Source organism: Salmo trutta, chromosome 16, assembly GCF_901001165.1.
Source record: "Salmo trutta chromosome 16, fSalTru1.1, whole genome shotgun sequence".
Taxonomy (NCBI): domain Eukaryota; kingdom Metazoa; phylum Chordata; class Actinopteri; order Salmoniformes; family Salmonidae; genus Salmo; species Salmo trutta.
In genome coordinates this window covers 24187222-24331400 of record NC_042972.1, presented here as the reverse complement: position 1 = coordinate 24331400, position 144179 = coordinate 24187222, and the positions used below count along the sequence as shown (strand labels likewise).

Below are 144179 nucleotides of genomic sequence, written 5' to 3'. Positions count from 1 at the left end.
GGTATTCCTCTTGTCCAGATGAGTTAGGGCAGTGTGCAGTGTGATTGCGTCGTCTGTGGTCCTATTGGGGCGGTAAGCAAATTGGAGTGGGTCTAGGTGATATGGTCCTTGACTAGTCTCTCAAAGCACTTCATGATGACGGAAGTGAGTGCTACGGGGCGATAGTAATTTAGCTCAGTTACCTTAGCTTTCTTGGGAACAGGAACAATGATGGCCCTTTTGAAGCATGTGGTGACAGCAGACTGGGATAAGGATTGATTGAATATGTCCGTAAACACACGAGCCAGCTGGTCTACGCATGCTCTGAGGACGAGGCTGGGGATGCCGTCTGGGCCTGCAGCCTTACGAGGGTTGACATGTTTAAATGTTTTGCTCACGTCGGCTGCAGTGAAGGAGAGCCCGCAGGTTTTGGTAGCGGGCCGTGTCAGTGGCACTGTATTGTCCTCAAAGCGAGCAAAGACGTTGTTTAGTCTGTCTGGGAACAAGACATCCTGGTCCGCGATGGGGCTGGTTTTCCTTCTATAGTCCGTGATTGACTGTAGACCCTGCCGCATGCCTCTTGTGTCTGAGCCGTTGAATTGCGACCCTACTTTGTCTCTATACTGACGCTTAGCTTGTTTGATTGCCTTGCGGAGGGAATAGCTACACTGTTTGTATTCGGTCATGTTTCCGGTCACCTTGCCCTGATTAAAAGCAGTGGTTCGCGCTTTCAGTTTTGCGCGAATGCTGCCATCAATCCACGGTTTCTGGTTTGGGAATGTTTTAATAGACGCTGTGGGTACGACATCGCCGATGCACTTGCTAATAAACCCGCTCACCGACTCAGCATATTCGTCAATGTTGTTGTTCGCCGCAATGCGGAACATATCCCAGTCCACGTGATCGAAGCAATCTTGAAGCGTGGAATCCGATTGGTCGGACCAGCGTTGAACAGACCTGAGCGCGAGGGCTTCCTTTTTTTTGTTTCTGTCTATAGGCTGGAAGCAACAAAATGGAGTCGTGGTCAGCTTTTCCGAAAGGAGGGCGGGGAGGGCCTTATATGCGTCGCGGAAGTTAGAATAGCAATGATCTAGGGTTTTGCCAGCCCTGGTAGCGCAATCGATATGCTGATAGAATTTAGTGAGCCTTGTTTTCAGATTAGCCTTGTTAAAATCCCCAGCTACAATAAATGCAGCCTCAGGATATGTGGTTTCCAGTTTACAGAGTCAAATGAAGTTCGTTCAGGGCCATCGATGTGTCTGCTTGGGGGGATATATGCGGCTGTGATTATAATCGAAGAGAATTCTCTTGGTAGATAATGCGGTCGGCATTTGATTGTGAGGAATTCTAAGTCAGGTGAACAGAAGGTCTTGAGTTCCTGTATGTTATGATCACACCACGTCTCGTTAATCATAAGGCATACACCCCCACCCTTCTTCTTACCAGAGAGATGATTATTTCTTTCAGCGCGATGCGTGAAGAAACCAGGTGGCTGTACCGACTCAGATAGCGTGTCTCGAGTGAGCCATGTTTCCGTGAAACAAAGAACATTACAGTCTCTGATGTCTCTCTGGAAGGCTACCCGTGCACGGATTTCGTCTACCTTGTTGTCAAGAGACTGGACATTGGCAAGTAGTATGCTCGGGAGCGGTGCGCCCGTCTACGGAGCCTGACTAGAAGACCACTCCGTCTGCCCCTTCTACGGCGTCGTTTTTTTGGGTCGCCGGCTGGGATCCGATCCGTTGTCCTGGGTGGTGGGCAAAACAGAGGATCCGCTTCGGGAAAGTCGTATTGTTGGTGAGTTGACATTGCTCTTATATCCAATAGTTCCTCCCGACTGTACGTAATAAAACCTAAGATTACCGGGGGTAACATTGTAAGAAATAGCACAAAAAAACAAAATACTGCATAGTTTCCTAGGAACGCGAAGCGATCATCTCTGTCGGTGCCAGAAGTTGTGTAAACCTTACCGTGAAATGCTTACTTACAAACCATTAACCAACAATGCAGTTCAAGAAATAGTCAAGAAAATATTTACTAAATAAACTAAAGTAAAAATGGTAAAATAAAAATAAATAACACAAAAATAACGAGGCTACATACAGGAGGTACCAGTCCCGAGTCAATGTGCGGGGGTACAGGTTAGTGAAGTTATTTTGTACATGTAGGCAGGGGTAAAGTGACTATGCATAGATAATAAACATCAAGTAGCAGCAGTGTAAAAACAAAGGGAGGGGGGTGTCTCAATGTAAATAGTCCGGGTGGCCATTTGATTAATTGTTCAGCAGTCTTATGGCTTTTGGGTTGAAGCTGTTAAGGAGCCTTTTGTTCCTAGACTTGGCGCTCCGGTACTGCTTGCCGTGGGGTAGCAGAGAGAACAGTCTATGACTTGGGTGACTGGAGTCTGACAACAGTGGGACCTTTCCAAATCATGTCCAATCAATTGAATTTACCACAGGTGGACTCCAATCAAGTTGTAGAAACAGCTCAAGGATGATCAATGGAAACAGGATGCACCTGAGCTCAATTTTGAGTCTCATATTGAAGGGTCTGAATACTTATGCAAATAAGGTATTTCTGTTTTTTATGTTATAAATTTGCAAAAATATCATGGGGTCATCATGGGGTATTGTGTGTAAATTGGTGAGGGGAAAAAAGTTAATTTAGTCAATTTTATAATAAAGCAGTAACGTAACAAAATGTTGAAAAAGTGAAGGGGTCTGAATCCATTCCGAATGCACCATACATATCTACCTCAAATACCTCGTACCCCTGCACACTGATCTGGTACTCCTTGTAAATAGCTCCATTCTTGTATATCTTATTTGTTGTGTTACTATATTTTTAAACTCTGGATTGTTAGGAAGGGCTCGTAAGCATTTCATGTTAAAGTCTACACCTGAGGTATTTGGTGCATGTGACAAATATAATTAGATTTTGTATTTAAGCAAAAATAATCACGGTTAAGGCTTTGTATTCGGCACGTGACAAATTAAATGTTATTTGATTTTCTTTCGACACCAGATCCCTGATATCTGGAATTACTACTCTGTTTTTCGCCAAACACATATTCTCAGCTATTGCTCCACATCTGTCCTGTATTACTCTGAAATGACATTTTAAATTGTGTGTTTCTATCTGTGTTTTGTGCTTACTGTTGGGTGTCTGTGGTGTTCGAGGCATGTCTATCTCTCGTGCGTGTCCACTGCCGGTCATGATCATAGGCTCCTCCACCACATTGATACTGTTGCACTGCATCAGCTCCTGGAGGAGGTTGAAAATCTCCTCCGCACGAGAACATTTAAACGCAAAAATTCCTGCATGACCACAGAGAAAACACACATACACTTGAAGTCAGAAGTTTACATACACCTTAGCCAAATACATTTAAACTCAGTTTTTAACAATTCCTGACATTTAATCCTAATAAAAATTCCCTGTCTTAGGTCAGTTAGGATCACCACTTTATTTTAAGAAAGTGAAATGTCAGAATAATAGTAGAGATTTATTTCAGCTTTTATTTCTTTCATCACATTCCCAGTGGGTCAGAAGTTTACATACACTCAATTAGTATTTGTTAGCATTGCCTTTAAATTGTTTAACTTGGGTCAAACGTTTGGGTAGCCTTCCACAAGCTTGCCACAATAAATTGGGTGAATTTTGGCCCATTCCTCCTGACAGAGCTGGTGTAACTGAGTCAGGTTTGTAGGCCTCCTTGCTCGCACTGAGTTTGAAGGTAGGCCTTGAAATACATCTACAGGTACACCTCCAATTGACTCAAATGATGTCAATTAGCCTATCAGAAGCTCCTAAAGCCATGACATAATTTTCTGGAATTTTCCAAGCTGTTTAAATGCACAGTCAACTTGGTGTATGTAAACTTCTGACCCACTGGAATTGTCATACAGTGAATTATAAGTGAAATAATCTGTAAACAATTGTTGAAAAAATTACTTGTGTCATGCACAAATTAGATATCCTAACCGACTTGCCAAAACTATAGTTTGTTAACAAGAAATTTGTGGAGTGGTTGAACAATGAGTTTTAATGACTCCAACCTAAGTGTATGTAAACTTCCAACTTCAACTGTACATAACTTAAGTTATCTTAAACTAATCTAAAACTGTTGTTTGAAAGCAAAGATTCCTGACCAAAAATAAATTATCCCATTCCAATTGTAGTTCATTTTCATACAAAAGTAGAACAGAACGTTGCCCTTATTCAGCACTGTATGTACACACATCTCATAGGGCAACATTTTGTAATACCTATGTACTATTAGCTCGGCCAGTTGGTTCAGACTCACCCTGTCCAGTCTGACAGCGCCGGCCACTCTCGAATGAAAAGAGGTTGGAGTCGTAGCCATAGCGCCGCAGACATAGGTAGGGCCACCGGATGGCGTCCCTCTTGCGTGTGTGCAGGATGAGCTCTGTCTGGGTGAGCTCCATGGTCCCAGAACCCAACTCATTCCCCTCGTCATCCACATTGGTCACCTGCCATGGGAAAATACCAATAAGTAAGGTACCCGTTTGTGGTCCCACTTTAAACAAGCTACAATTTATAAAGGATTTATATAGCATACATATAGTCTCCATGAGCACGACATTGATCAGTGGTCACCAACCGGTCGATCTTCAAGGCATTCCTAGTCGATCACCAAACATTTCTGTAGAAAAGCCAACAAGAATGCATAAAGGTTTGCTCTCCTTTTTTTGGTGTTGCGCTGTTGGCAGGACAGTGTCTTGCATAAGTATTCATCACCCTTGGCGTTTTCCCTATTTTGTTGCATTACAACCTGTAATTTAAATTGTCTATTAGATTAAATAGAAACCATACACAAAATAGTCCAAATTAATGAAGTGAAATTTTAAAAAAGCCACAGAAGAGTGGCTTGAAAAAAAGTCATTGCTTAAAGAAAAAAATAAGCAAACGTTTGGTGTTCACCAAAAGGCATGTGGGAGACTCCCCAAACATATGGAAGAAGCTACTCTGGTCAGATGAGACTAGAATTGAGCTTTTTGGTCATCAAGGGAAATGCTATGTCTGATGCAAACCCAACACCTCTCATCACCCAGAGAGCACCATCCCCACAGTGAAGCATGGTGGTGGGAGCATCATGCTGTGGGGATGTTTTTCATCGGCAGGGACTGGGAAACTGGTCAGAATTGAAGGATGGCACCAAATACAGGGAAATTCTTGAGGGAAACCTGTTTCAGTCTTCCAGAGATTTGAGACTGGGACGGAGGTTCACCTTCCAGCAGGACAATGACCCTGAGAATACTGCTAAAGCAACACTCGAGTGGTTTAAGGGGAAACATTTAAATGTCTTGGAATGGCCTAGTCAAAGCCCAGACCTCAATCCAATTGAGAATCTGTGGTATGATTAAAAGATTTCTGTACACCAGCGGAACCCATCCAACATGAAGAAGCTGGAGCAGTTTTGCCTTGAAGAATGGGCAAAAATCCCAGTGGCTAGATGTGCCAAGCTTATAGAGACATACCCCAAGAGACTTGCAGCTGTAATAGGGGTGAATAGTTATGCACGCTCAAGTTCTGTGTTTTTTTGTCTAATTTCTTGTTTGTTTCACAATAAAAAATATTTTGTATCTTCAAAGTGGTAGGCATGTTGTGTAAATCAAATTATACAAACCCCCAAAAAATCTATCAATTTTAATTCCAGTTGTAAGGCAACAAAATAGGAAAAATGCCAAGGGGGTGAATACTTTCGCAAGCCTCTGTAGGTGCGCTTGATTCAGAAGCCCTGCGCACCAGGCAGGCAAAGTGTTCCCATTTTGAACCAATTCATTTGTGTGAAAAGACAGCAACGTTTGGTAATAGTCTACGTGACATTTCATTACTTTTAAAACCATGACCAGAGAGAGACTTTCAAAGAATACAGCAAAGAGCTGCTGTTTTTATGAGTGAGTTCATGTCCAAGTTTTTATTCAGCACTATAACAAAACATAAAATGCGCTTCTCTCTACTTCCACTTGCACTGCAATAAATGATAAGCCAAGTGTATCAATAGCCCTGTGTTTTTATTGTTAGCAGTCATTGCTTCTATTTTAATATGAAGGAATATTTCACTTTCTCTGATCATAGGAACAACATGAATTTGTGCCTGAGGCAGATGCGGTGCGACTCGAGTTTCGCGATCAGGTGGAAGATGGCCATCAGTCAAATAAAAAAGCTAAATTTTTGCAAATTATTTAAATTTATGCTCAGCTGTGCCTCGCAAGTGCTACACCAACTGATCTATTTTGTTATAAAGCTCAAGTTTTCAAATGTAATATGGTCTGAGAAAATAATATTGGCAGGGCAGGCATATACAGTATATAGTAAATATGCTGTGATAATGTATGAGGCCTAGTGCACAAACGTCATTCCTACAGAACTGTTTTTATTAGGTTAATGTTACATTTTTTAATTAATCTTTTTTTATTTTTATCTAAGCATTAGATCTCGGTTTGCTTTTTGACTGCGAAAGTGATCTCGACTCAAAGGTTGGTGACCACTGACATAGATGCAGAGCATAAATATGTGTCTAAATTAAAACAGATTATTGTATTTGGAAGTACATTGTCTATAATGCAGTAAACAAAAGGTAAACAGGGCATAGTACAGTACATTTCATTGCTCCTATCCAGTATTTGACAAGATATATATTTTTTTTTACAGATATTAGGCATCAATAGACAGCTGGATAGCTGACTATCCACTGTTATATCCGAGCCATAATAGCCAGGTGTATAGGACAAAAGCACAACAGCAAAGAACAGCTCATCATAATAAAACATCATAGACTAGGTATCTGATCAAATCAAATACACCACACACTTTGGCAGCCAATATATGAGGGTTTAGAAAGGAACCTTGAATTTAGTGAGATGGTTGTCTTGGATGGGGTCTCTGTATAGACAACTCCAACAGCTCCCCATAGCTCAGCAGGACAGCTGAAACCTACCATACAGAGAAAAAGATAAGATAGATGTTATCCCATGAACACACACACACACACACACACACACACACACACACACTGTAGAGGAGTGGGACCAAAGACCTATGAACGATTTCATTAGAACATTTTGATACAAGGAATATCAAATCAAAGTTTATTTGTCAACTGTCCCGAATACAACGGGTGTAGACCTTACCGTGAAATGCTTACTTACAGGCTCTAACCAATAGTGCAAAAAAGGTATTAGGGGAAAAATAGGTAAGTAAAGAAATAAAACAACAGTAAAAAGAAAGTGAAAAATAACAGTAGTGAGGCTACATACAGACACCGGTTAGTCGGGCTGATTTGAGGTAGTATGTACATGTAGATATGGTTAAAGTGACTATGCATATATGATGAACAGAGAGTAGCAGTAGCGTAAAAGAGGGGTTGGCGTGTGGTGGGTGGCGGGACACAATGCAGATAGCCCAGTTAGCCAGTGTGCGGGAGCACTGGTTGGTTGGGCCAATTGAGGTAGTATGTACATGAATGTATAGTTAAAGTAACTATGCATATATGATTAACAAAGTAGCAGCAGCATAAAAGAGGGGTTGGGGGGGGCACCCAATGCAAATAGTCCGGGTAGCCATTTGATTACCTGTTCAGGAGTCTTATGGCTTGGGGGTAAAAACTGTTGAGAAGCCTTTTTGTCCTAGACTTGGCACTCCGGTACCACTTGCCATGCGGTAGTAGAGAAAACAGTCTATGACTGGGGTGGCTGGGGTCTTTGACAATTTTTAGGGCTTTCCTCTGACACCACCTGGTATAGAGGTCCTGGATGGCAGGCAGCTCAGCCCCAGTGATGTACTGGGCCGTACGCACTACCCTGTGTAGTGCCTTGCGGTCGGAAGGCCGAGCAATTGCTGTACCAGGCAGTGACGCAACCAGTCAGGATGCTCTCGATGTTGCAGCTGTATAACCTTTTGAGGATCTCAGGACCATTTCCAAATCTTTTTAGCTTCCTGAGGGGGAATAGGCTTTGTCGTGCCCTCTTCACGACTGTCTTGGTGTTTGGACCATTCTAGTTTGTTGGTGATGTGGACACCAAGGAACTCGAAGCTCTCAACCGGCTCTACTACAGCCCCTTCGATGAGAATGGGGGCGGGCTCGGTCCTCCTTTTCCTGTAGTCCACAATCATCTCCTTAGTCTCGGTTACTTGAGGGATAGGTTGTTATTCTGGCACCACCCGGCCAGGTCTCTGACCTCCTCCCTATAGGCTGTCTTGTCGTTGCCGGTGATCAGGCCTACCACTGTTGTGTTGTCTGCAAACTTAATGATGGTGTTGGAGTCGTGCCTGGCCATGCAGTCGTGGGTGAACAGGGAGTACAGGAGGTGACTGAGCACGCACCCCTGGGGGGCTCCAGCATTGAGGATCAGCATGGCAGATGTGTTGCTACCTACCCTTACCACCTGGGGACGGCCCGTCAGGAAGTCCAGGATCCAGTTGCTGAGGGAGGTGTTTAGTCCCAGGATCCTTAGCTTAGTGATGAGCTTTGAGGGCACTATGGTGTTGAACGCTGAGCTGTAGTCAATGAACAGCATTCTCACATAGGTGTTCCTTTTGTCCAGGTGGGAAAGGGCAGCGTGGAGTGCTATAGATTGCATCATCTGTGGATCTGTTTGGGCGGTATGCAAATTGGAGTGGGTCTAGGGTTTCTGGTATAATGGTGTTGAAAAGGGGACATTTGTCTGTCTAATGATCACTGTCTATTAAACACAAACACACACACACACACACACACACACACACGCACACAGTATTCCTACCCAGTCCAGGCCATCAGTGGGAGTGATTCCAGCGTCAATCCCAAACTCCTCTGCTGGGTGTCATGGTGGAGAGAGAGCTAGTAGGTTGGATGGACATCAGGAGCATTATTTTCTCCCTCCTGCAAGAGAACATTTTGAGAAAAAATGGAAAGAAGGTTTACTAAAGGGCCTGTATTCATAGTGTCTCAGAGTAGGAGTGCTGTTTGAGGATCAGGTAAACCTCTAGTCAATAATGATCTAAAAGGACAAAATGATCCTAGATAAGCACTCCTACTTTATGAATACGGACCCAGGTTTACAATTTATTGTTTTTCCCCCCAGGGTTTTTTTGTTGAGTAAAACAACTAAATTATCAACCAAACTGAGTATGAAGTAGACTAGGCCTAACTCATCACTCGTATAACAGGGATAAATGAAAACAAACAAAAAATCCAAGCTACAACCTTAGAAGTGTGGGTGATGAATCCAAGGTGTTTAGTGTAGTCTGATGCCACCCTTGGGCCCAGACATAAATAACAGCATGTCAGCTGGCCCAGATATGAGTATTTCCACTACTATGATACATTATTTATTTCAACTGATGGTCAACATGCATTTGTGTTGCATTTGCTGCATTACCATGTTTATTAGGCCTACCATGTTATAACTTCAATAACGGACTACTGAGACAAACAGACTAACATGTTTGTGTGCAATCCCCTCAATCAAACTGCACTGTCAATACACACACCAGCTGTCAGTATGTCTTACCTGCCCATAATAAGAGACAAATAGCTTATAATAATGCTTTTAACATTCATACACGGGGTTTTTGTTTGGGTTAGCCTATACAAAATCTTACTACTGTAATCATTTGTGGTGTTTCTAATCTCAGATAGCTAAGTAGCCTATATCACCATACTGACTATGTGATCCTGATGTGATATCCTGAGTTATTAAACTGGATTAAAATGTAATTATTTTACTGAAGAGATACTATAGCTAGCGATAACCAGGTCCCTTATTACGGATTACCTTTCGCCAGCTAAACACTAAGACAACGCAAAGCATGGGGATCTCTAAAAAATTTAATAAAATTCAATCGACGTCGCCATACAAACGCACCATGACAGCGAAAGCGTTTATAAATGTGCAGCGCAGCAGCCGAGCAGGTATAACTGTAGAGAAACACAGACAGCTTTTTTGTATGAAACACTGCACACCGACATTGTTAAGCCTGTCTGTGAAAATGAGAGGGGATACATGGGAGAAAGCCATATCGCAGATATAACAGGTTCACTAAAGGAAACATACAGCAGCGGTTGCTACTCACATGTTTGGCAAGGATTGTTATGCGAAACGAGAATGATCAAGACTGCAAATTGTTGTCAACGGCGACTGCGAGAGGAGCTGGTCAGATACGCGTCGGTTTCTGATGCTAGTATTGTATATGACACTTGTTAAATAAGAAAGGAAAATTATTTATCTGAAATAAAGCAATAAACTGTTGTTGTTGTTTTTTCATTTACGCCCCCCCTGCTGCAGCACGGGCCTCTCTTTGACATTTCCCGACCACCGGGGTGAGAGTTCACAATCAGACAACGAGGTTTTGTGGAGCGACAAGAAGGTAGAGAAAGCTGGAGGACTGAATGTAACTAAGGTGTGAATATGGTTTGCTATAGGACGTGGTAGCTGCAGGGCCCGTCCTGACCGGTCTGCCGCCCGAGGTGAGACCAAAAATGTGCAGCCCCTACAAGAATAGTCACAGTAAGCAAATTGACGTTTAAAAGACGTCTAAAATACGGATTTTATCCAGACGTTGAAGTTAGTTTCAATTTAGGTTCTGAATGAAAGGTGAAAATACGTATTTTCCAGACTTTGAAATCAGGTTCATTTTCAGTTCTGAATGAGAGTTGAAATACGTAATTTATAGACATCTATGTTTGGGCCAAATCAAGGCTGGTCCAGACCGAACAAAATCTGAACAAAACATAGACATCTATGATTGGTTCAGATTTGGACCGGACTGGACCAAAAACCAACGTCCATGGACGTGGAAGTCAAGGCCAGAGTTATAGCCTAAGGCAGGGATGGGCAACTCCAGTCCACAGGTCCGGAAAAGTGTCACACTTTTTCCCCATCCCACGTCAACACAATGAATTAAACTAATTCTAAACTGAAGATTATGATTAGTTGATTATTGGAGTCACATGTGTTAGCTGGGACTGGGGTAAAAGTATCACACCATCCAGGCCCCAGAGGACTGGAGTTGCCCATCCCTGGCCTACAGTGTTGCCTGAAATTTTATTTTAGGAATGCCGAATCTACACTACCGGTCAAAAGTTTTAGAACACCTACACATTCAAGGGTTTTTCTTTATTTTTATACATTTCTACATTATAGAATAATAGTGAAGACGTCAAAACTATGAAGTAACACATATGGAATCATGTAGTAATTAAAAATGTGTTAAACAAATCAAAATATATTTTATATTTAAGATTCTACAAATAGCTACCCTTTGCCTTGACGACAGTTTTGCACACCCTTGGCATTCTCTCCTCCAGCTTCACATGGAATGCCTTTCCAACAGTTTTGAAGGAGTTCCCATATATGCTGAGCATTGGTGGCTACTTTTCCTTCACTCTGCGGTCCGACTCATCCCATCCTATCTCAATTTGGTTGAGGTCGGAGGATTGTGGAGGCAAGGTCATCTGATGCAGAACTCCATCACTCTCCTTCTTGGTAAAATAGCCCTTACACAGCCTGGAGGTGTGTTGGGTCATTGTCCTGTTGAAAAACAAATGATAGTCTCATTTAGAGCAAAACCAGATGAGATGGCGTATCGCTTCAGAATGCTGTGGTAGCCACGCTGGTTAAGTGTGCCTTAAATTCTAAATAAATCACAGACAGTGTCACCAGCAAAGCACCCCCACACCATAACACCACCTCCTCCATACTTTACGGTGGGAAATACATATGCAGAGATCATCCGTTCACCCACACCGCGTCTCACAAAGACACAGCGGTTGGAACCAAAAATCTCCAATTTGGACTCCAGACCAAAGGACACATTTCCACCGGTCTAATTTGTTTCTTGGCCCAAGCAAGTCTTTTCTTCTTAATGGTGTCCTTTAGTAGTGGTTTCTTTGCAACAATTCGACCATAAAGGCCTGATTCACACAGTCTCCTCTGAATAGTTGACGTTGAGATGTGTCTGTTACTTGAACTCTGTGAAGCATTTATTTGGGCTGAAATTTTCTGTACTGACTGACCTTCATGTCTTAAAGAAATTATGCACTGGCTTTATTAGTCCTGATTCCTGTTATTAATCAATTTAAGCTCTGAAAATCAGTTACTCAACTTTATCAGGAGGAGTTATCCTGAGCCTATGTGCAATGTGTTTACATAGAACATAAATTACAAGATTAATTAATAATGCTGATATTGCATCAAATGGTTGTTTTATGCAACAGAATAAGGGTTGTTAGAACATTCATCGTGTGCGTTCTACTGAGGATGGGCCTCTGGAAGATTTACGATGTCTTTGGGCGATACAGCATTCCAGAGCATGAGTTAATGTTTCTGTTATACTTCCGGCGCCGACAAAGATGGCCACCTCGCTTTGGGTTCCTAGGAAACTATGCAGTATTTAGCTTTTTTATGTGTTATTTCTTACATTGTTACCCCAGGTAATCTTAGGTTTTACTACATACAGTCGGGAGGAACTATTGGATATAAGAGCAACGTCAACTCACATACATTACGACCAGAAATACAACTTTCCCGAAGCGGATCCTCTGTTTGGCCCACCACCCAGGAAAATGGATCGGATCCCAGCCGGTGAGCCAAAACAATGGCGTCGTAGAAGAAGGGGCAGATGGAGCGGTCTTCTGGTCAGGCTCTGTAGACAGGCACATCGCGCACCGCTCCCGAGAATACTACTCGCCAATGTCCAGTCTCTTGACAACAAGGTAGACGAAATCCGAGCAAGGGTAGCATTCCAGAGAGACATCCGAGACTGTAACGTTCTTTGTTTCACAGAAACATGGCTCACTCGAGACACGCTATCTGAGTAGGTACAGCCACCTGGTTTCTTCACGCATCGCGCCGACAGAAACAAGCATCTCTCTGGTAAGAGGAAGGGTGGGGGTGTATGCCTTATGATTAACGAGACGTGGTGTGATCATAACAACATACAGGAACTCAAGTCATTTTGTTCACCTGACTTAGAAATCCTCACTATCAAATGCCGACCGCATTATCTACCAAGAGAATTCTCTTCGATTATAATCACAGCCGTGTATATCCCCCCCCCCCCCCCCAAGCAGACACATCGACGGCCGTGAAAGAACTTCATTGGACTCTATGTAAACTGGAAACCACATATCCTGAGGCTGCATTTATTGTAGCCGGGGATTTTAACAAGGCTAATCTGAAAACAAGGCTCCCCAAATTCTATCAGCATATCGGTTGTGCTTCCAGGGGTAGCAAAACCCTAGACCACTGTTATTCTAACTTCCGCGACGCATATAAGGCCCTCCCCCGCCCTCCCTTTGGAAAAGCTGACCATGACTCCATTTTGTTGCTCCCAGCCTATAGACAGAAACTAAAACAGGAAGCTCCCGCCCTCAGGTCTGTTCAACGCTGGTCCGACCAATCGGATTCCACGCTTCAAGATTGCTTCGATCACGTGGACTGGGATATGTTCCCGGATTGCTGCGAACAACAACATTGACGAATATGCTGACTCGGTGTGCAAGTTCATTAATAAGTGCATCGGTGATGTCGTACCAACAGCATCTATTAAAACATTCCCAAACCAGAAACCGTGGATTGATGGCAGTATTCGCGCAAAACTGAACGCGTGAACCACTGTTTTTAATCAGGGCAAAGTGACCGGAAACATGACCGAATACAAACAGTGTAGCTATTCCCTCCGCAAGGCAATCAAACAAGCTAAGCGTCAGTACAGAGACAAAGTGGAGTCGCAATTCAACAGCTCAGACACGAGAGGTATGTGGCAGGGTCTACAGTCAATCACGGACTACAAAAGAAAAATCAGCCCCGTCGCGGATCACGATGCCTTGCTCCCAGACAGACTAAACAAGTTTTTTGCTCGCTTTGAGGACAATACAGTGCCACTAACACGGCCCGCTACCAAAACCTGCGGGCTCTCCTTCACTGCAGCCAACGTGAGTAAAACAGTTAAACGTGTTAACCCTCGCAGGGCTGCAGGCCCAGACGGCATCCCCGGCCGCGTCCTCAGAGCATGCGCAGACCAGCTGGCTGGTGTGTTTACGGACATATTCAATCAATCCTTATCCCAGTCTGCTGTCCCCACATGTTGCAAGAGGGCCACCATTGTTCCTGTTCCCAAGAAAGCTACGGTAACTGAGCTAAATGACTACCGCCCTGTAGCACTCACTTCCGTCATCATGAAGTGCTTTGAGAGACTAGTCAAGGACCATATCACCTCTACGCTACCTGACACCCTAGACCCACTCCAATTTGCTTACCGACCCAATAGGTCCACAGACGACGCAATCGCCATCACACTGCACACTGCCCTAACCCATCTGGACAAGAGGAATACCTATGTTAGAACGCTGTTCATCGATTACAGCTCAGCATTTAACACCATAGTACCCTCCAAACTCGTCATTAAGCTCGAGACCCTGGGTCTCGACCCCGCCCTGTGCAACTGGGTCCTGGACTTCCTGATGGGCCGCCCCAGGTGGTGAGGGTAGGTAACATCTCCACCCCGCTGATCCTCAACACTGGGTCCCCACAAGGGTGCGTTCTCAGCCCTCTTCTGTACTCCCTGTTCACCCACGACTGCGTGGCCATGCACGCATCCAACTCAATCATCAAGTTTGCAGACGACACTACAGTGGTAGGCTTGATTACCAACAACGACGAGATGGCCTACAGGGAGGAGGTGAGGGCCCTCGGAGTGTGGTGTCAGGAAAATAACCACGCACTCAATGTCAACAAAACAAAAGAGATGATCGTGGACTTCAGGAAACAGCAGAGGGAGCAGCCCCCTATCTACATTGACGGGACTGTAATGGAGAGGGTGGAGAGTTTTAAGTTCCTCGGCGTACACATCACAGACAAACTGAAATGGTCCACCCACACAGACAGCGTAGTGAAGAAGGCGCAGCAGCGCCTCTTCAACCTCAGGAGGCTGAAGAAATTCAGCTTGTCACCAAAAACACTCACAAACTTTTACAGATGCACAATCGAGAGCATCCTGTCGGGCTGTATCACCGCCTGGTAGGGCAGCTGCTCTGCCCATAACTGGAAGGCTCTCCAGAGGGTAGTGAGGTCTGCACAACGCATCACCGGGTGCAAACTACCTGCCCTCCAGGACACCTACACCACCCGATGTCACAGGAAGGCCAAAAAGATCATCAAGGACAGCAACCATCCGAGCCACCGCCTGTTCACCCCGCTAACATCCAGAAGGCGAGGTCAGTACAGGTGCATCAAAGCTGGAACCGAGAGACTGAAAAACAGCTTCTATCTCAAGGCCATCAGACTGTTAAACAGCCATCACTAACACTGAGTGGCTGCTGCCAACATACTGACTCAACTCAAGCCACTTTAATAATGGGAAAATTTATGTAATCAATTTATCATTTGCCACTTTATATTATTTATATTAGATAATGTTTACATAACCTATATTATTCATATCATATGTATATACTGTACGCCATACCATCTACTGCATCTTGCCATCTTGATGTAATTAGATGTATCACTAGCCACTATAAACAATGCCACTTTATATAATGTTTTCATAACCTACATTACTCATCTCATATGTATATACTGTACTCTATACCATCTACTGCATCTTGCCATCCTGATGTAATGTATCACTAGCCACCTTAAACAATGCTGCTTTATATGTTTTCATACCCTACAATACTCATCTCATATGTATATACTGTACTCCATACCATCTATTACATCTTGCCTATGCCGTTCGGCCATCACTCATTTATATATTTTTATGTACATATTCGTATTCATTCCTTTACACTTGTGTGTACAAGGTAGTTGTTGTGGAATTGGTAGATTACTTGTTAGATATTACTGCATGGTCGGAACTAGAAGCACAAGCATTTCGCTACACTTGCATTAACACCTACTAACCATGTGTATGACAAATCAAATTTGATTTGTTATATAAGGTACCAGGAAGAGATGACCCCAGGGCCAGACCTTGGTCTCTACACGAAGGTAACTGTTTTTACAGCAGATACTGTCTGCTGTGAATTATAAGTATCTTTCATACTAGTCTTAACCTTGTGACCCATTCCATACATCTGTTGTTTGTCATGTAGCCTGAAAGGGGTGTATCTTGGATATAAAAGATCTTTGTACTTTTGTCTCGGGGCTCTCAACGAATCATCTGAGGGTGATTCGTTGACCAGCCATCATTAATGTAGAGCACTCAATTGATTCACTTTATATGTGTGTGTTGTATTGACCTGCTCCCTTATTAATAAGTGAATAAAGATTTAGTTTAAGTATAACTCTGACTTGTGTGATAAGTTTGTCTCTCCTCATTTGATAGTAAAGAAATTAAGCACCACATTTGGCGACTAGGATGGGATGTGAATCTTCACTTGGTGACCGCTCCTGACGACCTGGGTAAATCGTGCATGAGGGATCCCTCAAACTTGGGATCTCAGGGAGACCACACTTCGGGAACGGAGCAGATGGACCCACCTTTGATCTGAGAGGCAGCGAGCCGAGTGGATACCACATCCCGAACTTAGTTTTAAAAAAGAAAGAGGTGAGCGAAACACGCAAAGTGAAGTTTTTATTATTTTAAATGTGCTAGCTGTGTATTCCCTGGGTTTGGTCATTTAGGGTTAAACATCTAGAATCTGTGTGAACTGGATGAAAACTAGAATCTGTGTGAACTAGTTAACTTGTTATGGATAGGGGGCAGTATTTTCACGGCCGGATAAAAAACGTACCCGATTTAATCTGATTATTACTCCTGCCCAGAAACTAGAATATGCATATAATTATTAGCTTTGGATAGAAACCACTCCAACGTTTCTAAAACTGTTTGAATGGTGTCTGTGAGTATAACAGAACTCATTTGGCAGGCCAAAACCTGAGATGATTCCAAACAGGAAGAGCCCTCTCTGACCATTTCTTGGCCTTCTTGATCATCTATATCCAAAACAGGGGATCTCTGCTGTAACGTGACATTTTCTAATGCTCCCATAGGCTCTCAGAAGGCGCCAGAACGTTGAATGATGACTTTGCAGGCCATGCCTGAAAAACAGTAGCGCATTTGGTAAGTGGTCGATCTCAGAACAATGAGACTGGCGCGCGCGTGCACTCCATGTTTCTATTTTCAGTCTTTGAACAAAAACAGGGTTTCCCGGTCGGAATATTATCGCTTTTTTACAAGAAAAATCGCATAAAAATTTATTTTAAACAGCGTTTGACATGCTTCGAAGTACGGTAATGGAATATTTTGAATTTTTTTGTCACGAAACGCGCCACCCTTCTTTACCCTTCGGATAGTGTCTTGAACGCACAACAAAACGCCGCTATTTGGATATAACTATGGATTATTTGGAACCAAACCAACATTTGTTATTGAAGTAGAAGTCCTGGGAGTGCATTCTGACGAAGAACAGCAAAGGTAATCCAATTTTTCTTATAGTAAATCTGAGTTTGGTGAGTACCAAACTTGGTGGGTGTCAAAATAGCTAGCCATGATGGCCGGGCTATCTACTCAGAATATTGCAAAATGTGCTTTCACCGAAAAGCTATTTTAAAATCGGACACCGCGATTGCATAAAGGAGTTCTGTATCTATAATTCTTTAAATAATTGTTTTTTGTGAACGTTTATCGTGAGTAATTTAGTAAATTCACCGGAAGTGTTCGGTGGGAATGCTAGTTCTGAACGTCACATGCTAATGTAAAAAGCTGATTTTTGATATAAATATGAACTTGATTGAACAAAACATGCATGTATTGTATAACATAATGTCCAGGAGTGTCATCTGATGAAGATCATCAAAGGTTAGTGCTGCATTTAGCTGTGGTTTTGTTTTTTGTGACATTATATGCTAGCTTGAAAAATGGGTGTCTGATTATTTCTGGCTGGGTACTCTGCTGACATAATCTAATGTTTTGCTTTCGCTGTAAAGCCTTTTTGAAATCGGACAGTGTGGTTAGATAAAGTAGAGTCTTGTCTTTAAAATGGTGTAAAATAGTCATATGTTTGAAAAATGGAAGTTTTCGGATTTTCAAGGAGTTTGTATTTCGCGCCACGCCTATCATTGGATATTGGAGCAGGTGTTCCGCTAGCGGAACGTCTAGATGTAAGAGGTTGAGCATTTATGATATAGTATAAGATAGTAAGGTGCACCTGTAATTGTTTTAAACCTGTACCCCATTTTAGAAATATTGAAAGATGTAAATGTATGAGTTGCATTATCCTAGGAACTAGCCATTAGAAATTAGAAAATATTTCTGCAGGTCAAAAAACAATTAATTGATGAGGTATGTTTGGGAATATCATTGTGTGACTGTGATATGAGAGTTGTGGAAATGAGTCTTAATCAGATTATTGAAATTTAGATAATAAGCTTTGATATGTTATCTTGGGGTTCCGTTCCTTCACTGCCCATCATAGAATATCACGGGGTGGTATTGAGAGCGGGATGATATTTTAGAAAGCAGCGGAAGGTCTATAGTCGATCTATAGTTCCTGGGAGGCTTGATTTTCCCGTTGTTTCTGGGAGGTTAGAGAACCGTTGAGGATCCCATGACGAGTCCTTGAAAACGCAAATGGAATGGTTGACGTGAGTACCTAAGAATTTCTTATATTTTATATGGATTCTGTGAAGATATCAAAATGTGATGAATTCTGTGTGTATAATTGATTACTAGAGATTTGATAAAGTAATACGAGGAATATAATGAGATGCAACTTAAACAACCCATACGTAGACGTACATAGGTTTTGAGTTGGTCTCTTTAATGGATCATTTGATAAAGATGAGGTTTAAGCATTATTAAACTGTCTACAAAGTCTGGGCAATTGTCTCAGAAACTGATTGGAGTGTGTCCACTTTTGGTTAACTTACCTTAACGATGTAACTATAAAACGCTTATTGGATTTTCTTTCCCCCGGGTACTAGATTTTAAATAAAACTGCCCTTAAGGCCTGAAAATGATTATTTTTTCCTTCCCAGTATGAGAGGAGTTGCTATATTTATTGAATGAACCTTTTTCCATAAAGTTAGAGCGAATTAAGATGGAATCTCGACATAATTTATAATGTTGTACAAAGCCTAAGGTATCCATCAAACTAATTATCATTGCGGGATTAATATGATATAGTAAAGTATTTGAAATATGTTGCATGAGAAAACAATCTGATTTTATTAGAAAGCGCAAGATCTGTTTCCTAATCAATGAACATCGATTTAACTTGTTGACTACTAATCTATTCCTTTTGCGCATGTGAGAATCTCTGCGGAGAAATGCTTGGACCTTTAAGGCTATTTTCTGGGAATTGTGTCGTTATTATGTGCCTGATGTTAAGAATACAAACCTCGTAATTGGGTTATTTGCGGGATTTCTTCATCATTTCAATAGTATTGGGTCTATGGTGTTGACAACAATCTGGGTTTCTGATTGTAATTCAACTATTGGTATGTTTTGCCTGGACAGATACGACCACCAGGGTTTGTCTAAGATATAAACTGAACGTTTTAACAGCTTGCTTAGCTCAAATTGAAAGGCTAATTTATTCAGCATAAATAGCGAGGCGATTTCGATGTAATACGTTGTCTGTTGCTGTCATAATTACAGCCGTGTTGAAGAGACCAAACTGCAGCAGGTGAAATGTAGATACTCATCTTTTTAATATATAAGAGCAAAGTATCCACGGGAAAACCAATAAACAAAAACGACTAGCAACAGGCTAACATGCTACGTACATACCCAAAGACTAGCAGTGTTAGCACAACCACCCACAACCCCAAGTGACAAACATACTCCTAATTATATGACTCCCAATCAGGAACAACGATCACCAGCTGTCCCTGATCGGGAGCCACACAGACCCACATAGAAATACAACACCCAGAACACACATACACAGACATACTCTGCCACGTCCTGACCAAAACTACACAACAACACCCTCTGCTGGTCAGGACGTGACAGTTGCCTAAATGGTCTGCTGGAATAACATACTGAGAATGGAGTCGTTTTGAAATAACTGAATCAAAGAAGAGACAGTTACCTAAATTGAATGAATTCTAATAATAGCGGATAGGTAATTGCAATAGAGCTATGCCCTTGATCATAATTTATATCTAAACATGGGTATTACTTATTGCAGGATACAACTGCAATGAACTGAAGTTGTGGTTAGGAAAAGGCTCTGGTATTCTGAAATGTGTTTTCTTTTCTTCTTATGGATTGACTGAACATTTCATAAGTGTAAAGCCAAAAGAGAAGAGAAAGTTGTCAAGTTTGTTTTTAACCTTACAATAGAGGTAAGCGTGCTCGCTGGGCTATATCGGGCTGTAAGGGATGCAGTGGGACAATTGCAGTAGAGGTCTGAATAGTTGAATCGGAAATGTTCTGTGATAATTTCTGATTACTGTTGCTGGGTTTTATAGTTTAGGTAACACCAGTGAATTTGAGCAGGAAGTGAATGTATTCTAACATTATAATCTGTTTCCATTTCATGTAACAATGTCCGGTCATGAAAGTGGATTGCAGTTTGAGTTTATTTTTATTTTTACAGGGACAGTGCACATTAATCAAAATTTCAGTAAAAGTGCCGGTTTTAGCCAGCCGGCTAATTTTCAACCGCAGTCCCTAGGCAGGTTATTTAAAACAATTACAATACAGACAAGCAAGGAACAGTGAGCACACGCAGAGCAACATAGAACAAGCAACACGTAGCACGCAAAAAGCAACAAAACAAAATACATAAAAGCAACAGTGTTTCCACGTCTCACCAGCTACAGACAACATGGAAAGCGGCAATACACAGCTAGGGATTATTTTCACTAGTCTGATTGGCCTTTAGCCATGTCTTCATGTTATTTTTGAAGGTGTGATAGGTGGTACAGTTGTGTGTGTCTGGTGTAAGGGTATTCCAGACATGGGAAGCTCTCACAGAGAAAGCAGATTGACTAAAGGTACTTTTCCTTAAGGGAACTATACAGTCACCTCTCATGGCAGACCTTGTGGATCTGCTGCCATAGGTTTGGGTTTTCTGTTTAACAAAAGTACTGAGTGGAGGGGGAGCCAGACGATTTAGGATCTTGAATACAAGACATGCGTCAGTGTATTGCACAAGATTTTTCCAACTCAGGAGCTCATGCTTTCTGAGGATGTAACAGTGATGATGGCTATTGGGCTTCGTATCAAGCAATTTGAGAGCCTGTTTGCAGACAGACTGAATGGGTTTTAATGTTGTACAGCAAGCTTGGGCCCAACTAGTAAAGCAGTATGTTAAGTGGGGGAGTATCATAGATTTCAAGTACAGTTTTGATACCTCTGTAGTCAAACAATTTCATACATATCGGAAATTAGCACGGTTGAATTTTGTTATTTGCGTTACCTTTTTCACCTGCTTTTTAAAAGAGAAGTTTGAATCAAGTATGATGCCAAGGTACTTAAAATCAGATTCCCCTGGAGCTTTTCCCCTGACACATAGACATCTGGCTCAGTGGCATCAGTTACCCTCTCTGTGAGGAACATGCAGACTATTTTTTTCACATTGAGATGCAAACATGAGTCACTGAGCCACTTTGTAACCTGGACCATTACTGTAGTGAGTTATTGTGCAGCTTGTGGTTTGCTCTTCCCATGCACATAAACTCAGCAAAAAAAGAAACGTCCCTTTTTCAGGACCCTGTCTTTCAAAGATAATTCGTAAAAATGCAAATAACTTCACAGATCTTCATTGTAAAGGGTTTAAACACTGTTTCCCATGCTTGTTCAATGAACCATAAACAATGAATGAACATGCACATGTGGAACAGTCGTTAAGACACTAACAGCTTACAGAAGTTAGGAAATTAAGGTCACAGTTATGAAAACTTAGGACACTAAAGAGGCCTTTCTACTGATTCTGAAAAACACCAAAAGAAAGATTAACAGGGTCCCTGCTAATCTGCGTGAATGTGCCTTAGGCATTCTGCATGGAGGCATGAGGACTGCAGATGTGGCCAGGGCAATATATTGCAATGTCTGTACTGTGAGACACCTAGACAGCGCTACAGGGAGACAGGATGGACAGCTGACCGTCCTTGCAGTGGCAGACCATGTGTAACAACACCTGCACAGGATCGGTACATCTGAACATCACACCTGCAGGACAGGTACAGGATGGCAACAACTGCCCGAGTTACACCAGGAACACACAAATCCTCCATCAGTGCTCAGACTGTCCACAATAGGCTGAGAGAGGCTGGACTGAGGGCTTGTAGGCCTGTTGTAAGGCAGGTCCTCACCAGACATCACTGGCAACAACATCGCCTATGGGCACAAACCCACCATCGCTGGAGCAGATAGGACTGGCAAAAAGTGCTCTTCACTGACGAGTTGCGGTTTTGTCTCACCAGGGGTGATGGTCGGATTCGCTTTTATCGTCGAAGGAATGAGCGTTACACCGAGGCCTGTACTCTGGAGCGGGATCGATTTGGAGGTAGAGAGTCCATCATGGTCTGAGCGATGTGTCACAGCATCATCAAACTGAGCTTGTTGTCATTGCAGGCAATCTCAACGCTGTGCGTTATAGGGAAGACATCCTCCTCCCTCATGTGGTACCCTTCCTACAGACTCATCCTGACATGACCCTCCAGCATGACAATGCCACCAGCCATACTGCTCGTTCTGTGCGTGATTTCCTGCAAGACAGGAATGTCAGTGTTCTGTCATGGCCAGCGAAGAGCCCGGATCTCAATCCCATTGAGCATGTCTGGGACCTGTTGGATCGGAGGGTGAGGGCTAGGGCCATTCCCCCCAGAAATGTCCGGGAACTTGCAGGTGCCTTGGTGGAAGAGTGGGGTAACATCTCACAGCAAGAACTGGCAAATCTGGTGCAGTCCATGAGAAGGAGATGCACTGCAGTACTTAATGCAGCTGGTGGCCACACCAGATACTGACTGTTACTTTTGATTTTGACCCCCCCTTTGTTCAGGGACACATTATTCAATTTCTGTTAGTCACATGTCTGTGGAACTTGTTCAGTTAAGGTCTTAATTGTTGAATCTTGTTATGTTCATACAAATATTTACACATGTTAAGTTTGCTGAAAATAAACGCAGTTGACCGTGAGAGGACATTTCTTTTTTGCTGAGTTTATATCCCTGTATCATCTGCATACATTTGAACTTCAGACCCAGTACAGACAGAAGGCAGAACATTAATGTACAGGCGGAACAGTATTGACCCTTGGGCACGCCCACATAATAGGTAAGAGTGGACAACAGTTTGTTTTGACTATTACGCTGATGAGACAGCACCAATTTTTAAAGGTTCTAGATTTGTTAAACAAAAGGTTTACATTTTTGCTAAATTAATGCAACAGGTTGAAATGATTAGATTACTGGAAAGGGGTTACGATTTGTTTATTGTTTATTTTCGGTGACAATTTCACTTAATGAAACATTGTATTATCTGATGTGTTTTGAGTAGGATTCTTACTTCCGGGACTGAAGGAAGTCCCCTACAGTATGTATGTTAAGGGCTTCTTAGGGATAGGCGTCCCGTTAACGGGACAGTTGTAAATCATGCAGTGCCTTATGTCAACATCGCAGATTTTAAAGAAACAACAAATGTCGGTACATATAAGTGTCTTATATCGGCTGAAAGCTTAAAATCTTGTTAATATAACTGTCCAATGTACAGTAGCTATTACTGCGAAAAGATGCTATGCTATTGTTTGAGGAGAGCTCCTAACAACAAAACACTTTTTTCACCGCGATAGGTTTGATAAATTCACCTCTGAAGGTAAAATGTTTACTTACATTCTGAAATCTTACTCTGATTTATCATCCAAAGGGTCCCAGAGATAACATGAAGTGTCATTTTGTTAGATAAAATCCTTTTTCATATCCTAAAAGGTCCATATACAGTTGAAGTCAGAAGTTTACATACACTTATGTTATTAAAACTCGTTTTTCAACCACTCCACAAATTTCTTGTTAACAAACTATAGTTTTGGCAAGTCGGTTAAGAAATGTACTTTGTGCATGTCTCCTAGAGATGAACGTACTTTGGTGCGAAAAGTGCAAATCAATCCCAGAACAACAGCAAAAGACCTTGTGAAGATGCTGGAGGAATCGGGTACAAAAGTATATATATATCCACAGTAAAACGAATCCTATGTCGATATAACATGAAAGGCCGCTCAGCAAGGAAGAAGCCACTGCTCCAAAACCGCCATAAGAAAGCCAGACTACGGTTTGCAACTGCACATGGGGACAAAGATCGTACTTTTTGGAGAAATGTCTTCTGGTATAATGAAACAAAAATAGAACTGTTTGGCCATAATGACCATCGCTATGTTTGGAGGAAAAAGGGGGGATGCTTGCAAGCTGAACAACACCATCCCAACCGTGAAGCACGGGGGTGGCAGCATCATGTTGTGCGGGTGCTTTGCTGCAGGAGGGACCGGTGCACTTCACAAAATAGATGGCATCATGAGGCAGGAAAATTATGTGGATATATTGAAGCAACATCTCAAGACATCAGTCAGGAAGTTAAAGCTTGGTCGCAAATGGGTCTTCCAAATGGGGCAATGACCCCAAGCATACTTCCAAAGTTGTGGCAAAATGGCTTAAGGACAACAAAGTCAAGGTATTGGAGTGGCCATCACAAAGCCCTGACCTCAATCCATAGAAAATTTGTGAGCAGAACTGAAAAAGCGTGTACAAGCAAGGAGGCCTACAAACCTGACTCAGTTACACCAGCTCTGTCAGGAGGAATGGGCCAAAATTCACCCAATTTATTGTGGCAAGCTTGTGGAAGGCTACACAAAACATTTGACCCAAGTTAAACAATTTAAAGGCAATGCTACCAAATACTAATTGAGTGTATGTAAACTTCTGACCCACTGGGAATGTGATGAAAGAAATAAAAGCTGAAATAAATCATTCTCTCTACTATTATTCTGACATTTCACATTCTTAAAATAAAGTGGTGATCCTAACTGACCTAAGACAGGGAATTTTTACTAGGATTAAATGTCAGGAATTGTGAAAAACTGAGTTTAAATGTTTTTGGCTAAGGTGTATGTAAACTTCCAACTTCAACTGTAGCATGCACGATCGATTTTGTATTTCCACTCGTTCAATTTGCAAAGAAAGGAATCTGTGAAAATCTAACCCTAAACGTTGTTTCAACCAGTCACAATTCCCGTTTGTATGTATTCCTCAGAGATCCTAGAATGTAACCAGACTTCACTATATCATTAGGGGTGTCGTATATCATATAGGACACCAAATTTGGTCAGAGAACGACGCCTTCATGGCACGCCGATGACGCGGACGGTCTTCATTTGATCGACTGTATCTTTGTCAAATAAGCACCAATCGGGGTCAAACAAAGCTAGCTAGATCGCCAATGAGCTGGGCTTTATGGGAGTATCCAGACACCCTGTTTCGGTCGCAAAATGTAGGCGCTAACCTTTTGCGACCGCATGCCTTTTCCTTTTGGACAAAAAGTATAAGAATGTTCAGAGTTATGAAGTTATGAAAACTGGTTGTTTTGCAAATGTTGAACTTATAATATGGCTACTAATACTGGAAAGCTAAATCAAAGTCCAAGTATACAGATTTGACGATATTCTTGCAGGAAAATGTAATATGAATGCCAATGTCTCCTTCACGATTTGCCGAAATGTACCTTGTGACTTTACACTAAATGTCATGTAGCTTGCTCAGACTTCAAGTTATCCGTCTGAGTTAACTTTGCACATACACTGCTGCCATCTTGTGGACACCATCGGAATTACAACCAGAGTGATGGCTGGAAGGGGGACCTTTCTGTTGCTTTTCAAAGATGCTGGTAGAAAAAAAACGGTTGTTTTTTCTTTGTATTTTCTTCTACCAGATCTATTGTGTTATATTCTCCTACATTCAATTCACATTTCAACAAACTTCAAAGTATTTCCTTTCAAATGGTACCAAGAATATGCATATCCTTGCTTCAGGGCCTGAGCTACCGGCAGTTAGATTTGGGAATGTCCCTAAGAAGTTTTAAGGGAGACGTAGTAGATCACGTCTCATACAAATTTTTATTAAATGCCTGGGATCAAATGTCACTGATTCCTTACGCTGAGAAATTGACTACATTTGCAACAGGAACATTATTACATATAGAGGGGTAACAGAAACAATCTAAGGCAAAACAGCTATTACATTTGTTGTTGGACATTGGTCTAGTAATGATACCAGGATCATTTTATATTGTTATGGTAAAGAGAGATCAGTCATACAATATAATATGGGAGTGAATTTTTAGACTCGGTGGCGAGATACGTGTTGCCATGTCTAAGGGTAGCACATGCTAAATTAAGTGCACATAAATGTTGGGATACATAAAGAAAAAACAATTAATGATTTGAGGGAGTACAGTGGACTTATCATTATTATCAGGTTTTGTTTGTAGTTAAAACTTTTGGGTTGCTGAATTGGTGTAGTATAGTGAATCATAATGATATGTTTTGTGTTTTTTCTGGGAAAATGGGGGTTTCATTGTCTCTCTTTGAAATGTTTCTCGGGGCTGTGGTCTTGGGGAGAGCAGTGAGTGAGATTGAGGCCGTAAACTACCAAATTAAATAAGGCCTGGCCATTTTTGTTTGTTTTTACCTTAAGGTTTGCAAATATCCACACACAACACACTTGTTATGACTATTTGTTGGTGTTTTAAAATACTATGTTTGATTTGTGTGTTCCATTTCCTTTGGGTTTAGTGACTTTTCCATTTGTCTTAGTGGCGAGGTATATTAAAGGTGCACGCACGCACATGGAATCTTCTGAAGTTAATATTTTTCAGAGTTTAATTAAACAAATGTGAAGTATTTTGATAAGAAATGTACTGGAAACTTCCTGGAAACCTGGGATATGAAATGTATGGAATGTTTGACTGTTTTTCATTAATTTGTCGAATATAGTAAGAAACACTTCTTTGAAGGGTTTGTATGACCTCTAACCTCTGTCTTGACTTTCCAGTGTGGTTTGATCACCCTCACTGGAAAGCCATTTGGATAATGAATTTAAGATCATCTGTAATATTGATAATTATGATGAAGTTTATAGTTCTTAGCCATATTTGTGATTTGGACCAATGTGAAGAAAGAGAGGGCATTGCCTTTAACTAAGGGTAGGCTGTCTTAAGTCTATTTTCCTATGACCGTATGGGTACAATTATTTTTCTTTATGGAGTTATTAAGGGTAATGATTCTAATTCGATTTAGTTATTTGAAATTATTTTGTTATATTTTTTGACACATTACTCACATTGGGAGTCATGTGTCAAAATGGGGGAGGTAACAGCCTTCTGAGGTTTTGGATTGAAGTTTACACTTATTGAGTGATACGTAAAGGAGTTTTGTTTGTGTTGTTTGTTCTGTTCGGTTTTGATACAAATCTCACCAGATTAGGTCTGCTGGATTGTTGGGATTTCTCCCGATGGGTTTTAGGTCTAACTTCCTGATCCTGTGGCTGTGCGATTAAGTTGTTTCAATAGAATGTGTTGTTATTCTCTTTGACACATGTTTAGACATAGGTCTTAAGAATAATTGGTAAAAGTAATATTTTATCATATAGTTATTGCTTGTCTGGATTTCCTGAATCAAAAATTAACTGAACTAAACTGTTGTTCTGATCTGTCCTCTCGAGGTTATCATGAAAGGTGATGTCAGTCGGTGTTTTAATGCATGGAAGAGATAATTGGACCAAACAGTGTGTGTACCTCAAAACCCCCTCTAACTGGCTGAAGGAAAGCGAAAAAGGCATTCAATAAGGCCCTGTCCGCACCACTTCTACCGAGAGACCTGAGTCCTGAGCCAGCAACCTGTATGCAGCGTCCAATCGGCGCTCTCAACTGCTTTTCTCTCATGTCTTTTCTCTCAGGAGTGTGACAGGAGTCCACGTGTAGTGAGCATGGGGAGAAATCTGTTATGTTGCTGGTATACTGGTTGACGAATGGACAAGACATAATGGGTGGTAAAAGTGATGGCAGCTCAGGTGAGACATTGAAATTGGGACATTATCATGGGCCATTCACTTTGAACTGTAAAGCTATCTGAAGAAGTCAATGAAGAAGACGCCGGAAGAATCAGCTGGTTGGTCACCAGTGCCTAAAATTGATTTTGACTTGTCTAAAATTGTTTATTTTGGGGTATCAGGTTGATTGTAGGTCTACACACTACATACATTTTTTGTAATTTAGATTAAGAATGCATTATGATACTGATCTGTATTATAATCGTGATAAGAAAGTTAATAGTAGAATTATAGGATAATTTGTCACGAGTGCTTGGAGTGGTGGTAGTAGTCAGGCGCAGAGAGAGCAGAGGTACGGAACAAAATGAGATTTATTTTCTCCAGTAACACGGTCCACGCCAACACAACAGGTGTGTGAAACAAAACGACCAACCCAATAACCAACGGGCACACAGTCCGGAAAGAAAATAAATCCAATAGGATCGCCAGCACATCCAAATAGCAAACTGACGATAAAGTAATCCCGCACAAACCTGGGCGGGCTAAACAGGCTTAAATAACCAAAAATCAAGACACACAAAAGGAACAGGTGCAACCAATAAGACATACCAACAGAAAAGGAAAAAGGGATCAGCGGCGGCTAGTAGGTCGGCGACGACGACCGCCGAGCACCGCCCGAGCAGGCAGGGGAGCCGCCTTCGGTGGGATTCGTGACATAATTATACTGGATGTTAATATAAATGTACATTCTGCCAATGTTGATGTGTGTTAAATTGAGGATTTTGGACTTTGAGTGATAGGACCAATTTGAATCACTGAGCAATGTCATTCTAAATTTTGGTTGGATAATTAATTGGGTTTTGATTATGATTTGGAAAGTGATGGATTGATTGGTGAATGGGGAGAGTGAAACTGATCCTAATCTATTTTACTTATTGCCATTACCATTATTTCCATTACCATTACGATAGTTCCAAATACTCAGGAACTATAGCAGGTATGGTATTAATGGCACTTATAAATAGTGGAATCATGATAATTGTCTTGGGTCATGTTCATTAGGCTCCAACAGAATACATTATATATATATATGTATATATATATATGCTAATTTTAGTTTCTGGGATGGAAATAGTTATTTCCACCATGCTGATCAATTGGAGTGTGATAGATAACTAAAGCATTTTTATTAAACTCCATTGTTGCATGCACTGCATTATATATTTGCTTTTCACTGTCTATGAAGATATAGCTTTGAATCTCATAAACTGTATGCTTCTTTTGTTTTTCTTCATGGGTTTGTGCAGGTGACTGTGTATCATGACCTCCCCAGACAAATTGGTAGAATGCTTAGAATATGTGTTGGAGGTTGAAATGGGAGACAGTGCTAAGTTTATTGGGAGGAGGCTGAGCCAATGCCATAGCAGCCGATCATGTGCAGGAACACATGCAATGAGTTATTGCTTTTATTCTTGGTTTATGAAGAATGTATGCATTTTCTACATGTGAATTAATGTTTTTTAATCTTGTAATTTTCTTTTAAGTTGAGAGAACTCAAAATGGGGGAATGTCAGAACATAAATTACAAGATGATGTTATAATGCTGATTGCATCAAATGGTTGTTTAATGCAACAGAATAAAGGGTTGTTAGAATGCGCATCTGTGTTTGTTCTACTGAGGATGGGCCTCTGGAAGATTTACGATGTCTTTGGGTGATACAGCATTCCAGAGCATGAGTTAATGTTTCTGTTCTATAAGGTTCCAGGGAGAGATGACCCCAGGGCCAGACCTTGGTCTCTACACAAAGATAACTGTTTTTACAGAAGATACTGTCTGCTGTGAATTATAAGTATCTTTCATACTAGTCTTAACCTTGTGACCCATTCCATACATCTGTTGTTTGTCATGTAGCCTGAAAGGGGTGTATCTTGGCTATAAAAGACCTTTGTACTTTTGTCCCGGGGCTCTCAACGAATCATCTGAGGATGATTCGTCGACCAGCCATCATTAACGTAGAGCACTCAATCGATTCACTTTATATGTGTATGTTGTATTGATCGGCTCCCTTAAAACCTCTTACATCTAGACGTTCCGCTAGCGGAACACCTGCTCCAATATCCAATGATAGGCGTGGCGCGAAATACAAACTCCTCGAAAATCCGAAAACTTCCATTTTTCAAACATATGACTATTTTACACCATTTTAAAGACAAGACTCTCCTTTATCTAACCACACTGTCCGATTTCAAAATGGCTTTACAACAAAAGCAAAACATTAGATTATGTCAGGAGAGTACCCACCCATTTTTCAAGCTAGCATATAATGTCACAAAAAACAAAACCACAGCTAAATGCAGCACTAACCTTTGATGATCTTCATCAGATGACACTCCTAGGACATTATGTTATACAATACATGCATGTTTTGTTCAATCAAGTTCATATTTATATCAAAAACCAGCTTTTTACATTAGCATGTGACGTTCAGAACTAGCATACCCACCGCAAACTTCCGGTGAATTTACTAAATTACTCACGATAAACGTTCACAAAAAACATAACAATTATTTTAGAATTATAGATACCGAACTCCTTTATGCAATCACGGTGTCCGATTTTAAAATAGCTTTTCGGTGAAAGCACATTTTGCAATATTCTGAGTAGATCGCCCGGCCATCATGGCTAGCTATTTTGACACCCACCAAGTTTGGCACTCACCAAACTCAGATTTACTATAAGAAAAATTGGATTACCTTTGCTGTTCTTCGTCAGAATGCACTCCCAGGTCTTCTACTTCATCACCCAATGTTATTTTGGTTCCAAATAATCCATAGTTATATCCAAATAGCGGCGTTTTGTTGTGCGTTCAAGACACTATCCGAAGGGTAACGAAGAGTGACGCGCCCGGCGCGTATCGTAACAAAAAAATTCCAAATATTCCATTACCGTACTTCGAAGCATGTCAAACGCTGTTCAAAATCAATTTTTATGCGATTTTTCTCGTACAAAAGCGATAATATTCTGACCGGGAGTCGTTGTTTTCGTTCAAAGACTGAAAATGTAAACATGGAGTCGTCTCGTGCACGCACGCCCCCGTCTCATTGTTCTCAGATCGACCACTTACCAAATGCGCTACTGTTTTTCAGCCAGAGACAGCAGAGTCATCATTCAACGTTCTGCCGCCTTCTGAGAGCCTATGGGAGCATTAGAAAGTGTCACGTTACAGCAGAGATCCTTTGTTTTGGATAGAGATGGCAAAGAAGGCCAAGAAATGGTCAGACAGGGTACTTCCTGTACAGAATCTTCTCAGGTTTTGGCCTGCCAGTTGAGTTCTGTTATACTCACAGACACCATTCAAACAGTTTTAGAAACTTTGGAGTGTTTTCTATCCAAAGCTAATAATTAAATGCATATTCTAGTTTCTGGGCAGGAGTAATAACCAGATTAAATCGGGTACGTTTTTTATCCGGCCGTGAAAATACTGCCCCCTATCTATAACAAGTTAATTAGTGAATAAAGATTTAGTTTAAGTATAACTCTAACTTGTGTGATAAGTTTGTCTCTCCTCATTGATAGTAAAGAAATTAACCACCACAATAGTGAGAAATGCTGAATAAGTATTTAATTTTTTCGCTATGATCAGCTCATTTTCGTACACCATTTTGAAATTTACAATTTATGAAATGACAATTTAGCCCATGGGATGAAACTCCTGAAAAGCAGTTGTGAGTAGCCTGATTGTCCATTCCATTTTACTTTGACCTGTCCTGTTTTTAGGAAATGTTGTTTGTTAACGTGTCACTGCATTTTTTATTTGATTGGCCGCAATTTAGGTTAGGCATTTTTTGGGATCGGGTGCCATTTAGCTTAGGCATTTGTGGTGGAGTAGGGGCCTGAGGGCACACAGTCTGAATGTATTGTAAAGTTTTTAAAATTGTATAAACTGACTTAATTTTGCTGGACCCCAGAAAGAGTAGCTGCTGCCTTGGTAGCAGCTAATGGGGATCCATAATAAATACAAATACAAATGTACAAACTATGGCATAAGGGGACGACAAGTGGATAAGAGGCAATCCATAATTTTGATTAAGACAATGAGCAAGCTAGGACGTCCGTAGTCAATATAACTATTTGTTCAGCACTTTTGAAATGTACAGTGACAGAATTCAGAACATGGGCCGTTCTTACAGTGTTCTCCCTGTACACCAAGTCAGAACCGTAGGATACATAAAGGGGGCATACAAGCAGACAATGAAAGCTCTTACAATATTCAATGATTACATTTCTCAAAAACAAGTTATGGGCTACATGTGCACCACCAAGTCAGAACAGTAGGCAAAATTAAGAGGGGTAAATTATTAGGGTGGGGCACATGGGCTACTAACAGCTTACTTCACAACATACACTTAGTATTACTTTCTTAGCTACAGTATACATATCTCGCTGGCATATTACATAATTTATGCAGCAGCATACAAACCATTTTTGGACTCAACTTGTTGTGCTGTGCTCACTTGAACAGGAAGGTGGCATGGCGGTCCTTCGTGGGCAAATTTTGTCATCAAACTCTGCCATCAAAGTCTGGCATTTTCTGGATTTATGGTGCTTTCAAGACAACTGGGAACTCTGAAAAAAACAAGGTCGAATCATGATGACATCAGTGCTCTTCTGGTCGTAGCTCTCGAAAAGAGGCCCGATTTCCCGATTTACAATTCTGTGTTGGATGACTGTTCAAAACGTATTTTCCCAGTCAAAGCTCATTTTTCCCCGAGTTTACAGTTGCTTTGAACTCACTGAAGTCAAGTTTTCGCAGTTTCGAGTTAACAGTTGCTTTGAGTGCGGCACAAATCATGCTTCATTGACAGCATGGCCAATGTTGAATGTTTATCATTTTAAACTCGGAAAATAGACCCTTAATCTTAGACTTGGGACCACACAGCTACTCCACTGAATAGCAAGCTAATGATTGCTTTGCAATGCTTACAGTTAGCCACTGATTCCTTCCAAACCACTCATTGTTGAATTTATGTCCAATGGCCAATGAGCACCGATACGTGTGATCTATAATTTCTCTTCATTATTTCTCTTTTCATGACAAGGAGTAAAAAGGATTTGCCAGTAGATTGTAGATGATGATGACTGCTAACTAAGATTTTGAAAGTATGATGTTGACATGATCCGTCTTGGATGGGCACTTCTAATGTAACTCTATGGCAGCACCCAAAGGGCTTGAATTTTCTAGCTCTACCCTTAGATGCTTGGCGATGATGTAGTGTCCCCATGAGTGACAGAACACTGAGCCAATCACGGCGCAACACTCCATATTTTCTGCTGGCTTGCCCCACCACCACAGAAAGCACTGATCTAGGCTGAAACACCTGCATTTCAGAGCTGCCTTACTCAAGAAAACAAAAAAGAGACCATGTTTGTATGTGGCTTTATTAACTCACTGATATATAAATTTTTTACAAACTGATATGTGACATATACATTTTTTTTTTTGCTAAATATGTGGGTCTCAATACAGGTGGAATGATGGGTCGCCACTGGTGCAGAATATAGTGAAAGTATAATCCTTACATAAGACATTAACAAAAATATTTAATGTATTCCTTGTCTGTTCTTAACATATGGGTATGATAGGCATTTTTATATCAGAAAATGTAGAGTAAAAAATACTATTTTTAGAACATAAATGGCTAGCCTATTTTCATTCACTATAAAAATAACAACCCAACAACTTCTCCAAGGTCATGAACAGTCAAAAATCATGTTTTTCTTGAAGTTGGATGATATTTGGATGAAACCAGATCAAATTATGATGATCCAAAGTATGAAAAATGACTGTTGCTTCTACATTTATAAAGTTTGATCATAAAGTTACTGGTCCCCTCCCCCATGTCAAACACTTGGATTCAGAAGGTGGGATTATTAAGGGGATAGGGTGACATCACCCTAACTCTCAATTTAATACACCAATGGTAACATGATATTCTCTTGCCTAATTTAAATATGTACCTCCTTGTAACTAACATTGGAGAAGGCATGTTTGCAGAGGGGTGTGGTTTATATAGCTAGATAGCTACTCTACTGGTGCCAAAATTTGACTGTAGGTGTCAGCAAATATAATTAAAAGTTTACACTATTCATCTATGGCAAAGATACTTATACGTTTCCCCTTTCATTTGTGTCTGGTGTTACCTAGTTACTGGCTAGCTCGGTCTTCAGCCAGCATGGGGGGGTTGTTCAAAACTCTGATGCAGTTGTCATGTCAACACATCTGTCAGTGCTGCTGTGAACCACATCACAAGAGACATGCCAAACGGGAGATGTATACTTCATTGATGCAATTTCAAAGTTTGAGTTGCTTTGTGTATCACAAAATTTGCTTGAGATGATTTTACTGCAACACTGTTTGCTGCATCTAAGTTTCCTGACATGGGCGTTTCAAAGAGCTGTCAGTCAAGGCGAGCTCATGAATATAAGCTCTCTGCCCACTCAGCCTGTCTTTTCAAACTTTCTGGTAGTAAACCATGCGAGAAGGAGTACTTAAAAAAAAATTTGTGGCATTTGTATCCCCCCAAAATAATATGGGTGATATTTTAGTTACTCAAAAGGCTATTTGCGCACGTAAAAGTGCAGGTACTTGGAATTATATTTGAACACTGTTGAATAGTTCATTGTCTCTAAAATACACTGTATCCGCCAGACCAACTTTAATGTCTTCACCCAGCTCTCTTACAAAATATGAAGAACATATTGGTCTTGTGTGTCAGTGGATTCATCTGTTATTATGGAGATGCTTTGTTTGTTTTTTTACCAGACTGCACCTCCGTTTTTTACATGTGTTAATGAATGGGTGCATTTGGGGATATTGGCACTTACAAAAGACATATCATCAGCATTTACGTTTTACTACAGCGAATGGAAATGGCTACTTTGTTCGGAAGAAGGTTACATTTTCTGACATAAAAAATGTATATTATTCCCATATGATGTTGACAAGACAATGAATAAGTACAATATTTTTGTTGATATGGCCTGAAGATAAAAATATATATTTGAAGTCATTCCACATTGTTGGACTAATTGGATTATTACATTAGATCAGGTGTGTCAAACATATGGCAGGGGATGAACTCAATATACTTTAAAATGACTAAAACCAAATCGAAACTGTGTAAAAATGATAAGACCTATATTCAAAACAGTTTGACTGTCCAGCTCGCTAATAATCTTGATGGATAGACGCAAGGAAATACAACCAAATGTCAGTGCAGTGCTCAAATGCGGCCTCAGGGGCATAATTTGGACACCCCTGCATTTAGATCAGCGGTTCCCAAAGTTTTTCACTTCCAGCATTGGGGAACATCCCGCTGCGCACGCCACGTCTATTTCTGTGGGCACAAGCACTGTTGACACAAACTGTTCACACCCCTCTTGTTGGTGGAGAGAATTTTGAGGTTTAAAGCTTTGTCATGGGGGTACAAATATTTTTTTTACAGTTTTAAAGCACATTTTCTAATGTGTATTCATGTGATATGTGCGTAAAAAAAAAATTCTAATATGGGCTAGTTGATCTGGACATTTCTGACAAGTTATAAATCGCTCTCTATGGTATGCAATGACTAACATGACAAGAGGAACTGATGCACTACCCAATTACGAAATTGCACCTTGTGGGAGCGGGGGACCTGCTGACCGCACGCCCCACAGTTTGGGAACCACTGCGTTAGATGATCATGGTATGCACTCGTGACAATTCATTCACGTGGTGTGAGAAGGTGCTATTTCAGCCTCTTGAGGTCGGAGGATCGAAATACGGGGTAGAAAAAACACTAAAACACCTGGCTCTAGTCATAGGTCTACATTAACAAGTTTCCAGGAAAGTTTGTAGTCTATAAATTATACATGCAGGCCTATAGGCTACAAGCAATTATTTAATCTTGTTAATTTATAATACCATTTAAAGTTCAGCTGTTTGGTAGGTTAGTAGTATTGTAGGCTAATTCTGAATGGGAAATTTCACAATTTTTCAACTTCACATTCATGATCTTCAGCACTACCCCAACATCAACATACACTAAAGGTATGTGGACAACCCTTCAAATTAGTTGATTCGGCATTTTCAACCACACCCGTTGCTGGCAAGTGTACAAAATCAACCACACAGCCATGCAATCTCCATAGACAAACATTGGCAGTAGAATGGCCCGTACTGAAGAGCTCCGTGACTTTCAACATGGCACTGTTATAGGATGCCACCTTTCCAACAAATCAGTTTGTCAAATTTGTGCCCTGCTAGAGCTGCCCCCGTTAACTGTAAGTGCTGTTATATTAAAATGGAAACGTTCATGGTTTCCATGGCCAAGCAGCCACACACTAAGATCACCATGGACAATGTCAAGCATTGGCTGGAGTGGTGTTAAGCTTGCCGCCATTGAACTCTGAAAACGCGTTCTCTAGAGTGATGAATCAAGCTTCACCATCTGTCAGTTCGACGGACGAATCTGGGTTTGGCGGATGCCAAGAGAACGCTACCTGCCTGCCCGAAGGCATAGTGCCAACTGTAAAGTTTGGTGGAGGAGGAATAATGGTCTGGGGCTGTTTTCATGGTTCGGGTTAGGCCCCTTAGTTCCAGTGAAGGGAAATCTTAATGCTACAGCATTCAACGACATTCTAGGTCATTCTGTGCTTCCAAATTTGTGGCAACAGTTTAGGGAAGGCCTTTTCCTGTTTCAGCATGACAATGCCCCCGTGCACAAAGCAAGATCCATACAGAAATGGTTTGTCGAGATTAGTGTGGAAGAATTTGACTGGCCTGCACAGAGCCCTGACCTCAACCCCATCAAACACCTTTGGGATGAATTAGAACGCCGACTGCAAGCCAGACCTAATCGCCCAACATCAGTGCCCGACCTCACTCATTTTGAAATTTCATTTTTTTAACTAGGCAAGTCAGTTAAGAACAAATTCTTATTTACAATAACGGCCCACCAAAAGGCCTCCTGCGGGGACTAAAAATGGGATTAAAAATAATAAAATAAAAATATAGGACAAAACACACATCACGACAAGAGAGACATCACAACACTACATAAAGATAGACCTAATACAATAGCAAGGCAGCAACACATGACATCACAGCATGGTAGCAACACATGACAACAACATGGTAGCACCACAACATGGCAGCAGCACAACATGGTAGCATTACAAAACATGGTACAAACATTATTGGGCACAGACAACAGCACCAAGGGCAAGAAGGTAGAAAACAATACATCACGCAAAGCAGTCACAACTGTCAGTAAGAGTGTCCATGACTGAGTCTTTTAATGAAGAAATTGAGATAAACAAACTGGACAGTTTTGATGCAGCTCGTTCCAGTCGCTAGCTGCAGCGAACTGAATAGACGAGCGACCCAGGGATGTGTGTCCTTTGGGGACCTTTAACAGAATGTGACTGGCAGAACGGGTGTTGTATGTGGAGGATGAGGGTTGCAGTAGATATCTCAGATGGGGGGGAGTGATCCCTAAGAAGGTTTTATAAATAAGCATCAACCAGTGGGTCTTGAGACGGGTATATAGAGATTACCAGTTTACAGAGGAGTAAGCAAGTCCCCACAGCAATGTTCCAACATCTAGTGGAAAGCCTTCCCAGAAGAGTGGAGGCTGTTATAGAAACAAAGGGGGGACCAACTCCATACTAATGCCCATGATTTTGGAATGAGATGTTAGACGAGCAGGTGTCCACATACTTTTCACCATGTAGAGTATGTGAAATGGCATCAAATCAATTATGAAGTTTAACAATTTTGAAGTTTCCCTTGAAGTTGCAATAATAGATATCAAATTATAGCCTACTTTTGCAAGTGTAATACATTTTATAGAATAATAATTAACAGGTTTAACCAGTATATAATTAAGCAATAAGGCCCGAGGGGGTGTGGCTGTTCATAAGCATGACGCAACGCGTCATGATATATTGGCCATATACCACAAACCCCTGAGGTGCCTTATTGCTATTATAAACTGGTTACCAATGTAATTAAAGAAGTAAAAATATGTGTTTTGTCATACCCGCGGTGTACGGTCTGATATACCATGGCTGTCAGCCAACCAAAATTCAGGGCTCGAACTACCCAGTTTATAATGAACTAATCATTAACAGCTCCCTCGCTTCTCCATGTCGTGGCTGCCTATGCTTTGCCTGACTGCCCTGCCTCATCTAGGAGGGCTCTATGGAGGTTACATCACACGCAAGTAGGTGAAGACTTGGTACCCCACTCTCAACAAGCCACCATGGCGTCCACCCAATTCTGCATTCCCTATAGTGTGGACTACTCTCTACACAGGCATGGAGTGAGTGTCAGACAACATACTCTGCTAGGTTGAAAACAATCACCTAAGCCCCTTCCGTGTTATCACATTGTAATTACTGTAAGTCAACCAATATGGTACTGTAAATCTACACCGATCTATACTGATCAAAAATATAAACGCAACAATTTCAACGACTTTACTGAGTTACAGTTCATATAAGTAAATCAGTCAATTGAAATAAATTCATTAGGCTCTAATCTATGGATTTCACATGATTGGGCAGGGGCACAACCACTTGGGAGCCAGGCCCACCCACTGGGGAGCCAGGCCCAACCAATCAGAATGAGTTTTTCCCCACAAAAGGGCTTTATTACAGACAGAAATAGTCCTGAGTTTCATCAGCTGTCCGGGTGCCTGGTCTCAGACAATCCCGCAGGTAAAGAAGCCGGATGTGGAGGTCCTAGGCTGGCGTGGTAACACGTGGTCTGCGGTTGTGAGGCTGGTTGGACGTACTCCCAAATTCTCTAAACCGATATGGTAGAGAAATGAACATTCAATTCTCTGGCAACAGCTCTGGTGGACATTCCTGCAGTCAGCATGGCAATTGCACACTCCCTCAACACTTGAGACATCTGTGGCATTGTGTTTTGACAAAACTGCACATTTTAGAGTCGCCTTTAATTGTCCCCAGCACAAGTTGCACCTGTGTAATGATCATGCTGTTTAATCAGCTTCTTGATATGCCACACTTCTCAGGTGGATGGATTATCTTGACAAAGGAGAAATGATCACTAATAGGGGTGTAAACAAATTTGTGCACAAAATGAAACAAGATTTTTGTGCGTATGGAACATTTCTGGGATCTTTTATTTCAGCTCATGAAACATGGGACCAATACTTTACTTGTTGTGTTTATTTTTGTTCAGTATAGATTCTACAAAATTTCTTTTGTTTCCCAACTGAATGTGTTGGAAATCTGCTCCACAAACTTCATTCAGAAAAACATGTTCCCACTTGTTTTATTAAATGGATCATGAAATATGGAACTGACTTGCATCTTATTTTTCATGATCACCCTGATAGGTATGGCTCCTACCTGGTGTGGAAGGAGTGTGGGAGGTTCACTGAGGATGCTGTAGCACCTTTGGGTCTTAACGGGTTGCAGCTGGCTCTCAACTGGTCCTGGACTCCCATCTTCTTTGGTGCACACAAGTTGAAAATGGTGAGCTCTCAGATAATGCAAAGGTTGTGGGCTCATGAACTCATGGCTTCAGGTTTTGGGATAATGGGGAGTTGATGAATAAAAACAAAAAAAGAGCAGTACACTCAATGAGAATTTTCTCTGAATATAATTTTTACAATAGGTGATCCATAGACACAGTCCATTGTAAAAAGCACCTCCATTCTGCTAGTGAGTGTGACATGACATACGAGCCATTTTGTGTTGTCTCTCCCCCAGGCCCTCATCAAGATAGTGATGCTGACTGTTGCTGTTGGAGCCACCATGGTATCCTGGTATCCGGTCAATCGCACTGCCAGCCTGCTCCTGACACCCTACCTGGCATGGCTGTGCTTGGCCACCTCCCTCAACTACTGCATCTGGAGAGAAAACACGGATGGGGATGGAAAGGAGGAGTAGGCAACACTATGTGCCGTACTTGGTTTCTCCCAGGTTCTGAAAGATCTTTATTCCTATTGAAATAACTATGTCAGTTGATATTGGCACCAAAATGTGGTCTTACTGGTTGCAGTTATATTAAAAGATTTTTTGCACTGAACCACATTTTCAAAAAATGGCTATACTATGTAGTTGTGCCTACAATTGTATGAGGCAACGATGCTCAACATCAGTAATATGATCTTAATTCATTACATTGCAAAATGATATTGATAATAAAACAATTGTTTAGAAATTGCCATAATACCCCAGAAACATCTACCGTCATTCCTATACGGTTATCAAAAACTCTTTATATTGCATAGCCTTTGTATTGACAGCTCCAAGGTCTAAACAATTAAGGCATTCGTATGCTACTGCGTTTTTTTTTTTTTTTACATAATGGTTTATCCTATAAACTAATCTCCATTGAAGAAATTAGTGCTTGGTTTTTGCAAGATTTCAGAAACCATCTTCACTCTTAAATGTATTCCAATATTTCTGTCGAAGCTTACCATGGCTTTGCAGAGAACTGATTTATCGTGCCAACTCAGTCTTATTACAAGGAAAGTACATGCCAGCAAAGCCATAAGTACATCAGATTTGAATTACAATTGCCTGTTGTTAAAAATATATTTTTTTACTTGTCCTGAAGATGGATTCTTGAATTTATGAGATGTCCGCTACACTGCAAACACTGATTTCTATGATTGAACTTATGCTCTCTCTTTGCACTGGTTTGTTTACTTTGCTTTCTTCCAATAAACAGATTACATAAACCCATGTCTGATTTTATAATATGCACTACTTGTAACTCATATCACCTTAAACTCAACCTAGACGTTGATCTACCCAATGCTAGGGCATTTGAGCAACGTCTGTTATATGGAAGATTGCCTGCTCCATGTAAAAAGCTGTGTTTGAATGGCATTTAAAGGCCCAGAGCAGTCAGTGACTTTCCTGTGTCTATTTATACATATTCTCAGAGAGGTTGGAATAATACTGTGGATTTGTTAAAATGATAATAAGGAAAGAGTTCCAAACCGCTCTGCCAATAACAGTTTTCCTTTTTTCCCCTCCCCACTCAGACCACTCGGACAGTCCTAGCAAAATTATTGCTTGAGAAATTGCTCTTTGACCATTTTAATTGAAAACCATCACAGAAATTATTTGATATTGAAATAAAAACTGCTGCATTGAACCTTTTAAAGGAGCAAACTAAAAAGATTTGGCATGGGTCCTGAGATCCTCAAAAGGTTCTACAGCTGCAACATCGAGAGCATCCTGACTGGTTGCATCACTGCCTGGTACGGCAATTGCTCGGCCTCCGACCGCAAGGCACTACAGAGGGTAGTGCGTACGGCCCAGTACATCACTGGGGCTAAGCTGCCTGCCATCCAGGACCTTTACACCAGGCGGTGTCAGAGGAAGGCCCTAAAAATTGTCAAAGACCCCAGCCACCCCAGTCATAGACTGTTCTCTCTACTACCGCATGGCAAGTGCGGTAGCACCGGAGTGCAAAGTCTAGGACAAAAAGGCTTCTCAACAGTTTTTACCCCCAAGCCATATGACTCCTGAACAGGTAATCAAATGGCTACCCGGACTATTTGCATTATGTGCCCCCCCTCTTTTTACACTGCTACTCCGTTTATCATATATGCAGTCACTTTAACTATACATTCATGTACATACTACCTCAATTGGGCCGACCAACCAGTGCTCCCGCACACTGGCTAACTGGGCTATCTGCATTGTGTCCCACCCACCACATGCCAACCCCTCTTTTACGCTACTGCTACTCTCTGTTCATCATATACGCATAGTCACTTTAACCATATCTACATGTACATACTACCTCAGTCAGTCTGACTAACCGGTGTCTGTATGTAGCCTCACTACTGTATATAGCCTCGCTACTGTATATAGCCTGTCTTTTTACTGTTTTATTTCTTTACTTACCTATTGTTCACCTAATACCTTTTTTGCACTATTGGTTAGAGCCTGTAAGTAAGCATTTCACTGTTGTATTCAGCGCACGTGACAAATAAACTTTGATTTGATCAGTTGCTACATCCATTTTTGGACTTATAAATTGATATTGATTCTTGAAGAATATAACTTCTAAATGCCTCATGAGCTTAGTTCAACTGTTGTACCCCATCAGAACCTAAAATATAACCTTGTCTTACTCAATTTTTGTAAACAAACACTATATAGCCTCAAAACAAGGTTAACTATAAGTTTGATATCATGAATGGTCAGTCCTTGCATCCATAGCTCCGTCTATGAATTTGAGAATAGTTAGTTCTCCAGCCCCATCCCTCAGCTTTTTACCGAAACAGGGGAGTCCGCTTTATTTTTTCTACTGCTGATTGCCACTTTAAACATTTCAGTCAGACTTTCTGTGCTCAGTCATTTATTCTGTATGTTAGTTACAATGGCCTTGCTAAAATGACAAGATAAAACATTATTCTTATTTATTTGGTTATTTCTAAAGTGGCTGAAGGGGAAAGAAAACATACAGAAGTGCTACTTGTTCTCAGGAGCCTTCTCAGGGGTGACATCTTGTTTGGTGGAGAATCGCTCCGTGAGAGTTTTCCACAAGCCCTTCTTCTCCTCATCCATCTGCTGCATGTTACCTGAGGTGGAAGAGACGAGGGGTTAGAGAGACATCAGAACCAACCATGCATGTTCAGAACACCCTGTGGAGTTCCTTTAGCCTGGGTGCCAGCCTCCTGCTGAAAGAGTGCAGGTGTCTAGACTGCAAAAGGGCCTCCAGGCTAGAGAGCCAGTCTGTTTCTCCTCTTGTAGAAAAAAATCTTCTCTGAACATGTTGGTATCCTCAAAGTCCACTAGATGGTGGTATGAGTCAGATTAACACCTCAGGTGTCTAAAACTGACAGAAGCGGACATGAAACATTAATACACTATATACACACAAAAGTATGTGGACACCCCTTCAAATTAGTGGATTCAGCTATTTGAGCCACATCCGTTGCTGACAAGTGTTTAAAATTGAGCACACAGCCATACAATCTCCATTGGCAAACAATGGCAGTAGAATGGTCTTACTGAAGAGCTCAGTGACATTCAACGTGGCACCGTCATAGGATGCCACCTTTCAAACAAGTCAGTATGTAAAATTTCTGCCCTGCTAGAGCTGTCCTGGTCAACTGTAAGTGCTGTTATTGTGAAGTGGAAACGTCTAGGAGAAACAACGGCTGAGCCACAAAGTGGTAGGCCACACAAGATCACCGATCGGGACCGCTGAGTGCTGAAGCATGTAGTGAAGAGTGTAGTCCTTGGTTACAACACACACTACCAAGTTGCAAACTGCCCCTGCAAGAAACATCAACACAAGAACTGTTCGTCTGGAGCTTCATGAAATGGGTTTCCATGGCCGAACTGCAGCACACAAGCCTAAGGTCACCATGCGCAAGCGTCGACTGGAGTGGTATAAAGCTCACCGCCATTGGACTCTGGAGCAGTGGAAACGTGTTCTCTGGAGTGATGAATCACGCTTCACAATCTGGCAGTCCGACAGACTAATCTGGGTTTGGCGGATGCCAGGAGAGCACTACATGCCCCAATGCATAGTGCCAACTGTAAACTTTGGTGGAGGAGGAATAATGGTCTGGGGCTGTATTTCATGTTTCGGGCTAGGCCCCTTAGTTCCAGTGAAGGGAAATCTTAATGCTACAGCATACAATCACATTCTAGACGACTCTGTGCTTCCAACTTTGTGGCAACAGTTTGGGGAACACCCTTTCCTGTTTCAGCATGACAATGCCCCCATGCACAAAGCGAGGTTCATAAAGAAATGGTTTATCAAATCAAATTTTATTGGTCACATACACATGGTTAGCAGATGTTAATGCAAGAGTAGCGAAATGCTTGTGCTTCTAGTTCCGACAGTGCAGTAATATTTAACAAGTAATCTAACAATTCCCCAACAAGTACCTAATACACACAAATTTAAAGGAGTGAATGAGAACATGTACATAGAAGTATATGGATGAGCGATGGCCAAACGGCATAGGCAAGGTGCAGTAGATTGTATAAAATACAGTATATACAGTGGGGCAAAAAAGTATTTAGTCAGCCACCAATTGTGCAAGTTCTCCCACTTAAAAAGATGAGAGAGGCCTGTAATCCCAGAACCACACGGGGGGACCTAGTGAATGACCTGCAGAGAACTGGGACCAAAGTAACAAAGCCTACCATCAGTAACACACTACGCCGCCAGGGACTCAAATCCTGCAGTGCCAGACGTGTCGCCCTGCTTAAGCCAGTACATGTCCAGGCCCGTTTGAAGTTTGCTAGAGAGCATTTGGATGATCCAGAAGAGGATTGGGAGAATGTCATATGGTCAGATGAAACCAAAATATAACTTTTTGGTAAAAACTCAACTCGTCGTGTTTGGAGGACAAAGAATGCTGAGTTGCATCCAAAGAACACCATACCTACTGTGAAGCATCATGCTTTGGGGCTGTTTTTCTGCAAAGGGACCAGGACGACTGATCCGTGTAAAGGAAAGAATGAATGGGGCCATGTATCGTGAGATTTTGAGTGAAAACCTCCTTCCATCAGCAAGGGCATTGAAGATGAAACGTGGCTGGGTCTTTCAGCATGACAATGATCCCAAACACACCGCCCAGGCAACGAAGGAGTGGCTTCGTAAGAAGCATTTCAAGGTCCTGGAGTGGCCTAGCCAGTCTCCAGATCTCAACCCCATAGAAAATCTTTGGAGGGAGTTGAAAGTCTGTGTTGCCCAGCGACAGCCCCAAAACATTACTGCTCTAGAGGAGATCTGCATGGAGGAATGGGCCAAAATACCAGCAAAAGTGTGTTAAACCTTGTGAAGACTTACAGAAAACGTTTGACCTGTGTCATTGCCAACAAAGGGTATATAACAAAGTATTGAGAAAAACTTTTGTTATTGACCAAATACTTATTTTCCACCATAATTTGCAAATCAATTCATTAAAAATCCTACAATGTGATTTTCTGGAATTATTTTTCTCATTTTGTCTGTCATAGTTGAAGTGTACCTATGATGCAAATTACAGGCCTCTCTCATCTTTTTAAGTGGGAGAACTTGCACAATTGGTGGCTGACTAAATACTTTTTTGCCCCACTGTACATGTGATATGAGTAATGTAAGGTATGTAAACATTATTAAAAAGTGGCATTGTTTCTACTGTGTAGTGATCCATTTATTAAAGTGTCTAGTGATTGGGTCTCAATGTAGGCAGCAGCCTCTCTGAGTTAGTGATTGCTGTTTAGCAGTCTGATAGCCTTGAGATAGAAGCTGTTTTTCAGTCTCTCTGTCCCAGCTTTGATGCACCTGTACTGACCTCGCCTTCTGGATGATAGCGGTGTGAACAGGCAGTGGCTCGGGTGGTTATTGTCCTTAATGATCTTTTTGGCCTTCCTGTGACAACATGGAGGGCAGGTAGTTTGCCCCCGGTGACGAGTTGTGCAGACCACACCACCCTCTGGAGAGCCTTGTGGTTGTGGCGGTGTGACGGCAGTACCAGGCTGTGATACAGCCCAAAAGGATGCTCTCGATTGTGCATCTGTAAAAGTTTGTCAGGGTTTTGGGTGACAAGCCAAATTTCTTCAGCCTCCTGAGGTTGAAGTGGTGCTGTTGCACCTTCAACACACTGTCTGTGTGGGTGGACCATTTCAGTTTGTCTGTGATGTGTATGCCCTGGAACTTAAAACTTTCCACCTTCTCCACTGCTATCCCTTCGAGATTGGTGTGGAAGAATTTGACTGGCCTGACCTCAACCCTTATCAAACACCTTTGGGATGAATTGGAACACCGACTGCGAGCCAGGCCTAATCACCCAACATCAGTAACCGACCTCACTAATGCTTTTCTGACTGAATGGAAGCAATTCCCTGCAGCGATGTTCCAACATCTAGTGGAAAGCCTTCCCAGAAAAGTGGAGATTGTTATAGCAGCAAAGGGGGACCAACTCCATATTAATGTCCATGATTTCTGAATGAGAAGTTCGACAACCATGTGTCCACATACTTTTGGCCATGTAGTAGAAGATCTGGTATTATTGAAGAGAAATAGGGAAGTGTGTATGTCCTGAAATGTAATTGCATTTTGATTTGGGTTGATTCATCTATTGTAACAAAACTACACCTATTATGTTATAATGATTTAGCTCAGGGATGGGCAGTGATGGGGGCCACAAAATCTGAACTCATCATGAGAGGCCACAGTGGCTTGCAGGTCTGCATATCCATACATGCAGTCACAGCTGGCCCTAGCATTTTGTTGGAGGCCCCCCTCTTCACAGTAGGGGGATATTTTTTTTTTAATAGTTAATTTCCTACAATTCTACTACTTTTGCCATAGGGTGGAGAACTTGTCTGCCGTTTTGAATATGATATCGGAGTGAGAGTGACTAACAAAATCAACGCCCTGGTCGGTAATTTGACCATGACTACTACAACTTTAGATAGCTGGCTAGACTAACTTACCAATCTTAAAAATGTTAGCTAATTGAGTGAGTCAGAAACCACGATTCCATCCACAGTTTTTATGCAAGTAAAGTCATACCATATAAAATTAAATAATAACAGAAGGGATGGAAACAGGAAGATTTGGTACAATTTCATAAATGCCGATAGATCATTTGTTCGTTCGACATGGCGGGATCTTTTTGTGTAGGTAAAATTAATTATGAGAAATGGCGGTGGAAACGGCTTCATAAGCAAATATTTATATACAGTGGCTTGCGAAAGTATTCACCCCCTTGGCATTTTTCCTATTTAGTTGCCTTACAACCTGGAATTAAAATAGATTTTTTGGGGGGGTTTGTATCATTTGATTTACACAACATGCCTACCACTTTGAAGATGCAATATCTTTTTTTATTGTGAAAAAAACAAGAATTAAGACCAAAAAAAAAAAAAACTTGAGCATGCATAAATATTCACCCCCCCCAAAGTCAATACTTTGTAGAGCCACCTTTTGCAGCAATTACACCTGCAAGTTTCTTGGGGTATGTCTCTACAGTGAGGGAAAAAAGTATTTGATCCCCTGCTGATTTTGTACGTTTGCCCACTGACAAAGAAATGATCAGTCTATAATTTTAATGGTAGGTTTATTTGAACAGTGAGAGACAGAATAACAACAAAAAAATCTAGAAAAACGCATGTCAAAAATGTTATAAATTGATTTGCATTTTAATGAGGGAAATAAGTATTTGACCCCCTCTCAATCAGAAAGATTTCTGGCTCCCAGGTGTCTTTTATACAGGTAACGAGCTGAGATTAGGAGCACACTCTTAAAGGGAGTGCTCCTAATCTCAGTTTGTTACCTGTATAAAAGACACCTGTCCACAGAAGCAATCAATCAATCAGATTCCAAACTCTCCACCATGGCCAAGACCAAAGAGCTCTCCAAGGATGTCAGGGACAAGATTGTAGACCTACACAAGGCTGGAATGGGCTACAAGACCATCGCCAAGCAGCTTGGTGAGAAGAAACAGAAAAGAACTGTCAATCTCCATCGGCCTGGTGCTCCATGCAAGATCTCACCTCGTGGAGTTGCAATGATCATAAGAACGGTGAGGAATCAGCCCAGAACTACACGGGAGGATCTTGTCAATGATCTCAAGGCAGCTGGGACCATAGTCACCAAGAAAACAATTGGTAACACACTACGCCGTGAAGGACTGAAATCCTGCAGCACCCGCAAGGTCCCCCTGCTCAAGAAAGCACATATACATGCCCGTCTGAAGTTTGCCAATGAACATCTGAATGATTCAGAGGACAACTGGGTGAAAGTGTTGTGGTCAGATGAGACCAAAATGGAGCTCTTTCGCATCAACTCAACTCGCCGTGTTTGGAGGAGGAGGAATGCTGCCTATGACCCCAAGAACACCATACCCACCGTCAAACGTGGAGGTGGAAACATTATGCTTTGGGGGTGTTTTTCTGCTAAGGGGACAGGACAACTCCACCGCATCAAAGGGACGATGGACAGGGCCATGTACCGTCAAATCTTGGGTGAGAACCTCCTTCCCTCAGCCAGGGCATGGAAAATGGGTCGTGGATAGGTATTCCAGCATGACAATGACCCAAAACACACGGCCAAGGCAACAAAGGAGTGGCTCAAGAAGAAGCACATTAAGGTCCTGGAGTGGCCTAGCCAGTCTCCAGACCTTAATCCCATAGAAAATCTGTGGATGGAGCTGAAGGTTCGCATTGCCAAACGTCAGCCTCGAAACCTTAATGACTTGGAGAAGATCTGCAAAGAGGAGTGGGACAAAATCCCTCCTGAGATGTGTGCAAACCTGGTGGCCAACTTCAAGAAACATCTGACCTCTGTGATTGCCAACAAGGGTTTTGCCACCAAGTACTACGTCATGTTTTGCAGAGGGGTCAAATACTTATTTCCCTCATTCAAATGTAAATCAATTTATAACATTTTTCACATGCGTTTTTCTGGATTTTTTTGTTGTTATACTGTCTCTCACTGTTCAAATAAACCTACCATTAACCTCTCTTGGGGAGGTGGGATGCTTTTAGAACAGTTGGAGCCCCCTGGATTGACGAATTTAAGCATTTTATGACTCAAAGGCAAGTGTAAATAATGCAAAAGAGGTGGCAAACAAGGTGGCAAACAAGGTGGCAAACAAGTCAGGCTGCTCAACTAATTGGTTTGCATACTGAGAAACTGTGAAACGCTGTGACTAAACTTAACAAAAAGAACCCACGGTTCACACTATTCAACAGCCAGTGAAAAATCACAAAATGTCATAATTCAAAGTTCTCAAACAGACTACTATTTTACACCATTTTAAAGATACACGTCTCCTTAATGTAACCACATTGTCCGATTTCAAAAAGGCTTTACGGCAAAAGCATAAAGTTAGGACAGTTCCAACACAAGAAAAACCACACAGCCATTTTCCTAGCAAGGACAGGCGTCACAAAAACCAGAAAACCAGCTAAAATGATGCACTAACCTTTCACGATCTTCATCAGATGACACTCCTAGGACATCATGTTACACAATACATGCATTTTTTGTTCGATCAAGTTGATATTTATATCCAAAAACAGCCTTTTACATTGGCGCGTGATGTTCAGGAAATATTTTGCCTACAATACTGCGGGGGGGGGGGGGGGGAGTATTTTCACGGCCGGATAAAAAAACGTACCCGATTAAAACTGGTTACTACTCTTGCCCAGAAATGAGAATATGTATATTATTAGTAGATTCGGACAGAAAACACTCTGAAGTTTCTAAAACTGTTTGAATGGTGTCTGTAAGTATAACAGAACTCATATGGCAGGCAAAAACCTGAGGAAAAATACAAGCAGGAAATGAAAATCTTGTGCCTGTACTTTTTTCAAGTCATTGCCAATGGAACACACAGTGCCTAAGGATTCATCTAGATGTCAACGGTCTTTAGAAAGTTGTTTGAGGCGTCTACGATGAACAGAGACCGAATGAGAAGGCTGGGAAGTTGGTCACCCAGGGAAGGACATCACTTCATTGGTGCACGTTCACGAGGGAGGATCCTCTGTTCCAAAACGTTTTTCAAGACACAGGACCCGTCCGGTTGAAATATTACTGAATCTTCACGTTCTAAAGGCCCTAAAGATTGATGTTTTACAACGTTTGACATGTTTGAACGAACGTAAATAGATTTTATTTTACTTTTCGTCGTCACAATTTCCGCGCGCTTCCTACATTCGGAGTAGCTGAACTGAACGCGCGAACAACAAGGCGTTATTTGGACATAAATTATGAACTTTATCGAACAAAACAACATTTGTTGTGGACCTGGGATTCCTGGAAATGCCTTCTGATTAAGATTATTAAAGGTAAGTAAATATTTCTAATGCTATTTATGCATTTAGATGACTCCAAAATGGCGGCTATCTGTATTGCGTAGTGTATTTTTCTGAGCACAGTAGTCAGATTATTGCAAAGTGTGCTTTCCCAGTAAAGTTATTTTGAAATCTGTCAATGCGTTTGCATTCAGGAGATGTTAATCTATAATTCTTTGAATAACAGTTTAATATTTTATCAAAGTTTATGACGAGTATTTTTGTAAATTGTGGTGATGATTCACCGGAAGTTTTGAGGGAAATACATTTTCTGAACGTCACGCACCGATGTAAAATGCTGTTTTTAGATATAAATATGAACTTGATAGAACAATAAATGCATGTATTGTCTAACATAATGTCATAGGAGTGTCATCTGATGAAGATTGTCAAAGGTTAGTGCATCATTTTAGCTGGTTTTCTGCTTTTGGTGACGCCTGTCCTTGAATTGAAAATGGCTGTGTGTAATTTTTGTCTATGTACTGTCCTAATATAATCTAACTTTATGCTTCCGCCGTAAAGCCTTTTTGAAATCGGACAACGTGGTTGGATTAAGGAGATGTTAATCTTTCAAATGGTGTAAAATAGTTGATTGTTTGAGAAATTGAAATTATTAGATTTTTGCTATCTTGTCAAGCAATCCCGTTACCTGGATGAGAACGGGAAGGGGGTCCCCTAGAGGATAAAGCCTAGGTCTGTGGAGTGTACGGCTTAAAGTGGTCCTATTGACAGATACTCCAATCTCCGCTGTGGAGCTTTGCAGCTCCTTCAGGGTTATCTTTGGTCTCTTTGTTGTCTCTCTGATTAATGCCCTCCTTGCCTGGTCTGTGAATTTTGGTGGGTGGCCCTCTCTTGGCAGGTTTGTTGTGATGCCATCTTTCCATTTTTTAATAATGGATTTAATGGTGCTCCATGGGATGTTCAAAGTTTCTGGAATTTTTTTTATAACCCAACCCTGATCTGTACTTCTCCACAACTTTGTCCCTGACCTGTTTGGAGAACTCCTTGGTGCCGCTTGCTTGGTGGTGCCCCTTGTTTAGTGGTGTTGCAGACTCTGGGGCCTTTCAGAACAGGTGTATATATACACTGAGATCATGTGACAGATCATGTGACACTTAAATAAAGTCCATCTGTGTGAAATCGAACTAATTATGTGACTTCTGAAGGTAACTGGTTGCACCAGATCTAATTTAGAGGTTTCATAGCAAAGGGTGAATACATATGCATGCACCACTTTTCCATTTTTTATATTTTTGAAACAAGTAATTTTTTCCATTTCACTTCACCAATTTAAACTATTTTGTGTATGTCCATTACATTCAATCAAAATAAAAATCAATTTAAATTACAGGTTGTAAATCAACAAAATAGGAAAAACACCAAGGCGATTAATACTTTTGCAAGGCAATGTAATAACCATCAAATAGAAGTAAACATGTTGCCCATCCCACTACGACTCGGGAAACCTTGTAGTTTATTAGGCTACAGATTAAATAACTTATGATGAACTTCACTGGGTGGTGAAAGTGCAAGGTGATCTTGATGGTTTTTTTCCAACAAATATCGAGGGTCTGATTCTGGTGACAATTGATGCTTGACTGCCGTTTGAAAAAATATATATATTCTTGCTCATTCATAATAACCTCATTATGTAGACTACCCTACACGCACTGCAAGCTGATGGCTAGAGCACATGTGATGTAACCAGAGTAGGCACATTTGCTACATTTGGATTTGCTACTACCGACAGTTTGTGGCAAAACTGTTGGTAGAGTTGAAAATGTGATGGAAACACAATGAACTTTAGATTTTTATTCGGTACATGAAAACTTAAGCGAAAAATAAGTTTGTGTGCATAACATCATCAGGGACTGATTTGGATGTGCAAGAGGTCGGTTTGGTGCAAAGACCACTGGTGCGAATATGCGCATGTTTTCTTTATTCAGATTTTAGAATATTCGCATGAAACTCTGTCGCCAATTGGATGGAATCCTAGCAAGTGACTGACATAAGAGAAACTGCTTGTGAATTGATCTGCGGGCCTACAAAAGCACAGGCCACCAGTTGCCCATCCCTAATGTATCTGCATGCATAAATAATGAATGTGATGTACTTGGGACTGTGTGTCCATACCTGTTGCTAATAGCATTCTACATTCTTCCACTGTGACACCTGTAAAACTGGTATCTCTTGTGCGGGGGAACTGTGAACAGATATTACAGGAGTTAGAGGCAATGATAACCCTCATTGACACACAACTTCATCAATTGGCTTTCTCCAAGATCTTTCATAGCTGCTGCAACAAGCAAATGCACTTGTAATGAACAGACATCGCTCTGTGTATGGTCATTGCTGTGGACTATAGCTCTTGAAAACCCTTCTCCATATGTAGGGTTTTCAGCCATTACATTCCCCCACATTTGGCTCTGTAAACTACAATTCCGACGTTCTGTTTAACGTTTAGAAACGTCAATAATCATTGCTTTCTAAATGGTTTTCGAAAAGTGCTGATATGCCTCTTATCGTACATGTCAGCGAGAAAGAATATTTCAAATAAAAAAAAGATACATTTACTCTAGCTGTTTTACAAAGATCCATACACGTTGTGCCTCCAGTTGATGAACTACACTTCCTCTCCAGTTAGCTTACACACAGGTGTTCGGAGCACACTAGATAGCTAATTAGCACAGGTGGCAGCCTATGTCTTTACTCTGTCTATATGAAAGATACGTTCCCATAGCCGCGGGAAGTAGGAAAAAATCTGAATTTAAAAAATATATTTATAAAATTAAAAAGTACTGCACCGGGCCTTTACTAGTATTAGCAGACCGATATAAACGTCTGTAGCACAGGCCAAAAAATGTTTTCCGCATCTCCACTTTGGCAAAAAAGGTAGTTGTATATAACAGCATCTTGCAGGATTCAATAGTTGGAATTGTAAGTGTTGTTTCCCTGACCCTTTCTCTGTGATTCTGGATACAGAACAAACCCCTGTCCTCAAACATTTATATCAAAAGGTGCAAAGTTATGGGCAAAGACACAAATCACCCCATCAAATTAAATATTTGTCTTGATCAAATAACAAGGAAAACAACCACTTTTTGTGCAGTATTAATTTACCATCCTTACAAACCACAATGTAAATGTACATTACTGTATTGTACATAGGTTGGTCATCTAGGTTTGTACCTATAGACTTACATTTACGTCATTTAGCAGACGCTCTTATCCAGAGCGACTTACAAATTGGTGCATTCACCTTATGATATCCGACTTGCCATCACCATGAAGAAAAACAATGCACAATACAGTAATTCAGTACATTGAGATGTCAAGTGGTCTGTGATGATGTGGCTCAGTTGGTAGAGCATGGCGCTTGCCATGCTAGGATTGTGGGTTCGATTCCCAGTATGAAAAAGTATGCACTCACAACTGTAAATTGCTCTGGAAAAGAGTGTCTACTAAAATGGAAGAAATGAATAGACCATTTCAGTTCACATAGAAATAACTTGCATTTGCTAAGTATTTCAAGAAACTGGAAAACATATCAAGCAAGTACATTTATATTCCACAAGTACTTTGAGATTATCGGTTTTGTAAAGAATTATCAGACTGAAGTTACACATGCTGATAAACACTCAAATACATTTAGTTAAAAATAATGTGCACTGGGCCTTTACTAGTCCTGTATTGATGGACCGATATAGACTTCTTCAGCTCAAGCAAATGTTTATTTTAATTTTGGGGGGATGCAGTGTAAGTGAATACTTACTCTTTCTCGGTATACATTAGTGTTGATTCGGGCCAAGCTTTCATATATTTGATCACACTTCTCTGGATCAGAGAGCTGTCAAGAAAGATCAGATCAGTTCATAGGGGGTCCATGCAATATAACCTAGAAACTATCCACATACAGATACTGTTATATGGGATTGTTTTTAAGATTTAGAGGCTCAATCTGTAAAATGTCCTGCAATTTCAAAATAAGTGTTTTTGCAAAGGAATAATGCATTTTTTTCAAAATACGTCTAAACCCATCATGTTGATCATAGGTTAGGCTGCATTTCCTCCTCAATCTCATTCGTTAATTTACCAAGCAGTAGCGGGGGGTATGGTTTTCAAATTAATTTTATGTTTTTGTAAGTGAACCACCCCCCTGTGCTGCTGCCCTCACTGCACGATTGTCGTGTCTCACCACAACTCAATTACATCGCTTGACTATAGCTCTATACTTTGATTTACATTGCTAAACATGTTTGTTTTGCATGCAACTGCAAGGTCGATATGGACGGGTGCCCCATCATCCTAGCTAAAGATAGCTAGCCACATTGGTTGACGTTCTCGTGCGACATTGTAAGTGGATTAGCTCTACCTGTGTGTTTTCACCTTCACGAAAGGCATGGGTTACTCTCTGCCGTAGAAACGTTCCTAAATCTCGGCCTTTCTTTGATTCGTCCCGTGGCCATTCTTCGCAGAGTTTCAAGAACCGACGGTACCGTGCTGCAGACATGTTCTGTTATGCAACGCTAAAAACAACACGAATAGATAAAGATATGAATGAGCAACCTGAGTTTGTCCGCTATCGGCGACCGTAGTTTTTTAGACCTGTTGTTAATGCTATCTCACATCCTTGGGACGTCCTTAACCCCTGTCCTAGGCAATATTTATCCTTCCCTAACCTTTGCCCTTAACCATTTGAAATGTCGACTTCAATGGGGTAGGGACATCCCAACGATCCCGGATAGCATGGACCCTGGTGTCTTTCGTTGATGGTGTTACATGTCAATTCTTCCCCAAATTGGAAAGACTATAATTTAGCATCAAGGCAAGCGCTCACATTCAACATTTAAGATGAGCGCAGCTGGGAAAAAGGCTATTGGGGCGCCGGTTTATGGTGTCGTAGAATGGATCAGTGCCACATGTCGACTTGCTACAGATAGAAATGATTTCAGAAGGTATGGGCCATATGGCTAAACATTCCTATTTCAAATGCAACGTGTTTCACGTATCATGTTAGCTAGCTAGCCAGCCAACTAGCTAGCTTCTTTGCCAAACATGCGCATGCTTTGCCCTTGGATATACCGGTATCAACAGCCCTGAGATAATTGCTCAGCAGTCCCTTGCTAGCATAACATTATCTGGAAACTAAGAGGGGTCCCCCCCCACACACACAACTCAACTGTCATTGAGTCAACGTGTAACTCAATTAATGAATATCTCCAGTGGTTTATTCATAACGATCCAATAATTGTATATAATTATATGAATTCGTTGCTAATCGATCTGCTTCTGTAGGAACCTACTGGTAAACCTGGGACTCTTTGCAGCTGGAGTTTGGGTTGCCAGGAATCTCTCAGATTTTGACCTGATGTCACCTCAACCAATCACCTAGTGCAAGAACAGGATGGATATCATGAGAGGTACAGGACAGGCCATTAACCTCAAATCAGAATTAATGTTTGATTACTATTGGTATTACTGTGTAAATTACTTGTATTCTTTCTGTAAAATGTGTAATATTGGTTGTTGCCAGTTGAATGTGGAATTAACAGAAGAATCAATTTATCTCATATTTTGTTTTCAGGTGTCTCAGACCAAAATGTCAGTCATAAGGGACAAGATCTTGGGCTTGTTTGACATTGCAGGTGACTGCCGAGTGACTGATCTGCAAAGGACCTTGCATCATAAATAACATCTTGTTATATTATTTGTAGGTCAGTCAGGTCAATTTACCTATGATACATTAGGGTTTTGATCCTCTCGAACGTGGCCATTTGTTGGTGATAGTCTGCAAACTGGTGTGCCTGCTTATTACATTATTAAAACTGTATGACATTTCTTTCAGTATCTCAACATTTTATGTACTTGTTAACTTAACGCAATAAATAACCATGTAAATAAGTGCTTTGACATTCTTTGTATCTTAAAAGTGCTAGAGAGAACTTAAACTGAGCTAGGTATGAATTCAAACAATCATATTGAAATTCTTCAAGAATGAAACAGTCAGGACACGCCCACTCAACCATGGTCAAGCAAAGGGTGTGCGCCATGCTCCAGCTGCTGGTATCAACCAATGATATATAAACCCTGGATTGCTGATGCTATGTATTGGCCAATGAGATCCTTCGAAGCCACCGGTTGGTCATATAGCACTCCTAGAAGGAGCAGTCCTCCAAAGGAATTAATGGAATTCTACAGTATTTCAATTAAATATTTAATGGACAAAATTACATGTATTTTGTTGTTGTGGTATTGGGGTAAGATAATGACATATTTTACATGCTTGTTCTGATTAAGCAATAGAACTGGCCTTCTTTAGACTAATTGAGTATCTGGAGCATCAGCGTTTGTGGGTTTGTTTACAAGCTTAAAATGGCCAGAAACAAAAAACTTTCTTCTGAAACTCGTCAGTATATTCTTGTTCTGAGAAATTAAGGCTATTTCATGCAAGAAATTGCCAAGAAACTGAAGATCTCGTACAACACTGTGTACTACTCCCTTCACAGAACAGCGCAAACTGGCTCTAACCAGAATCGAAAGAGTGGGAGGCCCCGGTGCACAACTGAGCAAGAGGACAGATACATTAGAGTGTTTGAGAAACAGACACCTCACAAGTCCTCAACTGGCAGCTTCATTAAATAGTACCCGTAAAACACCAGTCTCAACGTCAACAGTGAAGAGGTGACTCCGGGATGCTGTCCTTCTAGGCAGAGTTCCTCTGTCCAGTGTCTTCTTTTGCCAATCTCGTCACTATTGAAGGGAGTGGTACACAGCGTTGTACGAGATCTTCAGATTCTTGGCAATTTCTCGCATTGAATAACCTTCATTTCTCAGAACAAGAATAGACTGACTATTTCAGAAGACAGTCCTTTGTTTCTGGCCATTTTGTGCATGTAATTGAACCCACAAATGCTGATGCTCCAGATACTCAATTAGTCTAAAGAAGGCCAGTTCTATTGCTTAATCAGAACAACAGTTTTCAGCTGTGCTAACATAATTGCTAAGGGTTTTCTAATGATCAATTAGCCTTTTAAAATGATAAACTAGGGTTAGCTAACACAACGTGCCATTGGAACACAGGATGGCGCCGGAGAAGAAGGCTGACGTTATACATGTCCCCAAACGATTGTGTTTTTTGTTTGTTTATTTGCGTTGTTTGTAACTTATTTTGTAACTTATTTTGTACATAATGTTGCCGCTACCGTCTCTTATGACCGAAAATAACTTCTGGACATCAGGACTGCGATTACTCACCATAGACTGGCAGAATCCTTTTTTTCATTTAACGAGCCTGACGCGAATGATCTACTGCTTTCTCGAGAACAGGCCCAGATCCCTGTGATTTGCGTGGAGAGGAGGCGGAGAAAAAGGGGCCAGAGGGCGGGCTGTCTAAGGAGAATTCATAGGCGAATAAACCTCCACTTCCTTCCATTCTGCTGGCAAACGTGCAATATTTAGAGAATAAAATAGATAACATACGCGGAAGATTAAACTACCAACGGGACATTCAAAACTGTAATATCTTATGCTTCACTGAGTCGTGGCTGAACGAGGACACTATCAACATACAGCTGGCTGGTTATACGCTATAAAGGCAGGATAGAACAGCGGCGTCTGGTAAGACAAGGGGCGGCGGACTTTGTATTTTTGCAAATAACAGCTGGTGCACGATATCTAAGGAAGTCTCGAGCTATTGCTCACCTGAGGCAAAGTATCTCATGATAAGCTGTAGACCACACTATCTACCTAGAGAGTTTTCATCTGTATTTTTCGTAGCTGTTTGCATACCACCACAGACTGAGGCTGGCACTAAGACAGCATTGAATGAGCAGTTTTCCGCCATAAGCAAACAAGAAAACGCTCACCCAGAGGCGGCGCTCCTAGAAGCCGGGGACTTTAATGCAGGAAAACTTAAATCCATTTCACCAAATTTCTATCAGCATGTTAAATGTGCAACCAGAGGGGAAAAAAACTCTGGACCACCTTTACTCCACACACAGAGACGCATACAAAGCTCTCCCTTGACCTCCATTTGACAAATCTGACCATAATTCTATCCTCCTGATTCCGGCTTACAAGCAAAAATTAAAGCAGGAAGCACCAATGACTAGATCAATAAAAAAGCTACAGGACTGTTTTGCTAGCACAGACTGGAATATGTTCCGGGATTCCTCCGATGGCATTGAGGAGTACACCACATCAGTCATTGGTTTCATCAATAAGTGCATCGATGACGTCGTCCCCACAGTGACAGTATGTAAACTCAGCAAAAATAGAAACGTCCCTTTATCAGGACCCTGTCTTTCAAAGATAATTTGTAAAAATCCAAATAACTTCACAGTTTTTCATTGTTAAAGGTTTAAACACTGTTTCCCATGCTTGTTCAATGAACTATAAACAATTAATGAACAAGCACCTGTGGAACGGTTGTTAAGACACTAACAGCTTACAGACAGAAGGCAATTCAGGTCACAGTTATGAAAATTTAGGACACTAAAGAGGTCTTTCTACTGACTCTGAAAAACACCAAAAGAAAGATGCCCAGGGTCCCTGCTCATCTGCGTGAACGTGCCTTAGGCATGCTGCAAGGAGGCATGAGGACTGCAGATGTGGCCCCCTTTTACACCGCTGGTACTCTCTGTTGTCATCATCTATGCATAGTCACTTTAATAACTCTACCTACATGTACATATTACCTCAACTAACCGGTGCCCCCGCACATTGACTCTGTACCGGTACCCCCCCTGTATATAGTCTCTCTATTATTATTTTACTGCTGCTCTTTAATTACTTGTTACTTTTATTACTTATTCTTATCCATATTTTTTAAACTGCGTTGTTGGTTACAGGCTCGTAAGTCAGCATTTCACTGTATGGTCTACACCTTTTGTATTCTGCGCATGTGACTAATTACATTTGATTTTATTTGATCTGATGGTTGCTGATAATGGGCCTCTGTTCGCCTATGTAGATATTCTATTAAAAATCAGCCGTTTCCAGCTACACTAGTCATTTACAACATTAACAATATCTACACTGTATTTCAGACCTATTTAATGTTATTTTAATCAACAAAAAATGTGCTTTTCTTTCTAAACAAGGACATTTCTAAGATACCCCAAACTTTTGAACGGTAGTGTGTCATTATTTTACATCCATATAGTGGGGACAGTAACATTAGTACTTTAACATTTTTTTACTTTTAAGGAAAATATCTTTATATATTTTTTTTAGCTCACATATAATTTAAAAGGATGCATTAATGTGTCCACAATATAATACATGTGGAAAAAAACGAATTTTGACATTAATAAATGCATTTCTATAGCTTCCAAAATATTTTTTACAATGGTGGGGGAGTGCCAAGATGGAAGCACAGTGGCTTCAATACAGTCATCTAGTGTATATATAAGTAATTGGTGTCAACAATGCAATGACCAGCAGTGTTGAATAGTGTGAAGACAGATAGGGGAGACTTGTTTGTGGAGATGATTGTGCTGTTAATGGGATTGGAGAGGATGGGAGTGGTGGTAAGCTTTTGATGGGTTCCCGTCCATGTGGGTGTGGAAGGTAATGAGAAGGCCGATGTGGTGGCTAAGAGTGCTGTGAGGATAGGGGGTAGTTTTCAGGTCCCGCTGGGCCGCAGGGAAGTCAAATCCTTGATCCGGGCAAAAGGGCTTCATATTTGGCAGAGGTCAATTTATTTGGTTATTCCAAATCATTACTTGTTAAATTTCAAATCATATTTCGTTAAACTTCAAAATAATAAACAATTGAAACAATAAATAATCAATCCAACTTAAGTTAATCAAATCAAAAGAAAAACAAACAATTACCAAAAATTAAACTAAAAAACAAATGTATTCAATGAAATCACTTTTAACAATTATCAGTCCGTCAATTTGTTAGTCAGTCAGTGAGTCATGGTTGGTCAACGTTGTGTTTGTGTCTTTGTGTTGGGGGAAGGGGTGGGGTCTGAGCTGGCAGTTGCTGGATGAAGGTGGCAGTTGTGGTTGGTCGATGCTGTGTCCAGGGTTGGTGCTGGTGTTGGGGCTAGGACCGGGAAAACCTGGGTTGGTGTTGGGGCAGGGTTGGAAATCATGCTGGTGCCAGAGCTGGAAAACCAGGGGTTAGTGTTGGGACAGTGGGCCTGGGAAAAATAGGAACCAGGAACCGGGAAACTGGGGATGGTTCTGGGTCGGGATCTGTAGAGGGGAGGAAAGACAAACTGAGGAGCAAGCAGACACACAAGGGAGACCTAGACCAAAAGGTCAATGGTGGTACTTCCCTGTGGCCTGCTCGCTCTGGGTGAAGGTGTAATCTTTGGTTCCTCCTCCCAGCCTCGTCTGGTGCTGGGGCTGGTGCTGGTTACCGGGATCTGGATTCATGCTGGGGCTGGTGCTGGATCTGCTGAGGGGAGGAAGGACAACCTGTGGAGCAAACAGACACACAAGGGAGCTCTAAACCAGGAGGTAAATTGTGGCACTCCCCTGTGGTCCGCTCGCTCCAGGGGAAGGTCTGGTGTTTAGTCCCTCCTCCGCGCATTGTCTGATGGTCTGGTGCTGGGACTGGCCAATGGGATCTGGATTGGTGCTGGGACTGGTGCTGGATTTGCAGAGGGGAGGAAGGACAACCTGAGGAGCAAGCAGGCACACAAGGGTGCCCTGATGGCACTCCCTGTGTTCTGCTCGCTCTGGGTGAAAGTCTGATGTTTGGTCCCCCCTTCGCCCCATTGTGTTGGTGGATGGTTCATGATTCTGGGCTGGTGCCGGTTCTGTGAGAGTGATAGTGGGAGGTAGGGGTAGGGACAAATGTTGAGAGTGGGGGTAGAGAATGTGTCCATCGGCCTTGGATGGTTCGGGGGGAGTGGTTGGTGGCATGGGGCGTGGAAGAGGAGTGATGCGGCAGTGAGGCTGGACGCTGAAGACTGGAGGACGGGTCTGGGATTTGTCTTGGTCTAGGCGGCTTGGGGGATGGTTTAGCTGTGGATGTCCTTCCATCTTGCCAACCCCATACCACCTTCGCCTGGTCCGGGTCTTTGTGGATATCTGTGATGGCGTGATCCCTGAGAAGGAGCGGCAGGGTAGCCTAGTGGTTAGAGCGTTGGGCTAGTAACCGAAAGGTTGCAAGTTTGAATCCCTGAGCTGACAAGGTACAAATCTGTCATTCTGCCCCTGAACAAGGCAGTTAACCCACTGTTCCTAGGCCATCATTGAAAATAAGAATTTGTTCTTAACTGACTTGCCTAGTTAAATAAAGTTTTCAAAAATTGTTTTTAAAAAGGATGGTGATCCTTTTGTTTGTTGTTGGTAGACCCAGTATGTTCCTTGTCTCCCACAGAACCTGCTTAATGGTGCTGATGATCCTCCACTGCTGGCAGAGCTGGGTGGTGGTGCATTCGCAGGGAGAACCGTTCAGGATGTTCTCCGCTGTCAGGAAAGGTAGGGTCAGCCACCTGTTGGGGGAGACAGAGGGAATAAACAGCGCCCAGATCCACCTGGCCACGGTGCACTAAACAAACAGGTGGTAGATGTTTTCAGTGTCAGTGCATCCGTGGGGGCAGCGCTCTGTACGTACTATGTGCCGTCTATACATTAATTCCCTAGTGGGGACACACTGAAGAAGCCGAAATGTCTGTGTACGCTATCCTTGATGCAGTAAAAATAAAAAACATTGAATAATGAAGTTAGCTTTATGCGACATACTGTATTTTGGAGTAGAAACCCATTACACCTCTTTGTTTGTCTGTATTTGTGGGTTTTAGGCATCAGCCAAGCTTCTGGGAGAGTGCGATGATTCTCTTTTGGCTAGTGGGGATGCAACCATGAACAGCCATCCATGATGCTGTGGTGATTGACATTTAACCATACCTGTTGCGAGTTCACAGCTTAGCTGGCTCTCAGGCGCGCAATGGTGTCCTTGGAGCAGTTGTAGGCCATGATGTCCTTGTACTTCCACGATGCTAGCCCAGCCATGGGCAGACCTAACCTGAAGGCAAAATCTCTCCGCGTCTTGAACACTGGCGGGGGGTTCCAGCAATTGTGCACAGTGTGGTCGATTTTGCGAGTCTGAGGGTTCTGAGAATGGGGGTGGCAAAATACTGTTCAAAGTAGCTGGCTTTCCTGTCTTGTGGATGATGGTGACCAAGTTGGATAGTCCCTGTGCCCTAATGATGTTAATAAGATGATGATCTTTGGCAAAGGGAGTGGGATGCTAGTAGTAAGGGGAGGCAATTTTTATCGCATGCACCAGTCAGTAAAGGAAGAGGCGGGGAGTATGAGATGTAGGAGAGAGGAAGTTGTGTGGAGTAGACTACGGTTTAGGTACACAGGTTTGAATGTCACGTTATGGATGATAGGTCTGTGTGATGAGTGTTTAGTGGAGGAAACGGTGGAGTGTGTGGATATTTTGTGAACAGTATGATGCAGATAGGGAGAGATTGTGTCAAAGGGTTAGAGAGGCTGGTTGAGGTTTGGGTGGTGTAGTGGGGGGAAGGGAAGTGGTGTCTAGGGCTCTATTTCGCTTTTTTTTTTTACAGGAACATGAATAATTCAAATAATTTAATGTCGTTAAGCCATGACTGGCCTCACTCCAGTACAGTAGATGGCGGGGTACGCACCTTTAAAGTTGGATGCGATCCGCCAACCCAATCCCGAAGCAGAAGGAGGACGAAGAAGAAGAAGAAGAAGAAGAAGAAAAAAAAAAAAAAAAAAAAAAGAACGCAACGACCAGAAATAAGTAAGTAACGTTATGCTTTAAAGGTGTCGATAGATCGATGAATAGATTAACTGTAGGATCAATGAGCTGTAGCCTACTAATGAATTTGTCAAAATAAATGATATGTGGGAAGTAACTGGAAGGCATGAGCGTGGTTCCAGTTCAGCCTTGCATTTCTAGGCTAACTATCATGCTAGCTGGCTACTGTAGTTCCTCTGGGATGCTCGTTTTAGGTGCAAAACTCGTACTAACGCACACTATTCTGATAATGTTTTGGTCAGCGTGGAGTTTCATTCATCAACATGTAATGTTGCCACATGTTCAAATTCCCCTAGGAGCAGTCCATGGCTTCTTCAGACGTCTTTGTTGCTGCTGCTCGCAAATGTCTACGAGTTGGAAAGAAACGCTTCTCCGCCACTGTGAGTCTGAACCTGGCTACTCAGGTCCTGGCTGTGGACTTGGGCCTGAAGCCCGCTCTGCTATATGACAGTAATACAGCATCTGCAGAGCAGGTCCAACAGTATTTAAACTCTCTGCAGGCTGCACAACTTGTGTCTAAATCTCTCCAGACATTGGTCATCAGTGAGAATTCCTTGATTGTGAACCCATCCCTAACTATAGCAAACCTGGAGGCACTTCTCTTGAGGAGGACTGTGACTGTGGTGGATGTATGTCACTCACTGGAGCAGCCTGCCATCACTGAGCTACAGTGGGGAGCTATCAGGGACATGATTCAGGCTTTACTGGCTCATATTAGACAGTTTGGGCAACATTCTGTGATGAGAAATGTCCCTCACCGAATTGAAAAGAGACATTGTGAGACATGGAATCTGTGTACTCTATTCGGGATTCTATTGGGCTACCCCTCCACATACTGGTTTGACCAGAACAGGAGCTTTGAGAACTGCCTAGCTATGTCTCCACTGGTGGTAACCAAGGCTGTGGCATCCTGGCAGGGTGGTGGTTCTGGAGTTGAGGGTCACAGGTGTTGCCTGTATTCCTTCAGCACCCCAGAGATGTTGCAGGCAGAGACACTGTCAGTGATGGCTAGCTGGACTACACAGCTTCAGGAACGATTTCAGCAGCAGAAGGTCTTCTCTGGACTCAGTGTAACCAGATCAACTGTCACCTTACCTTCTGTGGCTCTATGATTATAATGGCACTTTGTGGATGGATATTGTATGAAAAATGTGACGGTAGTTGTATTTTGGAAATTGTGTGTAAAACAATTGATAAGCAAACATTGAAGAAGCACTTGTTCATGTTTCCAAACTGATTTACATAATCAGTTTGGAAACATAATTTATTTAAAATATAAATGCATTTGTGAGGGAAGTTAACACCAATAACTACATCAAGCTTGTGGCAACAAACTTGTTGGATGCAGTGCGTTTTTGTTTTGGTTGTTTCAGATTGTTTTGCCCAATAGGAACTGAATGGTGAATAATTAATATTGTGTCATTTTGGTGTCACTTATTGTAAATAAGAATATATGTTTCAGAACACTCTTACATGAATGTGTATGCTACCATGATTAGGAGTAATCATGAATAAATTGTAAATGATGAGTGAGAAATTAAGAGGCGCAAAGATCATGATCTTTATTCCTGATTTTGGAGGTATTTCATTTTTTATTTAACTAGGCAAGTCAGTTAAGAACAAATTCTTATTTACAATGATGGCCTACCCCAACCAAACCCTAACCCGGACGGCACTGGGCAAATTGTGCACCGCCCTATGGGACTCCCAATCACGGCCGGTTGTGATACAGCCTGGAATCGAACCAGGGTCTGTAGTGACACCTCTAGCACTGAGATGCAGTGCCTTAGACCGCTGTGCCACTCGGGAGCCCAAAATAGTATAATATGATCACTGTTATTCATGATTATCTGTAATCATGGTAGAATCCACATTAGTGTTCAGAAACATTCTATTCTTTTTTTACCATAAGTGACTCCAAAATGACTATACATTATTCGCCATTCACTTCCTATTGGGCAAAACAGTCTGACACACAACCAAATCAAACTGCATATGCATCCAACAAGTTTGTAGAGTCACAAGCTTGATGTAGTCATTGTGTGCTAGGAATATGGAACCAAGTACTTATTACTTTTTCAAATGGGTGGGCTAGATGCATAAAATTCCTTCATTTCTAAACAATAAAACATATGTATGAAAATACCCTCAAATTAAAGGCGCCATTCTATACTGTCGGCTCATATGAAACATTTGATCTCAAATCCAAAATGCTGGCGAAAAGAGCCAAATACAGAGAGGAGTGTTTATACTAGTTAGCTAAAATGATGTACAGGCTAAAGGCATCCGTATGCTTCTCAACCTAAACAGACTTCGGTGAGTTTTTTTGGTTTGGGCATACAATTTTTTTCTGGAAGCAAGCCGAAGTTCTGTGCTGAAGTCTACGCCCCTTCGTTGGTGATTGGTCAACGGTAAGGATTCTTCAAAGTCTTTGTTGTCATTCAAAACAATGCAACTTGTTTTCATGCATTTTTTTTTCATTGAATACTACTGCACCTGACATGTAATTAGTTAGATGTAAAATTGTGTGACTAATCTCTTTGGCAAAAATGTAAAAATGAATGAAAGATTTCTTGACTTATAGATTAATTCTGACTTTTGAGGAAGTGTTTACTGGCTACGTCTCAATGTACAATTAGTACTTTTGCCGCTTTTTTTTCTCTCTTCAAGCAGACTTAAGGAAGTATGCGAGCGCACTCGTTCGGGTAGCCAAGTTCGTCTAGGCGCCAGCCAAACTGAAGTATGCTGACAACTTAAGTGGAAAGTAGAATAATAACCATTAATTTCTATGGATGATTGTTACGTCCATCAATATGGCGGGTGCTAACTTCAGAATAGCGCCCTGTCAGCCATAAAGCATATCCTCTGTTACTTGTGGGGTTTCCCATAGATGTCATAGAAACAAGTTTCCATCTCTCCAGCCCAACGTCCTGAGGCTGATTGCATTACTGCCTGGATGACCAAGAGGAAGAGCCCATTGAGTAGTTCAGTTGTCAGTGTCTGTGGATCAGTGACCGGAGTCCTAGTAAAGCCATCCATCTGTCTCTGGTCAGTGGGGCTGAATGACTGACAGTACCTCTCCACAACGAGCACGGACTCTGAACTCTGCCAGGTGGTCGGCCCTGGTAGGCCCGTTGTTCAAGATGGCTGCTGGGCTCTTCTGGTCAGCTGCTGCCAGTAGGAATCTACCCAGAATACACCTAGAAAAAAACAAGGATATAACAGACTACACAGATGTCTTGGAGAACTTGAAGATGTATCAACAAGACAAAAATAGTCAAACTGCAACAAATGGTTGACTACTGAAGAGGTATGGTCTCTGGACTCTAGCAATATATAATACCTTATTTATGCCCACCTGCAAAGAAGATCCCGCAATTATGGCTGCATCAGACCCCACCAGTCAGTCTGTCATGTACAAACTACTGTATCTCGGTTCACTGCCCCCCCCCCCCCCCCCAAAAAAAGAACATCATGTCTTGCTTCAGTATGCCCCCACAGTCCTTACAGGGAGGCAATCTGAAGTGGAGGACCTGTTCGTCCTCAATGAAGTATCCCTGTCTGGAGCTACACCACCAGCCTGTGCTACCCACCCAGGGTTCAGTGCTGCGAAACGCTTCTGGAGCACTTCTCCAGCAGACATTGCACCACAGCAGGGGCGGAAATCCCGGGGGGGACACGACCCCCCCATCCTTGGAAAAATATGATTTGTACCCCCCAATATATCACTGAAACATAACTATGTAATTTAAATAATATTAATAATACGCAATGAAAGCAATTGTGCTGATTATAGACACTTAATAGCGCGTTTTTAAGTTTCAAAAGATTGCGACCCCCCACCCTTTGCCTCACAATGTTTTGATCCACTGCCAGTTCCTTAGTTGGCAAGGTAAGAGGGGTCGTATCTACTGTCTGAAAGGCACTCAATGAACGTAACTGACGTGAGGTCAATCCAGTCAATCGCGCACACACACTAGCTGAATATGCAGAGCTAGCGCGCAAATATTAACTATTAAGCTAGCTAGTACCTATTCCATTTATGTGGCCTCATCAAAGATGGAATCTTTGCTATCGTCAATTTATTCCAAGATCAGCATGCAGATGATGTAAGTTAGTGCTTCAAAGTCCCTGTGATAAGGTTAGCGATAAACTGAACAGAAATACACTCTCTTCTACCATTGTCTTAAATATATTTAATGGTCTCGTTGCAAAAGTTAAATTGTCGCAAGGGAACTTTTATTTATTTATTTTATTTCACATTTATTTAACCCGGGTAGCAAAGATTATAGCAAACACCACTGAAATGGAATTGGTGCTCGCTAGCTTTGCAAATTCAGCTATTGTTGGAAGCCAGCCAATATGAAACAAACTATTAAAATTATAAAAGGTTGCAGCATATGTTGTGTAAATGGTGAACTCATACAGCTGTCAACTCTTGTCATTTTAATCCGTTTCACATTTGCTAGCTACCTTTTAGATTGAAGCCCAAATAGAATGATAAAAGATAAGATGATAGAAGCCCATCTCCTACTGTAAATAACCTACACACTGTGTGTGTAGCCAGCCAGCCAGGTAGAAAAATGGAAGAAAAATAAGACGGACATCAGAGTATTTTTCAGTACACCAAAACGCAAGGTAAGAACCCTAGTAGCCTAATATCTCAAAGACTAGTTGATAAAATGTTCATAAGAAAGAAATGAAATTCTAATGGAAATGTTTCACAATGATGTCATTAGGCAGAGCAGGCAACAGATAGCACACAGACAGCAGAGTTGGGGACAGATATGCAGGGACAGACTGGCAGAGACAGGGAGTCTCAGGTAAGTTTGTTGAGTCTTTGTTTGGCAACATTATGAAAGGTTCTCCATTTTTTGGACTTGTAAAATAGGAACATAATTGGAAAATGCCATGGATACCCCCACTCTCAACTTAAACTGGTGACTGAACTAAGATTTGTTAAAGGCAATGGTATTGCTGTTGTGATTAGTTGTGTAGTTTTGGGTACCGGTAGTTAGGAGTATGGCAAACACCTTATTTCTTTGGTTCCTCAATATACATTTACCATATTACAATGTAGGCTATGTGTTACCCCTCAGGAATTGCTCTTGAGAAAATTTTATGTAATTGTCCCCTCCAAAGTTGATATCATATTTTCTCCCCTGCACCACAGCTCAGATATAACACCCTGAGAGGGACACAGACCAATGGACAGACATACAGGTAAAACACTCAGTGTTGCTCTGAGCCAATGTCCTTGAACAAGAAGTCTCTATAGTGTGGTGTGTGTGTCAGTCATTCACTCCTACCTGTGAGCGCAGCCGTGCAGTTCAGTCAGTCCTTGGTGCCCTGCCTTGGAATGAAGCGCGTCCACATTCTGCGTAACCAGCCAGTGGACCTTTCCCTGTTCCTCCCACTGCTGCAGGGCCAGGTGGGCAGAGTTTGGCTGATGAGAGGAGAACTGTGTCCAGCCCACAGTTCCTAGCCCAGTAGAGCTGACGAGACTGGGCACTACATATATACTCTGCGTGCTGCATATGTCGCCTGTCTTTGCGAGCATAGAGACCCACCCCATCTGAGCGGTAGTCTGGGATGCCAGACTCTGTGGAGAGCCCAGCTCCAGTGATGACGAAGAGGCGTGTGGCACGAAAAAAGGCCTGTAGCCGCTCCAGGGCGTGGGCATTGATGGTGCTGCTGGCGGGCACGAAGCGCTGGATACTCGCGGGAACAGATGATGTTGCCCGCCTCCCAGGGGCCGCACCACACAGTGTCAGGGGTCTCCTCAGCAACTGCATCTGCATTCAGAGTACGTAGTAAGATTTATGCTTTTTGAGTATGTTGTTGTTTTCGGATACACCTTTCAAAAAAAGGAACCTGTTGGGATCAAGTGTTTCAGTGGGTAAGTAACTCCATAAAGTGAGAATGTCTAGAGAGCAAATGTCACTCAGACCAGATGAGATTATGTCAATTAAGGAACACATGACAGGTGTAATGATGCCTCATCACAAGTTTGTTACATCTCTCATTCAAAATACAATATTATTAGGGTCACCAAGCGATAATTATAACTCCTAAATTCCTAACTTGGCTTTATCTGACTCAGTAATTGTTCACTTTGTCTGTTACAGTATTCGACCTGTAAACATATAAAACGCTTTAGTCAAGACCAACGTTTTGTTTTTCCGAAATCTGGCTTATCATTGAACTCGTCATCAGCTGGGAACCCCTTCAATTTGATGAGATTTTTTTGACAAGGTTAATTGGAGGAAAACCGATAAGCGTACAACCGCAACAGGCATAAAGTACACATTGAAAGGAGCTAATACAATTCAGTGTCATGTAACGTACCTTATAATGTCACGAGGTAGAGCAGAGCTTTCGTTTCAGCACCATGGAGTGAATCCTTACCACCGCTACACCTGGCTATCAGCGAAGCCTTGAATAGCAGCGAAACATTTAATTCTGCCACATTTACTGCCTTTAAAAAAGATATGGCTGACTTGCTTAATTTCTACTGACAATTGAGATGTACAAACTATGGCATAAGGGGACAACGAGCGGATAAGAGGCAATCCGTCATTTCGATTAAGACAATGAGTGAACTAGGACAGACATACTCAATACAACTATTTGTTCTGCTCTTTGGAAATGTACAGTGACAGAATTCAGAACATGGGCCATTCTTAGTGTTCTCCCTGTACACCAAGTCAGAACCGTAGGATAAATAAAGGGGGCATATGAACAGACAGTGAAATCTCTTACAATATTAGATGATTACATTTCTCTAAAACAAGCTATTGGTTACATGTGCACCACCAAGTCAGGACAGTAGGCTAAGTTATGAGGGGGAAAGGGACCAAATTATTAGGGTGAAGCACATGGGCTACTAACAGCTTACTACACAAGATACACTTACTATTTTCTTAGCTACAGTATACAGTGGGGGGGGGAGTATTTGATCCCCTGCTGATTTTGTAAGTTTGCCCACTTACAAAGAAATGATCAGTCTATAATTTTAATAGTAGGTTTATTTGAACAGTGAGAGACAGAATAATAACAAAAAAATCCAGAAAAAACCATGTCATAAATGTTATAAAATGATTTACATTTTAATGAGGGAAATAAGTATTTGACCCCTCTGCAAAACATGACTTAGTACTTGGTGGCAACCTTGTTGGCAATCACAGAGGTCAGACGTTCCTTGTAGTTGGCCACCAGGTTTGCGCACATCTCAGGAGGGATTTTGTCCCACTCCTCTTTGCAGATCTTCTCCAAGTCATTAAGGTTTCGAGGCTGACGTTTGGCAATTCAAACCTTCAGCTCTCCCCACAGATTTTCTATTGGATTAAGGTCTGGAGACTGGCTAGGCCACTCCAGGACCTCAATGTGCTTCTTCTTGAGCCACTCCTTTGTTGCCTTGGCCGTGTGTTTTGGGTCATTGTCATGCTGGAATACCCATCCACGACCCATTTTCAATACCCTGGCTGAGGGAAGGAGGTTCTCACCCAAGATTTGACGGTACATGGCCCCGTCCATCGTCCCTTTGATGCGGTGAAGTTGTCCTGTCCCCTTAGCAGAAAAACACCCCCAAAGCATAATGTTTCCACCTCCATGTTTGACGGTGGAGATGGTGTTCTTGGGGTCATAGGCAGCATTCCTCCTCCAAACACGGCGAGTTGAGTTGATGTCAAAGAGCTCCATTTTGGTCTCATCTGACCACAACACTCACCAGTTGTCCTCTGAGTCATTCAGATGTTCATTGGCAAACTTCAGACGGGCATGTATATGTATTCTTGAGCAGGGGGACCTTGCGGGCGCTGCAGGATTTCAGTCCTTCACAGCGTAGTGTGTTACCAATTGTTTTCTTGGTGACTATGGTCCCAGCTGCCTTGAGATCATTGACAAGATCCTCCCGTGTAGTTCTGGGCTGATTCCTCACCGTTCTCATGATCATTGAAACTCCACGAGGTGAGATCTTGCATGGAGCCCCAGGCCGAGGGATATTGACAGCTCTTTTGTGTTTCTTCCATTTGCGAATAATCGCAAATGGAAGAAACACAAAAGGAAATGGAAGAAACACCTTCTCACCAAGCTTCTTGGCGATGGTCTTGTAGCCCATTCCAGCCCTGTGTAGGTCTACGATCTTGTCCCTGACATCCTTAGAGCTCTTTGGTCTTGGCCATGGTGGAGAGTTTGGAATCTGATTGATTGCTTCTGTGGACAGATGTCTTTTTTACAGGTAACAAGCTGCGGTTGCGAGCACTCCCTTTACAAGTGTGCTCCTAACCTCAGCTCGTTACCTGTATAAAAGACACCTGGGAGTCAGAAATCATTCTGATTGAGAGGGGGTCAAATACTTATTTCCCTCATTAAAATGCAAATCAATTTATAACATTTCTGACATGTGTTTTTCTGGATATTTTTGTTGTTATTCTGTCTCTCACTGTTGAAATAAACCTACCATTAAAATTATAGACTGATCCTTTCTTTGTCAGTGGGCAAATGTACAAAATCAGCAGGGGATCAAATACTTTTTCCCCCCACTGTACACATCTCCCTGGCATATTATGTCATTTATGCAGCAGCATACAATACATTTTTGGACTCACCTTGTTGTGCTGTGGTCACTTGAACAGGAAGGTGGCGTGGTGGTCCTTGTGGACAAATTTTCTGGCATTTTCAGGATTTATGGCGCTTTCAAGACAACTGGGAAATTAGGAAAAAAACAAGGTTGGATCATGACGTCAGTTATCTTGAGATCGGAGCTCTAGAAAGAGGCCAGAGTTCCCGACTTGAAATTCCGATTTGGATGACCGTTCAAAACTTATTTTCCCAGGCGGAGCTAATTTTTTTTCCAGAGTTCCTAGTTGTCTTGAAGTCTGAGATTTCCCAGTTCTGTTTCCAGCTTTTTTTTTTAAGGTGGCAGAAGTCAAGCTGGATTGACAGCATGGCCAATGTATTCAACCTTTTTCTTGCCCACGGTGTGTTGCGAGTGAATGTTTATCCTTTTAAGCTTGGAAGAGACCCTTAAACCTAGACTTGGACCAAACACACTCTCCACTGAATAGCAGGCTGGTGATTGCTTTGCAAAGCTTGCAGTTAGACACTGATTCCTTCCAAACTACTCATTGTTGAATTTGCGATTTCCAACTTATGTAATGTTTATGGCCGATGAGCACCGATGTGTTTTTATCTATAATTTCTCTTCATATGACAAGGGTTGAAAAGGATTTGCCAGTAGATTGTCAACTTGATTCATGATGACTGCTTTCTAGCTTGCTAGCTAAGATTTTGAAAGTATGATGTTGTCATGATCAGTCCAATCAAAGCTATGATAGATATAACGTGATTTTATCTGTGACCAATGCCCTCGAGCCGCCTTGGATGGGCACCTCTAATGTAAATCTATGGCAGCACTCAAGGGGCTTGAATTTTCGAGCTCTCCCCGTAGATTTTGTGGTGACATAGTTTCCCCATGAGTGACAGAACACTGAGCCAATCACAGCGCATCTAGAGAACATTACCAACCCCTACACTCCGTTTTTTCCGCTGGCTGCCCTAACACCACAGAAAGCACTGATCTAGGCTGAAACACCTGCATTTTGGAGCTACTTTACTCAAGAAAGCAAATAAGAGACCATGTTTGTATGTGGCTTTATTAACTAAATTGTTTCTTTTTTTTTTTACATTGTTTGCAAACTGATGTGATGCATATTAATGCCAAAATAACATGCAAAACAGGCACAAAAAAAACAAAAACATTTTTATAGGGTTAGTGTTCCCACATGGCCATATCTCCACGTTATAGCGCTTGTTTACAGAAGACAGATGGAAGACAGAGGTGCTAATTACAGGGGTTAAAGCAACAACAACAACAACAAAATATCCCATGAAAAACTAAAGTAGATCTCAGATCGATTGTCTAGGGCCAAGTTAACCTCCCCTTTCATTTCAGAAAGTCATGACCATCATGCTTTTAGGGAAATATTATCATTTTAAACTGTGAGTTTGACCAATTCCAGTCCAGACATTGGTAAAATGATTTTAACATATTGTTAATGCATATAGACTGTGCATGGTCTATATTATCAGATGTGCTATTAGCAATAAGCATTATCACCTGTAACCCAACTGATGAAGATAGTGGCTATAAAAGGTACTTGTGATGGGTAGGTTTACTCATAACCTGCAGTCCCAGCAGTTATATACATGGGGCAGGCAGGTTTAGGGTCATGAAATATTGTGTGGATGAAGGACAGGTTGAATAAAGAGAACGATACCTTAAAAAGTCCATAAATGTAGGCCTATCTTCTTGTGCAATGTGCATCTATAGGCTACATGGACTTTTTTTTTCTTTCATTATTTTATTCTATCTGGCATTAGTGTGTAAGCCTAATAGCTTTAGGGCGTAACTATATGCGCGCCAAATAGCCTACATGCCAAATGATTTTGGGAACGGGCAGAAAACGTTAATGTTGATCCATGGAGGCAAAAAGGACAATGTCGGAGTTTAATTCAATAAAAGAAAAGCTGCGAAATGGAGAGTTGAAAATAAAGAGAATGGAGGGCCAGAAAAGCAGTTTGGGAAAGATTTGGTGAAGTGGTAAAAGAAGATGATAGCTGTGCCGAAAAGCTTCTCCCTGCCAGAATTCTCCCCCCTAGTGATGGGTTGTTCGAACGAGTCGGCTTAAAAATTAAGATATGAATAATCAAAAGATTTAAATTAATAGAATTAACTAATTCAAAGAACAAAAAAAAAATAATAATAATATAGGCCTAAATGCTCAAACGCACACATTCATTCTGACTGTCTGCTCAGACGAACAGTCTCACCTGTTGTTCCTGTCAATCAGACACGCAGTGCCAACCAAAGATCCAAAGATGCGTGAGGGAGGGCCGAGCCAACTCACTCACAGTCACACACTTAGCAGCTGAGGAGAGAGGAAGGACAGCTGTGAAAACAACAGCTGGAAAATGAGTCTGAAGCACAGTAGCATTTGGATGCATTTTAATAATGTAGACAATGTTAGAGCACAGTGTAGAATTTGCCAAAACAAAATCTCATATAAAGCCGGTTCTACGCACAACCTACACCGGCATATGCGAACTGTACACCCAACTGTGAAGCTAGCTGTAGCGGAGCTACGAGAATCTAGCGGGCCTGCTATTGATAGTGGTGGAGCCAGCACCTCCACACGTGGAGATGTATTCACTCAGTCAAGTAGGCCTACTCCGCGACCCACAACAACGCAGTGTTCTATGGACCAGTTTATGCCAAACAAGGCCAAATTGATATTGCATTGGCTAAAATGATTTCTCGAAAGCGGGACAAATAATTACTGAGAGAAGAAACCGCATCAGCCCCTCGAAAGTGAGGCAGCTTGCATTTCTGAATGCAAATCTCTCATAAAAGCAAAATATGGTCAGCATTGCTGTGTGCTGCTGGTTATAACATGGCAATAAAGAAGAGAGAGAAAAGAGGGACCAGTTTAATGTTTTAAGTGGGATGCTGCAGTTTTGCACATTTATTTTTCTTTGATATGGTCCAATATTCTATTATGCTGTTCAGATTGTATTCGTTTTGAATGGTTAGATTTATGTGCACTTTGTTTATATAAAGTTACACTTTAAATGCAAATGTTTAATAGCATTATTTTTCATAACAAACCAATGCATTTTTAAATATATTGTGGTTAAGGTAGAGTATGATTTCATTTAATAATTTAATTAGAATTGTTTTAACACCAATCATAGTCAAACTATTGCAAACTGTTTGACTTGATACAAAATACAAAACATATATTTAAGAGCCGTTTTGGAGCCAAAAAGTCGTCTCTTTTTGGTGAGCTGAGCCGAACGAGCCGGCTCACTGAAAAGAGCCGGACTGCCCATTACTACCCCAACCCCCCCTTCGCGTGAATGCGCACACACTCAATTCTTCATTACTGTGACTTGCTTGCTAATTGAGATTTCTGATCACGTCGGTTTGACTATTTGTTTCACGTGTATTAGTCTATAAATAAATCTCTTTGCTAAAATTCGTCATCTCGCCCATGTCTTATTCAACTAGTAGTTCTGAAATGTTTATTGCTTGCCTACATTTATGTTTAATATAATACACATACATTAATTATTCATTTTGGTTGCCTATCCTGACGTGAAGTTTGTTCTATAGAATGTATTTGACTCTTATGTGTGCCACAGAAAGTTCTTGACTTTAGCCTCAAAATTAAGGAAATTAAAAGGGGGGGAATTTTGGCGATGCAATTTTTTTTTCTGATGAAATTCTCTTCCCCCCCTTCTATCTTGGGACTGCAAGGCCTGGCACACTTCAGAATCATTTTGGTAGCTCATGTTGACCAGTAGTGTGTGCCACAGAAAGCAAAATTAGAGTATAAAGAAACAAACTTTTTTTAGATACATTTTGTAATGTATAAGAAAAATGATAATACACAGATATTATCACACAACACAAAAACATCAAAGAAAGTTAAGTTTGTTAACAAACATTAAATAAGAAATACAAATTTTGATATTTTGTATTATAAGATATAAAAAGTCAATAAATAACAAACAAATATTGGAAAGCTGCAGCAGCTCGACTGAACATTTAGTCCACTTTTTATGGAAAGTTTCCCAGGTGATATCATCGCCTGGAACTCAAGCCTAACCTAGTCCTGACAGGCAGCGCAGACATAATCCTCCAAAGATGGGATGGTTTTCATACAGGACTGGTGGAACCATCGTGGGCAGCGGTCACAGCCAATCTGAAATATGATGAAAAATGTTAATATATTTAAAACTTTAAATACATTTTCTTGAATTACAATTATTTCATTATCAGACAAAGAGGATGATACTACCTCTAGAAATATTACGGCTTATACAAATTCGTACTCATGAAATTGTGCCTTTTTAGAAGTGAACAAGCAATTACCGAGTTAGTGTTTTCCTCATTATTGTCCACCTCCCCACAGAAGTGGCACAGTTGGCTCAGGTCATCTAGCAAAACATAATGTCAAGTAGTCTATACATCTTAACATGTATTTTTCTGAGGACCTCAGTTTATCACGAACCACATCAAACTGCCTATGCACCGATGTGAAATGGCTAGTTAGTTAGCGGTGGCGCGCGCTAATAGCGTTTCAATCAGTGACGTCACTCGCTCTGAGACTTGAAGTAGGGTTTCCCCTTGCAACGCAAGGGCCGCGGCTTTTGTGGCGCGATGGGTAATGATGCTTCGGTGGGTGTCAGTTGTTGATGTGTGCAAGGGTCCCTGGTTCGAGCCCGGGTTGGGGCGAAGAGAGGGACGGAACCTACACTGTTACACACCCATGCTCCTCTTGCGAACGTTGGATAAAGAGTATGTTTGGAATGCGCGCAGTGGATTCATCTAAAATGCAGCGATCCTTGCTTTGAACATGGGGTCAATGAAGTTTACCGTTGCTGTGTGTGAGCATTGAAGGTGGAGTGGGACCAGAGGACTTATCGAGGAAGGGGGGTCCACAGCGGAGCGGAGGCCACCAGAGGCGAGTGACGGGGACACGGTGGTGAGGACAATGGAGTAGCATCTGGGTGCTCCATGGCGACAGAGAGGCCACTGGAGGCAGTGCAGTGAGAGGCGAGTTACAAGTGGATTGGGAATTCAATGAGGCCTTTGGGAAGAAGGGCTTACCTTTTGTGCACTTAAACGTCCGAAGCCTACTACCGAAGATCGATGAGATACGCCTGTTGGTTTGCAAATCAGAGCTGGGTGTTTTACTGAGACATGGTTGGATTCATCTGTTTGTGACTCAGAAATTGAGATAGGTAATTACTCTGTTGTCAGGAAGGATCGGAACGGTGGGGGGATATGTGCGTTTGTAAGATCAGACATTGCTTTTAACATCAGATCGGATTTAAGCGCTGATCTCGAGATTGTCTGGCTGGATATCTGCCTTCCCAAAACCAAGCCGATTTGGTTGGGGGTGTGTTACAGTCTGCCCAACAGAATGCATTCTATGAAGGTCTTAAAATTATGTTGTCAAACAGCAATAATTCAATTGTTGAAGGAAATAATTTTGTTAGGGGATTTCAATACTGATGTCTGAAAAAAGAATAGCCCAACCCACAATGTATTTATGCACTTTTGTCGATCACTTGCTCTGACCCAAATGATAAAACATCCCACCAGGATATGTGAAACAGTGCAAAGTACAATTGACTTAATATTGGTGTCTGATAAATCTAAAATATCGCAGAGTGGAGTAATAGTCTATGGAATCAGTGATCATTTTATTACATTTTGCACAAGGAGGATTTTTAAAGATATATTTAAGTGTCACAAAACCGTTAGAATCAGAGGACTCAAACAATACTGTGTTGAAAAGTTTAGGGAGGAAGTTGATCAAATTGACTGGTCACCTGTGCTAGATAGTGTAGGGGTAGACAGTGCCTGGGAAGCCATTAAATGTAGATTCCTTGATGTGGTGAATGTGATGGCTCCCATTAGACAGGTCAGGGTAAAGCAGAGATCTAGCCCTTGGTTTAATCATGAGATTCTAGAATCTATCCAAACAAGGAACGAGGCCTTTAAAAAATGTAAGAACTCTCAAGAGCAGCCTGATTTTGTCCTATATAAATGTCACAGAAATGAAGCACAGAACAGGATGGATGAAGCTAAGAGGGGTTACTTTTCTGAGAAAATAATTGAGAACAAAAATGACCCTAACAAGCTTTGGAAATCATTTACGGAACTAGGCTGTAGTAGTACTACCAAAAACAAACTAAACGGTATTGGACTGAACATCAGGGGGGAGATGGTATATGAAATAGCAAAGGTTGCCAATGAATTCAACTCTTTCTTTTTTTTACTTTTTTTTTTTTTACTTCTGTTGCCAGCAAGCTGGTTAGCAAGCTGCCCACCAGTTATGGTTTGTATGGAAGCAACCAAGTCAAGAAGTATTATGTAGAGTTAGGGGTTCAGCCAAACTCTTTTTCTTTTGCAAAGGTAGCAACAGCCAAAATAGTCAGTATGCTGGCAGAGCTTAAATGCTCTAAAGCCACAGGCCTGGATAATATTCCTGCAAGGTTTCTTATAGATTCTGCTGAGCAAATTGGCCTGTGTATTATGCATATCATTAATCTCTCTCTTGAACAAGGCACCTTTCCCAGGGACATGAAACAAGCTAAAGTTCTACCTCTGTATAAGAAGGAGATAAAGTCTGACCCTGGGAATTATAGGCCTGTATCTATCCTCTGTATAACATCAAAGATCCTGGAGAGAGTTGTACATAAGCAAATGTATGAATATGTTAACAAACAAGGTCTAAATGTAGGATTTTCAGTCGGGTTTTAGAAAAATATACTCCACTGATTCATGTCTACTTTACTTGACTGACTTCATCAGGAAAGAGATAGATTCCCTCATCAATGTGGAATGGTACTGCTTGACCTACAGAAGGCCTTCGATACAGTTAACCACTGTCTCCTAATCTCCAAACTGGCGGCACTGGGGTTAAGCAGTATCCCTCTAGGCTGGGTAAAGTCCTATTTATCAGGAAGGGAGCAAGTAGTTGAGGTTAATGGTTCACTGTCTCAGGCAAAACCAATGACTTGTGGCGTTCCGCATGGGAGCGTGCTTGGGCTTCTGCTGTTTTTATTGTATATTAACGATAAGAAATATGCTTGTTCTTGCCGTCTTTTTCATTATGCGGATGACTCTACACTTCTGGTGTCTCACAAAAGTAAAACTATGTTGGAGAGCATACTTAGCACAGAGCTTACTAACATTAGCAAATGGCTTGGAGATAATAAGCTATCTCTGCACTTAGGGAAAACTGAGGCAATTATGACTACTAAAACCTCTGTTAGCTGACTACTAAAACCTCTGTTAGCTACCTGGGGTGTCCTTGATGGAAGCTTGGGAGGTGTGAGCATGGCCAATAAAGTGCTAGGGAAGGTTAATGCCAAGACTAAGTTTTTGGCTAGAAAGTCCAAGCTGCTTGATTAGGACTCCATGAAAGTGCTAGCTACTGCCCTCATTCAATGCATTTTGACTACACTAGTACTTCCTGGTTTGGGGGCTTATCTAAACTTATTAAGGGGAAGCTCCAGATAGCCCACAATAAGCTGATCAGGGTAGTATTGAAGTTCCTGCTTTCAGGAACTAAACTGGCTGCCTATTGAGGCTAGGGTGTCCCAGATTAGACTCGTTTTGGTTTACAGGAGTATTTATGGTCCTGCGCCCAGATATCTAAGTGATTATTTACATCTTAGTCATTTAGCAGACGCTCTTATCCAGAGCGACTTACAGTAGTGAATGCATACATTTCATTTCATACATTTTTTTTCTTCTGTACTGGTCCCCCGTGGGAATCGAACCCACAACCCTGGCGTTGCAAACACCATGCTCTACCAACTGAGCCACATGGGACCGTGTTAGGTACTTACCTCGTGTTAGGTATGCACAAAATCACAGCACCAGATCAGGTGTTGCTGATGTGTGCTTATACAGGTTCAGGAATAATACTGGGAATGGTACTTTCTTGTATACGGGAGCCTCAGAATGGAATGAGTTGCTTCTGCCCATAAAAAGAATGTCCTCTCTGGGCAGCTTTAAAAATAAAGTAAAAGTATGTTAGATGTCTTCTGTGCCCATATGAATAAGCCCTATGATGTAACTGCAAAGATGAGATAGATGTTCTTCTTCTCTGTTTTTGTTTTATTATTTCACTGCCATACTGTGTTCGATCTTGTCTAGCCATCTTGTCTCAAAAGGACCACAATGGAAGTAAGTCCCAGACTTTATTGTGTGTTATCCTCAATGATTTTACTCGTGTATGTATGGCTTTTTCAAGTTTTATGTGTGCATGTTTTTTTAAATGGTCGAATTAATAAACTAAACTAAAAGGAAAAGCCATAAGAGGGAAAAGCAGGATGGGATGGGGGATTGAGGGATGGGTAGAGAGAACAGTAGAGGGCTCTGAAAACTATTATTGCTGAAATAACCACTTCCTTTTGTGACTAGAGTCTAATACTTCCTGTGGCACACATCAGAGGGCATGATGGGTCACCAAAAATGATTCTGAAGTGTACCAGGCCTTGCAGTGCCAAGATAAAAGGGGTGGGGCGGGGGGATTTCGGCAGGCAAGAAAATAGCCTTGCTGAAATCCTCCCCCCCTTCTAAATGTCCTTAATTTTGTGGCTAGAGTCAAATACTTTCTGTGGCACATATAAGAGTCAAATACATTCTATAGAACAAACTTAACGTCAGGATAGGCAACCAAAATTAATCATTAATGTATGCGTGTTATATTAAACATAGAAGGAGTAAAATGTAGGCAAGCAATAAACATTTCAGAACAACTACTAGTCGAATAAGACATGGGAGAGATGACGAATTTTGGCAAAGAGATTTATTTATAGACTAATACACTTGAAACAAATAGCCAAACCGAAAACTGCAGACATTACTAGTGCCTCACCCGCGATCAAAATGACATAAAAAACAAAATGAAACGCATGGTGTAATAAAATAAATCTAGTGTAATACATTGGTGAAAATACCGTTACTGCACTGTTGAATTCATAGAATGCTGAAAAATAAAGTAAACTCAGCAAAAAAAGAAATGTCCTCTCACTGTCAACTGCGTTTCTTTTCAGTAAACTTAACATGTGTACATATTTGTATGAACATAACAAGATTCAACAACTGAGACATAAACTGAACAAGTTCCACAGAAATGGAATAATGTGTCCCTGAACAAAGGGGGGGTCAAAATCAAAAGTAACAGTCAGCCACCAGCTGAATTAAGTACTGCAGTGCATCTCCTCCTCGTGGACTGCACCAGATTTGCCAGTTCTTGCTGTGAGATGTTACCCCACACTTCCACCAAGGCACCTGCAAGTTCCTGGACATTTCTGGGGTGAATGGCCCAAGCCCTCACCCTTCGATCCAACAGGTCCCAGACATGCTCAATGGGATTGAGATCCGGGCTCTTTGCTGGCCATGGCAGAACACTGACATTCCTGTCTTGCAGGAAATCATGCACAGAACGAGCAGTATGGCTAGTGGCATTGTCATGCTGGAGGGTCATGTCAGGATGAGCCTGCAGGAAGGGTACCACATGAGGGAGGAGGATGTCTTCCCTGTAACGCACAGTGTTGAGATTGCTTGCAATGACAACAGGCTCAGTCCGATGATGCTGTGACACACCGCCTCAGACCATGATGGACCCTCCACCTCCAAATCGACCCCGCAACAGAGTACAAGCCTCAGTGTAACGCTCATTCCTTCGATGATAAACGCGAATCCAACCATCACCCCTGGTGAGACAAAACCGCGACTCGTCAGTGAAGAGCACTTTTTGCCAGTCCTGTCTGGTCCAGCGACGGTGGGTTTGTGCCCATAGGCGACGTTGTTGCCGGTAATGTCTGGTGTGGACCTGCCTTACAACAGGCCTACAAGCCCTCAGTCCAGCCTCTTTTAGCCTATTGCGGACAGTCTGAGCAAGGATGCAGGGATTGTGCGTTCTTGGTGTAACTCGGGCTGTTGTTGTTGCCATCCTGTACCTGTCCCACAGGTGTGATGTTCGCATGTGCCGATCCTGTGCAGGTGTTGTTACACGTGGTCTGCCACTGCGAGGACGATCAGCTGTCCGTCCTGTCTCCCTGTAGCGCTCTTAGGCGTCTCACAGTGCGGACATTGCAATTTATTGCCCTGGCCACATCTGCAGTCCTCATGCCTCCTTGCAGCATGCCTAAGGCACGTTCACGCAGATGAGCAGGGACCCTGGGCATTTTGTCTTTTGGTGTTTTTCAAATTCAGTAGAAAGGCCTCTTTTAGTGTCCTAAGTTTTCATAACTGTGACCTGAATTGCCTTCTGTCTGTAAGCTGTTAGTGTCTTAATGACTGTTCCACGGGTGCATGTTCACTAATTGTTTATGGTTCATTGAACAAGCATGGGAAACAGTGTTTAAACCCTTTACAATGAGGATCTGTGAAGTTATTTGGATTTTTACGAATTATCTTTGAAAAACAGGGTCCTGAAAGAGGGACATTTCTTTTTTTGCTGAGTTTATATACAGTGCATTCATAAAATATTCAGAGATTTCTGGTCACTGGCCTACACACACCCCATAATGTCAAAGTGGAATTGTTTTTTTAATAATTTTTTACAAATTAACAAAAAATGAAAAGCTGAAATGTCTTGAGTCAATAAGTATTCAACCCCTTTGTTATGGCTAGCCTCAATAAGTTCAGGTGTAAGAATTTGCTTAACAAGTCACATAAGTTGCATGGATGAACTCTGTGTGGAATAATAGTGTTTAACATGCATCGCAAAGAAGGGCACCTATTGGTAGATGAGTAAAAAAATAAAGCAGACATTGAATACCCCTTTGAGCATAGTGAAGTTATTAATTACACTTTGGATGGTGTATCAATACACCCAGTATTGATACACCAGAAAACTGCTCAGGGAATTCACCATGAGGTCAATGGTGACTTTAAAATAATTCACGAGTTTAATGGTTGTGATAGGAGAAAACTGAGGATGGATCAACATTGTAGTTACTCCGCAATACTAACCTAATTGATAGTGTGAAAAGAAGGAAGCTTGTACAGAATAAAAATATTCCAAAACATGCATCCTGTTTGCATCAAGGCACTAAAGTAACACTACAAAAAATGTGAAACAGCAATTCACTTTTTGTCCTGAATACAAAGTGTTATGTTTAAGTCTATGCTAGGTAAAGCTCCGCCTGATCTCAGCTCACTGGTCACGATAACAACACCCACCCATAGCACGCACTCCAGCAGGTATAACTCATTGGTCATCCCCAAAGCCAACACCTCCTATGGTCACTTTTCCTTCCAGTTCTCTGCTGCCAATGACTGGAACGAATTGCAAATATCGCTGAAGCTGGAGACATATCTCCCTCTCTAACTTTAAACATCAGCTATCTGAGCAGCTAACCGATCGCTGCAGCTGTACATAGCCCACCCAGTCTACCTACCTCATCCCCATACTGTTTTTATTTACTTTTCTGCTCATTTGCACACTAGTATTTCTACTTGCACATCATCTGCTCATCTATCACTCCAGTGTTAATGCTAAATTGTAATTACTTCGCTACTATGGCCTATTTATTCCCTCACGCACTTTGCAGTTTCTTTTTTTTCTTATTGTGTTATTGACTGTAGGCTTGTTTATTCCATGTGTAACTCTGTGTTGTGTCGCACTGCTTTGCTTTATCTTGGCCAGGTCGCAGTTGTAAATGAGAACTTGTTCTCAACTCGCTTACCTGGTTAAATAAAATAAAAAAAATAATGGGAAGATGTTGCACAATCCAGGTGTGGAAAGCTCTTAAGAGACTTACCCAGAAAGACTCACAGCTGTAATCACTGCCAAAGGTGATTCTAACATATTGACTCAGGGGGTTGAATACTTATTTAATCAAGATACTGTGTATTAGTTTATTTTTCATACTTTTTTACAAATGTTAGAATTGTGTAGATCGTTGACAAAAAAAATCCATCCATTTAATCCCACTTTATAACGCAACAAAATGTGGAAAAAGTCAAGGGGTGTGAATACTTTCTGAAGGCAGTATTTTATTAAATAATGTAAAAACACACTAACATATGATGTAATTCACAGTATACAGTAAAATAAAGGCCATTACAACATAGTCAAGTCAAACATAAATCTTACACAGCTGTCTTGCCATGCCATTCTTTCTTTGTCAAACTGATTTTCACCAAGATTAGGATAATAAATTCAAAAGCTACAATTGAAGAATTTCCATAAATCTTAAGAACAGAATTATTCAAAATAGATTTATGGTTTTATACTATAAAAACAACCAGTAGAGAATGACATGTAAAAAATCAGAAGTCTTTGTGCTCCTTTATATAGGTCTATGGTGCTCCTCCTCCTCCTGACCCATGGCACTGGGACGGCCCTGGTCCTGTCACCTAGTGTGGAGTGATGAGCTGTCACTCTGGAGGCCTACTGAGAATGGCCTGTCCCAGACCCTGTCCTGTGCTGCTTTGGAGGAGAACACTCTCTATCCTGTGGATCCTGGCAGCGTGGAGGATCATCACAGGCTTTTGCTCTGCCAGCTCAGCAGACAGCCTGCCAATACGCTCCTCCAGCTGTAAATGACAACACAAAGAGCATGAAATTAATCTGGAATGACCACAAAATAACAGGAAAAATTGTTGCATGATATGGCATGGTTATTATGCACTTGACCTCTTGTAACTTTTGAATGTTCTTGTTTTCATAGCAGAAAATTTATGGCTCAAATGAAATGATACCTCCAGAGGAATGCGTGCTAAATCAAAGCCATCCATTTAGTTATTCATCTATAAGTGGATAGGAAACATGAAAAAAATATTGCTTCTTGTTTTCTTCAAGGACTGGTGAACAGCCGGTAAAACGACACAACCTTCAAGTCTTACCTGCTCCAACTCTTTGCGGATAGTGTTACTCTCCTCAGTTTCTCCCTCACTTCCACTCGTCTGCAGCCAGCTGCTCAACACTCCTTCAAGTCTTCGCCACGCCCTACACACACACACACTTAAATCCACTAGAATGTATAAACAAGATTATCAGAAATGTTAATCACAGAGCTGTGAGTCCTTACTGAAGTAGCTTGCGGTCCTGTTGGAAGCGCTGCATGTCCAGGCGGATGTTGAGCAGCTCTCTGGTCCAGGCTAAAGTGGGATCCACACTCTCCTCCTCAGTTAACACATCTTCTCCATCAGACTCTGGCTGTTGATGGAGGGTGGAGAACTCATTGGGGGGCAGTAGTGAGGAGTCACTTTCCCATGAGCCACTAGGCTGCCTCACCTAAAAAAATATTGTATAAAGAAATCTCATTGAAAACACACAGTAAAATGACTTTACATGTGTTTTTGAAATATAGTAACTTACCTTAGTGTGGGTGGCCATGAATGAGGAGGGGGGCAGGAGTAAGTCCTGGCCTAGTGATCCATGATGTGGGGTCGTTGGGAAACTGAGATGGGGAGCTGGGTGTGACCGTATGGGAGAGATGGGGAGGGAGGCTGCAGCAGGGTAAAGGTTCGCTGTCACTGGGACCTTTATTTGATGTGGAAGAGGACTGGGTCTTTGATGTAGAGGAGCTGTAGGTGGGAGCAGCTCTTTGACCGGGGAGTCAAGCAGATCTCTAGGCCGCCGTGGCTGCAGTCTAGAAGCACGCACCGCCACCCTGCACACAGTTATAGAGCTGCTGTAAGACTGAGCATAAGAATTAGAGACATAGTTTCCCAGGCACACATTAAGCCTTGGTCTGGACAAAAAAAGTGATTTGTATGGGGATTCTCCATAGAGCATTCTTTTTAGTCCAGGACTCTTAATTGGTATCTGGAAAACCCTCCCATAATGTTTAGGACCTGATGTTTGCATAGTAACTGTGCCCACTTACAGGTGGTTGAGGATGCCGTCTCCTGCTTTCTGCTCCACTATGCCACTCTGGGTCTGTGTACAGCTGTGGGTGTGGCACTCTGGGTCAGGGCTGGGTAAACAGAAGGTCACACTCTTCTTGGGGGGCACTGCTGTCGCTCTAGGCAGTCTCGCCCTGTGTGGTCCACTCAGGGCCCGCTGTTTCCACTGCATGGCACAACGCAGCACCACCCTCTGGAGACGCCGCAAGCTCTGTAGATCAGACAAGACGGGCTTGATCCAGTTCCACACACAGATATTCAGGCAGGCAGGCAGACATACTATCAGATAATCAAACACAACAAGTGCTCACACACACACCTGCTCCTGGCTGTGCAGTGCTATGTTGGTGCTGAAGCTGCCCATGTGAGCGGCGTGTGTGAGGACGTGGGCCACTCCTTCCCTCAGCAGCTGATCTCTATAGAACTGGGCAGCCTGGGCCAGCCTTTCCTGCTTTCTGTTCTGCTCTGTGACCCACAGCCTCCAGGCCTCCAGCACCTGGATCAGAACACACCAAGGGATCAGACGTCTCATTCAGTATGTCTGATGAGTCTTCACTCTTCTATATGTTTCCACTATTCACCGGGGGGCATCTCATTCATTATGTCTATAGAGTCTACTGTATGTTTTCACTTCCATTTCCTTTATTCCAGCTGTGGCGTGGATATCATCAATGAGGACTTTACACGCGCCAGCCTGGTCACAGATCTGATTGTGCGGTCTTGCTAACTCCAATGATCATTGGCAAGACAGCACAAAAAGATCGGGACCCAGGCTATATATCCACAGGGTCAGCAGTAGTCATGCAGGAGCCAGAATTCCTCCACTACAGACAAACAGAGAGAGAGGGATAATATCTCCTGTGTTTTAAGTTGGGCTGAAGGCCAGCTGCCAGTGAAGTATGTGTGTCCAGGTATTACCTTGGCCTGCAGACTGAGGGACCAATGCCAGAGGGCCAGTTCTGTCTGCTCAGCCTCTATCCTTCTGTGCTGTAGCTGTGCAGGCCAGGACCAGAGGAGAACAGCACACTTAGTCAGATAACAGCCAGGAGTTCACCAAGACAATCAGAGGCTTACAGACTTACCATTGAAAGTTTTTATATAATAAAATAATCTGGCCTTTCTTTAAGACAGTAAACATCAGAAAATACTTTTTTTCAATTCCATCAATGTATTTAAAAGTGACTTGAACAAAAGTTCACGCAAATCTTATCAAGGAGGCCTTTAATATTTGAAATAAGCATGTTAAAACAGGAATTCATGTTAAAACAGCAATAAGCTCACCACAATTTTCCAGCGTGCAAAGAAGAGCTGGCATGTCTTCTGTCTCAGCAGCAAGTGGCCTCTCCCTTTCATCACCTAGAGAAGGACCACATAAACAACACAATACTAACACCAACCTACCTAGGATCAGAATGTATCAAATAGCACACTGCAGACTCAAACACAGGACCAAATGCAGTATCCATCTACCTTGTAGCTCTGCTGTTGCTGCTGGTACATAGTCCATGATCTGAATGTTCTGCAGAGAAGTGAGTGGTGGTGGTGCCTTTTGGCTTTCTCCATGCCTATACTGTCCTCCACAACCTCTCTGCTTCGCTCCCTCCATCTCCTGAAAGTCGCCTCCTGCCGCACTGAGACATAGAAAATGATGGTAATAGACTACACATGTCAATGGAGGCTCTATTCAATGTGCCGGGAGAATGATCTAACAGAAAATAGCATTGAATAATGAACAATTTGTCTCCATCTGCTTCACTAAGAATTGGAGCCATAGTTAGAACTTCACATGTTTAATGAGAACTCGAACTTAGTAAAATATTTCTCTACCTTTATCCATGTGAGTCTGAGCCTTGCTCACTGCCTCTCTCTGCTGGTGACGGTTTGACACTGCACAAGATGTGGCTTTCCTCCATCCTAACAGCACCTATAGGAAAATAAATTAGGCACATTTGTGGGTGAGCAAAAGTTATAGCCACGGAATCAGTCTTGGTAACATATGAAGCAATAGATAGGTCTTACAGCAGCTCCAATACCTTAACCTGAACGCAGTGCTGGTAGTGGTTCTTTGCTCTCTTCTCTCTGCTGCTGGCTGCTGCCAACAGGGCTACATTCTCCTTCCACACACACAGAATCCTCCTGGGAACACATAATACAAGTGTCAGTTAGAAATATTGCAAAATCAATATTACAAGTAAGAGATTGTGGATAAAGAGGAATAGATAGAGACTGACTTATGTAGGTTGATACCTGAGGAAGTGTTTCTGATGTCGACTGTAGAGCTCCTCTACATGCTCATAGACCTGCTGTCTTTGGAGGTGATGCTCCTACGGGTGATAGGCAAAGAGATTACAGCACGTACCACAGGACACACAAACCAGAGCCCATTCCGTGTGTACCAAGCAGGTCAGAAGATGCATGATGACCAAATGAAATGTTGCTGTGCCAGTTTACAAAGCACACCAATATAAGTGTAGACTTGTGTCATTTATTACAGTTAATGTGAGGTCTGTTGTACCTTCCAGGCCTGTAAAGTGTGTTTGAGAAGTCTGTGTTCATAGTAACTGTCCATCTGATCCAGCCTGCTGTTCTTCTCTGTTCTGTGCTGGACATACTGACACATCAGACAGACAGAGACAGACACAATGTGGGTTAATTACTCTGGACAAACCAAACATTACAGCATGGCTAATGGTAGATTATGTATGGCAAGATGCTGTACCTCACTCCAGCCACTCAGGGCGCGTCTCACACAACGCACATCACCATGTCGACCTGCCTGCTCCTCTCGTTTTCGCCTTATGAGATACATACGAAAAAACACAAATATACAAACCAAACACACATATACATGAAGGATTAAGCCAAAATCTCAAAGGGTCTTCAATTGTCAATCAAATCCAGTTAAGAATAATCTCCTGTTAAGAAAGCTCATAATCTGTAATAGTTAGGACTGAAAACATCCTATATCATGTATACCGTATATGTCGGAGTACCTTTTAATGTGTATATCAAACGATATTTCTGTCATGTAATACTGTGTATAAAAGTACCATGCATGTAAAATATATGAATAATGTATATGTAAAAAAAAAAATAGCTGTTAAAAAAACAAATGAAAAACAAAATGACCTTTGTCCTCCGGATAGGGGGCTGGGGGATGGGCCCACAAAAAAAGAAAAAAAGAAAAGAGGAATAACCTCACACTTGTCTACTTCTTTCTGAACAGGTTGGTCCCAAACAGTCAGCGTTTACAATAAAAGTTGAATTGATCCTCACTGATATTTCAGTGAACTGCCAGTGGTACAGTACCTGTCCCGGATCACAGTGACATTGTCCTTCCACTGGCTGAGTGTGTTGTGGACTAGAGTACGGCGGTACAGTATGTCAGAAGCTCTCTGCTTCTCCCTCTCCTCCTGTTGTTGCCTCGCCCTCCACTGCCAGTGGTCCCAGGCTCTCATCAAACATGACCTCTCCTCATGCAGCAAGGCCTAAAGGGCAAGACAGGTGGGCCCTCTTCGGCTGTTTGTCTGTACCATGACGGTGTGTTGTATGTATATCTTTGAGTGGTGTGTATTGTGACTGTGGATTTTACCATCCTCTCAGCCAGTCTCTGCTCCTTCCTCTCCTCTGAACGTCCCCACCAGGTATAGAAGGCCCAAGTGTACTGATGCTGCCTACAGAGGGTTAGAGTGGGTCACACTAACATAAACGTCATCCTCACAAGGCTAACTGTATGTTGTTCATAATTATAAACTGGCTGACAGCCATGGTATATCAGACCGTATACCACGGGTATGACAAAACATTTATTTTTACTGCTCTTCTATCCAAGATGGCGTAGCAGTCAGATGTCTTTGTCCTTCGTCGTGTCCAATGTATATATCTTTCTATATCTTTTTCTTCGCATATCTTTTTTATATTTTTCTAAACCTCAACTTCAAAATACTCTCCTGCAACCCGCCTCACCCAATGTGGTGTGGATCTGTTTTTTCTAAAGTATTTTTTATTTACCTCAGAATCGGAATCCCCCAACAGAAGCTAGCCAGCTCACTAGCTACTAGCTAGTAGTCAGCTAACCACTGCTAGCAGTCATCAGCTAAGCTTTAGCTCGGAAAGCTCTCGCCAGTTTGTACAATGCGACTCAAACCAGAGCATACCGGAAGTATTTTCGCTCCATATCCCCGGATTCCTGCCGCAAGCTCTGAACCTTTTCACCGGATCATCACAGCTAGCTAGCTGCAATCCGAGTGACTACTCCTGGCTAACGTCTGTCCCGAAGCAAGCACCAATTAGCCTGGAGCTAGCCCATGCTAGGCCCATTCTCCCGGCTAACTGAAGAGGCCCATCAGCCACCCCTGGGCTACAATACCCGGAACCCCTTCTGCTGCCGGTATGGGGCACGGAACCCCGCCGATCCTTCACGACTGGACTACAGATGTAACCTGCTCGAGGGGGTACTCAACTGGTCCCTACGCCGCGACGTCCCCTGAATGCCCATCTGCTAGCCTGCTATGCACGGCCCGCTAGCTGCTAGCCGTGGCCCGCTAGCTGCTAGCCGTGGCCCGCTAGCTGTCTAAAGCACATTGGACTGTTAGCTGAATAGATCCATCGGCCAATTTCTTGGGCCACTATACCTATTTTGCCAATTGGACTTGGACCCCTCTGCGACTCGGAACCCTACTAATCCATCACGACTGGTCTATCGACGTCACTGCACGCGGAGGCTAAAACAGACTTTCCTCCGTCGCGACGTCCTTCTAAGGCCCTTCTGCTAGCTTGCTAGCCCCGGCCTGCTAGCTGTCTGAATCACCGTGTCTCCAGCCAGCCCAACCACTCACTGGACCCCTATGATCACTCAGCTACGCATGCCTCTCCCTAATATCAATATGCCTTGTCCATTACTGTCCTGGTTAGTGATTATTGTCTTATTTCACTGTAGAGCCTCTAGCCCTGCTCAATATGCCTTAACCAACCATTTAGTTCCACCTCCCACATATGCAGTGACATCACCTGGTTTAAACGTCTCTAGAGACAATATCTCTCTCAACATTACTCAATGCCTAGGTTTACCTCCAATGTACTCACATCCTACCATACCTTTGTCTGTACATTATGCCTTGAATCTATTCTATAACGCCCAGAAACCTGCTCCTTTTACTCTCTGTTCCGAACGTACTAGACGACCAGTTCTGTTAGCCTTTAGCCGTACCCTTATCCTATTTCTCCTCTGTTTCTCTGGTGATGTAGAGGTTAATCCAGGACCTGCAATGCCTAGCTCCACTCCTACTCCCCAGGTGCTCTGATTTGTTGACTTCTGTAACCGTAAAAGCCTTGGTTTCATGCATGTTAACATTAGAAGCCTCCTCCCTAAGTTTGTTTTATTCACTGCTTTAGCACACTCTGCCAACCCGGATGTCCTAGCCGTGTCTGAATCCTGGCTTAGGAAGACCACCAAAACCCCCGAAATTTCCTTCCCTAACTATAACATCTTCCGACCAGATAGAACTGCGAAAAGGTGCGGTGTTTCAATCTACTGCAGAGATAGTCTGCAGAGTTCTTTCTTACTATCCAGGTCTGTACCCAAACAATTCGAGCTTCTACTTTTAAAAATCCACCTTTCCAGAAACAAGTCTCTCACCGTTGCCGCTTGCTATAGACCACCCTCTGCCCCCAGCTGTGCCCTGGACACCATATGTGAATTGATTGCCCCGCCATCTATCTTCTGAGCTTGTGCTGCTAGGTGACCTAAACTGGGACATGCTTAACACCACGGCCATCCTACAATCTAAGCTTGATGCCCTCAATCTCACACAAATTATCAAACACGGGCACCCTCATAGATAAACACGGGCACCCTCATAGATATAATCCTAACCAACTTGCCCTCCAAATACACCTCTGCTGTTTTCAACCAAGATCTCAGCGATCACTGCCTCATTGCCTGCATCCGAAATGGGTCTGCGGTCAAACGACCACCCCTCATCACTGTCAAACGCTCCCTAAAACACTTCAGCGAGCATGCCTTTCTAATCGACCTGGCCCGGGTATCCTGGAAGGACATTGACCTCATCCCGTCAGTAGAGGATGCCTGGTTATTCTTTAAAAGTTCCTTCCTCACTATCTTAAATAAGCATGCCACATCCCAAAAAATGTACAACCAGGAACAGATATAGCCCTTGGTTCTCTGCAGACCTGACTGCCCTTGACCAGAACAAAAACATCCTGTGGCGTTCTGCATTAGCATCGAATAGCCCCCGTGTTATGCAACTTTTCAGGGAAGTTAGGAACCAATATACACAGGCAGTTAGAAAAGCTAAGGCTAGCTTTTTCAAGCAGAAATGTTCATGCTGTAGCACAAACTCAAAGTTCTGGGACACTGTAAAGTCCATGGAGAATAAAAGCACCTCCTCCCAGCTGCCCACTGCACTGAGGCTAGGAAACACTGTCACCACCAATAAATCCACTATAATTGAGAATTTCAATAAGCATTTTTCTATGGCTGGCCATGCTTTCCACCTGGCTACCCCTACCCCGATCAACAGCCCTGCACCCCCCACAGCAACTCGCCCAAGCCTCCCTCATTTCTCCTTCACCCAAATCCAGATAGCTGATGTTCTGAAAGAGCTGCAAAATCTGGACCCCTACAAATCAGCCGGGCTAGACAATCTGGACCCTCTCTTTCTAAAATTATCTGCCGAAATTGTCGCAACCCCTATTACTAGCCTGTTCAACCCCTCTTTCATATCGTCAGCGATTCCCAAAGATTGGAAAGCTGCCGCGGTCATCGCCCTCTTCAAAGGGGGAGACACTCTAGACCCCAACTGCTATAGACCTATATCTATCCTACCCTGCCTTTCTAAGGTCTTCGAAAGGCACGTTAAACAGATTACTGACCATTTCGAATCACACCGTACCTTCTCCAGTATGCAATCTGGTTTCACTATGCACTATGCAATCTGGTTTCACTCCACTATGCAATCTGGTCATGGGTGCACCTCAGTCACGCTCAAGGTCCTAAACGATATCATAACCACCATCGATAAGAGACATTACTGTGCAGCCGTATTCATTGACCTGGCCAAGGCTTTCGACTGTCAATCACCACATTCTTATCGGCAGACTCAACAGCCTTGGTTTCTCAAACGATTGCCTCGCCTGGTTCACCAACTACTTCTCTGATAGAGTTCAGTGTGTCAAATCGGAGGGCCTGTTGTCCGGACCTCTGGCAGTCTCTATGGGGGTGCCACAGGGTTCAATTCTCGGGCCGACTCTTTTCTCTGTATACATCAATGATGTCGCTCTTGCTGCTGGTGATTCTCTGATCCACCTCTACGCAGACGACACCATTCTGTATACCTCTGGCCCTCCTTTGGACACCGTGTTAACTTTTTAGGGTATAGGGGGCAGTATTTTCGATTTCGGTTGAAAAGTGTGCCCAGAGTAAACTGCCTAATACTCGGGCCCAGAGTCAAATATTTGCATATTATTAGTATTTGGATAGAAAACACTCTGAAGTTTCTAAAACTGTTTGAAAAAACCTGAGAAAAATCCAACCAGGAAGTGGGAAATCTGATGCTTGTAGTCTTTTCAAGTCATTGCCTATCTAACAGACAGTGACTTAGGGTTCATTTTGCACTTCCTAAGGCTTCCACTAGATGTCAACAGTCTTTAGAACCTTGTTACAGACTTTTGCAGTGAACAGAGAGCAAACAAGAAGGCTGGGAAGTTGGTGACTCAGAAAATGACATGAGTTCATTGGCGCTTATTCACGTGATGAGGTAGCTGTGTTCCATAACGTTTTTCAAGACATTGGAATCGTCCGGTTGGAATATTATTGAAGTTTTATGTTAAAAAGGCCCTAAAGATTGATGCTATACAACGTTTGACATGTTTCTATGAACGTAAATAGAACTTTTTTGACTTTTCGTCGTGAAATTTTTGCCGCGTTTCCTACATTTGGAGTAGCTTACTGAACGCACAAACAACAAGGAGGTATTTAGACATAAATTATGGACTTTATCGAACAAAACAACATTTATTGTGGACCTGGGATCCCTGGAAGTGCCTTCTGATGAAGATCATCAAAGGTAAGTGAATATTTATAATGCTATTTATGATTTTAGATGACTCCAAAATGGCAGGTATCTGTATTGCCTGACGTATTTTTCTGAGCGCCGTACTCAGATTATTGCAAAGTGTGCTTTCCCCGTGAAGCTTTTTTGAAATCTGTCACTGCGGTTGCATTAAGGAGATGTTTATCTATAATTCTTCGAATAACAGTTTAATATTTTATCAACGTTTATGATGAGTATTTTTGTAAATTGTTGTTTTGATTCACCGGAAGTTTTGGAGGCAAAATATTTTCTGAACTTCACGAGCCAATGTAAAATGGGGTTTTTGGATATAAATATGAACTTTATCGACCAAAACATACATGTATTGTGTAACATTGAGTCCTAGGAGTGTCATCTGATGAAGATCGTCAAAGGTTAGTGCTTCATTTTAGCTGTATTTCTGGTTTTTTGCGACCCCTCTCCTGCTTGGAAAATGGCTGTGTGGTTTTTCTTGTTGACGCTCTGTCCTAACAATTTAACTTTATGCTTTCGCCGTAAAGCCTTTTTTAAATCGGACAATGTGGTTGGATTAAGGACAAGTGTATCTTTAAAATGGTGTAAAATAGTTGTATGTTTGAGAAATTTGAATTATGAGATTGTTGTTTTGAATTTGCCGCCCTGATATTTCACTGGCTGTGTACCGCAGGTGGGACACTAGCGTCCCACGTAGCCCATAGAAGTTAACTAACCTCCAGACGAGCTTCAATGCCATACAACTCTCCTTCAGTGTCCTCCAAGCTCTCGTCCCGTAAGCGGGACGGACATCCAGCGAAAAACTCCTATCGACATTAGCATAACGAAATTCAATATTTTTTTTTTCTTCCAAATATAGGACTGTCTCATATCGTTTTATAGATACACCTCTCCTGAATCGACCCACGTTGTCCGATTTCAAAAAGGCTTTACAGTAAAAGCAAAACATTAGATTATGTTAGAGGAGTATATCGTAAAAGTAGCCACATAGCCATTTTCCGACCAACCACATGCATCACAAATAACCAAAAAACAGCTAAATGCAGCACTAACCTTTTACAAACTTCATCAGATGACACACCTAGGACATCATGTTACACAATGCATGCATTCTTTTGTTCGATAAAGTTCATATTTATATATAAAAACAGCATTTTACATCGGCACGTAACGTTGACTAACTATTTTCCCTCAAATGCATCCGGTGAAACAGTGCTACAATTTACTCAATTACTATTCGAAAACATTTTTAAAATGTAATATTGTCATTCTAAGATTTATAGATGAATATCTCTTGAAAGCACCTGTAATACCAGATTTAAAAATAACTTTACTGGGTAATCACACTTTGCGATAAAAGGGGATGCGATACTCAGAAAATTACCTTGTAAATACAGGTCTGCGCCATCTTGGAACAATCGCATATCACATCTAGTCTTGTATACTATTGTCAATAATCCCTTACCTTTGGTTGTCTTCATCAGAAAGCACTTCCAGGAATCCCAGGTCCACAACAAATGTATTTTCGTTCGAAAAAGTTTATCCTTTATGTTCCATTAGCTTGTTGTTGTCAGCGCGTCTGAAGGCTGATCCAAATGCTCCGTCGGGCGCGGGACAGCTATTTCGACAAAAAGCATTTTTTCCCCATTTAGGTTCGTTCAAACATGTCAAACGTTGTATAACATAAATCTTCAGGGCCTGTTTCAACAAGAGAGACAATAAGATTCGAGGGGGACGATTGTATTGTGTTTCAAAACGTTTCGAAAGGGGAGGGTAGACAGGGCCGCTGGCGTCATAATGGTGATGGCCCTCCTCATGTGACCAATTTCAACAGCGTCTCATTCATTTAGTTTCCACAGTAGAAGGCTCAAATCACTTTGTAAAGACTGGGGACAACTAGTGGAAGCAATAGGAAGTGCTCAATGAACCATAGCTCACGGTGTGATTAATAGGCACAGATGTGAAGTTGAGTCCACAATTCAGAATTCCACATCCTGTTACGATCGGTCTCGGGGTTTTGACTGCCCTATTAGTTCTGTTATACTCACAGACACCATTCAAACAGTTTTAGAAACTTTAGGGTGTTTTCTATCCACAAGTATTATATGCATATCCTAGCTTCTGAGTTTGAGTAGGAGGCCGTTTAAAATGGGCACAAATTTTTTTCAAAAATTGCTTTAGCTCCCCCTATCCTAGGGGAATTCCAAATTAAGGACAAGTGTATCTTTAAAATGGTGTAAAATAGTTGTATGTTTGAGAAATTTGAATTATGAGATTTTGTTGTTTTGAATTTGCCGCCCTGATATTTCACTGGCTGTGTACCGCAGGTGGGACACTAGCGTCCCACGTAGCCCATAGAAGTTAACTAACCTCCAGACGAGCTTCAATGCCATACAACTCTCCTTCAGTGTCCTCCAACTGCTCTTAAATGCAAGTAAAACAAAATGCATGCTATTCAACCAATCGCTGCCCACACCTGCCCGCCCGTCCAGCATCACTACTCTGGACGGTTCTGACTTAGAATATGTGGACAACTACAAATACCTAGGTGTCTGGTTAGACTGTGAACTCTACTACTGTATTTATTTATTTTATTTATTTTGCTCCTTTGCACCATATTATTTATATTTTAACTTTTAACTTTCTTCAAACTACAAATCTACCTTTCCAGTGTTTTTCTTGCTATACTTTATTTACTCTGCCACCATGGCATTTTTTGCCTTTACCTCCATTATCTCACATCATTTGCTCACATTGTATATAGTCTTATTTTTTTCTACTGCATCATTGATTGTATGTTGTTTTACTCCATGTGTAACTCTGTGTTTTTGTATGTTGTCGAACTGCTTTGCTTTATCTTGGCCAGGTCGCAATTGTAAATGAGAACTTGTTCTCAACTTGCCTACCTGGTTAAATAAAGGTGAAATAAAAATAAATAAAAAAAACTCTCCTTCCAGACTCACATTAAGCATCTCCAATGCAAAATTAAATCTAGCTGTCAAACAAACCCTCGTAAAAAACTGACCATCCTACCCATCACCGACTTTGGCGATGTAATTTACAAAATAGCCTCCAACACTCTACTCAACAAATTGGATGCAGTCTATCACAGTGCCATCTGTTTTGTCACCAAAGCCCCATATACTACCCACCACTGCGACCTGTACCCTCTCGTTGGCTGGCCCTCGCTTCATACTTGTCACCAAACCCACTGGGTCTACAAGTCTCTGCTAGGTAAAGCCCCGCCTTAGCTCACTGGTCACCATAGTAGCACCCACCCGTAGCACGCGCTCCAGCAGGTATATCTCACTGGTCACCCCCCAAAGCCAATTCTTCCTTTGGCCGCCTTTCCTTCCAGTTCTCTGCTGCCAATGACTGGAACGAACTGCAAAAATCACTGAAGCTGGAGACTCATATCTCCCTCACTAGCTTTAAGCACCAGCTGTCAGAGCAGCTCACAGCACCTGTACATCTGTAAATAGCCCATGCAACTACCTCATCCCCATACTGTATTTATTTATTTATCTTGCTCCTTTGCACCCCAGTATCTCTACTTGCACATTCATCTTCTGCACATCTACCATTCCAGTGTTTAATTGCCATATAGTAATTACTTCGCCACCATGGCCTATTTATTGCCTTACCTCATCCGCACACACTGTATATAGACTTTTTCCTACTGTATTATTGACTGTATGTTTGTTTATTCCATTTGTAACTATGTGTTGTTGTATGTGTCGAACTGCTTTACTTTATCTTGGCCAGGTCACAGTTGTAAATGAGAACTTGTTCTCAACTAGTCTACCTGGTTAAATAAAGGTGATTTTTTTAAAAAATAATAATTACATTGGTAACCAGTTTATAATAGCAATAAGGCACGTTGGGGGTGTGGTACTCCAGGCACACCGCTTTGAATCGTGCCTTAGGACAGCCCTTACCCGTGGTATATTGGCCATATACCACACCCCCTCGGGCCTTGTTGCTTAAATGTAGCCCAGGGGCCTTATTCACATTGGGGGGAATTCAGACCTGAGTTACACTTAATTCTCTCTACAGGTATTCTGACCTTAGAAAGCGCAGTCGATTTTGTTGTGTTATGCTTTGAAACAACATCCACAACAACCATGTTTCAACCTGCTGTTGAACTTCTTTCTTCAAATTGATCATCACAGTGAGGTGAGTTTTAAAAGTACTATAGGCCTACTGTTCTGAAGTGATTTTCAAAGGCATTTGCAATGATGTCAGAGTGGTTAGAGGGATAATAGAGCCCTGAGTACCAGTCCATTAGGATCTGATGGAGGGACAACAGAGCCCTGAGTACCAGTCCATTAGGATCTGATGGAGGGACAATAGAGCCCTGAGTCCCAGGCCATTAGGATCTGATGGAGGGACAACAGAGCCCTGAGTACCAGTCCATTAGGATCTGATGGAGGGACAATAGAGCCCTGAGTACCAGGCCATTAGGACCTGATGGAGGGACAATAGAGCCCTGAGTACCAGGCCATTAGAACCTCGTGGTAGTTAGCATGTCCAGAGTGCATAAAAGGAGATTACCATGACACAGCGGTCACATGGAATTTTACTGCGGCCATGACTCATGACTGTCTGTGTGGTGGTAATACGGTCACCGCAACGGCCCTAGGTCTAGCGAACCTGTCTGTTCCAAGTGGAAAAACATCTAGGCCTTACATTCCTTTTTCAGATAGAAATAACAGCATGCTCCATGCACTGTAATTTATGAATTAATAAGAGCTATTGATACTTAGGTGCCCATAGAATATGTATGCCTATTTTCAAAATTCTATATGTATTGTGATTTGATACTGCAATTTTATTGCGAGTTGATGCTCCAAACATATTACTCTGTATGTTTGCTGCAGAGGCACAAGAGAGAGCTTAAAACATTACGTTTTTTTTGTCATGGAATAAAGGTGCTGAAAAAATGTTGGCTCATTTTTTTAAAAGAAGATGAAGAACAAGCTATAGGATGGAAAATACCAGAGTTTTGGAGCTGGTACAGCTGATTAGCGCTAGCTACAGCAACCAACAACAACAAAAAATAATATATATAAAGATATGTAACTGTTTAAATGTTTTCCCCTATAACTATTGATAAGAGCTAGGTAAATGAGTAATATGTTTGGGAAGGGGATTGTACATATAAATAGCAATTGTTTGAGGATTTTTCCTTCTGATTGCTGGAGACTAATGTGAAACCAGTCATGGAAGCAAACTGAAAAGCATAATAATAATATTTCCGCCCCTTTCCCACAGTGAAGTATAAAATGCTGTGACTTTATACATAATTTTAATTGTATGGCCTAAGCATTGCGCAATGACAGTCACACTCTCTAATGTTTTAATTATATGCCCCAACTTTCTGTTTCCTACTATTCTATCATGTTAAATATTAGCCACTATCAGTATCGACCGTCAGTTGGCCACACATATTCAACTGTCGATTTACTGTTAGTTCCCTTCAGTTGGTACAGTTCGCATCATTACATTGTTTCATTTACCTTTATTTGCTGCCACTGTAAACACTGCCATGTCCGTGTGGTTGTTGCTGAAGAACACTAATAATAGTTGATCATATTTAAAGTAAAAAATGTTTTGGCTAATTAAATCATTATGAAGCACAGCCCAAGCCGTAACAGTTTGAACCTGACGCATGGTGCAATGCTTGGCCGTGTCATCACACAGTTCCATGGTCAGCGTGGGCAACAGGCCAGGGTATACTACTACTGTACACTGTTCTCCCTATTATAATTCTATGTACATTCATCTTCCAACATTACCATGGGTTGAAGAACTGAATGTGGCAATTTTCAGAATGAATCAAACCACTGTTTTTTTCTTTCCTGCCTGAAGGCTCTCCAAACCCTATTTTTCCATTAAGTAGCCTATGGTTCATAAAAACTTCCTTAATCATACATATTGTGTTCTAAAACTATGATAAATATGCATATGTTCGTATAACTATCTTTCATTGATCTCCATTCTGAACGCATTCTAATGTTGTGCCAATCAAATTCAAATGAATGTTACCCGTATTTAAAGGGATTGCTTTAATAATAATAATAATATGCCATTTAGCAGACGCTTTTATCCAAAGCGACTTACAGTCATAGAGAAATGAACAGAAACACTCCCTGATCAAATTGGTATGCCACCCAGTGTGAGTTTTCTAGGGTTGATTTAAATGTATTCAATGCGTGCTAGAGAGCAACACCAACAAACCTTGTTACACATGTGCATCAGTCTAAATCGGCCACAAAGCATCTTATAGTAGTAGTGCTGATCTAGGATCAGACAAGTGATACCTGACCCTAGATCATCACTAGGTCAGAAACAGGATGGAACTCACTGATTATGGAGTTGTGCCATCTCTGTCCTCTCCCTATGCTGTCTCCTCTGGCAGGTAAACTCAACCCATGAGTCAAGACACTGTGGAAAGATGTGGTCAGCAAACCAGGCCTCAGCACGACGCTCCAGCCCCTAAAACCACACACAGTACACACAATGCCAATGAGTGGAATGTAAGAGTGTATGTGTGTGTGTGTGTGCGCGTGCACATGTGTACGCGTGGGTGTACCTGCAAGTGTCTGTGCTCAACAAGCTGCTCTCTCCAGTGGCGCAAGAAATTGCTCTGCAGTGAAATACTGTCAAAAGAAGCCATTAATGAGATCAGAAAAACATGTATCATAGAAATAGCATTACTAATATACGAGTGTATCATCAATTCATAACTGTGTATGTATGTATGTATGTATGTATGTATGTATGTATGTATGTATGTATGTATGTATGTATGTATGTATGTATGTCTGTGTGTGTGTGTGTGTGTGTGTGTATGTACCTGTGGCAGGTCAGTGCCATCTGCATCTGCATCTGAAGTCCCTGATCTTCAGCTTCCTCAAGACGTTGCTGCCAGAGTCTCCAATATCTGCATGTTACCTACAGAAAACCCACACAGAAATGTTGTTTGAAAAACATGAATTGGGTGTCATACTTACTCTGTACTGCTAGAACAATTGTAATGATACTAATGCTGGGTGACTTCATGGATATTAGCTACAGTATAAGAACAGTTACAGTGTGATGATGATGCTGGACAGCGATGTTCTTGTTGAGACGATAAGTTTTGCTCCGAGTGACATTGAGGGTCAGACTTCTCAATCCAGTGAGCTGTAGTAGACAGAACAAGTTGGAGTGAGAGAATTAAGGAATACTCTTTGGCAGCGGTTCCCAACTCCAGTTCTCAAGTACCCCAAACAGTACATATTTTTATTGTAGCCCCGGACATGCACATCTGATTCTGATTCAACTTGTCAACTAATCATCAAGCCCTCAATGAGTTGAATGAGGTGTGTTTGTCCAGGGCTACAATGAAACTGTGTACTGTTAGGGGTACTGGAGGACCAGGGTTGGGAAACACTGCTCTATGGTACAGTAACCAGTCTCTATGGACGTCCATAAAATATTCATCAGATCAGTGCTCCTCCATCTTACCAGTAGATGGCGGTGTAGGTGTTGACTTGCAGCCTGGTCTCTTTCAGACTCCTGCATGCACATCCTCCTGTCTGCACAGGAGCTCAGGAAATGTTCAAATAAATTCAGAGAAGTATGATGTTGCAGTAGATGAGAAAAGTCGAGAATTGCCGAATGCTGTTCTTGTAGTAGTGTGTGACTCCACACCAGGCCCTGGTGTTTTACAATGAGTGTGTGTGTAGTAGGATACAGTGTCTCCAGCGCTCCAGTGCCCTGCGCTGTGTGCTGCGTTGTGCCAGTCTATAAGAAGCCTGCCCTCTGTCCACCTCTCTCTGTCTGCTCTGTAGTCCACTTTTCCACACAAACCAATACCTCCTGACCAACTGGAGTTGCCAGGCTCGCACTGCAACATCTGAAACACAGGAGGTAAACAATTATATAAGAAGGATAATGACAACAGAAGTAGTGTTTTTCACTGGAAGTTCTAGAGGATTTGAGAGTTTGGTGTTGTTTTTGAGACCATCTAAAATGATCAAAATTTGTCAATATACAGTATGTTTCTGAATAAGTGTGAGTTTAATCCTAGACCATGAATGTCCAATGATTGTGACAGAAGACCAACAGTACATATGATAAACAGATTAACAGAAGATGGGACCTTGTGGTTTCCTCTTAGCTTGGCGGAGGTGAACATAGCTGATCCAGCCACAAAGTGCCTTTCTTTGCATCCCATGAATGTAGTGCAGTGAAGCCTTGGACTCCCTCTCTCTCCAACTACAGGCGAGCATGTACACTTCTCTCCACTGAAGCCATGCCTAAGACACAACAAACATACATGTTCAAATCCTTAAGAGTCTGTTGACGCACCCATGCGTCAATCTAAGTAATTTAATTGAAAAAATCCCCATCAAAATCCGTCAGTTTAAACTAGAGATGTACGTTTTTTTGCATGGGCTGCATCTCAATCCACTGCATCCGCCTCTGTCGGCCTTCCGCACCTGTGTTGGAAGGTGGCAGAGCTACAGCGGTGTTTGTCAGACCATGAGACATGCTGAAAATCGGTCTTCTTACGAAAATTGTTTGGCCTAGAAACTATTTGGACCACTCTATGGAAAGCGGAGACTCTAACGATGGCGTTCTCCATTTTGCTCTACGACCTCCACGTGACTTGTCTGAAGGTAACCCATACAAATGAATGGAAGTATGGAGATTTGAGTTTTGTGCCAACAAAAATAAAGGGTTAAATATGTGTCAAAAAAACAAATATTGCCTGAGCTTTCTTCTATCGCCTAGATATAGGACGGACACTTCAAAACCTTGTTTCTTATTATTTATTTTTTGACTGTCTTTGCCATTTATGAATGTGTTATTCAATGCGTTTCTATGGGCTACAGTTATAAAGGCCACATTTGATATTTTATCAAATAATTTAACATATCCTTTTGATACCTAAAGGGGTCCTAAAATTCTAAATGAAATAGCTAAATGATCCATGGTATGACCATTTTAAAACAATTCCGCCCCACCCCCAGCTTAGATGTTAGTCCAATAAAATGTAACATTTTAATTCACCAACACCTGGGGAATGGTACGGATATGTGTGGGATGTATAAGATGTGCTCTACTCACTCTGCCCTGTAGCGTCAGAGCCCAGTGCTGCAGTGCTCGGTCCTCCATAACACAGGCATCATATCTCCTCTGCAGCCCAGTCTGCCACACAGTCCACATCCAACTGTATTGGGGGAAACACATAAGCATTAACACAGGCTGCCCCCTCCCCTTTCACTTACATTTAATCAAATGGTCAATCATATATAAATCAGTCACGCAATGACTGTGTATGCCGGAAGTTCACTAACCTCCAAGTGACTTAGTCAGTGTATTGTTCTTGATTCAAAGTAATCCAAAATAAATTAACAAAATAGCATTTATCAGTCATAATGCCTCACCGTAGAGCTGTGAGTTTCCGGAACTGAAGAGCAGATTCTTGCATCCTGTGTTTCATCCTCCTCATCTCGATGTACACTTCCCAGCTGTCCCAGGCCACACGCTGACACCACCTCTCAGCTGGCATATAGGAGAAACTCTAATTACTGCTGTAACTCATAACATGCCCTGGCAGCCACTACTGCTGGGGTCCATCATTTTCCAGAGGGAGACATTCACCTAGATTAATACCAAAACCACACAAGCCAGTCCATACCAAAACATGTTGCTTTTTGGAATATCCTCCTCTCCTCCTTCTGTAAAGACACAAACCTCTGCCAGCCATGGAACACCTGGTTATACAGATAATACCTACAACACAGGAAAGACAGCATCATTAGTTTCCACATTGGCCAAACTATTGTTGGCTGCCATACTGCGCCTTTGGAAAGTATTCATACCCCTTGACTAGGGAGGTTGCAGTGCCACACAGGCAGTAATGACCTCAGTAAAATTCCATGTGACTATTGAGTCAAGGTAAGCTCCTTTTATGTACTCTGGACTTGCTTTGGTACTACCCAACTTGGTAACGACCATGAGGTCCTATTGGCCTTGTACTCGGGGCTCTATTGTCCCTCTAACATCGATGCAAATGAAATCAAAAATCACATCAAACACTTCTCATCAAAACAGTAGACCTATCATACTTTTAAAACTCACCTCACTGTGATGATCAATTTGAATTAAGAAATTCAACAGCAGGTAGAAACAGTGTAAAACATGGTTGTTGTGGATGTTGTTTCAAAGCCTAACAAAAAGAAATGGACAGCGCTTTCTAAGGTAAAGATGAATTCAAAACACCCATAGGCATATTAGAGCTTTTGCATATGCATAGGCTTATGAGCCCAAGCCCCCCCAACAACAAAAAAATGTGGAATAAAAATGATGATTGTGCCATTATACAATACATAGCCTACCACATATTACACATGGCAGAAAAACATAAAACAAAACTGATTTAAGATGTCTTTGGTACATAATTGGTCTAGCCTTTGAGTGTGGACTGTATTATGCATACTGGATGGACTGGTTATCTTATGCTACACTCCAACATTTCTATCCATGAGCCTGGGAGAGAATGTATAGCCCTAGGCGATGCTGTTGGTTCATTGATTGTGGAGGGCGACTTACAGTTAGCCTACAATTAGTGAATTTGTATTTGATTTTGAATAGCCTAGTAATAGAAATGTTATTATATTTTCATAATTTATTGGGTGACACATTACCTTTAGCAATACAGAATATAGAATCCACTCTCCTTTATTCCTTTCTCGAGCGTAGACAGGCTGTCAACAGTTTAGCGAAATATGTTTTGTTGCAAAAGCATGTTACTAACGATGTTCCCAAACAGATTTTACTTGGTTTCCCAAATTAAGCACTGGGTAGCTGCAGGAACAAGGTTGAAGACCTGTCCGGCAGCGAGAGCATGCTCCTCAAACAGGGGTTGATACATGGAGTGAAATAAGTCTTATATTTCTCAGCTGCTCATATTAAGCACATGCTCCCGCTATAAAACCGAAGTAGCCTACAAAACAGACAGGTGGGAAAGCACGCGGCTTCCATTCGCTATTCGAGTGCATTACATGTATTTTTCCCCCTGCCCCTTTGATAATGGGCCTTTCTAAATCAGAACTAATTTCATGACTGCCACAGACCTACCCTTGACTTTTCCACATTGTGTTGTGTTACAGCCTGAATTAAAATGGATTAAAAAAAACTCACCCATACACACACAATTCACCATAATGACAAAGTGAAAACATGTTAATAAAAATGTTTGCTAATTTGTTAAATTAAATACAGAAATGTCTCATTTACATAAGTATTCACACCCCTTTTCTATGACATGCCAAATTGAGCTCAGTGCATCCAATTTCCTTTGATCATCCTTGAGATATACTGGTGAAGGAGTCAACCTGTGGCCAATACAATTGTTTGGTCATGATTTAGAAAGAAACACACATGTCTATATAAAGGTACCACAGTTGTCAGAACATAAACTATACCATGAACTGTCCATAGATCTCCAAGATAGAATTGTGATGAGGCATATCTGGGGAAGGGTATAAAACATTTTGAGTGTTGAAAGTATACAAGCGCACAGTGGTTTCCATCGTTAGGGAATTAAAAAAATATGGAACTACCTAAACTCTGCCTAGAGCTGGCTGTAAAACCAAACTGAGCAACTGGGCAAGAAGGACCTTGGTCAGGGAGGTGACCAAGAACCCAATGACAGAACTACAGAGTTCCTTGGCTGAGATGGGAGAACCTGCTAGAAGGACAACAGTCTCTACAACACGTCACCAATCTGGGCTTTATGGGAGCGTGGCCAGATGGGAGACACTCCTGAGGAAAAGGGAAGGGCTGCACACCTGCAGTTTGCAAAAAGGTACGTGAAAGCTGTAATCACTGCCAAAGGTGCTTCTACAAAGTATTGACTCGTGGTGTGAATATTTATGTAAATGAGTTCAGTATTTAATTTTCAATAAATTTGCAAAAAATTCTAAAAGCACATTTTTAAGGTTGTCATTATGGGGTGTTGTGTGTAGATGTGTGCGATTTAAAAAAAAAATCAATTTTGAATTCAGTCTAGCACAACAAAATGTGGAATAAGTCAAGGGGTATGAATACTTTCTGAACACACTGTACATCCCAGCAGGCAAAGCTGGTTGCAATGACATCATTACAACCAGATTTCAAGGTTGTAATAACGTAATTTCAACCAACAGACTTTGTCCGTAAGTACTGATGGGCATGTATCGTCACCCCACAACTGAGCAGCAGCGGTTAGAGCCAGACACTGACCTGTAATGGCACTCTGCCCTCACTGTGAGGCTCCACTCCCTCCTGGCTGTCCACCACTCATCCTTCCAGCCCCCCTGAGCCCGCTGTAGCACCACTCTGCGATGGTGAGACCTAGAGATTGGAGAAGGTAATAATCTTCCAGTTAGAGAACTCAGGCTACACACTGTGGATATATTCACAGCATCAGTGCTTGACTTGGGCAGGAGCTCACCAGAGCGGAGTACCAGCACCTTAAATGTTCTACTGCTTATGCTCCTGTTCCTCTTATACAATATTAGCTAAAAAGTATTTTGGCGCTCCTGCACCTAAATGTAAACAGTACATCCACCCAAAATGAGTACCGACAACTATTCCAGTCCAAGTCAAGTACTGCATAGCATCAAGACCTTTACCAATGTTATTTTCCCCCTATTTGACATTGTAATCCATTAAATTCAAGCAGTGATGTAATCTGGCTATTCCTCCACAGGACTGAGAAAGTGCACCTGGCTTTGTAAGGATGAACACGTCCAAAGGTCTTCTGCATCCATAGTTTGAAAAACTTCCGTGCAAGGTGCCTAGAAGACAGAGTTTGATCTCAGGGATGGACAACTCGAGTCATGGAGGGGCATTGTGTGTGCAGTCTTTTATTCCAGCCCAGCACTAAACATACCTTAAATATACTTTACAAAAATGTAAACTTAAGGTGCAACAATTTCAATGATTTTAGTGAGTTACAGTTCATATAAGAAAATCAGTGAATTTAAATTAATTCATTAGGCCCTAATTTATGGATTTTGCATTTACGGGCAGGGGTGCAACCATTGGTGGGCATACACCCATCCACTGGGAAGCCAGGCCCAGTCAGACAGAAATACTCCTCAGTTTTATCAGCTGCTCAGATGACTGGTCTCAGACAATCCTGCAGGTGAAGACACCGGATGTGGAGGTCCTGGGCTGGTATGGTTACACATGGTCTGCGGTTGTGAGGCCCGTTGTTCCTGCAGTCAGCATGCCAATTGCACGCTCCCTCAAAACATCTGTGGCATTGTGTTGTGTGACAAAACTGCATATTTTAGAGTGGCCTTTTATTGTCTCCAACACAAGGTGCACCTGTGTAATGACCATGCTATTTTAACAGCTTCCTGTCAGGTGGATGGATTATTTTGGCAAAGGAAAATGTTTCACTAACAGGGATGTAAACAAACTTGTGCACAACATTTGAGAAATAAGCTTTTTGTGCGTATGAAAATGTTCAAGAAACTTGTATTTCAGTTCATGAAACATGGGACCAACACTTTACGTTTATATTTTTGCTCAGTATAGTATAAACGGGTGTGTTAGTGCTGGGATTAAACAAGTCAACAGACTACCGTTACAGCCTTCAAATTCTAGTCATGGTCGATTGAATAATTACATCTGGCCAATTGGTTTATTTGAGGGGCTACTTCTCACCTTATTCTCAACTCCTTGAGTCTTCCACCTCGGTTCCAGGTGTATCCGACTTTATAACAAGATATAACCTTGCGTGAAGTTATTTTTGCACCAGTTAAATTTGACTTCTGGGTTCCTCTACCTCTGGAAGTCATTGCCCCAACAGTTGTCGAGTTAACCACCTGAGAAAGCTAGCTACTACCACTGACCGTCAATCAGAAGATTTGAAACTTCTTCAACTACGTTAGATGAACACACTGGCATTGCCGAACAAAAACCACCCTAGCATTCTCTCCATATGAATAACGTACCATGCATTACATTTTCGTCATTCCCTAACCAGTTTCAAATTGAACCGTTACAACCGCCATAGAAAACGCAAACAGTGTTTTGTTCAGTGAGGTATAGGAACGGTTTTGTTTGTCAAATTCAACTGTCGCGCATTCATTTTACTGCTATGAAATAGGAAGAAAATAACTAAGTACTTCCGGGTAACGGATCTGTGGGAATCGTGCAGAATAGCAGTCCCGTCCTCTATCCGTAGTAAATTAATAATTAGGTCGAAAAAAGTATTTCTATGAGATATTATGTTGTTTTTTAATGGTAAACACTGTTTATTGTGTGTGTAGTCCTATCATTTATTGCACCGTACACAATTTTCTGTATGTTGTATCGCAGTAAAAGGGGGGCCCATTCTACCCAGGAGCACTTCTATTTTTATTAACAACAAATCAATACAGGAAGTACATGTGGGAACACAAGTATATATAAATAATATACAATGGACAATTGGACTAGGGGGTACAATATCACATTACACAAGGACTTTAAGGGACATACATACACTCATTATTCAAACAGAATTTTTGTTAGTAGAGTATTTAATTGTCTTAAAATACAGTTCAATTTCTTTTTGCAAGGTAAGAAAATTTGTTTTTTTTGGTTTGTAAATTTACGTTTGTGAATATGAAATTTGGTCAAAATTTACTCAGGAGAACTTACATTTATATTTTGTAAATGTAAGCTTGTAGCTTCCAAATCCACATATTCACACCCAGAGGAGCGTCACTGCGCATGTTGCACCCCTTAGAAGTTAGCTTCTCACCTAATTACCTGCTAATAGTAGAGTTTTGGCATCCCATTATAAGGCAAGCCAAGAGTGCAAGTCTGGTATGGAATAGTGTTATATTTTACACTGGAAATTAACAAAGAGTAAGCTAAAATAGTTCATTTATTCCGTTGTAATTAAGATATAGTCCTGAATTAATCAGTCAGCAGAGAGTTAAAGTTACAATACAAAAGTTTAGACTGGACTCTGGTTATATGGACACAATCAATATTTTTTCCTGCAAAGTGCTATATTGTACCATATAGTCTCCAGGGATATAGGATCCAGGGTCACCATGCAAACTTTTTGTATTTGTGTTTTGCAAATGTATTAAAAATAAAAAACAGATATGTAAATAAGGTATAAGTATTCAGACCCTTTGCTACGAGACTCGAAATTGAGCTCAGGTGCATCTTGTTTCCATTGATCGTCATTGAGATGTTTCTACAACTTGATTAAAGTCCACCCGTGGTAAATTAAATTGATTTGACATGATTTTGAAACGCACACACCTGTCTATATAAGGGCCTACAGTTGACAGTGCATGTCAGAGCAAAAACCATGTTATGAGGTCGATGGAATTGTCCTGAGAGCTCCGAGACAGGATTGGGTCGAGGCACATATCTGGGAAAGGGTACCAAAAATTGTCTGCAGCATTGAAGGTCCCCAAGAACACAGTGGCCTCCATCATTCTTAAATTGAAGAAGTTTGGAACCACCAAATTTGGAACCAAGGACCTTCTTGAGGGAGAAGGGCCTTGGTCAGGCAGGGAACCAAGAACCCGATGGTGAATCGTGGTGGGAGCATCATGCTGTGGGGATGTTTTTTCAGGGACTGAGAGACTAGTTAGGATTGAGGGAAAGATGAACGGCGCAAAGTACAGAAAGATCCTTGATGAAGACCTACTCCAGAGCACTCAGGACCTCAGACTGGGGTGAAGGTTCACCTTCCAACAGGACAATGACCCTAAGCACACAGCCAAGACAACGCAGGAGTGAGTGGCTTCGGGACAAGTCTCTGAATGTCCCGGAGTGGCCCAGCCAGAGCCCGGACTTGAACCCGATCAAACATCTCTGGAGAGACCTAAAAAAATGTGCAGCGACGCTCCCCATCCAACCTGACAGAGTTTGAGAGGATCTGCAGAGAAGAATCGGAGAAACTCCCCAAATACAGGGGTGCCAAGCTTGTAGTGTCATACCCAAGAAGACTCGAGGCTGTAATCACTGTCAAAGGTGCTTCAACAAAGTACTGAGTAAAGGGTCGGCATACTTATGTAAATGTGATATTTCAGTTTTTTTATTTTTAATGCATTTGCAAAAATGTCAGTTTTTGCTTTGTCATTATGGGGTATTGTGTGTAGATTGATTGGGGGAAAACAATGTAATACATTTTAGAGTAAGGCTGTAACGTAACAAAATGTGGAAAAAGTGAAGAGCTCTGAATAATTTCCGAATGCACTGTATAACCAATATGAAAAACACTATTGAATTAAGCTGATTGGCCACTCTTTAAGTGCCGCAACATGAGAAGCGACACTCATTGCTGTGTAAACTGTGGATTTGGAAATTAGAAATGCTCCTGAGTGGACTGGACGCCCCGCCCTCCTTTACTGCGACACAACGTTCAGGCAATTATGTATGTCCAATATGAAGAAATACTGCATTCAAGCTAATTTACCTTTTTTGATATTGTTAAACAACATTCCAAGTCTGCTAACATTTCCTAATAACATTTGACCATTTCTATAAATGTTTTTACCATATTCATTGCGGGACTCTTGTTTTGAAGGGAAATCGCCGAGGTCACGGCCTTTGTTCTTAATTATTCTTGCTGTTTTCTCAGGGGTGTATATTTTGCTGTTGCACCACGCACACCCTTTGATCAGCTGCGAGGCTCATTGTCCATCCAATCATGAAGTTTCTTCTTCCTTCGTGGTGAAGTTGAAACCAGTGGGATGAGAGAGTTTTACAGACATCATGTTGAAGTAGGCCAGCTTTGTGGGATCAAGTTCATTTATTTTTACAAAACGTTTGGTGCTTCTGTCATACCCTTTAAAATAAATAAAGATGCTGATCTTTATGGTGGCACCCTTGTTATTCAGTGACCGCGTGCTGTCTTACAAACTTACTCTGTGCAAACCAACAATGACCATATGAACGAAAAACGTACGTTCAGTTCAGGGTGCTGTAAAGCACAGATCATCTTGCCCTAACATGACAGGGTACTGGTATAATTTACTAAGAAATAAAAATGTGGATGTGTTGAGTACCCTTTGGTTGGCCAGGCCTACATGTCAAATTAGCAAGCACGGAATGGGCTAGTTGTTTTTAAAAAAGCATTGAAAGTGAAAATTATCAGCTTTCATCGCTCTGCTTTGGAATGATAACAATTAGCCGACCATACAGAATGCCTGATATGAAATGACTTACTCATAAAAGACAAGCAGCCGTTTATATTTTATCTAAATACATATTCATTACTTTCATAGCCAAAAGATACATTGTCAAAGACAGTAATGGTTTTAAGAAATTATTTATTATATTTCGAAATAGTTGAGCAAGGCATTAGTGATGGGCACTATATAATCAAGCCGACGAAGAACTCGTTCCGAACTAAGCGGTGATGAACGCAAATTCGCTGCTACGACGAAAAATAGACCGAAGACAAGTCTACTTCGACAATATAAGACGCCAGTATACTTTTGGATTTGTGTTTGTAGAAATATCACGGGCGTTGGCTCTTTGCTGAAAAAACTACCCTAGTTAATTGTATGAAAAACGTGCACTTATTGGAAGGCTTTATACCCAGCTAGCTAGCCGTAGAGCTAGGTTAGCTAGCTAACATCTTTTGGCTTCATACGTTTTCTGAACAGAATTGTAAGTGAATGGGTACCTTTACATAAGTGTCTGCAACTTATTAAGAGTGAATTATGTTGGTGGGTTTGTTTGTAAACGTTACTTGACTGTACTCGGCATTTATCAATTCAATTTGTGACTAACGCGTTGGCTGGGTAACTTGGCTATCAAATTGTGCCACAACAAGTCGGCGTTCAGGCTAGCTAGCTCAACTATACAAAGTTTTGGCATCTGAGTATGCTAACTAGTTGGCCAACTACATAACGTTAGTTAGCTACCAAGTCAACCAAACACGACGCCAACGGTCGTGTAACTTTAAACTAGGTAGGTAGCTAGCTAACATTTAGCTAATTGTTAGCCATTCATCGAATATTAGACGTCGGTTGTCTTAGTATCAGCGTATTCATTTAATCTGCCAGTGCAACTTCTTTCAATTAGCTAGCTAACGTTAGTTACACATTTTAGTGAGTCAGCTTACATTTGCCTGACTCTTAGTAATTTAGATGGCTACTTCCAGTTGATTGACTGCGTGTCAACGTTCAATTATTTAGTTTGCTAACTAATGATCGCTAATTTCCTAGCATACGAACGTTAGTTGGCTACCTAATTGCCACCATTAGCTAACTTGGTAACGTTAATCGCCACTTCGCTATGCCGCTCAGGTATGGCTGGACGACTTGTTGCCAGACCAGTTTAGTTTTCAATTTCGTCTTGTCTGCTTTTAACTCCAGGCCACGTCGAAGACGTTAATGTGCTAAGAAAGGCGATATATTTCTCTAATGTTAGCTAGTAGTGAAATAGGCTTGATCTTAGCTTGTTGATATTTACTGTTTTCTTGCACTTACTACGCAACCTACATGTAAAATAATGCCAGAATGATGTTTGAATATCCAGTCTTTATAAAGACTTTTTCAGTGGTCTTCCTCACCAATATAGAATTCACTTTTAGGATTAGGATTTTTTTGTACTTTTGGTAGATATAGTAGACCTGTATGGGTTTTTTCATAACAATATGACATTCTTTAACAGGTATACTACTAAGATCTTAAAACAGAAGTTATATATTGGTTTGGCCCCTTGACTGAGTCATGGAAAGGGATGCTTGTGTAGAGGTGCAGGAGAATGGTGACACCGAGGTGGTCAAGGAATCAACTGGAACATCCCCTTACAGATATACCAAGGTATTTTGGAGATGCATGGCTAATATAAATAGATAACTGTGCACCTAGCAGCACAACTCTGTGGGTTAACATAATTTGTCTTCTTACAGGAGGAGCTTTTGGAGATAAAATATTTCCCAATCTCTAATGAAAGGCCAGACTGTCTTTTGGACAAATTTGACAGGTGAGCGTTTTTAAGACTGGAATAATTTGACACACAACACTTGTAGTTCTATGCCAACTGTTGAGTTGTTCCCTCTGGTTTAACTGTTGTGTTTTTTGGGGGTGGGGGGTGTCCAGTGATGGTGTGTGGGACCCTGAGAAGTGGCATGCTTCGCTGTACCCCACCTCGGAGTGCAGCTCTCCTGTGGATGGATATAAGGACTTTGTGGATGATAGGATCCTTCTGAAACGTAGAATTGCAGGTAAATGAGTAATGTAGTATATCATTTTCATAGCTGATATTCAAATGACTGTGGCATACACCTATTTAAAACATACTCCATAAGGGTTTGAGGGCTTTTGAGCTCAAATTTGTACAGCTGTCCTTAGACATGCTACTGTGCTTACTCTTACTATTCCTTGTTGAATAAGCTATGAAGTATTAGTGTGAAAGTTGAATGCTAACTTTTTTATTTTTTTATTTTTAACACTGTTCTCAGATCCCCGTGAGCGACTAAAGGAGGATGACCTGGATGTGGTGCTCAGCCCACAGCGTCGTAGCTTCGGAGGGGGGTGCGTTGGCAACGCTTTTCCTGCACCCACCCGCCGCCCTGTCAGCCCCCTGGAGAATAAGGAGAATGAGAGTCTCCGGCTGGGTGTGGCGCGGCGCATCGGCAGTGGGCGCATCATGGCGGCCCGAGGGTTCGAAAGGGAGAGGGAACCCCGTGTGGAGAAGGAGAGAGACTTCAAGGATAAGAGGTTCAGGGTTAGTGTCTATCTACTGCTTCCTGAGCTGCATTCAATTCAAACAGAATGACCCTAAAGGGACAAATGGTTATCTGTATGTACCGACATACAAAATGGTTATTTCTTGTGCCTCAATGGGAGGCTTACTTCCTGCAGTAATAAATCTAAATGACAATTGTCAGGAGCTGTGTACACATTCCACTCTTTGCTCTCTTTAAATATTTCCCATGGTATTTAGCAGCCTGTTAGATTTGGCCTATACCAGTTCTTTTTCCCTTTCCTGCAGCGTGACTTTGGGGACAAGCGTGTGTTCAGTGAGAGGAGAAGGAATGACCTGGAGGAGGAGCCGGAGTGGTTCTCAGGGGGCCCGACCAGCCAATCAGAGACCATTGAGCTCATTGGCTTTGATGACAAGATCCTGGAGGAGGACAAGCGCAGACCAAAACGCTCCCGGAAGAGGACAGACTCTGTGAGAGAAGGCAAGTCTTGCTGCATCATATCACCATTTAAGATCATGGGAGTTGGTGTTCCCCAAAAAGGTTGTCTGGTGGCATTGGTTTACAGCAAGGGTGTCAAACATGCGGCCTGGGTCCAATCTGGCGTGCGGATGGTCTGAGTAAATTTTTTTTTTAAAACTCCATATACTTTAAAATGAGTAAAACCAAATCGAAAGGGTAATGGACCTACATTCATACAATTTCATGACTGTGTCCAGCTCCTTAATAACCACTGAAATGGAAGCTAGACAGTCAGGGAGCATAGGACATTTAAAAAATGATAGATGGAGGACTATTTTTAAAAATTTTGACAGCAAAGAAGTATAACACATATTCAGTGCAGCTCTCTGGACTTTGTTGAAGACTGACTGCTGCCCTGGGGCAAAATCATTTTGACACCCCTGGTTTACAGTTTTATGGATGTAATGCATTGCTATTTTATTTTGAATAGTGGTGTATTTTGTTTCTACTAATGGCCACTGAAGTGATAAACGTTTATTAATATGCACATGGTAGGGTTTTATAATTTTAAGTTATAAATGTGTTTTTGGGGGGGGTATAAAGCATCTGTAGTGGGTGATATCTGATGCAACTTTTTAGAATTTCTTTTTTAGGGGGTACATCAGATTTAATATTGTAGCTTCCATCAATGTAATTGTCTGTAACTACAGTAGCCATTCAGCTGTCAGATTATCTTAAAGCCAGCAAGCTACCCTGATGGTCTGTTTGCGATGTGTTTATTCATTGTCGTGTTTGCATTAATGTGTTCAGCAGTGGAATGTAATGGTGGGCTGGCAGAGGAGCAAGTAGTGAGAGATTCTCACTCTACAGCAGACCAGGAGGTCCCTCACCCAGAGGTCCTACCAGAGCAGACATCAGGAGACTTTGACTTCAATGAGTTCTTCAACCTGGAGAAGACCATGCCAGGACTGGCCTCTGTAAGTCCTGGGCAGCACTGCATGTTTAAGGTGTGTGTTTGGGGGCTATAAGGTGTGCACTGTGTTATACATCAACTCTAAATTTACCATGCATTGGTCTGTAGTTGGCTACACATGGTCTTCTCATACACTGGAGTTTATTAGTTTCATGGCTTTATCACTTGGGACTTTCCTTTGTCTGTTTGGATGGATGATGGTGGTATTGTCACCCTGTCAAGGACATTGTACTTTCTAAAAGATTTTCTTGCTGTATTGTGATTTTATTTTTTTGCAGTGAAAGTTGTAAGGGACCCAACCGGTTTCTCCTCCAGTGTGGTGGTTTTGTTAGGGTTCAGTCTAATGCAAATGTATGCCCATGTGTTCCAGCTTATTACGTGACTTATTAGAATACCTTGCAAATTATTAGCAAAAGAAGCTAATTTCCCTATTTTATAGATATGGGATAGGGAAATAAAGCACAGATTCAATGAATGAAGGGTACACTACTGACAAAAAGCCCAAGTGTGCACATGGACAGAGCCCTAAATGTAAGTGCCACGTAACACCCACCCTTGAGCAGTTTGCCACTCTGGACTACCAGCTTGCCTCTGACCGGCCTCTGTCCCTATGTTGCAGATGATAGAGGATGTTCTGGGTGAGGGCCCTGTGTCGGCCAGCCGTTTCAGCCGGTGGTTCTCCAGTAACCTGAGTCCTTCAGGCAGCCACTCCTCCAGCCTGCGCTCCACCCCCCACGAGGAGCTGGAGAGACTGGCCGGTAAGGAAGGGACACACTTTTAGCCTGGTCCCAGATCGGTTTGCTGTCTTGCCAACTCCTGTGGTCATTGGCATGACAATGACATAGGAGTTGGCAAGACTGCGCAAACTGATCTCGGACCAGGCTAGAACATCTAGAATTCATCCTCGGGGGAGGGGGGGGAAACTTCATGTCCTCCTTAGTTGTCTTCTGTTCAATTTTATTATAAAAACATAATTGAATAACAATATGCAATGCTTTTTTTACATTGAGGACTAACACACACTTGTTCTGGCCACAGATTAAGCCTAGTCCTGAAATAAACATGAATAAACGTAATTTTTGTCCAGGATACTGCACCCTGTTGTCAAAATTTGGGAAATAATTGGTTTACCCCCTCCCTCAGGGCTGGACCCCCGCTGTACGTCCCCTAGCCAGGGGGGCCCTGTCCCATACTTCACCCCCATCCAGTCAGTGGAGCGTAGGGACAAGGTGGACATCCTGGAGCTGTTACACAAGGCCAAGATAGACTTGAAACCCCTCCTCTCCAGCCTCAATGTTAACAAGCAACGCCTACAGCAGAGCAGTGAGTCATCCTTTACATAACCAGTACATAAATTCCACCATGTCAACTACATCAGCTGCAAGTCTACTACAAAATTTGTCTTGTATGAAAATGGTTAGGTCTTGTGGCTTGTTCAGCATTTAAGACGAGAGTAATGGTTCGTAGGTTTTGGTGCATTGGTATGATGTGCATGTTTACATTGCCCTTCTTCCTTGTCCCCCAGCTCACTCGGGCGTAGTTCTCTCTCTGGAGGAGGTAGAGGGGGGCCTGAAGGGGCTGAAAGTGGGCTCTGAGCTGCACCACCAGATGCCTCGAAAGGCCCACCAGAATCAGCAGCAGGGAGGCATCGGCGGCGCAGGCAGCACCAGCAGTGGCACACCCTTCATGGCTGAGCACCTGGAGCAGGCTCTAACAGGCGGTGTAGGTCCCAGTGCAGGGCCCACGTGTTCACGGGCCAGAGACCCTGACATGTCCGCCTTCAACAAGTTGGTCAGCAGCATGAAGGCAAGTGGAACACTGCCCAGCCACCCCAAAGAAAGCCAAGTGAACAGCAACGTAAGTGTGCCACTCTCGGCTAATCTGTTTTAAAAAGCACTGACTGTCATGTTGGCATGCTGCCTCTCAGGTCAAGCTGGATGTTTAAGCCCTAACTGCTTTGCGCTGCTTCAGGTAACCTAGAGTCTGGTCAACTGACCCATGTATGTTTTGCTGTGAGTGTGGCTTTTTACATCCCATGTAAGTGCTACATGTAGGTTTTCAAAAGCAAATGATGCATGAATGCTAACATCCTAACCATTAAATCAAACCACCAAAGTCAGTACATCTGGAAAAGTAATGGGTATAAATTTGTATAGCAAAGTTTGAAGACTTCCTCTTTCGAGGGGTGTTCTGGATTCACATGAACCTCGATGCACTAACATGACAATCAAAGGATTGCATACAGATTTTCTTTACATTATCCTTCATATCAAATTTGACTGGATTATCATTGTCCTGTTACTTTTGTGCCCTGGTGAATGTCTGTCACTTTGATCTATGGGCATGGAGGTATATCTACATTCAGGACTTTCATTGCCTCTGGCTGAGCCATATTTTGCTCTTCTCCATCCCAATGGGAAAATGTTCAGATCGGACGATCAATTGTTGCTTTTTGTAGGAAATTGGTCACGACAGATTAACCTATGTTAGAATTGTCACGTCAAAAAGATGTTATACTGTGGGTTGCACCAACATGTATTAACCCAGTTTAATAGTTATTCCAAGGTTTAGCTATTAAACTTGTTGCACCACATTTGAAATTAAATCCTTCCTCTAATCTAAGTTTAATTTTCAGTTTAAACCTAGATACATTTTAAGGCTGTTGGTCAATGGAGGAAAAATTGTAATGTATATGTGTATATATATATATATATATATGTATATATGTGTGTGAGATTAATTCTAAACTGCCGCTTGAGGTGGTTTTAACTGATAAAATGGCAGCATATCTACTGTGGAGAGACCAAAACGTGTTCCTCAGAGAATAGAGACCAGTTGAATCCCGTTGCGTTTTAGGATAATTAACTCATTATTCAGTGGGCTATTTACGTGCCCATTTTGTACAACAATTGAATTGCCGTTTATGATATGCCCGGCCTTGGTACGAATGATGTTATGCAACATGCTGTAACGGGCCTGATAACAGTAACATATTAGTGAAGTAGCATTAATGTTTTAACATGCATTGTTGTTTATGCTTACTAAATATTGGTGGGTCAAATTGTCCATCATAGGGGTTTATGGAGAGGGGCAAACTGCTGGGGAATAATCTTGCATATCCTCTGGGTGATGGGATCAATTCCCTTGGACGGAGGCCCACCTCCAGCTCCGGTCTGAAATAGCCCCCGCCTTTCCTTTGCCGCATCCTTTTTGGCTTTTGCTTTTAATTTTTTTCCAGCACGCTTTAATTTGTTTTGGTCCCTCTTCCCTTTTAGTCTGTCAATCCATTTACATTAGTCGCATTAAATGGCCCAGGTGTCTTACTACTTTTTGACAGTCGTGTTGTCTGTCATTTTCCTCCAGTACGTTACCAAATTCCTCCATCAGCTCCGACCAATATTATTTTTTTTCATAAGCGTAGAAATTTGAACATCTTTGAGATGACGACATCAGGTGGCTAGCGTTAAGTAATGACAAAAAATTGTACGCTAGTTAGCTTGATTTATAAACTAGCTAGCTACAGTAGCTAACAAATTAGCTTTCTGTGTAGTACTGGCAAATAACAGATTTTATTTCAAATCAGCCAACCCATGAACCTTTTCCGATAGTTGCAGTAGTTCTAACATTACATTGTTGTTTTATCATGGAACAGCAACTTTGTGGCCTCAATTGTCAAGTTGGCTAGCTACTTCATTTCAACTCATGAAATGCCTCATATTGGTGTAACATGTCACTAATCATAGTTTAAAACTGTTAGTCATAGATTTACTGATCCAGATTTAAAATGAGGTGGTGCAACATCTCTAATTAGAAACCTAGATTTATGAAACCTAGATTAGCTCTAATCCTAGATTAATTTTAACAATGTTGGTGCAACCCACCCATAATGTCTTATGTAACAACCTATATTTTCCATTGGATGACCTTAGACATCCCATTTTTACAATGTCAAAATACTAACACAAACTATTAACCAAAGCATATGTTGGCTTCTCAAATGCCTGGTTCACCAACTACTTCTCAGAGTTCAGTGTGCCAAATCGGAGGGCCTGTGGTCCGGACCTCTGGCATCCTCTATGGGGGTGCCACAGGGTTCAATTCTTGGGCTGACTCTCCTCTGTATATATCAACGATGTCTTTCTTGCTGCTGGTGATTCTCTGATCCACCTCTATGCAGACGACACCATTCTGTATACATCTGGCCCCTCTTTGGACACTGTTAACAAACCTCCAAACGAGCTTCAATGCCATACAACACTCCTTCCGTCGCCTCCAACTGCTCTTAAATGCTGGTAAAATAAAATGCATGCTCTTCACCCGATCGCTGCCCGCACCTCCCTCCTGACTAGCATCACTACTCTGGATGGTTCTGACTTAGAATATGTGGACAACTACAAATACCTAGGTATCTCGTTAGACTGTAAACTCTCCTTCTGGACTCGTATTAAGCATCTCCAATCCAAAATTAAATCTAGAATCGGCTTCCTATTTCGCAACAAAGCATCCTTCACTCAGGCTGCCAAAAAAAAACTCGTAAAACTGACTATCCAACCGATCCTTGACTTTGGCGATGTCATTTACAAAATAGCCTCCAACACTCTACTCAACAAATTGGATGCAGTCTATCACAGTGCCATCTGTGTTGTCACCAAAGCCCCATATACTACCCACCACTGTGACCTGTATGCTCTCGTTGGCTGGCCCTCACTACATATCCGTCGCCAAACCCACTGGCTCCAGGTCATCTAAGTCTTTGCTAAGTAAAGCCTCGCCTTATCTCAGCTCACTGGTCACCATAGCAACACCCATCTGTGGCATGCGCTCCAGGAGGTATATTGCACTGGTCATCCCCAAAGCCAACACTTTTTTGGCCGCCTTTCCTTCCAGTTCTCTGCTGCCAATGACTGGAACGAATTGCAAAAAATTACTGAAGCTGGAGTCTTATATCTGTAAATGGCACACCTGACTACCTCATCCCCATATTATTACTTGCGCTCTTTTGCACCCCTATATCTACTTGCACATCTATCACTCCAGTATTAATGCTAAATTGTAGTTATTTTTGCCTCTAGGGCCTATTTATTGCCTACCTTCCTACTCTTCCACATTTGTACACACTGTACATAGACAAATCTATTTTTTATTTTGTGTTATTGACTGCACGTTTAACTGTTTTTGTCGCACTGCGTTGCTTTATCTTGGCCAGGTCAGTTGTGAATGAACTTGTTCTCAACTGGCCTACCTGGTTAAATAAAAATGTATGCATCAGAAAATGCCCAGTGGGATGGGTTAAGTGTCTGCTGCCAAGACGGTTGTCTGATTGCACCACCTTCCACCCCATTTACAGCTCAATCAGCCCTTGAACCTTGCTGTAGTGCCCCTGCCTGAAGCCACAGTGCCTGCCCAACAGCACAAGATCATATTCCAGGTGTGTGGTTTGGGACTAGGTTGCATGTGGGATTTTGATAGTAAGCTGTAGCATTAAAGGATGGTGTTATTTTGTTTGGCCAGTTTGTTTATGAATGGAGGACTCCCTGATTAGCACTTGTATTATGATGTCTGTGTTGGTCCCGTCTGAGCAGTGTGTAAAACTGTTACAGGAGCTTCTGGGTGCACAGGGACCTCCCCATAGAGGCTCCCCTTCCCTCCTCCACAGCCTGCTGGGCAGCCCCAGCGCCCCTCCAAACCCTGGCCCTGGTCCTCAACACAGCCTGCTACAGCACAGGGGGCCCTCGCCTCCACTCTTCCCACAGAGGGCTCCCTCTCCTGACTACTTCCATGGGCGCATGCATCCTCCCGCCGGTAGATATTACTCTGTGGAAGCCAAGACCTAGGTCGTGTTCATTAGGGCACACCGTAGAAAGTCTCTACCTGGCCCCTGTTTCAGGGCACTTTTCTTCTATTTGGTGCCTAATAACTAGTGTGTGTGTGATTGAGCGACTGATTTGTCTTGTGACGTTTTCAGGGTACCCTGTTGGTCCACAGCCCATGATGGGGGAGCAGTTCCCAGAGATCAATAGATCCTTCAGCCCTGGTCCAGGACATGGACCCACCCTACAACATCAACAACAGGTCAGAGATACTCTTGTCTATCAAATTGCCCAATGATGGGTCGGGCCAGGACGATACCAGTATCTCGACACTCGTTAGTAGCAAACTGAGTTTACTTATTTAGGAAAACAACCCTAATATTTGAAACAAACATTGTTATCATCCATTTTATTTTCAAAGCTATAGGACACTTTTACTTTCAATAGGTTTTAAAGGACCTAAAGTCTGCTTTGTTTTCCTTTTTGTCATGGAAAAAATTGTGATACTGGTATCGTCCCGGCCCTAATTTTGGGACCGGGACGATTTTCTGAAGTAGGGCTGGGCGACATATTTGTTTTAGTGCAAAATTCCAAATGCCTGTAATCTCAAGGTTTTTAGGAATGTTTATGTCCACTTGTGTACTGTGTCCCTTTACACACATACACACTAAGCCCCTCTCTGCCACTTTCAACATCAAATATGAAAGATGACTACTTCCTCTCTGACAACAAGTAGTTTCAAATTGAGGTTTGGTTGAACAGAATTGTTCATATAGGCACCTAAACAACATTTTATTACAGTAAAGTATGTGTACATATGTATATGTGTATGTATATGTCTCAACTGAGAGCATACCCTACTAAAACCGGAGTATTAATGAAAAGGTTTTCTAGAAAATTAATGCTCTGTTTCTAGGGCTGTAACTATTCACCGCTACACATCGGTTCCCGATTCCAATGTTTTAAGATGGGACTGCATCGGTGCGCGGACTCCAAACTGATCTAAATGTAGCATGCATCGATCAGAAAATCCATTCAAACATTGCGAATTCACAACTTTTTTGTTGTTGCTCATATTACTTTCTACCATCTGAAAATACCTAATCTGAAAGTGAGTGTGGTGGCTAGATTAGGGGCCTACAGTACACACACACAGCTGACAGCTCTTCCAGCTCATGAGCTCCAGCAGCAGATTTTTATTTAGAATAGAAAATGAATGTGTTTATGCAACATCTTAGTATATAGAAACGAATCACTTCGATTTGTTCTCGACTCGCACTGAATCCTTTCAGACTAAAATGTACCGTTCCTGTATCGGAGTTCTTGTATCTAGGTCAGCGGAGGCTGGTGGGTGGAGTTAGAGGACGAGCTCTTTGTAATGATTGGAATAAATGGAGTCAAACGCGGCTTCTGTATGTTTGACACAGTTCCATGATTCCAGCCATTAGAATGAGCCTGTCCTCCTATAGCTCCTCCCACCAGCATTTCCTGCTCTAGATGCATATCGAATAGTCTTAAAATGGAAAGATTCACATCCCTATCAGTTTGACTCGAGCAGCATTTTCCACATACTGTTACGTGCTAGCTGTAGTCTGTTTTTATAAATGTGCAATGAGTAGTGCAGGTGACGGTATTATCGGCAGTCATGAGTCAGGACGGCAGTAAAATTCTACGTTACCATTGAGTCACAGTAATCTCTTATGCGCTCTGGACATACGTTGGTAGTACCCAACTCGCTAATGACCATCAGGTCGCTAATGTCCTGCTTCTCGAGACTGTGTAGTCCATCTGACATAAATACAATCGAAAATCGCATGAAACACTTATCAAAGCAATATGTGCTTTTAGAACTCCCCTCATTGTGATCAATTTGAACGAAGAAGTTTAACCGCCGGTTGAAACTGAGTGGAAAACATGGTCGTTGGGGATGTTTCGAAGCCTAACATAATGAAATGGACCGTGCGTTCAATGATTCATTCTAAACAACCATAAGCATACTAGTTTATGCACATGCGTAGCAAAAAGACTGAATTAAAATGATTGTGCCATTATACAGTACATAGCCTACCGCATATTACGCATGGCAGAAAAACATAAAATAAACTGATTTTAAGATCGCTTTGTTACATTGGTCTAGCATATCCTAATTTGTTCAATATGAGTATTCGCCTTTGAGTGTGGACTGTATTATGCATACTGGATGGACTGATTACCTAATGCTATGCTCCAACTTTCTATCCATGAGTCTGGAAGAGAACTTCTAGGCCTAGGTGATGCTGTTGGTTCATTGCTTGTGGAGGGCGGCTAAGTCTACAATTAGAGTGAATTTATACTCTCATAATTAATAGGCTGACTAACTTTTGCTACAGAATATTTAATCACTGCGCATTTTAGGGATGCATGATATATCGGTAAGCATATCGGAATTGGCCGATATTGGCAAAAAATGCCTGCCTCGGACCGATGTCTAGTTTAATGCCGCCGTGCAGAACTGATGTCAAAGCTGCCGTGCGTACCTACAGTTGAAGTCGAAGTTTACATAGACCTTAGAAAAATAAATTTCAACTCAGTTTTTCACTATTGCTGACATTTAATCCTAGTAAAAATTCCCTGTCTTTGGTCAGTTAGGATCACCACTTTATTTTAAGAATGTGAAATGTCAGAATAGGAGAGAAGGATTTATTTCAGCTTTTACTTTCATCACATTCCCAGTGGGTCAGAAGTTTATATGCACTCAAAGTACTTTGTAGCATTGCCTTTTTAAATTGTTTAATTTGGGTAGCCTTCCACAAGCTTCCCACAATAAGTTGGGTGAATTTTGGCCCATTTCCTCCTGATAGTCAGGTTTGTAGGCCTCCTTGCTCACGCGCGCTTTTTCAGTTCTGCCCACAAATTTTCTATGGGATTGAGGTCAGGGCTTTGTGATGGCAGAACTTTGGAAGTATGCTTGGGGTCATTGTCCATTTGGAAGACCCTCTTCCTGACTGATGTCTTGATGTTGCTTCAATATATCCACATCCTTTTCCATCCTCATGATGCCATCTATTTTGTGAAGTGCACCAGTCCCTCCTGCAGCAAAGCACCCCCACAACATGATGCTGCCACCCCTGTGCTTCACGTTTGGGATGATGTTCTTCAGCTTGCAAACTCTCCCTTTTACCTCCAAACATAATGATGGTCATTATGGCCAAACAGTTCTATTTTTGTTTCATCAGACCAGAGGACATTTCTCCAAAAAGCACGATCTTTGTCCCCATGTGCAGTTGCAAACCGTAGTCTGGCTTTTTTATGGCGGTTTTGGAGCAGACGTGGCTTCTTCCTTGCTGAGCGGCCTTTCAGGTTATGTCGATATCGGACTCATTTTAGTGTGTGTGTGTGTATATGTGTGTATATATATATATATATATATTACTTTTGTACCTATTTCCTCCAGCATCTTCACAAGGTCCTTTGCTGTTCTGGATTGATTTGCACTTTTCACACCAAAGTACGTTCATCTCTAGGAAACAGAACGCGTCTCTTTCCTGAGCGGTATGACGGCTTCGTGGTCCCATGGTGTTTATACTTGCATACTATTGTTTGTACAGATGAATGTCGTAGCGTTTGGAAATTGCTCCCAAGGATGAACCAGACTTGTTGAGGTCTGCAATTTTATTTGTATTTTTTCTGAGGTCTTGGCTGATTTTCTTTTGATTTTCCCATGATGTCAAGCGAAGAGGCACTGTGTTTGAAGGTAGGCTTTGAAATTCATCCACCGGTACACCTCCAATTGACTCAGGCTAATTGACATCAATCAGAAGCTTCTAAAGCCATGACATACATTTCTGGAATTTTCCAAGCTGTTAAAAGGCAGTCAACTTAGTGTAAAACTTCTGACCCACTGGAATTGATAGTGAAATAATCTGTCTGTAAACAATTGTTGGAAAAATGACTTGTCATGCACCAAGTAGATGTCCTAACCGACTTGCCAAAACTACAGTTTAACAAGAAATTTGGAGTAGTTGAAAAACGAGTTTCAATGACTCAACCGACGTGTATGTGAACTGCCGACTAAAACTATATATAACGTAGGTAGATGACAATGACGGCACAAAAAATATAGCGATACATGTGCAACACAGCATCGCTAACCTAGCCCACAATGTCTGCTGTGTGGATTGAGTGGTCATTTGAAAGAGTAAGAGAATTTCAGCGAGACAACTCAAAGGTGAAATCCATTAACACAGAGATAATGGATTTCATTGCCCTTGACAATCAACCGTCTGTCGTGGTTGACGTTAGCTTTCGCTGACCTGTCGCGCACCGGTACACACTACCAAGTAGGTGCTATTTTTCAAATGTTCCCCTACCAGAGTTGCATAGTATTGTTGAAACGCACATACACGAGCTACTTGCTATGGGCATCACTGCTATTAGCTTCACTACTGACATTTGGACAAGCGATGTCTACCCCATGAGCATGCCGAGTCCGACAGCACAGTGGTCGACAAGGATTTTCTAGTGAGGAAAGCCGTATTGCATTCTCAAGAATGTGCTGGTTCTCTTACCGCTGCTGAGGATATGTTTGAAACATGCACACGCTCCATTCAAACGATTGACTCGAAATAAACTCAACTGCGTCTGCAGCAGACGTGATACCCTGTCATGGCATTAACGCCGGCTCAACAAAACCTGACGGTCTGTTAACATATCTTGGAAAGGTACTCTACTAGAGTTCTCTCTGAGCCTCTATTGGGTCGCCACCATGCTCGACGCTAGGTACAAGAACCACTACTTTGATGCAGACAAACAGGGTTTACGTGAAAAATTAGATACCGCTGGACCAGATGGAAATGTACAGTGCGCACAGAGGAAGAGGCCACGGATCAACAGAGCTGAAACTTCACTGCTTGACATGTATGATGAAATCCTGGTTGAGACTGAACAACGAAACGGGGGACAAGCGTAAATGCTTAAACAACTCTTTGGTGTTTCAACTATTTAACTGTACTAAAATGCTTAAGGCTGCTAAAAATTTTAATATGATCGTTTATTTATTTTTGGGCAAGGAAAATATTGCTTACGGGCCTAATTTTATATCGGTGCATCTCTAGTGCGTTTCCTTCCTCCAGCACGCAGAGAGGGGGCCTGTCACCAGTTTAATGAAATGTTTTTTTTGTGAAAACCATGTTACTATCAATGTTCCAAACAGATTTCACAAGGTTTCCCAAATTAAGCACTAGGTAAATGCAGTAACTGGGTTGGAGAGCCAATGTCATGCAGAGTTTAGGCAGAATATCATCTGTAGTGCAGCGAGAGGCTGCATGATCCTCAAACGGTTGACGCTGTGGAGTGAAATAACCAGAGTAGCCTGAAACTAACCCGCAGGTAAGCAGCTTCCATTCATTATTGGCGTGCATGTTTTTTTTCCCCCTGTTCCTTCCCGTTTTATAATGGGCCATTCTAAATCTAAACTTATTTTAGTAAATACAAGATTAACATTTTAGAATGGTAAATGTTTACTTGATGAAACCGCTGTGCAGTCTGAGGCAAAGAACAGAGTGCAAGCTTTTTTTGTTACTTTCTCAAGTCATCTATAGCTTATCATGCAGCCTAAGGATTGTATATGTTTTAATTTCTAAGCCATTCTAAGGATTGTATCATTCACAACTAAAGTAGGCAAATGACTCTAAATCTAGCAAAGGCCCTGTTTCAAATGATCACTTTTACACTCAACCTAGCCACTTCATATGCTCGCTCGCTCCGGAATGGGAAAAAATATCCTTAATATTTTATTCAGGTAAGTTGAATTATATTTTTCTTTGTATTAAATAATGGCATGGGACTTATCTTGTCTGCTAAATGAACAAGCTTATGGCATATAATATTCTGTTCTTCTGAAATGAATGTTTCATTAGACATGCCTAAAATAAATTATGGATTTATTCTGACAGTGTAATATTTAATTTTTATTTAAAAAATATATTTTTTATAATCTCGAAGGCGCGCATCAGGGCTTCTGTGCATGGCGGCTTGGAGATGCTAAGTGTTTGTTAATTAATGGTTAATTTCGGTGAGACCGGCAGTCTTTTGCATGACAATAGCCGGCTGACAATTTCATGAACGTCCTAGCAATGAGCATAAAAATAACATGTATAAGGAATTAACTCATTTTGAGAAAAAGCATATTTTCCAGGTAGGTTACTTGATTTCAATACCTAAAAGTGGACAGGTTAGCATGCTATTCAGTTGGAGACGTACAGGACACTTTAAACTGTACTACCTAAGGATGTTAACTGTTAGTCGCTGAAAATTGTGCATTTAGTGTTCAGACCCCTTGACTTTTCCACATTGTTACATCCTTATTCTAAAATGGACTAAAATATTTTTGTCAGTCTGCACACTACCCCATAATAACAAAGCAAAAACATTTTAGTTTGTTTGCATATTTATTCAACTTGAAATTGAGCTCCGGTGGGTCCTGTTTCCATTGAACATCCTTGATGTTGCTACAACTTTATTGGAATCCACCTGTGGTAAATTCAATTGATTGGACATGATTTGGAAAGGCATATGTCTATATAAGGTCCCACAGTTGACAGTGCATGTCAGAGCAAAAACCAAGCCATGAAGTCGACAAAATTGTCTGTAGCTCTGACAGGATTATGTCGAGGCCCAGATCTGGGGAATGGTACCAAAACATTTCTGCAGCATTGAAGGTCCCCAAGAACACTGGCCTCCATAATTCTTAAATAGAAGTTTGGATACCCGAAGACTCCTAGAGCTGGCTGCCCAGCCAAACTGAGCAATCGGGGGAGAAGGACCTTGGTCAGGGAGGTGACCAAGAACCTGATGACCACACTGACAGAACTCCAGAGTTCCTCTGGTGATGAGAACCTTCCAGAAGGACAACCATCTCTGCAGCACTCCACCAATCAGGCCTTTATGATAGTGGCCAGACGGAGGCCAGTCTTCAGAAGGCACATGACAGCCTGCATAAAGACTCTCAGACCATAAGAAACAAGATTCTCAGGTCTGAAACCAAGATTGAACTCTTAACTGAATGCCGAGTGTCCTGTCTAGAGGAAACCTGGCACCATCCCTATGGTGAAGCGTGGTGGCGGCATCATGCTGTGGGGATGTTTTTCAGGGACTGGGAGACTAGTCAGGATTTGAGGGGAAGATGAACAGAGCAAAGTACATAGATCCTTGATGAAAACCTGCTCCAGAGCACTCAGAACCTCAGACTGGGGCGACGGTTCACCTTCCAACGGGACAACCACCCTAAGCACACAGCTAAGCCAACGCAGGAGTGGCTTCGGGACAAGTTTCTCAATGTCCTTGAGTGGCCCAGCCAGAGCCCAGATTTGAACCCGATCGAACATCTCTGGAGAGACATGAAAATGGCTGCTGCTCCCCATCCAACCAGACAGCGCATGAGCGGATCTGCAGAGAAGAATGAAACTCCCCAAATGCAGGTACGCCAAGCTTGAGTCATACTCGAGGCTGTAATCATTGGCTAAGTTGTTTCAACGAAGTACTGAGCAACAGGTATGAATATTTATGTAATTGTGACATTTTAATTTTCCATTTTTAAAATGTGCGAAAATGTCAACTTGTTTCCTTTTTCGTTATAGGATATTGTGTGTAGAGGGAGAAACTATTTAATTCATTTTAGAATAAGGCTGTAACATAAGATTTGGAAAAAGTTAAGGGGTCTGAATACTTATAGAATACGTTAGTGTAATTTCCATACTTTCATGGAATTTAAATTGCCTCTTTTTTTTTGTCATCATGCATCTTATTTATTGCACAGCATACAGAGCCTAGTTTGAAGAATGGAATATCCTACCACCTGTCAGTGCGAGAGTAGTTCTCAGTCTAGGCTGCTGGAGTGAAACCTGCTTTTGTAAGCCCAGTCATCCCTCAACAAATAACATGCGATTTGAATTTAGAATTAACTTTGGTGGCCACGATTTTAAAACGAGCTGTTTTTTATTTCTCAAGCTTAATTCGTAATTAAAGTGCGCCTCCCATTCGTCATTCTGGTGTATAGGGTATAGCCTGCCTACCATTGACTATCAGCATGTCACCCACCACTTAAATGTGAGCTTGAGGCAGTATAATTATTTGAAATCTGAATGTTTTCCTTCAAATATTGAGATATATTTTACCTTCAAAGTAGCCTTGTGGAAGTCCATCCATAGAAACGTAGGCAATTATGCCATTAACCAGCGTTTCTCTCCTGTTTGGTTTTTATGTCAACTTTCTTTCATTGTCCGGAAGCCGAAGGCGCAACCGATCATAGTTATTAGATTCCCCCTCTTTTTAAATTTCGAACAGATTTTAATCTCACAACTTTTGAACTGTAATGCTATTGTTGCAAGTTTCAATTTTTAGCTCCTTAATGAAAAATGTCCGGTCCTTGTATGCGTGTACAGTACCAGAGGAAGAGGCAAAGTGTGATGTTTCACGCGACAAAATCTGTCCGACATAAGCCCAATACGTTTCTATGGGTTTATTTTGGGCCTAAGGTTGTCGCCTGTCTTCCCGCCTTGGGCTGACTAGTTGTTAGTGCTTTGCAGGCCAGTCAAGTTATTCTACACTGATCTCGACAAACCACTTCTGTATGAACCAGTCTTTGTGCACTGTGGCATTGTCATGTGGAAACATGAAAGGGCCTTCCCCAAACTGTTGCCACAAAGTTGGAAGCACAGAACCACCTAGAATGTCGTATGCTGTGCGTTTAAATTTCCCTTCACTGGAACAAAGGGACCTAGCCTGAACCATGGGGAAAAAACAGCCCCAGACATTTATTCCTGCTCCACCAAACTTTACAGTTGGCACTATGCATTGGGGCAGGTAGCCAAACCCAGATTTGACTGTCGGACTGCAAAATGGTGAAATGTGACTCATCACTCCCAGAGAACATGTTTCCACTGCCCCAGAGTCCAATGGCGGTGAGCTTTACACCACTCCAGCCGACGCTTTGCGCATGGTGATCTTAGGCTTGTGTGTGGCTGCTTGGCCATAGAAACCCACTTCATGACGCTCCAGACGAACAGTTCTTGTGCTGAAGTTGCTTCGGGGCAGTTTGGAACTCTTTAGTGAGCATTGCAGCCGAGGACCGACAACTTTTATGCGCTTCAGCACTCGGTGGTCCCGTTCTGTGAGTTGTTATTGCTCCTAGATATTTGTACTAAACAATAACAGCACTTACAGTTGACCGGGGCAGCTCGAGCGGGCCAGAAATTTGACGGGCTAACTAGTTGGAAAGGTGGTATCCTATGACTGCCACTTTGACAGTCACTGAGCTCTTCAGTAAGGCTGTTCTACTGCCAATGTTTGTCTATGGAGATTGCATGGCGGTGTGCTTTTTTTTTTTTTTTTTTTATATATACACCCAACAGCGCGTGTAGTGTGGCTGAAGTAGCTGAATCCACTAATTTGGTGACCACGTATGTACGTATTTGGATTTACATGTGTGGTTCTCCCACTACGACTCGGGAACACAACATGCAGTTTATTAGGCTACAGATTTAAATGTTATGAACTTCACAATTTGGTGAAAGTGCAGTGAGTGATCCTTTCCGATAAGTATTGAGGGTCTTATTCTGGTGACATGATTAATCCTTGGCTGCCGTTTAGACACAAATTATTGCGCATATCCATAATCTCATGTAGACTAGTCTACCTGCACTAGATCTGCGAGCTGTTGGGTGGCGTGCACATGCCAAGACCAGAGTGGGCACATTTGCTATTTAACACAAGTTTTTGTGCCCACTATTTGGAGTTGAAAATGTGACGGCAACATATTGAACTTTGGAACTTACATGAAGTGGAAAGTACCTTTATGGGCACTGTCATCACACATTGCTTTTTATCCACAAGTCAGTATGATGGAAACACCACTGGTGGGGAAAAATTTAATGTATTACTTTTACAAATTTCAGAATTTTCATATCTGTCGCAAATTGTATTGAAGCCTAGCTATTGTCAACAAAGGTATGCCAACTGTAACCTTTTGAGATGAGTGTGTAAAAACTGATGGTAGATGAATGCTTCTCTGGCTCCAGATGAGGGCGCTGTCCATGGCTGTTGACCAGGCTGACCGGCAGGCTCTGATCATCCAGCAAGACCTGGCTCTCCATGCCCACCACGCCTTCCAGACAGGTTACAACAAACCGCCTCCGAACAAGGCCTACCAACACAACAGGTGACTTTCACTTGTAGCTTTTAAGCAGGGATTGAATTATACAATGACTTGAGGTGCCGAACATTAATCTTTTGTAATTATGGGGGGCCCTTGATTTTGTTATAGGGGTTTTGATCCCTCCTGTAATTCCAACCTTGGTTTCAAGTATCACTTGTGTACTATGTGTTCTCCAGACAAACCAGGATGAACCGATCCCCTGGTCCAGGCCCTCATCCTGCAGGCAGAAACTCCCCTGGCAACACTGTTACCAGCATGGTATGTTGAAAGGTTGTCTGGGTTGTATTCATTAGGCACAGAAGAAAAGACAGGTAGGGGACTACCTGTGTGTTAATGAATGTGACCCTGTTCAATCACACTGCTGAATCAAACCACATAGTGGTTTCAGGAAATATGTGCTTTTTTTGTTGAACTGTCCAACTCTTCCCCTCCTACGCACAGTATATTAAAATATATTTTGAAGTATTGTAACCACAACTCTGAATTTTCGACCAACTGTCTGGTTTGTTGCATGCTACCTTTTTTTAATGCCCTCATATAACTCAAAGTAATGTAACTACTGGTTCTTGTCTGTTGTACAGCTGTCGCCATCTTTCGTGCCCACGTCTGTGATCCGTAAGATGTACGAGACGAAAGAGAAGAGTCGAGATGAGCCAGGTAGTCGTCCAGACAGCAAGGAGGGTCACTCCCAAGGCCACTCTCAAGAGGGTATGTTCACATACTGCTGTTTCATGTATGTATTTAAAATGTTTTGTCAATTTAGGTTTGTATGTCTGGAATGACATTGTTTGGGGAAGGTGTTCTCGGTTAAAACTAGTCTGTGTATATTGGGCTTGAAACTTTTGCACAATAAATTAAACACATGGTAGTGAACTAGTACTCTAGTCAGGTGGATGAATGCCCTCGTCGCAACTCTTAACTTGCCTGTTCCTGTCTTGTCAAATGTAGTGTTTGTGCTCCTGTGTTACAGACAGTAGCTCTCCCAGCTCCTTCCTGGATGGGATGGATGGTTGTGGTTCTCAGTCTGGAGGGGTAAAGGTCTGCTCCACCCCCCTGTCCTCCCACTCCCAGGCTCGCCAGCACGCCAAGGACCACCAGGAGCGTCCTAGGCCAGGCTCCACTGGGCACCACACCCCCACCCTGGTGTCCCCCAGGTCTGTCTCTCCCTTCCCCCGTCCAGTCTACCCGGTACCGCTACTATCCCATGGACATGTGCCCATGGTGCGCCCTGCTCTGCCCCAGCTCCACCCCAGCGTGCTGCAGAGGATGCTGGCCCAGGGCATCCAGCCACAGCAGCTTGGCCCGGCTCTGATGCAGGCAGGTTAGTACTGGTCCACTCTTGATTACATTGTATTTGTTTCAAACTATCAACAAATCACATTTCACAAAATAACTAGTTATTTTGTGGTCAAGATTAATAATTCTAATTGCCTATGCTAAGCCAGGGGTTCTCGGTGTGGTCCTACCGGGGTTCTGTGGACAGATCTCCAAAATATAATTTCAAGTGTTTTATTACATTTCTATGAATAAATTATTAAACAAATTGGCTAAGGGATCTGAGAAATTGAGGGGGTAATACAATTTCAGATTATTAATCTATATTTTATGTTCTTAACCCTAGGCAACATGGGTCTGGGAAGCTCACATGGATATTGGTATCCACAGTACTCAAGCAATTATATATTTTTCAACCTAATACTACTTGTACTCTGAAGTGGATGGAAATTACTGATTGCTAAGGTGCTCATTGAAATCTTTCTTGATCCTAGGCATATTTCCACAACATGTTGACCTCTCACAGCTTCAGGGGTTGCCCTCTACCCTACTCGGACAACCCCTCTACCCCCTAGGAGCAACGGGACATCCTCTCTTACTTCCCAGAGCCAGCAATCCCATGCAGCTAGCGCTCATGCAGCAGCAACTCCAGCAGCAACAGAGACCAAGTGAGTGACATTTTCAGTTAAGTCTGTTATTGTTCAACAACCCCATCTTTAACCAATTTTGCATGTGTTGTACTGTTCATGCACAGTCTAAAAGATGCAGGAGATGAGGGCACTTAATGTATCTAGTTTTATGACATGGGTTTGCCAATGTTCCTCATGGCATTCACTGACAAATTTCATTTTCTCTCAGTGCATCCAACAGTCCCAGGCCACCGGTCACAGAACCACGGCCCTCATCGGACGAACCACTCCCAGCAACGTGTGGGTAGCCCTCCTGGCGTGGGGGGAGCTGGCCTGGCCAAGTGGTTTGGCTCAGATGTGCTGCAGCAGCCCCTTCCTTCCATGCCTGCTAAAGTCATAAGTGTAGACGAACTCGAGTTTGGGCCCTCAGGAGTTTCATACAACCAGAATTCTGGATAAAGCAAGACTTAATTTTCCCCCTCCCTTCACCTCCCTGTTAGTGAAAATGTGGTCTTTAATTTCTAAGACTAACAGATCCTGGAGAACAAACAGTACGTGTCCATGTTTTGTCTTAAGCCTTGAAGTCACTGGTAGAGTATTGAGGCCTGAACTCAAAGAAAGGGAAGGATGAGTTGTGGAAGATTACTTTTCTGCAGCTTATTTGTTTTGGGGTATTTTTTTGCAATAAAGATGAATTAACATAAGCCCAAAACTGTACAGACCGTGGGAATAGATCTTATTATTCTTCCTGTACATCTCTTTTTCTTGTTAAGGGGAAGGTTGTATCCTGCTGTTTTTAAGTGAAAACTGCCACAGTCAGACGGAGTAGCTACCAAGCGAAGCAAGGGTTGTCATGTCCTGGTAGTTTTATTTCTCCCACCTTCCGCATGGATTTGAACTGCACTGAGAAAGGGGCTAATGCAAGTTCAATACCCATGTTTGATTGTGGAGTTGATCTCGAGTGTTCCCTTCAAAAGATGTCCTCCCTATGGCTGGGTCAGTCTGTACCTGCCTGCCCTCTGTCTGGAGAGGTGGGTGGCGCTTACAGGAAGCACCCAGGGGGTGCAGCAAGTGCTGGTTGTGCCTTTCGCTCTCTGACTCCCAGTTCTTCCTTCTGTGATTCCTTGCATCCTATCCAGTTGCTCGTCTAAGATCCCTCATCTCGGACAGTCTTCTCCAATGTGTTTTGAGAAGGTAGAGGAGGATCTAAGGAAAGATGTCTCGAGCCCACAGCTTTTTTTTTTACTGCATCTCTCTTGACCCCCCCCCCTCCTTCAGTCACTGGAAAAGAAGCACTGCTCTGAATCATGTTATATATATTTTTTGGGGGGGGGTGTGTGTAAGGATTCAGTTTATGGTAATGTGCTATTAAGTTAAAAGCACAAATGGAATTAATAAAGAATTCACAACTTGCTTTCTTTTATTTGTAAGAATTGTTGAGCTAAGATTGAGTACTTTAAACATGTGCCTTTTGAAAATTCAAGATATTGTGCTGCGTATTTGGAATAATGAGTTGCAAAGACTGGGTATCTTGGCGGGTGCCTGATTTGTTAAAGCGGACAACTAAAGACTGGTATTTTCCACCAGTTTTAATGAATGTCCTTCATGGTTTGTTTACATTTTTGCTATTGGGCTGACAATTAACATAATGAACATGGACTTTTAGATCTTATCAAATTGGGTTTCGGTTCTCACTTTCTTTCCCTTACTCAGAACATGACAAGGCTATTATTTGCAGATGGTTGTGCAATTCTCCAAAGGCATCTGAACTTTGAACAGTAGGCTTTAATTTTTATATTTTGGTTCACTAAATTGGAATTGGTTATAGAAACAATTTGCACCATCAACTACGGTTGGTTTCAACCTCTTAAAGCATGTTTTGCCATTTATTCTAACACATGTACCGTTCTCTTGTTCTGCACGCAGGACAGTCGGTAGCCTTTGGGCCCAGACATTGCATGCCTCACCCAATGGTTGCGTGTAAAGTCATTGACTGACAGCTTACTAAAACACTGGTCGGCAACAGGTGCTGGCTCAAGGGTGTTATTTATTTTTGTACGGTTTTGGTCAAACCTTTCAGGGGTTCGGTAAAAATCAGTTTTAGTATTCCCACACACAAGTCATGATCGTCTTAATGTAATCAAGGTATGAAATGATGTATCTTCAAATAATCTAATTTTGTGCTTGTGTAGTCAATTTGCAGCGTAAAAATTATAATCGGATGCGCGGCTGAATCCAGTTGCCACTACCCAGGCGTTGAAAGATCTGTCATGCGTGAGCAACGCCTGGGCAGAGGAACGCACCCCATCTCAACCTTGCCTGTGGCTGGGGGAGGGGGTTGTGTGGGAGAAACCAGGAAGAGAAATGGTATGAATGTATTTGACAACTTCAACCTCATGTAGCCTGAATAGCTAGTGTCTATTTGACGAATACATTTTGCTCGACATAATGGAGACCCACTTGCTTTATGTCAAAGCGAAATAAAAAGAATTGAACGATAACCCCGCTTTGAAACGAAAAAGGTTAAAGTTCACAGGAAGCTGGGGGGCTACCATTTTTCACTGCTGCTTACATTTTAGACGCTAGAGAGGGAGGGGTGGTCGTCGTGGTTTTATTTTATTTCTCCCGACTATTGAGCTTTACACTTTTTTGTTTCGCCACCCCTACTCGCTAACAAAAATTGATGTTGAATGAATTCGGCATGGAGAGAATAGCGGAGCAGTCGTGGAATTCTTCATACACCTATCAGGTGAGCAAGCATAGCGCGGAGATGCTACACAACCTCAACATTCAGAGGAAAGATGGAGGCAAGTTTTGCGATGTGATCTTGCGCGTCGGCGAAGAGAGCTTCCCTGCCCACAAGGCGGTACTGGCGGCGTGCAGCGAGTATTTCGAGTCTGTTTTTGGTTGTCAAACGGAGGGCGACGGGGAGGCAAAAGAGCTCGAGATGCATACGATAAGTCCCAAAGTTTTTAAAGACATTTTGGACTTTGCCTACACCTCTAGGATTGTGGTACGATTGGAATGTTTCCCCGAGTTGATGACGGCTGCTAAATTTCTGCTAATGCGTTCTGTAATCGAGATATGCCAAGAAGTAATCAAACAGTCCAATGTACAAATTCTTGTTCCACCCTCAAGAAGAGGCGACGTCAGTTTATTCCGTGCCACGGGGGGCTCTGAATTTAGTTTCACATTGGCTGTAGACAACATGTCAACTGGGAATGGCTTGTTTACCAACAATGGGCAGACGCATAATGTGGATGGAAATCGGGCCAATGATACAGTCATGTCGGATGGCAGCTCCCAGACCTCCATGCCAGTCCTCCAGCCCGTGTCTCCATCAGAGATGACGGGCAACCCGTTCCAAGAAGAGGGCTCTTCGGGTTCCAAGAGAGGCAGGGGGCGACCAAAGAAGGGGACAGTCATGGAGCCTATTCATTACAACATCAGCACCTCTGACGTTAAAGAAGACATTGAGCAGATATTTCCTTGTGGAATATGTGGCAAGGCATTTACAGAGGCTGTGCGGTTGAGAAACCACGAAGCGCAGCATGGAGCGTCCAGTCATGGCGCGAGTAGCGGCGACGGCTTGTCTGGCGAGGGAGGCCCTACCTCGATATCGCACTCTGATCAGCCAGGTCTGTTGGAGAATGGCATGCCATTGCATGGCGGAGTAGGCATAGAAAACAGCCGTAAGCGCGAGAGGACGAGACGTCACGTTGGTTGTGACATTTGTGGGAAGGTGTTCCGAGATGTCTACCACCTGAACCGACACAAGTTGTCTCATTCCGGGGAAAAGCCATATGCTTGCCATGTCTGTGGCCTGCGGTTCAAGCGCAAGGACAGGATGTCATACCATGTCCGGTCACATGATGGATCTGTGGGTAAACCCTACCTCTGTCAAAGCTGTGGAAAGGGGTTTTCCAGGTGAGCTATGGGCAATTATTGTATACTAAAACCACTAGTTCCAGGTGCATTCCCTATTCTATTCTGAAGCATTCTGTGATCTGGAGGGGAAATGAATACACATGGTGGTCTTATTCATAATCGGTAGTCTACTGCCTGCATCTGTCTCAACATGCCTATGTTTGATTTATTCAGGCCAGACCATTTGAATGGACACATCAAGCAGGTTCACACAACAGAGAGACCCCATAAGTGCCAGGTGAGACAACAGCAACAACTGGATCCTCTTAGAAGAGTGGATGTGGATTCTATATTTGTCACAATGAATGAACATCACACATCAAATCTGTCAGTGTGGTATTTGCATGTTTTAAAGATTTAGTTGTCATTCTTGTTGATTAGAATATGGTTGAAAGGTTCATGGTAAATGAATACTGTTTCTGTACGTAACATGTATGAGGGCATATTATTTTACCTGTATTTTCCACCTGTTCTTCAGATTTGTAATGCTTCCTTTGCTACAAGAGATCGCCTGCGTTCCCACCTAGCTTGTCATGAGGACAAGATCCCCTGCCAGATGTGTGGGAAGTACCTCCGAGCTGCATACATGACCGACCACCTCAAGAAACACAGTGAAGGACCTCACAACTACTGTGGTATATGCAACAAAGGTAACCTTAGGCCTAGGGTGCAGCATCATCGCCACATACATGTCAGGAGAATCAGGGCGGGACCTTCCAATCTATGACTGCTATCTTCTTATGTCTTAGATTTTTGTGTTTTTCTTGTTAACCTGCCTCTCTTCCAGCATGGTATTGCCATCTTGCAACAAGGATGATCTACCAAAATGTTTACAATTCTAATACTGTAGTAACCATCAACTACCTCAGCTGGTGCAAAGCGTTTTGGTTGCTTTCTACAGAAGAGCTTGTGAACTGCAATCATGGGCTATTTGCAGATCATAGTTGTAGTGTGAGCATGGGTTGTCCAGTTTTTTTCCCCCATTTCTTCTTCTTTTTTGTTGGCCTCTCTGAACATTCTCCTGCTGCCATTCAAATTGACTCTCTTGTACGCTAATGCGTGTAGTCTCATTAATGTAAAATGTTTTTATCTGGTTAATGAATTATCCAAAATAGAGCTGTCAGCTGCACCTATCAGATACTTGCTAGCAGACAGTAGCTAGGTTTCCATCCAATTGGTGACAGATTTCATGCAAATAGTCCAGAATCTGCATAAATATGATATGCACATTTTCCCACCAGTGGTGTGTTTCCACCAAACAGACTTGTTGTGTATAAAAATCAGTGGGTGATGACATAGTGCACAGAAAATGTACTTTTAACGCTAAAGTTTTCATGTACCGAATAAAAATCTAAAGTTCAATGTGTTTCCATATCATTTTCAACTCTACCGATAGTTTTCTCATAAAAATTGTTGCGGTAAGTAACAAATGTGCCTGACGTTGCTCTGGTCTTGGCACATGAACTTTAGCCAACAGCGCGGGTAGGCTGCATGATGAGATTATTATGGATAAGTAAGTTGCAGCTTGTGCAAGCCAGAACGGCTCATAGGACAGGAGCCTATCTCCTGCTCCTGTAGAGTGAGGCAGCTTGGTGTACAAGTACACCCCCTGAACAGGACGCTTGTCTATCGCAAGACCTCACCCCCAATCTTGCTCCTTAATGCTGAGTGCCAAGCAGTGATGCATCAGATCCCATTTTTGACAGCCTTTGGTGTGATTTGGCCGGGGATTGAACTCACAGCCTTCCAATCTCAGGGCAGACACTAACCACAAGGCCACTGATGGATAAGAGCGAGAATATTTTATTAGTTTAACGCCAGTCATCCATCGATCATCATGTCACCAGAATAAAACCCTCAATATTTATTGGAAAGGAGCATCAAGGTCACCGTTCACTTTCACCACCCTGTGAAATTCATCATAACTCATTTAATCTGTAGACTAATAAACTGCATGGTTTCCTAAGTCGTAGTGGGAGGACCACACCATGTTATTGTGTGACTCCAAGTTTACTTCGATATGATAGTTATTATATCAATATTTGCGCATAAAGGCGTTTCCACCACCATTTCTCGCATAATTAATTTTATAGACACAAAAAGATCCCACCATGTCGAACGAACATATTAACTGTCGGCATTTATAAAATTGAACCAAACTTCCTGTTTCCATCACAGCTGCCATTACTTTTTCTTTTTATATGGTATGACTTGCATAAAAACCTTGGATGGAAACATGGTTAGTGCTGATGTTTTATTTTTTAGAAAGGCTTGATTTTGTATGTAAAGGTTTAATACTTGTGTTTTACCTTAATGTGTGTACTACTGTAGATTAATTCAAGCCCCATATGCAGTTTGTCTCTTGGTCAGAAATTTTGCCCCAAGTCAAGATAATTTATTGGGTTGACTTGCTTATTTTGCCCTGATTTACCTGTCTGGACATGGTGTCATTCTTGTGGTAGGCCTAGATAATGGAGAACAGTGGTTGCATGTTGTTCACTCTTGCTTGTGGTTAGCCTGCCTCTTGTTGGTTCATATTCTTCCTTGCCTTTGAAGTTAATGTGCTTCAGTTTGGTTTTGAGGGTTGTTACAACAGCTCAGCTCAGTTAAAAAAAATCATATTATTATCCTTTGTTACCATCTCCTATATATCATTGTCTGCATGAAGATATAAAACAGAGTTACACAGCGAAAGGCAGATTTGGGAAAGAGGTGTTTTTTTGTCCCACTGTCATCTTTGGGTACATAACAACAGAGCGCATCCATTCTCTCCCTGCTGGGTGTGTAGTGCCACTGCCCTTTGTTGTGTTCTTCTCTGGGTCTCCAGGTTTCTCCACTGCATCCTACCTTAAGGTGCACGTAAAATCGCACCATGGCTCACCATTGCTCCCCCGTACTGCCCAAGCACACGGTGCCTTCCCTGCGCTGCACGGGGAGCCGCAGATGCACAGCGGCGCCCCCTACCACACGGGACGCCAGTGCACAGTGGAAGGCAAGCAGCCGCCCACCCCGTTCCGCTCCACCCTGCCTCCAAGCATAGGCTATGTCTCATCTTGCTTTGTGTTGATCATCATCTGCTCTGCTGCTTGTGGGGAAAACCTGCTGCATCTGTTTTTAAAGCCTGGCAAAAACACAAGCATACACAAACATGCACACAAAGCATAAAGGCATTCCTGCCTGTGCCTGCGCAGTGATGCTAACGCTAAAGGATCCATCCCCTCTGTGCCTCCATCAGCTAACAGTAGGGACAATGTCTTCAGAAGCACCATATGTACAGCAGGCTGATATTGTGTATATAAAGAGATTTTAGGCCCATGGCAGCAGATTTCTTTCTAAATCAGCATGCATGTGTATTTGTCTGCTCCTCTGCTTGGTTTATATAGTGAAGAGAGGAGAAGGAAAGTGAGAGGAAGTTGATTAGGGAACTTCACTTTTTGCGTTTTACTAGGCAGAGATCATGTGAATTAAGCTATCAATAAGGATAACTTTTACTCAATGGGTTAGAATATGTATAGGCCTATTTCTTGAAACAAAACATGACTTCATCAAGGTGAAAGACACATTTGCAATTGCAGCATTTGGCATCTTCTCTAATGGGGGCACTGCCCCCCCAGTGGTCTGTTTTGGGATACTGCAGGTTGTCAGGGACTCGGTCAGCTCATAAAAAGCTACAACAAAGAAGTGCATGTATGCCTCCCCATGTTCCAAATGGCCTTGTTGCTCTTCAGTCAGGGCTCAGACATACACAGAGACTGTGTTTAGCCTTAATAGCCTTAGTGCCATGCTATTCTGTCTGTGTTCAGCATGGCAATGTGAACGCTTTCTGAAAACGCTGTTTGTTGCTTGCTGTCATCTCCATCAACTTGTGGCCATTGGCCAAATGATGCACTATAATGTTGCATGTCTATTGAATCATACAGTACTGTGCAGTGTTCCTCTGGATTCAATGGAGCTTTTTTCAACTATTATTGCCATGGCAACTAGCAGCAGCCTATGGATTCGGCTGTACAGTACTTCACTCTGGCAGAGAGCGAGAAGGAGGTAAAGCTGTGTGGAGAGTAGGCTTGGGTGTTATACCGTATACCGGGGTATTTAGACATACCAACAGTACTTGGATTTATTTTTTTAGTTGGGGGGGGCCCACCTCGGCCACCCTGCCTCGAGCTCCAGTTATGCATTTGGTTTGTTAACTTGCTACCTAAGTAGCTAGATGGCAAGATCAAGCTTCTTGGTTACAGCAGAGACAATCAATCCCCTCTTGGATCAAGATCCATGTTCCCCAAATTGGTTTGTGCGACCGTTATGTGCCCTTCCGGTAATGACGTATACCCTGGTATGGTACAGAAACAGTATAAATGTATGAAAATCTGAATATCGCCCAAACCTAGTGGAGAGAGGTTTAGATTCTAGGTTAAAACCTTGAACTCAATTCAGTTTTTTAGCTCTAGAAGATGACTTCCTAGTGATTACCTATCTCAGATCTAAAATTGTTGCAATGTGGTGGCATGCCAGAATTCTAAATCTATTGGCAAACTGCTTTTATTTAGAATAAATCAAGTTGGCTGGCTTGGCAAGTAATACAGGAAAAAGTTTCATTCACTGTTTACTGTTTTGTCTATTGTAATCACTGGACAAAGTAAAGCTACTAAATTATACTTAGTAAGGTCTGGGTAATATCCTGACTACATTGATGTATATATGGTTTCCGCTGGCTTTGTCTGTCTCTGCTGCCCCCTCTCTACTCTCTGTCTGTCTTTGGTGTAGACCTCTGCACCAGTCGCCGGCTGCTGGTCACCTTCCCAGAGGCAGATGGTCACTGCTTTCTCCCCCAGGCTGGTCCTCCCTCCCTGGGTCTGCAGCCCGAGCTGCTCCTGGGGAAACCGGGGCCTGGGGGGGCTCCATATTTCTGGGAGTGCCACTCTGCCGGGCCGCCTGGGTTTCACACCCTCCACGAGCCTCTGCCAGGTCAGTATGGGCCAGCAGTAGGGTTGGGGCTAACGGCTCTAACAAGGCCTGCTGATTAGACGAGTAACAAGAGTTCCACTGTAAAGAGTTGGTTAGACGAGAAGATAACAACCTCTAGGGGATGCATGTGCATAAAGAGTCAAGGAAATTTGGTTGACGGGATGCAAAAGGTTTCCTGGAAATAAGCCGCTTAGTTTATGTCGACACGTAAGTAGTTCTGATGTGGTTTTGGTATCATGATTAAAACATGACACCGGTTGTTTTTATTTTTTTATTATGCATTTTTTTGTACAAATTTGGACGATACAATAGCCCTTTCCATATCAGATATTATGGGCCGATATTGTACATTGTTCAATCTGAGCTCAAATAATCTGCCACATAGTGTTACCAATAAACACTTATGTCCAGGTTGAACTTTTTTAAGTGTAAAGAAATTGACAAAGTGGTCCTGTGGAATTGTTTTTGCCCCAAACTGAGGAGGAAGAAAGACCTTGCTTTCAATGAAAAGTGTATTATCTATTGGGTAAATGAATGAAGCTTCAGAATGTCTGCGTACTATATCATTTGAACACCTATAATATAAATGAACACCATGTATTTTAAGAATTGCAGTACAATTCTACTTAACAGTACTATACTCATCTTTTTTGTTCTTAACCAATGGGATTCATGGGAGCAGGTGCTTAGTACACACAGCAGTAAACTGTCCTCTGTTCATGTTGCAGGTGGTGGTGGCGGCTAACCGGAGAGCAGTGCTGCCTGCTGGTCTAAATAGACACATTTTGTGTTGCGTGGACATGGTCTAATTTGAGGTTTTCTCTCCCCTTAAACTTCCCCTGCTCTCTGACTCTCCCTGTGTCCTTTCCCTCTACCCAACCCCCACCCTATCAACTCTCCCTCTCCTCCCCCCTTCCTCCACCCCTCCATATCCTCCCCCACCCCCTTTGTATTTACCTCAGACGGGCAGGAGAATGCTGGAAAATGCCCCCATCAAGGAGAATCTGAGGGAGATGAGCCGTTGTTCGGGGATCTGTCCAACGGCGACGAAATTAAGTCTCCGCACAAGTCTGAGGAAGAGGAGCTTGGGACGCCATTCGACTGCAACGGAACCTCTACCGATACCGGGGCCGTGGGAGGGTCGCCACCAGGTGGCGTTAAAGCCAAGACCAGCCAGGACTCTCCAGTGAAGAAGTTCCCTTGCAGCGAGTGCACCCAGACCTTCCGCACCAAGTCTTACCTCAATAAGCACGTCAACAGAGTGCACCATCATGGGGTCCAGAAGAGTCTACTGGTGGGTGTAGGGTCAGGGTCAGGTCTGGGGGAGCTGGGTCCTTCCCTGGGCTCACCCTTCTCCCCTCAACAGAACATGTCTCTGCTGGAGTCATTTGGCTTCCAGATCGTCCAGTCTGCCTTTGCCTCGTCGCTGGTGGACTCTGAGGCAGGACATAGTGGGATGGAGCTGGGGGGGAAGTAACCTGTAGCTCAGTGGGGGGGAAGTGACCAATAGGTCAATGTGGGGGAAGTGAACCTAGATTTGTGTGGGAAATTTGCCCTAGTTAGGTCTGTTCAGCCTATCAGATGTAAGGGAATGGCATTGTCTATAGACTGCTCTTGGCGTTGTCTATAGACTGCTCTTGGCGTTGTCTATAGACTGCTCTTGGCGTTGTCTATAGACTGCTCTGCTGTTCATGGCATCATCGCTCACTGTTGTTTTATTACATTTTGTGTCATGGAGCTCGCTATTACTATCTATATACAGAATTTTTTATGAAGACCATTTCAGAGCAGAATATAAAATGTACATTAACATGAATTATTTTAACATTAAGCAACTTAGACAGCAGATTTTAGAAAGCAGTTATCTTACTTTTTGATTGTATTTGTATTGTTGTTTATGACATAACCATGCCCTTAAGATCCGTTACCAAACACATGCTTATATAAGAAAAATATATTAGTAAATGCTGTTGTTATCATGTCAGGTAATGGAAATACAGAGTGTGGTTTGTAACCAATGGGTTAGTACATGCGTTCACTGGGTCATTTTGAATTGCTTTATTATTATCAATATGTTGTTCACAGCTGCGGTGAAACCGTCAAACCCAAGCTTCCCCTTACTTCAGACAGAGCTCCTGAAGGGCAGAGGCTGCAAATGGAACTCTGGAGTTCTCTGGAACTCTGGTCCAACTCTGAATAGAATCATAGTCAATTCTATCAGTTTCTGCAGGGCAAGGATAAAACCCTGTGGCTGTTCCATTTGAGAAAGTTCTATTCTCTTATTACAGAATTTTAGAGAACAGATGTATTTGTTAGTCAAGTGAAATCAATTCTAGATATTCAACAGGGACCAAGTTCAGGTTTGACTATTAGAAATCGTGAGAAATGTAGAATATATTTTATTAATTTATTGATTGCCCTGTATGCTTTGTGGACAAAGTTTTTTTTTTTATGAGTTGATGTTTGAGATGTCGATGTGTTGTACTGATTTTAGTCTAAGTTATGCTAGATACAGGAGGCCAACTAGGGAGCGACAGTGAGTATGTATGCTGAAATATCTGGATGTGTTTGGTGCTCTCTGATATGTGCTTTTGTCCTCCGAATCTAATCAACAAGAAGGCTTTTAGTCTCATTGTTTGTCAGATAATTTTGCTTTATTACTTTCAGTACATTCCGGCTTTTATTTATCGTTATATTGTGATTGTAACGAGTGTATATAACATTCATTCATATACAGTGGATTCAGAAAGTATTCAGACCGCCTGAATTTTTCCACATTCTGTTAAGTTACAGCCTTATTCTAAAATTGATGTAATAGTTTTTTTCCCCTCATCAATCTACACACAATACCCCATAATGAAAATATCACATTTACATAAGTATTCAGACCCTTTACTAAGTACTTTGTTGAAGCACCTTTGGCAGCGATTACAGCCTTGAGTCTTCTTGGGTATGACGCCACAAGCTTGGCACACCTGTATTTGGGGAGTTTCTCTCATTCTCTCTGTAGATCCTCTCTAGCTCTGTCAGGTTGGATGGGGAGCGTTGCTGCACAGGTATTTTCAGGTCTCTCTAGAGATGTTCAATCGGGGTCAAA

At 42.1% G+C, this 144179-nt stretch overlaps 7 protein-coding genes, 2 long non-coding RNA genes and 1 pseudogene across 17 annotated transcripts in view; 6 read left to right on the top strand and 4 right to left on the bottom strand.

Moving 5' to 3' along the window:
* The window catches only part of LOC115150366 (fibroblast growth factor receptor substrate 2), a 44205-nt gene extending 32930 nt beyond the window's left edge, over window positions 1–11275 (bottom strand). The window contains exons 1-5 of one of the 2 annotated variants that reach the window (XM_029693573.1): window positions 11245–11275; window positions 8748–8866; window positions 6852–6939; window positions 4286–4472; window positions 3135–3296 (exon numbers count right to left, since the gene is read on the bottom strand). In XM_029693573.1, coding sequence (XP_029549433.1) covers window positions 3135–3296; window positions 4286–4472; window positions 6852–6917 — 415 coding nt within the window. In that variant the 5' untranslated portion in view covers window positions 6918–6939; window positions 8748–8866; window positions 11245–11275. Of the gene's footprint in view, window positions 1–3134; window positions 3297–4285; window positions 4473–6851; window positions 6940–8747; window positions 8867–10059; window positions 10489–11244 lie in introns of those variants that run through there. The other variant, XM_029693572.1, reaches the window with a different exon arrangement.
* A 26894-nt stretch (window positions 11276–38169) lies between these two features.
* On the top strand, window positions 38170–40196 carry LOC115151198 (translocator protein-like; annotated as a pseudogene).
* A 2166-nt stretch (window positions 40197–42362) lies between these two features.
* LOC115150363 (ubiquinol-cytochrome-c reductase complex assembly factor 2-like) lies at window positions 42363–54579 on the bottom strand. Its single transcript, XM_029693569.1, has 4 exons — window positions 54203–54579; window positions 53603–53677; window positions 51964–52033; window positions 42363–42602 (listed from the first exon to the last, which is right to left on the bottom strand). The coding sequence occupies exons 1-4, from the start codon at window positions 54338–54340 to the stop codon at window positions 42493–42495; spliced, it is 393 nt and encodes a 130-aa protein (XP_029549429.1). The 5' UTR covers window positions 54341–54579; the 3' UTR covers window positions 42363–42492.
* Window positions 54580–54609: 30 nt separating this feature from the next.
* LOC115150364 (uncharacterized) lies at window positions 54610–55731 on the top strand. Its single transcript, XR_003867101.1, has 3 exons — window positions 54610–54785; window positions 55126–55250; window positions 55415–55731. It is a non-coding gene; the product is annotated as an uncharacterized LOC115150364 (long non-coding RNA).
* A 6801-nt stretch (window positions 55732–62532) lies between these two features.
* On the top strand, window positions 62533–64127 carry c16h1orf74 (chromosome 16 C1orf74 homolog). Its single transcript, XM_029693567.1, has 2 exons — window positions 62533–62568; window positions 62883–64127. The coding sequence occupies exon 2, from the start codon at window positions 62892–62894 to the stop codon at window positions 63696–63698; it is 807 nt and encodes a 268-aa protein (XP_029549427.1). The 5' UTR covers window positions 62533–62568; window positions 62883–62891; the 3' UTR covers window positions 63699–64127.
* Window positions 64128–67869: 3742 nt separating this feature from the next.
* On the bottom strand, window positions 67870–68381 carry LOC115150362 (NAD-dependent protein lipoamidase sirtuin-4, mitochondrial). The gene is given in 2 exon segments (XM_075074234.1): window positions 67870–68063; window positions 68065–68381. Coding segments are annotated over 2 exon segments (489 nt in total). The 3' UTR covers window positions 67870–67891.
* Window positions 68382–83158: 14777 nt separating this feature from the next.
* On the bottom strand, window positions 83159–109782 carry sfi1 (SFI1 centrin binding protein). 4 transcript variants are annotated; one of them, XM_029693565.1, is made up of 29 exons: window positions 106843–107377; window positions 105894–105965; window positions 105409–105519; window positions 102821–102915; window positions 102567–102684; window positions 102247–102349; window positions 101276–101432; window positions 100868–101029; window positions 100639–100709; window positions 100222–100314; window positions 99986–100083; window positions 99722–99788; window positions 99494–99624; window positions 88632–88713; window positions 88349–88527; window positions 87759–87834; window positions 87555–87650; window positions 87287–87363; window positions 87073–87175; window positions 86867–86963; window positions 86510–86670; window positions 86321–86395; window positions 85958–86032; window positions 85359–85535; window positions 85021–85250; window positions 84510–84804; window positions 84220–84347; window positions 84035–84137; window positions 83159–83725 (listed from the first exon to the last, which is right to left on the bottom strand). In XM_029693565.1, the coding sequence occupies exons 1-29, from the start codon at window positions 106974–106976 to the stop codon at window positions 83567–83569; spliced, it is 3525 nt and encodes a 1174-aa protein (XP_029549425.1). In that variant the 5' UTR covers window positions 106977–107377; the 3' UTR covers window positions 83159–83566. The 4 variants fall into 4 exon arrangements, with proteins under 4 accessions (XP_029549425.1, XP_029549423.1, XP_029549424.1 ...); XM_029693563.1 differs by having other exon boundaries at window positions 84220–84425; window positions 106843–107374; XM_029693566.1 differs by lacking the exons at window positions 105894–105965; window positions 106843–107377 and adding exons at window positions 103264–103351; window positions 109688–109782 and having other exon boundaries at window positions 83163–83725; window positions 84220–84425.
* LOC115150360 (uncharacterized) lies at window positions 109356–110008 on the top strand. Its single transcript, XR_003867100.1, has 2 exons — window positions 109356–109564; window positions 109772–110008. It is a non-coding gene; the product is annotated as an uncharacterized LOC115150360 (long non-coding RNA).
* A 503-nt stretch (window positions 110009–110511) lies between these two features.
* eif4enif1 (eukaryotic translation initiation factor 4E nuclear import factor 1) lies at window positions 110512–133603 on the top strand. 2 transcript variants are annotated; one of them, XM_029693556.1, is made up of 19 exons: window positions 110512–110805; window positions 111814–111965; window positions 112055–112128; window positions 112245–112369; window positions 112607–112872; window positions 113140–113332; window positions 114122–114318; window positions 114904–115042; window positions 115428–115607; window positions 115810–116141; window positions 119632–119712; window positions 119885–120086; window positions 120250–120356; window positions 130150–130289; window positions 130463–130544; window positions 130868–130994; window positions 131257–131607; window positions 132056–132229; window positions 132420–133603. In XM_029693556.1, exons 2-19 carry the CDS (start codon window positions 111873–111875, stop codon window positions 132647–132649), a joined length of 3093 nt encoding a protein of 1030 aa, XP_029549416.1. In that variant the 5' UTR covers window positions 110512–110805; window positions 111814–111872; the 3' UTR covers window positions 132650–133603. The 2 variants fall into 2 exon arrangements, with proteins under 2 accessions (XP_029549416.1, XP_029549417.1); XM_029693557.1 differs by having other exon boundaries at window positions 110513–110805; window positions 114122–114288.
* An 84-nt stretch (window positions 133604–133687) lies between these two features.
* On the top strand, window positions 133688–143834 carry patz1 (POZ/BTB and AT hook containing zinc finger 1). Of its 4 annotated transcripts, none has more exons than XM_029693558.1 (6): window positions 133688–136117; window positions 136292–136355; window positions 136596–136767; window positions 138945–139109; window positions 140882–141082; window positions 142045–143834. In XM_029693558.1, the coding sequence occupies exons 1-6, from the start codon at window positions 134874–134876 to the stop codon at window positions 142557–142559; spliced, it is 2361 nt and encodes a 786-aa protein (XP_029549418.1). In that variant the 5' UTR covers window positions 133688–134873; the 3' UTR covers window positions 142560–143834. The 4 variants fall into 4 exon arrangements, with proteins under 4 accessions (XP_029549418.1, XP_029549422.1, XP_029549419.1 ...); XM_029693562.1 differs by lacking the exon at window positions 142045–143834 and adding an exon at window positions 141811–141998; XM_029693559.1 differs by lacking the exon at window positions 138945–139109.
* The last annotated feature ends 345 nt before the right edge of the window (window positions 143835–144179 follow it).

Coding starts and splice junctions, on each gene's coding strand:
- LOC115150363 (XM_029693569.1), bottom strand. CDS start 54,340: ATGTCTGCAGCACGGTACCGTCGGTTCTTGAAACTCTGCGAAGAATGG. Junction 53,678..54,202: donor GTGAAGGTGAAAACACACAG/GTAGAGCTAATC, acceptor CTTTCTTGACAG/CTCTCTGATCCAGAGAAGTG. Junction 42,603..51,963: donor TAGAATGCTATTAGCAACAG/GTATGGACACAC, acceptor CTTCCACCTCAG/GTAACATGCAGCAGATGGAT.
- c16h1orf74 (XM_029693567.1), top strand. CDS start 62,892: ATGGCTTCTTCAGACGTCTTTGTTGCTGCTGCTCGCAAATGTCTACGA.
- sfi1 (XM_029693563.1), bottom strand. CDS start 106,976: ATGACTTCCAGAGGTAGAGGAACCCAGAAGTCAAATTTAACTGGTGCA. Junction 102,916..105,408: donor AGGGCAGAGTGCCATTACAG/GTCAGTGTCTGG, acceptor CCTGTGTTGTAG/GTATTATCTGTATAACCAGG. Junction 102,350..102,566: donor CGGAAACTCACAGCTCTACG/GTGAGGCATTAT, acceptor CCCCCAATACAG/TTGGATGTGGACTGTGTGGC.
- eif4enif1 (XM_029693556.1), top strand. CDS start 111,873: ATGGAAAGGGATGCTTGTGTAGAGGTGCAGGAGAATGGTGACACCGAG. Junction 130,545..130,867: donor GCAACACTGTTACCAGCATG/GTATGTTGAAAG, acceptor TCTGTTGTACAG/CTGTCGCCATCTTTCGTGCC. Junction 130,995..131,256: donor CCAAGGCCACTCTCAAGAGG/GTATGTTCACAT, acceptor CCTGTGTTACAG/ACAGTAGCTCTCCCAGCTCC.
- patz1 (XM_029693558.1), top strand. CDS start 134,874: ATGTTGAATGAATTCGGCATGGAGAGAATAGCGGAGCAGTCGTGGAAT. Junction 136,118..136,291: donor TGTGGAAAGGGGTTTTCCAG/GTGAGCTATGGG, acceptor TGATTTATTCAG/GCCAGACCATTTGAATGGAC. Junction 136,356..136,595: donor AGAGACCCCATAAGTGCCAG/GTGAGACAACAG, acceptor CCTGTTCTTCAG/ATTTGTAATGCTTCCTTTGC.